This window comes from Calliphora vicina, chromosome 2, assembly GCF_958450345.1.
Source record: "Calliphora vicina chromosome 2, idCalVici1.1, whole genome shotgun sequence".
In the NCBI taxonomy this organism is placed as follows: domain Eukaryota; kingdom Metazoa; phylum Arthropoda; class Insecta; order Diptera; family Calliphoridae; genus Calliphora; species Calliphora vicina.
In genome coordinates, this window is record NC_088781.1 from 74,942,689 (window position 1) to 75,086,867 (window position 144,179).

Consider the following 144,179-nt stretch of genomic DNA (forward strand, 5'->3'; position numbering starts at 1 on the left):
TGCTGGGATGTCTTTACAATTGAAAGAACATTTTTTATTTAGCAATTAATTTTTATTAGACACTAAAGCATAAAATATGTACTTGCTTGAGTACATTATATAAGAAGCAATAACAATAAAGTATGTACAGTAGGGTGGGTCGATTTTTTTCACGAAAAATCGTATAGCAAAAACGCATTCGAAATATTTTCATTTTGTTCGAGCTCCTCATCTGAGATAAAATCTATTTCATCTGAAGAGAAAAAACATGGTTGTGGTAACCATAAACTAAGAGCAACATATTATGATCAGATTTATGCTTGTAGTCCCAAACATATTATGATCATTATTAGTATCATTAAATATCATAATATATTCTGAAATAATCAAATTATGATACAAATTAATCATAACATGTTCTGAAATAATCAAAATATGATATAAATCAATCATAATATGACACAAAGTATAGAGCGAATGGGAATTACAGACACTCAAAATTTACTTGTAAAAATAACATAGCTTAGACAAACACCAACACTCACAAATGGTGGGAAAAAAGACTATTAAAAGTAAACATATTTTGTTTGCTTCTTAAACATATTATGACTACATAGTATAATATGTTTACCTATTTATTATTATTTAGTTGTTGTAAACATATTCTGTTTACATCTTAAACATATTATGACTACGTGTATGGAAACTTAACATTTAATGGTTGTACATAATAATAATATGTTTACATATTTATCATTATTTAGTTGTCCGAAAACCATATTCATATTTATAATTGCGATGAAAATATAAACGTTTACAGTAACTAAAATATGGTTGAAATTGAATTAAAACAACTATTATATGTTTACGTCAACAATATATTGTTACAAAGAACATAGTATAGTTGTCGTAACCATGTCGAACCATGTTTGTTCTCTGCGTGTAGACAACTTACAAAAAAAGGTGAAGAATTGATTTTCTAGAGCCCCACTCAAGAAAAACCAAAAATACCGTTTTCCTTTATTAACTATATTGTAGCAGGAGTTGAGCTTAACAACTTTGCTGAACATCACTTTGTGATATTCGGGCATGTAGAATGTCAAAATACATGAAAAAGGCATACAAAAATGACAATTTCCCCTATTTATTTATGAAAAACGGGATTTGGAAAATCCCGAAAACCCCGAGATTTAAAGTTAAAAAATTCAGGGCTTCGGGATTTAGGAAATCCCGAAAACCCCGGGATTTTCAGGAACGGGATTCCCCGTTTGGCTTCTCTAATGACAAGGTAATAATATTTATAATTGTCTCCTAATGGGCTAATATTAACATATATGAAGACATTTCGAAGCACTTTACAATGATGCACAGTGGGGCAGAATCAACCTGGAGCATTTGTATGTCCCATTTTAATAACTTAAACTCGACTGCTCCTTGGCTACGCCCATGTAAAATTTTATCCCGATCGGACCAGCTGTTTAGAAATGCCAGATTTATTTCCAAAAAATTTCGACTCTGCCCCACTGTGTGATGGCGCATACATTATGTTTATATAAATACCAAACATAGTTTTTATAATAAAAGCGAGTACTTTGAGTGTAAATTTTACATGTATTTTGTTATTGTAACAAAAACAAAATACACTCAGGTCTCGTTTTCTTAATATGGATCCAGATACGGAAAGAGCATTAGAGATTCATGGCGGACTGACTGATCTGTTTTCCGGATATCAAAATCGCAAAGTTTATTGACAAATTATTTTGCAAGAACAATTGAAGCCCCTAAAAATTCTTTGATCCCGTATTCACTAAATTAATTCTAGTGATGAAAATAATATTTTATATGATGACAATATGATTATATCGTCTAGAGATGAAAGTGAGGTTGAACCAATTCCAAAACGATGCAGACAATTATTCAGTGATTCAGATTAATCATACATATTTACAGAATTTCCTAAAAAAATGTGTAACGTTTTCTGGATGGAACTGGTCCCCTCGGTATCAAAAATTTTCCAATATTTGTTCATTTAATATTATTAATTATTTAGGCTCAAGTTCATTAAATTGATTTCCTTAGAAATATAATTTATTTTATAACATTTTCATAATTTTAAAGAATACTGAAAAAGTTATATTTAGATCCGCTGTTATCGAAAAACAAGGGTAGGGTGGGTAATAATGTTGAAAATTTAATTTTCAAATGCTAATACATATCTCCTAAGATAAAAGAGATAATTGATAGCAACCAAATCCTACCAAAGCTTTGCACTGTTAAATTCAAATTTATAATGCAATTTCGAAACAATATGATACCATATCGTTCTCTGGTTTATGTTTATTAATAAATGAAAACGTTGCATGTCACAGTGTCCATTGACATAATGTCCATGTGTTTGGAGTGACATGATGTCCATAAAATTTCACACATTTCACAACATTTTAAAATTATGAAAGGCAAATCAACGCTTGAATTTTGGTGCGCTTGTTTGGTTCAGAATTTGTATATAAAACAAAAACAAATTTTTGAAATGTGTGAAATTTTGTTTTTGATATGCACATAAATATCACTTTGGTGACGTGATTTACAAAATTAGGGCCTAAAAGTTTAAAAAACTGTTAAAGAAGTTAAAATGGAAAATATAAAACATGAATATGAATTTAGGAATGAATTTGACAGAAAAAAATAATTTTAATCATTTATTTACAAGAAAGTTCGATGGAGGAGAAAGTCCCACGTAGACATTTTTTTCAAAGACAAGTTTTTTTTTGCTCTCAGTAATATGGCGAGCCACTATTCGGTTTCGCAGAAAAAGGTTTTTCTTATTGGCGGCCGCGATTAGGGGCTTTCTCCTCCATGGAACGCGACAGGCGGCGTCGCTACATGAAGCTTTCTAATGTGAAAATATAAACTGTTTCTGGGATCTTGATTTGTTCCAAAAGTTTTATAAAAATGAGTTTATCTGAACAAAAGTTTATCTAAATTTGGACATTATGACACTTTCAAAAGTGTCATAATATCCATAAGCAAAGTTACATAGTGTCCATGGACATTATGACACTACCAAAATTAAATAATGTCCATGGACATAATGTCACTTAATGTCACCAATGGCCACTGTGACATGCCACCAATGAAAACATACATATTAGGGATATAACTAATTTTGGCGAAATTTTTGGCATACCACCACGTGATGGCCAATGTTGTATAAGTAATGAAAATAATTTTGGAATCAAAAACATCACCCACCAACAGCAATTTCTAAAATGAACCAATTTTTTTTTCTCTGAAAAATTATATAAATAATTTCATATTTTTTTTGCAAGTGTGAGGTATACTTCCCTTATTTAAAAATTATTTTTTGAAGTATGTCCGCAGTTATTATTAAAATAAAATATATTGTATTTCAAAATAATTGAAAATATTTAATGAAAAACTTTATTGCGTTTGGTGCGTGAACTTTTTTAACAACCGCGAAAAAATAATACAGTGGTTTTTCATATTTTTTTATACTCTATTCGACTATGCTATGCCAATTTGCATGTTTGCAAAAATTGTCAATAGTTATATCCGTAATACATAGGTATGTATTAATTAGTGAATATAATGTTCAAAAGAGAACTTTTAAAAGGGTGTTTACTTACCTGTACTCTAGCTTCACTTAAACCAAGCCGGTGACTCAGTTCTTCTCTCATAAATGCGTCAGGGTAATGCGTTTCTTCAAATAATCGTTCCAGTTCATTAAGCTGTTCCAAAGTAAAATTTGTACGAGATCTTCTTTGTTTGTTGTTGTTCAATGATATTGTCGTAGCCAATTTATCACCATTAAGATTCGAAGCTTCAAGAGTATTTGAATATTTTTCATCTGAACTGTTAGGAGTGGAACAACCAATACGATCTTCAAATTCTGTCGAACTATTTGAAATGGAGTATTCTGCAATAATATAAATATATAAATTCAACGTGATGTATGAAGATTCATAGAGGAGCATATATTATTTAAGAAAATTAAATTTGTGACCATAAGGTAAAATTTGACACCTTCGTACAGCTTGTAACTTGTACAAATATAGACAATATTTTGTAACTCAAGACATACAATTTTTCAAGTAAAAGCTTAGGTCCATTCCTTAAGGAGGGTTTTAGTCGATTAGTGTGATCCGAGTGGGATATATATCAAAATAAATGTTTTGTAATTCAAGACATACAATTTTTGATTTTTTTGGCGAAATCAAAAACAGTTTTTCCAAAATGGGCCGTTTTTTATTTTTTGCTCTGAAGGAAGCTTAGGTCTATTCTAAGAGCTTTTTGGACTCGTAGTCTGTATAGACAATATTTTGTAACTCAAGACATACAATTTTTCAAGTAAAAGCTTAGGTCCATTCCTTAAGGAGGGTTTTAGTCGATTAGTGTGATCCGAGTGGGATATATATCAAAATAAATGTTTTGTAATTCAAGACATACAATTTTTGATTTTTTTGGCGAAGTCAAAAACAGTTTTTCCAAAATGGGCCGTTTTTTTATTTTTTGCTCTGAAGGAAGCTTAGGTCTATTCTAAGAGCTTTTTGGACTCGTAGTGGGATGCGAATCATATATCAAAATAACTCAAAAATTGTATGTCTTGAGTTACAAAACATTTATTTTGATATACAGTGGGGAGCAGAGGTGAGTACATATTTGTATTTTCTGCATTTGCAGGCGCATAAAATTATTAATAATGAAGCGATTTTATTTTTTTTTTATTTTATTTAATATTCAGTTGCTAACAAAAATGTTTTTAAAATAAAACAAAAAACTTCATATTCAAAGAAAAAACTAAATAAATTTAAAATAACTCTTTTGTACTAAATTTTGCACTTTTAGACAACATTTAAAATATGTTGTGTTTTTAATACTTGGTCCATAGCCCTTTATTTTGTAATACACTATTTATGCGATTGGGCATACTTTCAACCAATTTTTGGATAATTTCATCCGGAATTTTCTGCCACTCCAGCTCCACACGTTACCACAACTCGATTAAGTTAGATGGTGCTGTTCGATATTGTCCCAAAAGTATTTTCACAATTAACCACAAATTCTCAATTGGATTAAGGTCAGGACTTTGCGGAGGCCACTGCATCAATTGAAAATTTTGCCCAGTTAACCGTTCCTTAACGATTTATGAGGTGTGTTTCGGGTCTCCATCCTGTTGATACACAATTTCTTCCTCAGGATATGCGCTCATGTCTACAAAATCGGGAAGATGGGTCTGCAATATATTTAAATAGTCTTCCTTTCTCATGATGCCATCAATTTTTTGCAATGGACCAACATGCCACCATGTAAAACAACCCCACACCATGATGTTGCCTCCGCCGTGCTTGATAGTTTGTTTAATATGGTGTCGTTGAATGGTCTCCTGCTGTCGGCGCCAGTAATACTGTTTACCATCAGACTGGTATCGGTTAAACTTGGACTCATCTGTACATATTACGCGCTTCCAGTCATCAACAGTCCAATCTTTGTGTTGCCTGGCGAATTTTAGCCGTGCCGAAACATTTTTATGTGACAACGCAGGTTTAGGTTTCTTCACAGCTGAGATGTATCCAATGTTGTGTGCTCTTCCTGCTGTCCATCGGATAACATTTTTATTTATTGCTATGGAAGCTTCCTTTGGAGTTAAAGACGGGTCCGCTCTCATCCTTTTTATCATAAGGATGAGAAGATTCTATATACGTAAGTTTTTTGAAATCGGAACACAAACGAAGAAATAGGATAATTTTTAAAATTGAACATACCCGAGGTGTCCTACTGTAGGGACCCCTGGTCCCGCTCTTGGTAGGGTCATGAGGTCCAAATTCAAAACTTAAACTCGACAACACTTCCTCTTTGTGCATGTGAAATTTCATTTAAATTGGACTAAGGGTTTAGAAGTTACAGATTTATTTCCATCTTTCTTTTCCCATACCACTGTGCATCAGTTAATAGTTTTCGGTGACCTCTTGCCTGAACTTGCGGAGCTTCATTTCGCAGTTCTAACATTCCACAGTGGGGCAGAATCGAAATTTTTGAGAAATAAATCTGGAATTTCAAAACGGCTTGTCAGATCGGGATAAAATTTGAGTTGGGTATGAAAAAGTGCAATATTTTTGAAGGACGGAGTTTTAAAGTGGAATATTTTTGAATCTAATTGAGATATTGACTTGAAATTTGTTTTGTAAGACCAAAAATTAACTTATCTAAACAAAAAAATATAGCTCGAAAAAAATATGGATCAAATTGTTCCTAATATTTGCAATCCTATTAAAATTTTAATATAAATTTTAGTTTTAGAAACTCAATGAATACGTAATATGTAATAAAATCTTTATTTATTAACGAAACTCAATGAAATTTTCAGCGTTTTTTAAGTTTCTCATTCTAAATAACAAGGTGTAAAAAAAACTTGTCAAAAGGTCAAAGGGAATCCCGCAATTCCTAAAAATTGGAGCGAAAATCCCAAAAATGGTATTTTTTACAATTTTGTCTATAGGGTCCACATTTCCTTCGGGGCTGGAAAAATACTTTAGGGATAAATAGGGAACACATCAGGGTTTCCAAAACTGCTTTCCGTTTTCTGATCCCAGCTTTGGGATTTTAGAACATGTGGCCCAAAGTTGAAATTTTGATAAAAAGTAGGTCAATTTCCAAAGGGCGTAGGGCCGACATGTTCGAAAAATAGGACATGTTTTTTATACTAAAATGTTCTCCGTAAAGAAACTTTATAGAAAAACATAAAATTGTTATATGTTCTTAAAGAAAGTTGTTTTTTAATGAAAAAAGAGTTATGTCACCTTTTCGCTCAAAAAACAGCAAAAATCAACTATTTTTTGAATATTTAAATTGAAAATTTATTTTATTTATTTTGTATGTTATTCGTAATTAGTTGTCTAACTAACAAAAAAAACTCGAGTCCATTCGGTCCAAAAGTGTCCTATATTTTTAAAAAAGCGGACCAAGGTATGGCAAAATTTTAAAATTTCAATTTTGAAATGCCTATAACTAGGAAATTATAAGAGATAAATAAATATAAGAGATAAGCATGTTTTTTCAAGATCTAGCCGAGCGCTTTCCAAAAATATAAAATTCTTTGAAATAGGATGGGAAACAAAAACACGTGTTTAAAAATTTTACATATCGAAGGTACCCTACTTTGAGACCCCATAGCGCCGCCCCTGGATTATTTGTAGGACCCATTTTAATAACTTAAACTCGAATACTCCTTGGCTACACCGAACTCAAATTTTATCCCGATCGGACAAGCCGTTTAGAAATGCCAAATTTATTTACAAATTTTGATTCTGCCCCACTGTGCATTCTTATAACCACTGATTGACTTAAATTTAGTTCTTTAGCTATCATACGTGATGAAGAGCCATTTTTGTCATATTTACAATCGAATTTTCGACGGTACGCGACAGTTTCTTCATTGTTTTAAAAAAATAGCAACTTTTTGTTTTATATTAAAAAACTTTACTTTTTGGTGTACTAACTTATTTAATTGCAATTTAAAACAAAAGTGTATATTAACAAAACTCAAGATTACAGCAACCAAATAGAAAAGTAAATTTAAAATAACGTTAAATTTTAAATTGTTCTACTAATTTTGTTATGAACAAGTATGAGCAAAACTGAGTACATACGTGTTATTTTGTTGTTATTCAATTTTCTCTCGTTGCTTATTGTTTTTTAATTTGTTTTAAGATCAGTTTTGTTAAGAACAAAATAAGAATGAAAAAAAAAATTATAATCGCTTCATTATTATTAATATTTTTATGCACCAAGTAATAGAAAAAATACAAACAAGTACTCACCTCTGCTCCCCACTGTATATCCCACTCGCATCCCACTAAGCGACTAAACCCCTCTTAAAGGAATGGACCTTTCTTTTGAGCAAAAAAAATTAAAACAAGTAAGAGTGCTATATTCGGCTATGCCGAATCTTATATACCCTTCACCTTTGTTGTGGATGCATTATTATTTTTTATAATTAGTATATATGTATGTACATTGCCCACTTTCAGCGTACAGCATCCTAAATTTATCAAGAACACAAAAAACAACAACAACGCCAAACGAAACAAAACACCAAAAGAAAAAACAAAATACGCAAGCCAATGAAACCAACACACGTCCAAACATACGTTTAATTGTATAAAAAACAACAACGCCAAAAGAAACAAAACACACATACGATTTGTTGCTTTTTTGTCCAAACATACGATTTGTTGCTTTTTTGTCAAAAAAAACCAACCCACAACCAAACAAACGTTTAGTTGTATAAAAAACAACAACAACGCCAAAAGAAACAAAACACAAAAAAAAAAAACAAAATACGTAAAGCATGCACAACCAAGCATACGTTTTGTTGCTTTTTTGTAAAAAAAACCAACACACAACCAAACAAACGTTTAGTTGTATAAAAAACAACAACAATGCCAAAAGAAACAAAACACAAAAAAAAAACAAAATACACAAAACTTGCACATCCAAACATACGTTTTGTTGTTTTTTTGTCAAAGCATGCAATACATTGTGTTTTTTGATGAAATTTTCAGAGGTTGTCTCGGATTTTTGCTCATATCTCCGTTATTTATGGACGGATTTTGCTGATTTTAAATAGCAAAATTCTCGAAAGTATGTCTGACAGAATTGTTGAAGATTTGGATCCCGGAGATATCTGGGGCCTTCAGAAAATTGATTTCAACAGACAGACAGACAGACAGACGGACAGACAGACAGACAGACAGACAGACAGACAGACAGACAGACAGACAGACGGACATGGCTTAATCGACTCCGCTATCTATAAGGATCCAGAATATATATACTTTATAGGGTCGGAAATGAAAAATGTAGAAATTACAAACGGAATGACAAACTTATATATACCCTTCTCACGAAGCTGAAGGGTATAAAAAGGGCCCACTTTAGATAAAAAGTTAGATTTTGAAGAAAAAAATCAAAAATTGTATGTCTTGAGTTACACAACATTAATTTTGATGGATATCCCACTTGCATGCCAATAACCGACCAAAATGGTCTTCAAGGAAAAGACTAATGGTGTTTTCTTTTCTGACACAAAATGTTGCCTACATATTGTGTACCATTTATTAAATGTTACCCATACCCTCATAATGTGTTGCATTTTTAACGATCACAATACAACAAAATCCCCAGCAAAAACTTTACTTACTTAGTAAGCCAGCAATTAATATTGCAGCCAAGGCATAACTACTTGTTATTTGACTGAAATACTACTTACCCTTGTTCGAGATTTTTAAAAAATTCATGGGTCAAGCTTACAAATGTACTTACAATCAGTTAAGAAATAAGTAGTAAATTCACAACAAGAATATGTAGCTAAAAAAAACACAAAAAATATTGCCGTGTGTGGGAATCCAACAGTCACATTATTTGCTTGTGTTTGATAGTCAAGCTGCTAACTCTCTGCTCCATGTACGAGTTACTAACTATTAACCTCCCGTTTTCCAGTCAAACACACTAGATAGTTGTGCTAAATGCAAAAGTTCATTACCAACCTGTATAAAAATAAGTACTTATTCTAGTAAATAAAATAATGTGCTGGGTAATATGAAATAACGAGTTGTCATTACAAAAATTTACAAAATTGTTACTGGGTCATTACCATTTATGCAATTTTCTTTTATGTAGCTTCTAAATATTAAAAAACTATACTTTTTGCTTACATAAAAAGTGGTGCATTTATAACCCTTTGATAAAATTGAGGGTGAAACATGTAGCATATATTCAGGGTTTTAGGGTAACATTATTAGAAAAGAACAAGACCAAACTACATTTTTTTCAGAAAAGAACACAAAGTAGGGTAAAAGACAGAATAAATGCATCTTTTATGCCAGAAAAGAAAACACCATAAGGTTTCATTTCAGCAAAAAAAATTAAAAAGGGAACATTTTGAAAAAAAAGTCAAAAAGTTTTTGATTTTGCAAAAAAAAAGTAAACAATTTTATGTTTTCAGTTACAAAACATTTATTTTGATAGATATCGAACTCGCATTCCACTAAGCAACCAAATAAGTCTTCTAGGAAAATATTGAAGCTTTCATTTTTTTTAAAAAGTTTTTGATTTCGGAAAAAAATTATTAAAATTTTTTTATTTTTTTAAATATTTTCGAAAGATTGAAAAAAATCACATTTTGCTAAGAACAAAAGGAATAAGTTGCATGGATGAAAAATTGTGTCTGAATTACTAATAGGGTTGCCAGATTCAGATTTGCAAAAAGCTGGAGATGGGGGTCTAAAAAGCTAGACAAATCAAAAAAAAAAACTGGACATTAAAAAAATTACTGAGAAAATGTTAATTTTGGTTTTGTGTAAATAATTTTTATTAAAATATAATTTTCTTCACTGTAATCAACATATATATGTATTACACGGCGCTACAGTGTTTATATGTCTTGTTGAGTACATTAGAAATTGTGTCAAAAAATTTCAGAACACTCTTAAATTCAGAAGTTATTCTAAAAAAACGTTTTAAGTGATGTTCGTCAACTTATCGTCCAGTAACTGAGTCAGATTTTTGTCCGATTTTAATTTTTTAACGGGTTTAGATAGAAAATTGGTTATGCTTTAAAATATCGTTCATTTTTTGATATATTTGTATGTTATAAGTATTGTTTTTGTTAAGAATATCTAATAAAAAACTAGATTCATCAACTTTTTTATTTTAAGTAACTTTTCATTGCTTATTTTGCTACGAAAGCTTATACAAATTTATTTCAATGTATAAAGAAAATTTAGTTCTTAACAAAAATGGTTTTATTCAACTTTTCATTAATTCGTATTTTAATAATATATTTGTAGAGTTTTTAATTTACAAGTAAATTTTTTCGAACTTTTTCGAAAAAGTTTATAAACTTTTGCAAATTAAAACCGATTTTAACGAGTAATGTATCTTTTTTTCCTATATACAATTTTCATTAAAACATTGTACAAAATAGTAGGTTTTCGTAGAAAATACTTTTTATGCATAAATTTTATGACAGCTTAATTCATTGCCATTCCATAACTGTTTAAAATTTGTCGGTCTAAAAATGTTTTACTAAAGTACTACGACCTATCGCAAAACAGTTTTTTCAAAATAATTTTTAGGGAGTTTCAAAATCTTTGAAAACGGGGGTCTGCAACCCACACTTGGTCGATTTTCAAGTTCTTACAAAAAGTGTTTTTTTAGCAGTGTGTTAATTTTAAAAATTTTTCATTTCATTCCTTAAAATTAATTTAACTAAACTTAAATTTGTTCGGTTCAGTCCGTGATATACATATTTATATTATTAAATACTAAAAACTCTGCCACTTTAATTCGTTTTTGATCTTACGGATTTTGGGCAATTCCAAACCTAGAGGTTTGTAAAAAATTTTGAAAATCTTTACAAACTTCATTAAATTTGTTCGTATTAATATTTCAGCTTTAATCAGGTCGAATGACATTCGGCTTCTTTCTTTACTATGAAGATTGTTTAAAATAGTAAAAGCTCTTTCACAAAAAGCTTTGCTTACTGGTATTGAAAATACAAAACATACAACTTTTCTTAAATTCTCGAATTCATTCATTTCACCTTTGGTAAAAAAATAGGACCATATCATTTGACAAATCTCTTGGTATTTGTTTATAAACTTCACGAAATAGTTGTATGAAATTCCTGAATTATGTTATGCATAAAATATTAAAAAGCTTCTGATAATCCTTAACTTTTACATTCTTCCTCATTGACATCATTTTCAGAAATTCCATATGCATAAAAAGTATTTTCTACGAAAACCTACTATTTTGTACAATGTTTTAATGAAAATTGTATATAGGAAAAAAAGATACATTACTCGTTAAAATCGGTTTTAATTTGCAAAAGTTTATAAACTTTTTCGAAAAAGTTCGAAAAAATTTACTTGTAAAATAAAAACTCTACAAATATATTATTAAAATACGAATTAATGAAAAGTTGAACAAAACCATTTTTGTTAAGAACTAAATTTTCTTTATACAGTGCAATAAATTTGTATAAGCTTTCGAAGCAAAATAAGCAATGAAAAGCTACTTAAAATAAAAAATTTTATGAATCTAGTTTTTTATTAGATATTCTTAACAAAAACAATACTTATAACATACAAATATGGGGCATTTCACGTCAAGTGAACCAACTTTTGAAATCGATGTCTTCCGATCGCGATGAAATTTGCACCAATGTTAGTTCTATTGGATAGTAATTCGGACACCATTTTTCAACAAGATTTGACATTTGGCCAAACAGGTGTTTTTTTTATCCATATAACTTATTACCTATTGTTCTTAGCAAAATGTGTCCCAAATAGTTTAGATAGCTATTTATGCAATCTTTCGAAAAAAAAAATTAAAAAAATTAATTAAAATATTTTTGACTTTTTTTTTAAATCAAAAATATTTTTGACTTTTTTTTCAAAATGGGCCCTTTTTATTTTTTTTAAGAAAGCTTAGGTCTTTTCCTAAGCGACCTATATGGTCGCTTAGTGGGATGCGAGTGGGATATCTATCAAAAAAAATATTTTGTAACTCAAGATTTAAAATTTTTGAATTTTTTTGCAAAATCAAAAACTTTGTTGACTTTTTTTAAAAAAATGGACCCATTTTTTAATTTTTTTTTTGCTCAGAAGAAAGCCTATGTGTTTTCCTTTAACACCCTTTTTGTCGCTTAGTGCGATGCGAGTGGGATATCTATAAAAAAAAATGTTTTGTAACTCAAGACATACAATTTTTTACTTTTTTTGAAAAATCAAAAACCTTTTTGACTTTTTTTTCCAAAATGGACTCTTTTTTTATTAATTTTTTTTCTCAGAAGAAAGCTTAGGTCTTTTCCTTTAAAACCTTTTTGGTCGCTTAGTGGGATATCTATCAAAATAAATGTTTTGTAACTCAAGACAAAGGTTTTTAAATTTGCACTATTTTAATTTTTTTCATATTTGTGTGTAAACCTTAAAAATTAAACTTACGCAGAGAAACTAGACACATTAGCCTTTCCGATGGTATGTAACATACCCAACTAAAATTTCATAGCCTCGATACTGTAATACCCACAATATGTTAACCTCAGGAATAAAAATCACTTTTTTCTATGGAAATGTTGAATAATTTAATTTTGTTATTTATTTGTAATAATAATTAATTTAATAGATAATAATAATAAAAAGATGAATAATTTAGTAAAATTTAATCTTAATCACAATAGATCAATTTATATAATAACTATTTTTACACTTAATTTATGAAGTTTTTAAATTTTCAAATATCCATACTTTTATCCTCCTTATTTGTCACCTTTATTAGCTGTTTTTATTTTGTCAATCCTTTCTTGGCGTTATTAGATTCAGCTACTGATTTCGCTGCTGGCTTCTTTTTTGGCTTTGGAAAGAAATCGCATTGAGTAGATGCAGAAAACTTTTTTAACTTGAGTCTTCCATCGACAAGCGGTATGAAAGCATGGTATTGAGCAGTGCCATCGATTGTTAGTGTTTTCAATGTTTCCTCACGATCCTCTTTGCTACTAAAAACTATTTTTTTGCCCAATGGAATAAAGCAGTCGCATCTAAGATGCGATCTTGATGAGAGCACTGGAGGCTATACTTCGCTGCATTTCATTTGAGGTTTGCTCCAATACAATCACATGCTCCTTTACCATGAGCAGTAGGATGAAAATGCCACTCAGCTGGCATTCCAAAATCTTTTTCATGAGCTGTAAGATTTGCGAAGCTACTTTTGTTTTTAAAATGTTGACGAGCTCCGTCCGAAACGTAGTATACCTTTTCTACTGTAAATTTTGATTTTAGATAATTTAGTATTATCTTCTGGTACTCATAAACTGCAACTGTGTCATGTTTTAAATCGTCGGATATCATTGCCATACTTTTGTGTTCCAGGTTTTCTTCTTTCATGTAGTAAATAACTACTGTGAATATAGTTGCTTGGTCGTTATTGAAGTGGAATGCTTGTATGGAATCCTGAAGAACATATTTATAGTTCTCTGCGAAATCAAATGAAATAATGAATTCACCAGACTTCAAATGTGTTTTCAAGTCCTTGAAGAATGACCACTGCTCTTTGACTAAAAAGTCATGGGTTCTCAAATTTAGCAATCCTCTACACAGTTCTTCCACAAAATCATCCACATTTAAAATTATGGTTTTCAGTGTGCATCTTTCAGTCTGAAGCCAAGATTCAAATTTTAACTCCTCAATACATTCTCGATCAAAAGAGTTGATTAAATTTTCTTTGATGAATGTGGTTTTCGGGCAATTCGAACATTCACCTAAGTGGCAAGAAGTTGTAGCATTAGGGCACATAGTCAATTTAAGGCAATCGCGGTAATGGTGTAAATCTTCTGATGAATCATCTTTTAAGTAATTTAAGTTGATTTCCTTCAACATCAATTTAACATTTTCATGGTAAATACAAACACATACTGTGTGAGTTCCGCTGCTTCCTGCCAAAACGCAATGTTTTGGCCTCAGTTGTGTAAATTTTGTGAATCCAATTTTGACATCCATCGATTCGTACAGACATCCAGTCTTTCATCCCTGGAATCAGGCGACTCATATCATCTCGCTGATAAAACTGAGTTATTAGAGATTTAGTATCGCACTCCAAAGTTTGTCCCTTCTTTTTGTTTGGGAGTGTGAGAATCCCATGCTCAGCAACCAATTGTTTAGCAATTCTTGCTTTTCGTTGAGACGTTCCAAACTCAGTCATTGTTTTTGCAGAACTCCATGTTCTTGGAGCAAGCATGAGAAGTTGAATTCTTTCAGCTTCACTCTGTGACGTTTTGTATTTCTCTTTTAATTGTTCAAGAACTTCTACTGCATCCTTATGGTATTGGTTTCGACACTCATTCGTTGAATTTTAAAAGTTAGAATAACCATCATCATCAACAGTTCTGTCTTCATTCTCGGAATTACTTTTGTCTTCATCTGGAATAACTTCAACGCAAGGCTCATTACTATTCAAATTCGGTAATTCGTTCAACTTTCCGAGCTCTTTCCTGCATGATCCACAAATTTTCAATCGTTTTGACAGCGTAGGGAATTTTTTTAATAAGCCGTCGGAAATATTTCGCATATCTGATGATCTGTGCTTCATTTTGTTAAAGGGATTAAAACAAAAAGACGAATAAATTTCATTTTCAACCTTAGCCTTTTTAGAATTCGTAGACATTTTGAATTTTGTAAGTATTTATGTAAATAAGACACGTCTTAACTTTAACGCTGTTTCTAAAAAACTGATTTCCGTATGTCTTCAGAATGACAATAAATAGTTTTTTAAGATCATATAGGTAGTACGTTTTAATGAATGAGTCTAAAATCTTTTATTAGGGTCAAGAAGGGCTTACATACTAAAGTACCTAGTTTAACCAAATGTTACAAATAATAATAAAAATAAACCACCATATAAATAACCTACCTGTCAGCTTCTACCTCTCCACCCACTTCTTAAAGTCAAATGTCATAAAATAATAAATAAACTGGTACTTCGGAGAAGGGCCATAAAATATTTCCACTTGATTCCAAAAATTTGTTTCTGGGGCACCTGATATTTTAACAATGAAAATCACGTGCGCTGAAAACTACCTCTAGGATTGACTAAAAAAGCCGCAAGATACAAAACTCAGACAAATTTTAGGGGTGGAAAATTAATAGCGGTCGGCCTCATATTGCACCCCTCCAGTGGCTATTATCGGTCAGTTGTTGTGGTTTTTATTTTTAAGGTTTTAGAAACACTTACACACAAATATGAAAAAAATAAATTTAAAAACATTTGTCTTGAGTTACAAAACATTTATTTTGATAGATATCCCACTCGCATTCCACTAAGCGACCAAAAAGGTTTTAAAGGAAAAGACCTAAGCTTTCTTTTGAGAAAAAAAAATAATAAAAAAAGAGTCCATTTTGGAAAAAAAAAAGTCAAAAAGGTTTTTGATTTTTCAAAAAAAAATTGTATGTCTTGAGTTACAAAACATTTTTTTTATAGATATCCCACTCGCATCCCACTAGCGACAAAAAGGGTGTTAAAGGAAAACACATAAGCTTTCTTCTGAGCAAAAAAAAAATTAAAAAATGGGTCCATTTTTTTAAAAAAAGTCAACAAAGTTTTTGATTTTGCAAAAAAATTCAAAAATTTTAAATCTTGAGTTACAAAATATTTTTTTTGATAGATATCCCACTCGCATCCCACTAAGCGACCATATAGGTCGCTTAGGAAAAGACCTAAGCTTTCTTAAAAAAAATAAATAAAAAGGGCCCATTTTGAAAAAAAAGTCAAAAATATTTTTGATTTAAAAAAAAAAATCAAAAATATTTTATTAAATTTTTTTAATTTTTTTTTTCGAAAGATTGCATAAATAGCTATCTAAACTATTTGGGACACATTTTGCTAAGAACAATAGGTAATAAGTTATATGGATAAAAAAAAACACCTGTTTGGCCAAAATGTCAAATTTCCTCCTATAACTCAGAGAGTTCTTCACCGATCTTGTTGAAAAATGGTGTCCGAATTACTATCCAATAGAACTAACATTGGTGCAAATTTCATCGCGATCGGAAGACATCGATTTCAAAAGTTGGTTCACTTGACCTGAAATGCCCCATATATCAAAAAATGAACGATATTTTAAAGCATAACCAATTTTCTATCTAAACCCGTTAAAAAATTAAAATCGGACAAAAATCTGACTCAGTTACTGGACGATAAGTTGACGAACATCACTTAAAACGTTTTTTTAGAATTACTTCTGAATTTAAGAGTGTTCTGAAATTTTTTGACACAATTTCTAATGTACTCAACAAGACCTATAAACACTGTAGCGCCGTGTAATACATATATATGTTAATTACAGTGGAGAAAATTATATTTTAATAAAAATTATTTACACAAAACCAAAATTAACATTTGCTCAGTAATTTTTTTAATGTCCAGTTTTTTTTTTTGATTTGTCCAGCTTTTTGCAAATCTGAATCTGGCAACCCTATTAGTAATTCAGACACAATTTTTCATCCATGCAACTTATTCCTTTTGTTCTTAGCTAAATGTGATTTTTTTCAATCTTTCGAAAATATTTAAAAAAATAAAAAAATTTTAATATTTTTTTCCGAAATCAAAAACTTTTTTACTTTTTTTTTAAATGGGCCCTTTTTTAAAAAAATTAAAGCTTCAATATTTTCCTAAAAGACCTATTTGGTTGCTTAGTGGAATGCGAGTTCGATATCTATCAAAATAAATGTTTTGTAACTGAAAACATAAAATTGTTTACTTTTTTTTTGCAAAATCAAAAACTTTTTGACTTTTTTTTCAAAATGTTCCCTTTTTAATTTTTTTTGCTGAAATGAAACCTTATGGTGTTTTCTTTTCTGGCATAAATGATGCATTTATTCTGTCTTTTACCCTTCTTTGTGTTCTTTTCTGAAAAAAATGTAGTTTGGTCGTGTTCTTTTCTAATAATGTTACCCTAAAACCCTGAATATATGCTACAGGTTTCACCCTCAATTATTATCAAAGGGTTAGAAATGCACCACTTTTTATGTAAGCAAAAATTATAGTTTTTTAATATTTAGAAGCTACAGCAAAAATTTTTGTAATGACAACTCGTAATTTCATATTACCCATCACATTATTTTATTTACTAGAATAAGTACATATTTTTATACAGGTTGGTAATGAACTTTTGCATTTAGCACAGCTTTCTAGTGTGTTTGACTGGAAAACGGGAGGTTAATGGTTCGCCACCAGTCAAAGTCATGAATTTGTTTGTTCATATCATATTTATTTATATGTTGATGTTAAAACTATTGTTAACTTACAATAAAAAAACTCGTACATGGAGCAGAGAATTAGCAGCTTGACTATCAAACACAAGCAAATAATGTGACTGTTGGATTCCCACACACGGCAATATTTTTTGTGTTTTTTTTAGCTACATATTCTTGTTGTGAATTTACTACTTATTTCTTAACTGATTTCATTATGAAATAACTCCCAAATGAAGTAAATCCAAAAAGAAAAAAATTGGAGTTTACTTCATATAAGATATTTTTCATTTTATTTGGGCTTTATTTCATTTTCATAAAAACGATTTGTTGACAAATTTTTAAGAGTTTTAAAATTTGTGTTACAACTAGAAACCGTTAGGATCGACTTAAAATATTCTTGATGCAGCTTAATAGCATTACAATTGGACTACTAGACGATATAGTGTTGGGCTATCAATTTGAGGGTTGCGGGTTCGATTCCCGACAGAGACTATGGGTGTATCTGCAGACAAGCAAAACACTTCGCAGTTTGTTTTTTTTTTTTTAAAAAATCCTTTGAACTCGTGACATCAAACTAATTTTTATTAATGGAATTAATTGAGTAGTCGCCGTAGAAATATAAAATTGTTGTATTTTATTACTGAACAACAATTATACTTAAAAAATCATTATACAAAAATACAGTGCTCTACATGTACTACGAAAAGTAGCTTTACTACTTTACATAGACAAGTTTTGTAACAAGTTTGTAACAAAAATCGCGTCGATTTTATCGAACTATTTATCGCTTGTAACTTGTCTCAGTTACATTAATTAATGTAAATTTGTTCTTGTATTTCCATTAACATTTGATCCTGCAAAGGTTACAACCACCTATATATATTTAATATATTTTAATTCAAAGGTGTTAAATCTCAATGCAGCCACATACAAAACTGGCTATGAGCAAGGTCTCCGCCAAACATTACGTCGACAAATAACATCGAAACACAAAAATTTAGATAAATTCATATATGAAACACTAATAAACATATTTCATTAAAATTTAAAATATTAGGGTCTTATTTCATTTTTTTGGGACTTATTTCATTGGGCTTTATTTCCATATTTTTTTGGAAATTATTTCATTATGAAATAAAACCCAAATATTGGGAATTACGCTGTAATTTTAATTGGTAGTTAGTTCACTGAAATTGGGTTTATTCGTTTTTTTTTCATTTGGGAGTTATTTCATTTTTTTGGATTTTAATTTATTGGGACTTATTTCATTTTCTGAGCTCCTATTTGAGTTTCATGGACCTATTTTTCTCTATTTTTATTTTAAATAATCTAATAAAACTCTTTATTTAAAAAGGTCCAAAAACTCTCATATTATTTTTAATATAAAAAAGTATGGACATTTTTTCACTTAAGAAAGTCTGCAATTTCAAGGGTCTTGGAAACACCATAATCATCTGATGGAACAGTTAAGAAGAACTTTCTTTTTAACAAAATAATCTCCGATGTTTCTTTTTATGAAATGATTAATTTTGTGTATACATTTCATAATGTATTAATTCCAATTGATGGTCAAATCAAATTCCAAAAAAGTCAAAACTTCCAATTTACATCTGATTGATTAAGATCCATATATATTTTTTTAGAAAAAAGGTTATGTTCTACTTTGTACATCTTATCAATAATAGGTTTATTTACTTCCAAAAAAGTTCACTTCTCTGCCTTTCTCTGAAACTTGATGTAAAATATAACAAATTGTTCCCGATGATAATGTATAAAATTTGGAAAAAAATTCCAATGTTTTTTCAAGGTAGTTCTTTTTTTGTTAATATTTTGAGATAACTAAAAGCCAGATTTTCAAATGGGGTTTTAAAGTATTAAGGCAAAACATAACGTAATTCAAAATAGATCCTAAAACACTAATAGCTCATATACGTTTTCTTTTGGCCAGTGTCAAATTTTTGTTACAATTATGTTAATAGCTTCAGATGATGCACAGTGGGGCAGAATCGAAATTTTTTGGAAATAAATCTAGCATTTCTAAACGGCTGGTCCGCTCGGGATTTACGTGGGCGTAGCCAAGGAGCATTCGAATTTAAGTTATTAAAATGGGCCATACAAATGTTCCAGGGGCGTCGATATGGGTACCTTCGACATGTAAAATTTTTAAACAAGTGCCATTTTTTGTATCCCATTCGATTTCATATTTTTTATATTTTTGCGTTATAGGCATTTCAAAATTGAAATTTTAAAATTTGGCCATACCCGCTATTTTAAAAATATAGGGCGTAATTTTGGACCGAATGGACTCGAATTTCTTTTATTAGTTAGACAACTAAATTACGAATAACATACAAAATAAATAAAATAAATTTTCAATTTAAATATTCAAAAAATAGTTGATTTTTGCTGTTTTTTGGGCGAAAAGGTGACTTAACTCTTTTTTAATTAAAAAAAACTTTATTTAAGAACATATAACATATTTATGTTTTTCTGAAACATATCTTTACGGAGAACATTTTGATATAAAAAACATGTCCTATTCTTAGAATATTTTTTTGTTTAGATAAGATTTTTGGTCTTACAAAAAAAAATTCAAGTCAATATCTCAATTAGATTCAAAAATATGCTTTTGAATTCTGCCCCACTGTGGAATGTAGCAAGCTACCTTTGGCAGACTAGGCAAGGAAACCTGTTAATAAAGAATGACACAAACTCATTTAAATATATTATTCATACGAATATTTCCTGACAATTAAAATTCAAATGACTGTTTATTTATTTAATTTAAAAATAATAATGCAACATTTTTGTAACAAAAGTATGGAGGTGTAAGAAAGAAGTAGTACTATTAATGGTGTTTTCTTTTCTGACACAAAATGTTGCCTATATATTTAGTACCATTTATTAAAGGTTACCCATACCCTCATAATGTGTTGCATTTTTAACGATCACAATAGAACAAAAATCATTTCCATTTATGTAATTTTCTTTTATGTAGCTTCGAAATATTATAAAACTATACTTTTTGCTTACATAAAAAGTGGTGCATTTCTAACCCTTTGATAAAATTGAGGGTGAAACAGTAGCATATATTCAAAGTTTTAACGTAACATTATTAGAAAAGAACACGACCAAACTACATTTTTTTTCAGAAAAGAACGCAAAGAAGGTAAAAGGCAGAACAAATGCATCATTTATGCCAGAAAAGAAAACACCATAAGTCTCCCTTTGTGAATTAATACTAATTCAGGATAACATGTTTCTAGTTTCATGTTAATTGATTCATTGTAAAGTGGTTTCAATCTCATTTGAAACCTATCATTAGAATAAAAAAAGTACCATAAATACAGACTTTTTGTATTCCCACGATCATGATTCTGGGTCCACTATTATAGATAATGTTAAAGAATGGTACCACTAAAGTCACATTTTGTGAATTTTAATTCATTCAAAATCATGTGTGCCTAATTTTTAGGTTTATTATTATAAAATATTCGAAAAGTATTAAAAGTACCTGTGAGCCCCTTTTTAGATTCTAACTCGGTCAGGATCATATGTGTTTAATTTTAATTTTTATTGAAATTTTAAAAAATTCGAAGAACAAAAAATTACTAATAATTTTTTTCTTTACTCAGAAGCATATCATATATGTACATTAGAGTGCTCCAAAAAAATAAAATTGCGAATTTTAAAGTTTTCCGATTTTAGTAAAACTTTCAGACTATATTTAGAATTACCTGGACTATATTATTCTGAATAGCTTTTACTTAAAAATCATCACAGTAAGGAAATTCTGGTCATTCCCCAAAATATGGCCAAAAATTAGTTTTTCTCGAAAATCGCAAAATTTATATCGCAGGTACGGAAAAACTATAGGAGGTATTGACATACTTTTTTCACATTTTTATTCCCTATTATGTTGTCAATAAATCCCCATGTGATGATCAAAAAATTCTGAAATTTGTTTAACAAAATGTTTAAAAATTTGAAATTGGAGTTTTGAAACTGCCGTTAAAAAAATTTAATTTTTTTGGTCATACCTGCGAATAGGTTAACGGTATCCTACGAGGACAAAAACTCATACAAGTAAATATGGATATATTTTAAGTAAAAATAAGCTTTTATTTTAATATTTCTCAAAATATGTTAATTTTGTTCATAAATTTCTTGTTCTAGTGGCCTGAGACACGTTAATGGCCTGGCGATTTTTTAATAACTTTAAAAATTTTTCACCAAATTTTTTCTTTTATATCTTATTATAACGACAATTACGTACACATTTCGATTCTTTTAAATTAAATTGTAAAAGTTATTATTTAATGGCAAAATTTTTACAAAAACTGAAAAAATTGCATATTTTCCCCTTGTAAATGCACCTCAAAACTTCAGCGTCGTTGCGCCACCAGTTAACGTTATCCTATCATCCTAATATTTTACACAACGTGTTTCTACAATACAATCTTGGAGCACTCTAATGTACATATATTTAATATAATGAAATCAAAGTAATTTCCTGATTCTAAGTTCAATATTATAGAACAGGGGTGCCCACAAGTTCCTTATGGAAGAGTAAAAACCAATCCATTTAAAGAAAAACTACTTTTTATTTAATATTTTTTGTTGTTAAAACGAATTCATACAAAGAAAAAAAAACTCACTTTCAAAACACACGTTTTTAAAATATCATACGATAAACAAAAACAAAATCTACATTGATGATCGCAGTCGTCAATGTTTACCAGCAAAGCATGCGAAAGTGTTGTTGCTTTGAAGAACGACAAAAAAATAATAAGACAAAGTTGTTTGTGTATTTTGTATTGCTAGTGCTGAGCAGGGGTGCCAGATAATTTTGAAGGAAAATCGGCAACTTTATCAAAAAAAATCGGCATTTATCGGTATATAGATTTAAAAAATCGGCAAATTATCGGCAATTAAAAAAACACTTGTTATAAATGTATGAAATCAAACATTTTTATTAAAAAAAATATATATCAAAACAAATGAAATCAATTCAGCAATCAACATATTAATGTTATGTTATACAAAGATAAAATTTTATGTCTAAATTTTCATTATTTTTAATTTTTATTTATACATACATATTTACATTAGGGTGGGTGATTTTTTTCACCAAAAATCGTATAGCAGAAACGCATTCTACGGAAAATTCTATGAAATTTTCCCCAAGAAACCACAGGTCTAAAATCAAATCATATCTTACACATTTCGTCTTTTATCCAATGATATTTCAGTATTATTTTTATACCCTTCAGCTTCGTGAGAAGGGTATTACAGTCAGCGTCTAAAGAAAGTGTACAACTTGTTTTTACATTTAAAACATTTTATTTACATATTAAAAAACTATTTGTTCTCCAGTTCTAGTATATTTAACAAAACATTTAATTGTTCTCTTGCAATATATAAACAAAAAACTAAACTAGTTCAACTGCAACAAAAACAGTAACAACAAAACAAAAATACTCCATTTTTAACGCGTCAAAAGAAAGTGTACAGTTTAGGGAAATTAGAAGAAAAAACGTGTTTAGTATTTTATTTGACATCTTTTGGGTTTTAAAACAGTTTCAAGCCTCATTGGCATTGTTTCTACCAATTTTGATGTCACCGATGTTGGGATGTTGAACCACTCTTCCTGCAGGATTTCGTGTAGAGAGTCATTGCTGGTAATATTTCATTTTCTGATCTGTCTGTCCAAATGCTACCACAGATGTTCAATGGGATTAATGTTCGGTGACTGTGGGGGTTGTTCCAGTTGTTTCGGTGTATGATACAACAACCATTCTTTAACAAGTTAAGAAGTATGCTTCGGATAGTTGTCCTGTTAGAAGATCCAGGTTCGGTCTAGATTTAATTTTCTAATGATGGGTTCCATATTTTCTATAAGAATGTTTAGGTAATCGGTTTTGCTTATCAAACTATCAATAAATATGAGTTTTCCCATGCCACTTGCCGCCATACACCCCCACACCATCACCTAACCACCACCATGCTTTACGGTGGATAGTACATTTTTTGGTCGAACTCTTGATTTTTGCTTCTCCAAATTTTACTCCTTTTTTTACTTCCGAAAATCTCAAACTTGCTTTCGTCCGTAAACAGCACATTATTCCAAAACAATTTTCTTGGTTTTTATACCTGTTTGCGAATTCTCGAAGTCGCTCTTTATTTCGTTTGGAAACGTGGGGTTATTCTCTCTGAACTCCACCATATAGAGCATTTGGGTGTAGCGCTCGGCGAACCGTACTGTTACTAACTCTCACTCCAGACGAATCTGTTAATTCTTCGCATAATTTTACTGCACTTACTGTGAATACTTTCTTCACTGCTCTCACAATCGATCGTATTTCAAGGTTGTTAAGGCGTTTTGGTGTTCCGGCACGTTGCTGATCTTCTTAAATTCTAAATTTTTTTGTTTGTCTATAATTTTTTTTACATTATTATGGCTTCTTCCTATTATAGAGGAGATTTCACGTGACGATTTGCCTTCATTTTTAAATTTTATGACTTACTTTCATGTTTCAATTGCAATTTGTTTTCCCATTTTGGTTTTAAAGTTCTCGCGATCAAACAAGAAAAGCAACTATCTTAAAATCTCATGAGACTAGCAGCAAGATCCACAAAAAATTATAATCTAGGCAAAAATAAAGAATAACAATATATTTTTTTATGTAGCTAGAAAAATCTTATTGCAATTCTAAATGTGTACACTTTTTTCTGACGCGTTAAAAATGGAGTATTTTTGGTTTTGTTGTTACTGTTTTTGTTGTAGTTGAAATAGTTTAGTTTTTTGTTTATATATTGCAAGAGAACAATTAAGTGTTTTGTTAAATATACTAGAACTGGAGAAAAAATTGTTTTTTAATATGTAAATAAAACGTTTTAAATGTAAAAACAAGATGTACACTTTCTTTTGACGCTGACTGTATAAGTTTGTCATTCCGTTTGTAATTTCTACATTTTTCATTTCCGACCCTATAAAGTATATATATTCTGGATCCTTATAGATAGCGGAGTCGATTAAGCCATGTCCGTCTGTCTGTCTGTCTGTCTGTCTGTCTGTCTGTCTGTCTGTCTGTCTGTCTGTCTGTCTGTCTGTCTGTCTGTCTGTCTGTCTGTCTGTCCGTCTGTCTGTCTGTCTGTCTGTTGAAATCAATTTTCTGAAGGCCCCAGATATCTCCGGGATCCAAATCTTCAACAATTCTGTCAGACATACTTTCGAGAATTTTGCTATTTAAAATCAGCAAAATCCGTCCATAAATAACGGAGATATGAGCAAAAATCCGAGACAACCTCTGAAAATTTCATCAAAAAACACAATGTATTGCATGCTTTGACAAAAAAACAACAAAACGTATGCTTGGGTGTGCAAGCTTTGTGTATTTGGTTTTTTTTTTTGTTTCTTTTGGCGTTGTTGTTGTTTTTTATACAACTAAATGTTTGTTTGGTTGTGTGTTGGTTTTTTTTGACAAAAAAGCAACAAAACGTATGTTTTTGGATGTGCATGCTTTGCGTATTTTGTTTTTTTTTGTGTTTTGTTTCTTTTGGCGTTGTTGTTTTTTATACAACTAAACGTTTGTTTGGTTGTGTGTTGGTTTTTTTGACAAAAAATCAACAAATCGTATGTTTGAATGTGCATGCTTTGCGTATTTTGTTTCTTTTGGCGTTGTTGTTGTTTTTTATACAATTAAACGTATGTTTGGATGTGTGTTGGTTTCATTGCCTTGCGTATTTTGTTTTTTCTTTTGGTGTTTTGTTTCTTTTGGCGTTGTTGTTTTTTTTTGTGTTCTTGATAAATTTAGGATGCTGTACGCTGAAAGTGGGCAATGTACATACATATATACTAATTATAAAAAATAATAATGCATCCACAACAAAGGTGAAGGGTATATAAGATTCGGCATAGCCGAATATAGCACTCTTACTTGTTTTTAATGTATTTTTATTGGATAATAGACGAAATGCGCAAGATAGGATTCGATTTTAGACCTATGGTTTCTTGGGGAAACATTCTTAGAATTTTCCGTAGATTGTGTTTCTGCTATACGATTTTTTACTTTTTAATCGTCGATACAATTCGACCCGGCGTAATGTACATACATATATAGTAAATATATACATACTTTAATTATATGAGATATGTTCAAGTTTTTTAGTTAAATATTTAAGTAAAAATAATGATGAAATGAAAATTGGTTTTACATTTTTAAGAATACATGCTTGAGTTTGTCAAGTTTAAAATATCTTTCTTAATATCTATATCAAAACAATTTGAATTTTTATATTTTAAAAAATCTTTAGAATAAAGAACACCTTCTAAAGGTACGGTTACAAGGGAACATGGACATTTAGTTTTATTAATACTAAAATACGTTTAACATTCACAGAAGAATGTGGCAGTATCATTATTTGTTGAATAAATTTTTCTAACAATGGGAATGCAGATGTTTTACCGCCACGCTTTTGTCCACAAACTGTTTTTCAAAACGTTGGTAAATTAATTTCAAAATCATCATATATTTATATTTTCCTTCCATAATAAATTGAAGATTAATCATATTTACGGCCATTTTCACAATGTACGATTATTTCATTTTAACCGGAAAATTAACTAACTGTCGGTTTGTTTAACGGGGACTATTTAACCAACGGTTACCGATTTACGTTTCACCATCATTTGATTACTTAACCAAAGCATTCAGTAGAAAGTATGGCAATAATGCATACATTTGTTTACGAAAAATAGTGTAATGAAAGATTGAAATATAAAAAATTGTCTAAAAGACGGCATACAAATTAATAGTTTGTGTTTTCTTAGTGGTATAATAAAAAAACGTATAAAACTCAAAAATATTAAGGTACCTAACTGTAAAATTTATAGAACAAACTGAACAACAATTACTGAAAACCAACAAGCAAAAGTGCACATTTGTTGTTTGGTTTGTAAGTGCAATATCCGAGTGGTATATGGATCACCCCGTGCAAAATTTACTTTTCTTCGCTTTACACTTTTAAAAATTATAAATATTACAAAAATATAAATGTTTTTCCATGTTCTTTTATTATATTTCTTACAATTAAGATGCTAACCGGCGAACTTTGCTCGGTTATATTTAACAGCAACTTTGTTGTTAAATAGTGTCAATTAAGAATTAATCGTACATTGTGAAATTCAAATTAGCCTAACTTGCGGTTAAAGTTCACGTTAACTTTTAATCGTACATTGTGAGAATGGTCGTTAAAGATTTAAAATTTTTATTTCCTTTTCACTATCTAACAAAATAACATACATATTTTGATAATAGTATTTTTTTTTTTTTTATTATTATTTATTTTCAACAACCTAGCCTATTGGCCATAATCGGTTATAAATTTCTACTTAAAAAAGTTAGTTTTGTTGAAGTATTTAGAGTTGCAAATATTCAAAATATATAAAGTAACCAAGTTTTTAGAATTAGGTAAAAAATCGGCATTTTTGGAACAAAAATCGCGAAATCGGCACTTTGCTATTTTTAAGGTATAAAATCGGCAAAATGCCGATAAATCGGCAAATCTGGCAGGCCTGGTGCTGAGTGCTCTAGTGAGTATACAAAACACACAGCCTATAGCTAAGAGCAGTTACAAAAACAAATGAGCACCAAGCGTATATGGCTTGAGCATGACTGTTATAGAACATTCAAAAAGTATCATGTTAAGAACGAAAAATACTCCTTAGTTTGGTTTAGTTTTTGTTGAGCCCCAATTCTTGATTATTTCTTTACTGAGAAGCATATTAGCCAACGTTATAAGCAAGGTTGCAATGGCTAAAACCCAAAAATAACTGAATACAAATTCATAAATATTACATTTCTTGCCAACTAGTATTTACACTGACAGTTTTCAAAAATAATTTTTACCGACTTTGTGTTAATGGGGTTTAGCAGATTAACCCCCATTTTCTCAATCTCCGATTATCGTTTTTCGTAACGATATCGAGCCCTTAGCGCCAAATTATCGTAAGCGACAAAACACAAATTTTACAGGAGAAGGTTTTTTCGATTATTTTGAATTAAAAGTTTTATGATGCGATATATTATAATTTCGTTGAAGCCATTTGTCTATTTTTCAAAAATATTTATAACTTTTGACAATTAAAAATTCGTGGAACAAAAAAAATCGGATAATATTTGGATAAGTTGTTATAAAAAAACTGGAGTAGGTTGGGTAAAAATGTTGAAAATTTAATTTTCAAATGCGAATATCTCCTAAGCTATAAGAGACAATTGATAGCTACGATTTTATGTGTCTAATTTTTTGGAAATCGGAACACAAACGAAGAAATAGGATCATTTTAAAAATGTAATACACCCGAGCCCATGAGGTCCACGTTCAGAACTTGAACTCGAGAACACTTCTTCTTTGCGCATGTGAAATTTCATTCAAACCAATCTAACCATTTAGAAGTTACAGATTTATTTCCCTCTTTTTTTTCTATACCACTATGTGTCGCTTACGATAAAATGTAAACATTGCCTTACGATAAAATCTTACCCTCTATAATTTTGAAGTTATTAACAATTTTGATATTCTGAGAACGCTAAAACATCAGTCGGTCCATAAAATTTTAATTTTTGCAATAAAAAAAAAATTAGAAAATGTCGCTTACGATAATTTGGCGCTAAGGGCTCGATATACATACTTCCAATTAATATAATTTTTGTATGAGAACTAGGGTTTGAGGTTTCCCGGATAATTTTATTTCCCGGGAAACGAGATTCACGGGAATCCCGTTATTTTTTTTCAACTTGAAATAGAGTAAAAAAGAAAATTATTTTACAAAATTGTTTCATTTTATTAAAAGAAAATGAAAAACAATACATTACAATTCAATTCTACTAACATAAAACAAAAAACATGTTGGAGATCATTTTTTACTATAAAATTAAATATTACCGATATGCATGATGTAGAGCTCTTGTCCTGGTAATAGAGTAAAAGAGCAATTAAGTGTCACAAAATTTTATAAATTGTGAATGTACCAGACACCGAGAAAACTCTTTCGCTTTAAATAGGTGGATGCTTTATCCTTAATAAAGCATTATTAAGACAATTTAAATTTTTTTCTCCGATACTTGCTTCAAATAACGCTAATTCCCGCTTAAAACGAGTTTCAGCATTTGATTTTAAATGTCTAGGATTTTCTTTTTCAACATTGATTGAGTAGATTACTCAATCAATGTTGTTTTTAAAATGTTGATCCATTTGTATTTCGGAAACATCATCATCATCGCTTTGATGAGGGAACATTGGGGCCAAATAGGCGTATGTATGAACATTGTCTTTTTGTATTATAATTTAGCTTATTATGTTGTGAAATTATAAGGAAATTTACATAAGTTGCTGTTAGAACCATATTTTGCGAAATCGTAGAATTTTTAGCTGTTCATAGTGTTCGTCATAGCAAAATATCGGCTCAATGCTTCTACTGTATCCTTAATGGGTTTTAAAACCTCCACTAATATTTGGAACAAGCCATTCATCAAACAGAGGTGTTATATTTAAATGTATTAAAGTATTTTTAATTGATTTTAAATTTCCCGTTTTTTCCGGGAAATAATTTAAATTCCCTGGGAATTCCCGGCAATAATTTTACGGGAATTCCCGGATCCCAAACCCCAATGAGAACTGTCAGTATATCGTCACGATAAAAAATAACCAGAGATTGAGAAAATGGGGATAAAGATTGTAATATCAATAATTTTTGATATTACAATCTTTTTGATAAATGAAACGAATTTCTGGGCACTTACATTCAAAATGGGATCCATTGAAGAAATGCAAAATTGGTTTTTAAATATGCCTGATGTGTTTGCTTTGGAAACAATTTCGAAGCCTGTTTTCATAAAATCAATAATATTCTCATCAAATCATCAATAGGCGAATTAGTTTAAAAAGTTTCTATGTCATTTGATAAAAAATACTGTTTTATTTTTAAAAAATTCCAAAAATGTTTAAGAAAATTATAAAATAAAAATGGCTAGAGAAAATAAAATGGCTAGAGAAAATAAAATGGCTAGATCTTCCGGCTAGATTAAATCTAGCCATTTTTTATAGCTAAATGAAAATAAAATCGCTAGATCTAGCCGGAAAATGGCTAAATTGGCAACCTTGGTTATAAGATAACTAATTTAATATACACATTAAAAAAGTACCATTAAAAGAATGAGAACCAATTTTCCTTTATTCTCTTGAATTTTAAATTTGTATAGCGTTTCCTATATTATTAACTGATTTTGTTTCTATAACATTAATATTTAACAAATTATCACAAAACCGAAATAAAACCGAAACCGCGGTTTTGAAATTCTTTGTTTTTTTTTTGGAAACATTAAAATTTAGTATACAGTTGATTTGTAGCGCTCTATTTTATATCACGAAAAGCCGAAAATAAAAAGTTTATATTTTGTTCGTCACCCATTCAGTTTAATTACGGCCTCTAGTTGCCTTTTCATAGATTTTCCAAGATATTCAGTTATATCTTAAGTAATTTCCCCCTCTCTTCCGTTAAAGGGTGTCCTGATAGACTAGTCGATAGTGTGCTGGACTATTAATCTGAGGGTTGCGGGTTCGATTCCCGCCAGAGACTCTGGGTGTAGCTGCAGACAAGCAAAACGCTTCGCAGTTTGTGTTTGTTTAAAAAAAAGAGGGTTCGGAGTTCGTCCTTAGATTAAATGCTTCGTTTTCCGGTCTAAAATTTCCCACAGGAGCTCTATTGGGTTAAGGCCCGGAGATTTCGGAGGTGAATATAACTGCTTAGGCACGTTCTACAATAGTCACTTCTTAACAATTATTGCGATGTGCTTTGGGTCATTGTCTTTCTGAACGACCCATGGTGTTACAGAACCTTATTTTTCTTACTTTCAGGGGCCTATTTCACTAAACTACAATTCTACAAGTTTACAAGTTACAATTACAAGTCTAATTCTTACAAGTGCTGATGAATTGTGTTTCATTAAAATTTTCACAACACTTGGAGCTTTTTGCACTTGTAAACTACAATTTCTACAATTACATGTTTTTGTACATACATACATACTATATATTGTGATATTAATTTTACAATTCTTATTTATTATTACTCAAAATGCTAAAATATCCTATAAAAACGCAATATAACATATTTCAATAATTTTTAGACCCAATCTATCAGAAAATGTGCGGGGACTGATAAAAACAAATACTTTTGCAATTATGGGTATTAATTTATAATTGTCAATATATGTTTAGATTTCCAAAGTGGCTATTTCCAAAAGCAAATAAAAACAAGAAAGAAAGTATAGTCGGTCAAGCTCGACCATATTATATCCTACACCAATCGCCTTAAAATTAGGTGACATGACTTATGTATACATATATGTAAATGTATATGAAACCTATTTCAAAAAAATAAATAAATCGTTACTTTAATATAGAAAGGCCCTAACTCTTGTTTTTTATAAGCCCAGATTTTCGATTATTTCGATAAATGGTCTTCTCATATATCATATTTAGCAAAAAAATCTCGACTTAAAAAAAACACGAGTTAGGGCCTTTCTATATTAAGGTAACCAAATCCAAATTAATAATAAAATTTTTGGATTTTGTGTTTATTTTAACTAATTTTTATTAAAAAATAGTTAAAAATCTAATTTTATTTCAACTTATCATTCACTTGTAACTTGTCCGTCGTCCCTAAGCTTTTTTTCTACAATTCTACAAGTGTACATGTGCAAATTTAGTTTAGTGAAACAAAACCACTTGTAGAAGTATGATTTCTAGACTTGTGACTTGTAAAATTCACTTGTAGCTACAAACTTGTAATTGTATTTTGATGAAACACAATTATTCACAATTTTACAGGCAAAAACACTTGTAATTGTGAACTTAGCTTAGTGAAATAGGCCCCAGATTGTCCATTAAAATTTGTAAGTAGTCTCGACTGTTCATTGTAATTGCAATGATAACATCCCAGCGGGAAAAAGATGCAGTAAAGAGGCCTTCCTAAAGGCCTTCTTTTGCAGACACAACAGACACAGACACAATTTTACACGGCGTGTCATTGTGAGCCAAGGCCTTGCACACTCGCTGCTGTTAGAGGGCTGAGAGAAGGCCTACTTAGGAAGGGCTACTAGAAGGCCTACTTTGCAAAGGCTTCTAGAAGGCCTAATTGAGAAGAGCAATTAGAAGGTCTACTTTGGAAGGGCTATTCGAAGGGCTACTTATGCCTGCACAAAACCATATATTACTGATCTAATGAAAGGCCAGTCTTATGGAATGCCTAGAAAGGTAGGACTACTGCAAAGCCTGCAAAGTCTTATGATAGGGCTACATGAGAAGGCCTAATAAAGTGCGTAAATGAAAAAATAGCATTAGAATAAGGCAACAAAGGACGGCCTATGAAAAATCGTGCATTTTCAAGTTTTATAGAACGTCTACCATGGAAGACCTATTTAAAGTCTTATTAGAAGATCTAAAATAAAAATAAGAATTAAAATGAAGTTGTTTGTTTAATTTTTTGAAACATGAAATATGTATAGTATTTCAAAATTTGTATTATTTTATAAAAATAACATAATATTTGTACTCACATTTACAACTCCAACGTCGGCAAGCTCTTAAGCAGTTAAGCAAATAGTCAATGTATCACTTAAATACAGTAATTGTCACAAATGTCTTATCACTTGGCTGACTCCAATTTATGTATTTTGGTCATTTGACACGTGTGTGCACTTTGTAGTACATAGAGAAGACAATTGGTTACTTTATACATCCTAAGTAATCTAGCGTGAAGACAATTGTCAGTTAAGTGTCTCTAAGTAATCTGAAGTGTAGTGACTTTAAAGTTTAAAAGTTTTGAGAGTAATTCGTACAAATTGGTTTTATACAAATTGTGTTGATATAATTCTCATACAGTTTATTTTTATTTTTGCTTAAATATACTGATATCCCATGTAAATATCATGAAATCAATAGTCACTTTAGTGTCTCTTAGTAACCTATGGTGAAGTCACTTCAATTTTTTTTTTGTTCTGCACTTTATATTACCCACCAGAAGCGTTGACTACTTTCGATCAGCTATCAGATAGTCACATTGTAATCAAAAGGGTCAATTGACACCTGCTTAGGACATGCACGTGTTAAAATAACTAGTCAAGTAGCTGATCAAGTAACCAGTTACAAAGCTAGAAAGTTAACTGACGCTATGTAACCAGTATGTTAATCCAATGCGTTGCCTACTATGGACCAGCTATTAGACTGTCCCATTGTGATCAAAAAGAGACAATTGACCCCCTGCTTAGGATATGCCCGTGTTAAAATGACTAGTCACGTGGCTATTGAAGTAACTAGCTCCCACCCTAAATGATGGGTAAAATCACTAGTTCGGTAATGTCTCCTAGAACTGCAGAGTTGTTGACAGGAATTTTGCTTCAATGCTAAATGTATATGTATGTATGTGTTATGTTGTGGTGAATTTTACATTAGATTTAAATTTTTATAATTTCATTAATATAGTTTTTTCTCATTTAAAAATGGTATGATTTTCTTTTGGAAAATTTTTTCAAACAGTTTCGATAAGCAAGGAAGTAAGTTTATTGGTCTGTAGGAGGATGGTACGGTCAATTAATTTCATTAATAAATATTTAAACATTTGAAATGATTTTCAATGAATGATTAATTTAAGAAACAATATTACTCATACTATAACAATAAAACCAAAACAATAGAAATCAAAATGAGATTACACAAACACAATGACAAAATGTTAATTAAATGCAAACAATAAAAATTAGGGATATGTATTTTAGTTTAACTTTTAGAATTAAACATGACATAGTTAGGATTTTTATGGTGCAATAGCACCTGACTATTTGGATGTACAAGTTATGTAATTGTTGATTGTTTTAGATTTTTAGTTTTCAAATTATCGTATCAATTGGGAAGTTTTAAATTAAATCAAATTGTTTGTTAGGTATTGATGTTTCAAATAATAATAATAATCTTGCAATTTCAATTATGCTTGTTTGCTGGGTATTGTATTTTCAAATTATAGTAATAATCTTGCAATTTCAATTCAGATTACGGTTGTTTGCTGGGTATTGTAATTAAAATAAGACGTATTTGGATTTTTGATTACTCTTTGGTTTCCCGATTTCCGTTCTCCTGACGTATGTATATTAGAGTGTCCCAAATTTTTGTTTTTTTTGGAATTTTTTTTATTTATGTAAAACTATAGTTAAATATGAAATTTTGTCTTTCTATCATGATTGCAAACCGTACCGACTTGCGATTTAGTTTTTAAGTGCATTTACAAGGGGGAAAAATGCAATTTTTTCAGTTTTTGTAAAAATTTTGCCATTAAATAATTACTTTTGCAATTTAATAAATCCCAATGTGATGATTAAAAATTCTGAAATTTGTTTAACAATATTTTTAAAAATTTGAAAATGGTGTTTTGAAACAACTGTAATTTAGTTGTCTAACTAACAAAACAAATTCGAGTCCATTCGGTCCAAAAGTGCGCCCTATATTTTTAAAAAAGCAGACCAAGGTGTGGCAAAATTTTAAAATTTCGCTTTCCAAAAATATAAAATTCTTTGAAATCGGATGGGAAACAAAAAAATGGCACGTGTTTAAAAATTTTACATGTCGAAGGTACCCCACTTTGAGCCCCCATAGCGCCGCCCCTGGATTATTTGTAGGGCCCATTTGAATAACTTAAACTCGAATACTTCTTGGCTACACCCAACTCAAATTTTATCCCGATGGGACCAGCCGTTTAGAAATGCCTGATTTATTTCCAAAAAATTTCGATTCTGCCCCACTGTGCTCCGTAGATGAGCTTCGTTTAAAACCAGTAGATTTTTAGTAGCAATGTTATTTCCAATTCCTCTCAGCATTGATCCAAAAATTTTAAAAATTTAGCTATTGTAGGCTTAGGGTCATCTCGAGAATTCTCAATCCATTTGCGACGAGATTCAGAATCAATCTTATTCTGTAAGATATATATCAACCAATGATCACGTTAGTTGTAGTTTACTGCATCTAACCCTCTTATAACCTTATTTGAGATATCGGAGATCTTTCGTAAATTTACAGCATTCTCCTCCTTTATTGAAGAGAGGCCCATTAAAGTTTCAATATATGAATTTACTATATGACGAGGTCGATCAAAACGTTCCTTGAGTCGATCCCATGCTGTACTATAGGCTAATTCCGAAATTTGCATATGCTTTATAAGATTCACAGCATCATCTTTCAATAGAGACTTCAAATAATGGAATTTCTGAATATTAGATAGGTTTGCTTTAGAATCGATCGCACTAATAAACAAATCCTTAAACGCTGGCCAGTCCTTGTAACTGCCAGTAAATTGTTCTATTCTTAATTTCGGTAAATCTTCATTCGCATGTCGAGAAGTATTCGGTGAGTCAAGTCTCTGTAACAAAGTATAATGTTGTACAGCCAAACGTGAAAACTTTTCATTGTGAGGTTCAGGGGTCGATTCATGAGGAATAAATGATTTCAACATTCGATTGAGTGCATGGATTTCTCCTCATATTCTAACATATCTCGTTCAGGATCTACATACCCTTCCTCAGCTTCAAAATTATACACTTCCCCAGTAATTCCAATAAATTCCCTCCAAGCGCATTCCAAACGAGTTAAACGGGATTGAATTTGCTCAGCAAATAATTCCTCAGGAGGATTCTGGACACATGTGTATGCCCGAGTAATAGCACCCTTTTCCATCCGGCATTTCGATTGCATAGATTTTATTGTTGCCATTTTAAAAAATTGTAAATTATAATTTGTACTTACAGATTTACGTTACGTTTCTTCAATTGTGTTGAGATTTCATAAATCTATCCAGCTAATATTCCAATAGTATATGTTGATAATAGCTATTATGTTGTCGCGTGTAGTTTTTCGCTTGTAGCAATGTTTATGTTAACGACCGAGCTTTATTGTTCAAAAAATAACCGACACTTTCACAATAACACTATTATGCATGACAACGAATTGTTCCCAGCGGCGAAAAGAGGTAGTAAGCAGGCCTTCTGGAAGGCCTTATTTAGCAGACACAAGGACTTATTGACCCATTCCATAAGCATACATTTTTACATAATAGCCAGCCAAGGCCTTCTGCTTTACCTTCTTTAACAGGCCTGATAGTAGGCCTTCTTCAACAGGCCTGGTAGCAGGCCTTCTTCACAGGCTTCTCAGAAATACAGACACAATTTATAATGTACACGAATTTACTTGAAAAACACAACACACTTTAAGGCACTCAGTTGATGTTTATTCGAAAAGCGTCTCTGATAAACTCACTAACGACTGCAACCTCTGCCACTATTTATAACACTGCCATCTGCACTCTAGATTGCTCTTTAGCTGTCAAAGTTCGAATATTCTAGATCATACGCCATCTGTGGTGTACTTTCTACAATGTTCTTTAACTGAATATTCGAATTCAAACAGCGTTGCCAACTTACGATCAATGGTCAACTGAAAGCTTTTATTTAATAATGCCCACAGATATGTTTTCTATTACAGCAATGTTATTTGAAAGCATTATGCTACTTTTAAATCAGCCCTTAAAATCGTTATATTTGAATTCAAGTACAATTTCGTAACAATATGTATGAATATAACCGCCAACCGCATTTAAAGCTTTAGTATTAAGAACTATGATCTATTCCCCTTGTATGTATATAACAACCAAAATAAAGTTCAAGCAAAGTCAACACGCAGTTGACTGAGTAACACACACACGCGCACAAGTTTCAAATACACTTTTATTCTTTGCTCATTTTATGAACATACAATGTAACACCATAACTAGGGTTTGGGGTTTCCCGGATAATTTAATTTCCAGGGAAACGGGAATGAAAAATTTCATTTCCCGGGATTCCCGGGAATGTTTTTTAACTAGAAAAATAAGTAAAAAAGAAAATTATTTTATAAAATTGTGTCATTTTATTTTTATGAACCCGGTGACATAAACCTGAAAAAAATGAAACACATCCCATATATAACCTGAAGTACTTATTGCATCGTAAAATTACGGTAGAAGAACCACATAAACGATTTGGCCCCGTTCAATGTATGAATTGCCAAGAATATGGACACACCAAGGCATATTGCAAATTGCCACCCGTATGTGTTATTTGTGGAGAGTTGCATAACACATCCCAATGTAACAAATCCAAGGATGATCCTAAAATGAAAAAATGCAGCAATTGCGGAGGTAACCACACAGCGAACTACAGGTGTTGTCCTGTCTACTCAATTGTTAAAAAATCACAAAGCCATAAACCGAAGATTTTCCCCGCTCAGCAATTAAATAACATCAATTTTAACTACCCCCCGTTGCAACAGACATATGACAAAAAAGAAACATATGCAAATGTACTAAGAAACAACCAAACTCAGACGCAAGTCAGTCAACCACAAAACCAAAATATGAAAACCGAGGTAAGAGAGCAAACGCCAATTTTCAATTTTACCAGACTAGAATCTACAATAGAAACTCTTGTGCAATCGGTAAATAACTTTACAAACTCAATGAGTAACATGATGCAAGAAATGCTTAAGATGCAATCAATGTTATTGCAGGCTGTGCTTAACAGACCATGAACTGCCTAAGAATATGTTTTTGGAACGCAAACGGCATTCGCCAACATAAAAACGAACTCGAGTATTTTCTAAAAAGTCATGAAGTTGATATAATGTTAGTTTCGGAAACCCATTTGACGTCTAGAAGTTTATTTAAGATAAATGGATATGTTTTTTATGGCACAAATGATCCAAGAGATAGAGCATGTGGAGGCTCTGGAATTTTAATTAAAACCCGTATCAAACACCATTCAATGTGTGATATTTGTGAAGATTATCTTCAAGCTACGACAATCTGTTTGGATGATTGCCACAGAAACCTATTAATTTCGTCGATATATTCACCTCCAAGGTTTTCGATTACTGAAAACAAATATGAACATTTTTACGAATCACTAGGACCCCGATTCCTGGCAGCTGGCGATTATAATGCTAAGCATACTCACTGGGGATCAAGACTTGTAACCCCGAAAGGTCGCGCTTTGTTTAATACAATTTCTAAATTGAATTTGAATGTGCTGTCGAGCGGAGAACCAACATACTGGCCTACTGACCCAAGCAAAATACCCGATGTCATTGATTTTGCAGTTACAAAAAATTTACCAATGGAACTAATGCAGGTTAAATCTTCATTAGAATTATCCTCGGATCACTCACCCACCTTCGTTACTCTATTGAACCCCCTAGAAATAGTATCCCCGACTGGTCACTCTGCAATATCAAGCACAAAAATAAAAAACTTGCTGTTGAACACGCCACCCAAATAACCCAACAAATAAAATACAATAGAATCTATTCTGCAGACATTGAACAGTTATTAGCAGAAAAAAGAAGAGTTCGTCGAGAGTGGCAACTCTACAAATCCCCTCAACTTAAAACGGAGCTTAGAAAATGTCGCAAACGCCTCAGTATGCTTCTTGACAAACGCAAAACTGACTCGATTAATAAATATCTGGAGAACTTAGATGCCACCCAGTACTCAAATTACTCTCTATGGCGAGCTACAAAAAAATTAAAAAGTCCTGTTATGAGCAGACCTCCTCTACGTAATTCTAGTGGAGGCTGGGCGAGAAACGATACTGAAAAAGGAAACCTGTTTGTTAGTCATCTAAAGAATGTATTTTCCCCAAACGAGTCAAACGACATAATAGAGTTACCACCTACTTTACCCCATATTACTGCAGCTGAACCACTTCGTTTTGAGATTTCAGAGATTGTCAAGGCTATTGTTGATTTAAACTCCAAAAAATCACCTGGTATTGATAAAATCAGTAACAAGATGCTCCTCGAGCTACCCCAAAGAATAATCCTATTTATTAAGAATAATCCTATTTATTTTTAATGCTATATTACGCCTTGAATATTATCCACCAGAATGGAAGATTTCTTTAGTTAGAATGATACCTAAGCCGGGAAAAGATCACAGTAAAGTAGAATCATATAGAACCATTAGCATATTGTCAAATATATCAAAGCTATTCGAAAAACTGTTAATGCTCAAGTTAAAGCCGGTAGTGAATCATTCTGACTGTATTCCAACTCATCAATTCGGATTTCGAGAAAAACATAACACCATAGAACAAACTCACAGGTTGATAGAAATCATATCCAAGACATTTGAAGAAAAAAAATATTGTTCTGCACTCTTCATCGACGTTTCGCAAGCCTTCGACAAAGTATGGCATGAAGGATTATCGATAAAAATAAAACAATATTTACCAGTGAATACACACAAGCTTCTAGAAATTTATTTAAGTCATCGAAAGTTCGTTCTTAAAGAGGGAGACTTCATAAGTTCACCACAGCCTATTGAAGCAGGCGTACCCCAAGGAAGTATACTGGGTCCCCAAGAAGCATCTGTACTGTTACAAGACCATATACTCGACATAAGACCATATACTAAAACAATGGAGAATAAAAGTAAACGAGCAAAAATGTATACATCTTACATTCACATTGCGTAGAGAATAGTGTATTCGAATTATTCGATTTTTCTCTTGTTCGAATAAAACGAATAATTCGAATAGGAGATTTTAACTTGTTCGAATAATTCGATCACACGTTTAAAATTAATCGAATTATTCCAATAATTTAATTTTTTTTTAAATGTAAAGAATGATGTTTTGATGTCGGTTTTTTAATATTTTATTGTTGAAGAACAACAAAAAACGTTAAAGTTAACAATTCAAGTATTGATAATGTTAAAAAACATTCGAAAACAAAGTGCATCATTAAATTTTCAACAGAAATATTCTGATCAGATTAACTCCCGAACAATCTACAAAACAATTGACTAGCAAACCATTTAGTTTCCGTTTTGGAGCTATGCTATTGTCAGTGAACGTGGCTAATTTGAAGTGAGGCAGTGCATGATTGACGCCTTTACAAATATGCAAAAAGTTTATTACCATGTTAGACAAAGATGTTCAACGATGTATAAGACGAACTCCATGCTTTTCTAGCTACAAAACGTTATTTTGCAATATTTGTGTTTATCATTCGATTTATTAAATAGTTTGCAACACTTACGTACGTGGTTAATAACATCACTTATATGCATATATTTTAAGATCATGGCCTTCATCTATTTCAATGTAATCATTATAAATGTCATCCTCAATATCACTTTCGACGACCGTTTCAAAATCACATTCTCCATCACATTCAACTCCACTTTAATCTAAGTTAATATTTTGATTATTAATTTCGATTGTTCTAATATTTCGCCAGCTAAATAACAAATATTTTATTTCGTTCATTTTATTTTCATTGGTTCAAGTCCTAAGTTAAAAATTTTGAAAGATTTGTTTTTATAATTGTAACTTCTTCTTGTAATATTTATATATTTATAGAAGGAGCTATCGGAACACTCATCTACAGTGATCGAAAGTCCCGTTGTCTTTAGTTATTTGTCGAATTTCAGAAACAATACAATTTTTGTGAGTCATTATTATTTAAAATTGAAATAATGAAAAATTTTAAGCAATTTAATTAATTTAAATATATATGAACATTTATTCGTTTTATTCGATTATTCTTCATAAAATTGTTCGAATTATTCGTTATTCGAAAAAGGCCATTTTTAAATTGTTCGAAAAATTATTCGTAATAAATTATTCGATTAATCGAACGATCAGTAGTCGAATGAATACCCTAGTAGAGAATCGTGCCCTCCAATCCTAATAAATAATCATGTAATACCTCAACAAACTGAAGTTAAATATCTAGGTCTGCATCTAGACCGACGTCTTACCTGGAAAAAGCATATAGATACGAAATTGACTCAAATGAAGTTAAAATTACTACAAATTTACTGGCTAATTGGTAAAAACTCGAGATTGAGTTTAGATTGCAAACTTTTGCTGTACAGCTCAATAATAAAACCCATATGGTGCTATGGAATTCAATTATGGGGCACGGCCTCAGCTTCTAATATTGAAAAAATTCAAAGATTCCAAAATAAAATATTACGAATGATAACAGCGGCGCCTTGGAATGTGAGAAATATTAACATTCATAAGGACCTAGGTGTCTCCCTGGTGAAAAATGAAATAAAAAAACAAGCAGAGTCATATTTGAAAAAGTTAGAAGTTCACCCAAACCCACTTGCACGAACATTAATGAGAAGTAATGGCTACATCCGACTAAGAAGAAGGAATCCTACAGAACTGCGCTAATGATAGGATCTATAAATTAAACATAATTTTTCGTCCAACTTTGGTGGGACGTAAATAAAAAATAATATTTAGATTTAAGATTTGAACAAATTATTGATAGTTCACATTATTTTGTGAAGATACAATAAATAAAATATGAAATAAAAAAAAAAAATTTATTAAAAAAAAAGAAAAACAATACATTACAATTCAATTGTACCCACATAAAACCAAAAAAAGTTTGTTAAAATATTTGGAGATCACTTGTTACTATAAAATTAAATATTTGCGGTATTCATAATAATTCGAGTTATTCATTTATAATTCGTGTCGATTAATATGGTAATGTGATATTTAATGCATTTTTTAGATTCTTTCTTTTGATTTTTCTGTTATGTTTTTTTTATATAAAATATAGATATTTTAAAATAAAATTAAATTCATTTCAAAACAAAAATATGAAATTCAAAATTACCTCATATAGTTTAAGAGTAAAGCAGTAAAAAAGTAGTTCTAATGTATTTTGTTTTCTGCTAAACTGCTACTTTGCTATAGAAAGTACTCTACATTGTGAATACCGCTATTATATCATAAAAATAAAAAAGAAATAAAATATGTCCGTCATAGAACTATTAATATAATATAAACTATTATAATTTTTAAAAAATTGATTTGTCAAAATTACTAATGCATTCAATAAGTCATTCGACGAGAAAACACTTTCGCTTTAAACATGTGTTGGCTTTATCGTTATTAAAGCATCATAAAGACAATCAAAATGTATTCTCCGATTGCTACTTGCTTCAAATAAATCTAATTCCCGCTTAAAACTTTCAGCATTTGACCTTAAATGTTTAGGGCTTTCCTTTTCAATATTGATTGAATATTCTAATTTGTTTTTAAAATTTGCTCCATTTGTATTTCGGAAAACTCATCATCAACGCTTTAACAGATGAGGGAACATTGTGGTCAAATAGACGTTCATACATTTGCTGTCAATAAATTTTTAACATTGTGTTTTTATATTATAATTTATCTTATAATGTTGAAGTTTATAGGTCTAATTTAATTGAATGAACCGTTTTTTGAGAAATCGTAGAATTTTTAGATAACTGCTGTTCATAAAGTGTGTTCATTATAGCATCACCTATCATAAAAATGGTTTCATTTCGGCTTAATGCTTCTACTGTATCCTTAATGGTGTTTAAAACCTCCACTAATATTTGGAACAAGCCATTCATCAAGCAGATATGTTATATTTAAATATATTAAAGTATTTTTAAATTTTCCGTTTTTCCCGGGAAATAAATTTAAATTTCCCGGGAATTCCCGACAATAATTTTACGGGAAATCCCGGGATTTCCCGGACCCCAAACCCCAACCATAACATAAAAGAGCTTTACAAACAAATGAAATGAACGTTAATTTTGTCACTGAGTCCGATATCTGAGGAGAAGGACCAAACATATGGTGAATAACCGAAACCATTAAAACAACTTCTTAATTATTTTAGTATTCAATTATATACACGCTTTATTTCCATATTTATTTTAAGTTTAATTGTTTGTAAGTGGACTGTAAATTTTTTGTTTGTTTTGTGTGCAAATGATCAACTTGATTGTTTGTAACATAAAAGACGATTAACATTAACATTCATTTGTCATAATAATAAGGGTTGAAAATATTAAAAAATTATCATAACATAAAATGAGAGAGTAAACTTTACAAGTTATAGTTTAAATGCACAAAGTTCATATATTAAAGTTCATGTTAAATAAGAATGTTGAATTCATGGGAATGGTTCCTCAACATTGTTCTTATATTTCTTGTTCTGAGACACGTTAATGGCCTGGCGATTTTTAAACACTTTGTAACCAATTTTTGTGTTTTATATCTTATTGGAACGACAATTACGTACACATTTCGATTCTTTTAAATTAAATTGCAAAAGTAATGCATTCCAAAATTCCAAAAGAAAAAAAAATGGGACACCTTAATGTATATTATTGTTACGAAATTGTACTTGAATTCAAATATAACGATTTTAACGGCTGATTTAAAGTTGCATAATGCTATTTGAAAGCAGTGCCTCTCAAACTATAACATATCTGTGGGCATTATTAACATTAAATAAAAGCTTTAAGTTGATCATTGATCGTAAGTATGGCAACGCTGAATGTTTGCTATGACTCGTATATTCGAATTCGAGTTTTGACAGTTAAAGAACATTGTAGAAAGTTCACCAGAGATGGCGTGTGTATTCGAAAGCTCTAGGCTTCGAATATACGAGCTTTGGCAGTTAAAGAACAACCTAGAGTGCAGATGGCAGTGTTATAAATAGTGCAAATGTTGCAGTCGTGAGTGAGTTTATCAGAGACGCTATTCGAATAAACATCAACTGAGTGCCTTAAAGTGTGCTGTATTTTCAAGTGAATTCGTGTACATTATAAAGTGTGTCTGTATTTCTGCGAATTTATAAACGTGTAAAAAAACACTGAGTGACTATTTAATTCTGTTGTTGTACATTTTAAATAAATAAAGTGCTGTTACAAAGAAAACTTGATGTAATAATCAATGTAGTTCTATACAAAAAATCTATGAACTAACAAGCATACCTAAACAAAAGCGGCAAGCGTTTTCTAATTGTCAAAATTTCTCATGCCCATACAATTTGTATGGAGCATACCGAAACAACGCGGCGGCAACGCTTTGCAATTGGAAAATCCGATTTTGACAGCGCGTTTAATAATGAAGTTAGTTGCAAAACAAAATAAATGTAAACACATACAAAAGGAAAAACAAATAAGCAAGAAACTCATTTTTAAACTTTAATATTTAGTTTTTTTATAAAATTTTTGTTTACAAATCACAAAACAAAAATCAGAAACACCTATATTGTAATGTACATTATTGTTTAAATAATCCGGGTTGTTATATTTATTTTTTTGATAACTTTGTTTTTGTTGTTTGACGTAATGTTGACGCTTTTATTTAGGTATGACATTTCAGCGTTAAAGCTAAGCGAAAAAAAACATTCCTTACGCTTTTGTTTAGGTAGGCCTGTAAAATACAAGGCATTTTAGTTAACAAATTTTTATTTTTAAAATAAAGGGTAACAAATCGTACTCACATATACCAGAGGGCAACTGTGATCATTTTTAAAAACTTGTTTTGGCGTCTTTGGATTTTTTCTACATTTGACGCTGAGGCCCCATAGATGTATGTCATAACACCATATCGGTTTTATGATCATGTTGTAAAGTCGAAGTTTACAATCTAAACTAAGCGTAGAGTTTCTACCAATAAGCCAATTAATTTGAATTGATTTCAATTTCATTTGAGTCAACTTTGCATCTATATGACTTTTCCATGTAAGGCGACGATCGAGAAGTATTCCGAGGTATTTCACTTCTGATTGTTGAATTATTGTTTGGTTATTGATATGAATAGGGGGCATGATTCTCTACGCAATGTAAATGTTATATTTGTACATTTTTGCTCCTTGACTTTAATTTTCCATTTTTTAAACCATTTTTCTAATACAGATATGTGATTTTGTAAGTAACGATACGCATCTTGAGGGTTTTCATGAATGCTTAGAATAGCAGTATCATCAGCAAATATGATGTATGAGTGCGATGAGACGAATATATCAAATATAAAAAGGGTCCCAGGATACTGCCTTGCGGGACTCCAGCTTCGATGGGTTTTGCACTACTTAAAATTCTCCTTCTTTTACCTTATGTGTTCGACCAGTTGAATAGATTTCCAATAGCTTATGTGTGTTTGCGTGTAAATTTTGACACAATTTGTATATTTAACCATAACACCATACTTTATCAAACGCTTGAGAAATATCGATGAAGAGTGCGGGACAGTATTTATTTTCTTCTAACGCTTTTCTCACAATATTTACAAGTCTATGGGTTTGTTCGATATTACTGTGTTTTTTTCTAAATCCAAATTGATGATTCGGAATACAATTGTTTTCAGTTAACGTCGGGTACAACTTGTTCATAAATATCTTCTCAAATAGCTTTGATATATTAGACAATAGGCTGATGGGTCTGTATGATTCTACCAGTTAAACCTTCCATTCTGGAGGATAATATTCAAGGCGCAATATAGCATTAAAAATAAAAATAATTATTTTTATTGCTATCCGGGGTAGCTCCATAAGCATCTTATTACTGATTTGGTGAATACCAGGTGCTTTCTTGGAGTTTAAGTCAACAATAGCCTTTTCGATCTCTCGAATCTCAAAACGTAGGGGTATGGCTGCTCCAAAATGGGATACAACAGGTGGCAACTCAATTGCTTCATTTGATGTGTTCGGAGTAAATCCTTTTTTCAACTGATTAACAAACAGATTCCCTTTTTCAGTATCATTTCTTGCCCATCCACCACTTGAATTTCGCAAGGGGGCTTACATATGACAGGTCTTTTAAACTTTTTGTTGCCGGCCATAATGAGTAATCCAATTGCGGGGTTGCGTCCAGGCTTTCTAAATATTTATTCAATGATTCCATTTTTTGAAATTTTTGAAAGAGCTTTTTTAAGTCTTTTTATTTTTGATTTGAGTTGGGGTATCTGTGCAATTGCCACTCTCTTCGAACTCTTGTTTTTTTATTTAAGAGCTGATTTATCGGCCAGATTAAGATTTTTATCGAAATTGATAAGAGAGTGATCGATGTTTACTGGTGTTCTTAGCGGTATGTTTTCCTAGCAATGTGTACTGAGGTATTTTTTATATTTGATCCAATTTATTCTTGTGCCTGCCATCGCTAAATTACTAGTCGGGGATACAAATCTCGGGGTCTCAATAAAGTAACAATGAGTGAGAGGTGAGTGATCTGAAGATAGTTTCAGCGAGGAAACAATTAGAATAATTTCTCTAGGGATATTTTTAATCACGCTAAAATCAATAACATCCGGTATTTTTCGTGGGTCAGTAGGCCAGTAAGTATGTTGGCCGCTCGAAATCACAATTAAACCCATTTTAGAAATTGTATCAAACAAAACACGACCTTAGGGGTAATCAGTCGTGATCACCAAAATGTGTACTTAGCATTATAATCGCCAGCATCCCATGTTTTTATAATACTTTTAGCTGGTGGCATGTCACAGTGTCCATTGACATAATGTCCATGGACATTATGACACCCCATAAAGTGGCATTATGTCCATGGACATTATGTCATTTCGGTAGTGTCATAATGTCCATGGACACTATGTCACTTTGCTTATGGATATTATGACTCTTTTGAAAGTGTCATAATGTCCAAATTTTGTTCAGAAAAACTAATTTTTATAAAATTTTTGATCCTAGTAACAGTTTATATATTCATATATTAGAAAACTTCATGTAGCGAAGCCGTCTGCCGCGTTCCATGGAGGAGAAAACCCCTAAAAGCGGCCGCAGGCCGCAAATAAGAAATACCTTTTTCTGCGATACCGAATAGTTGCTCGCCATGCTACTGAGTGCAAAAAACTTGTCTTTGTAAATCAAGTTTTTCTGCGTGGGGGCTACGGCCGCTCTTAGGGACTTTCTTCTCCATAGAACGCGGCAGGCGGCTTCGCTAAATAATGCCTTTCTTGCAAATAAATTATTAAAAAGTATTTTTTTGAAGTGAAAGTTCTTAAATTTTTTATTGAACTCTCTTTTTTTGTCAAATTTATTCCTAAATTCATATTTATATTTTACATTACCCATTTCAACACTTTAACACTTTTACTTTTTTAAACTTTAAATTTGTGACGTCTGAACTCCACAAAATTCAGATAACAGATAACTAAAAATCGCAGCTATTGTCTTATTACTACTTTAAATTTACAACGGTAAATTCGATAGAAGCTAAATTAAAACATAAATACTTAAATTATTTTTTAAATATCATGGACATTATGGCACTCCAAAAGTGTCATTATGTCCATGGACTTTACGCCACTTTACACATAGACATTATGACACTACCAAAATGACATAATGTCCATGGACATAATGGACACTGTGACATGCCACCCTTTTAGCTCATTCAATGCGTCACAGTAACGAATGAAATATTATTTTCTTCTTTATTAAAAGAATTTAATAAGGGTACTCATTTAAACGCTTAAGTTTCCCATTTGTTCAATTGTGCAAATTTGCGCGACGTGTTTCATGAACCCACCTTTTCAATTTTGTGCAAGTTTATACATTAAATTTCTCTCTATTTGATACAAATGTCAAATAAAAATAAATTCAACAAAAGCCTTAAAAAATAAATTTTCAAATTGTATAAATTTTAATTTTAAAAATGTTGAATGAAAGTTAAATCTTTGGAACAAACGGTGATATACATAGTTTGTAAGATTTTATTTATGTTCTAGCTGTTGGTTAATGCTTTCATATACAATGTCATTTAATACAATCATTCTGTTCTAAAGTTACACAATTTTCACATGCTCAAAATTTTTATATTTTATTTGATTTTTATTTCTTATTAATAAAAGTAAACAAAAGCAGCTGATTCATCAAATGCACAATAAATTCAAGTTTGCGAGTCTAAATTGTCGCGCAAACTTATCGGAGTTGTGCAAACGAATTTCCATACATTTTTTGACAGTTCATTTGCGAGAGTATAAAAATGCACAGATTGCACAGTTTACGAGGCATATAAGCGTTTACATGAGGACCCTTAATAATTTTCAAACAAATTGCTTTGGACATTAAAGTTTGACGTAAAAAACATATGAAAAAAATTGTGATTTATAAAAACCAAATTTGTAATAAATTCGTTTATTGACGAATCGTTTGTTTAGATATTGGCCAATTTTATAAAAACAGGCTGTAAATTTATATGTAAAACCTAATTTTTCACGTAACCGAAGTGTCTAGATTATTTCACTATGATTAATGTGTTCTGAAAAACTACTGCAGCCTTGGATTCGCTTGAATTTTTTTTGTTTTCATGATGTAATTCGTGAAAGTCAGTCTTATTATTACTCTTACTTTTGGTGTTTCGCTAAGCTTTTACTAAGAGTAATATTGCAAATATTTGTATTTTTTATTGGTCGAGAAAATAGTTGGTTTTTGCCTATATCTCAGCCATTTATGGATCAATTTAGCTGATTACTAAGATAATTTAAAGATAATTAGTCCAACCACAAAATCTGAAAAGTCGATTTTAAAAAAAAATTTAACATTTATCTTTTAATTTTTACAAACATAAATAAAATATTGTTTTGTAAATTTTTTGACATTTTAATTTTTGTTTTTTATTATTCTTATTCTAACAAACACAAAGTCAAAAATTTTAAAATTTCTTTTGATATTCGTCGTAAACGCAATTCTCAAGGCTTTCTCGATCTTAAATATAAATTTGAAATTCATATTAAATATCAATTTAATGTTGATTTAAAATGAAAATTTAATTTTTTATATTTTTACTATATATCAAAGCTAAATGTTTGTTGATGTACAACATTTTTTGTTTACACGATAGTATTGAAAATATTTTATTTTTTGTAATTGATATTTTTCTGCAAATTTTATTCTTTTTTATTTGTATTTATAAATACATACCTAATACATAGGAACATAAAAAGTTTTTGAATCAAACAAGATATGAATACCAATCGTATATCAATCAAATCATAGCTATTATTTGAAAATCTAATACACTATATTATGATACATGAGTTCTTGACAACTATTAGTACTCAGTATAGTAGTCTGCAAATACCTTAAATATTATCAAGGTAAAATGTGAATGGCATACTATTTTGAAATTTGATAACAAAATTTTAAAAATTCTTTATTAATGAGTTATATTTGTCGATAACAAATATATTTGATAATAGTTATTATTATTGTAATAATATGAATATTTGTTAAACAATAATATTTAAAAAATTAAAAAATGTTTTATTTTGGAAACAACAAAATTAATTAGCCTAACAACAAATGTTAGTGTTAATTTTTGAAAATAAACAAATTCAAATAATTGAAAATATTTTTCAATGAATGTAAATAATAAACAAAATTTTAAAACTTAAAAAAAAAACAAAAAGTACATAAAGTTTCAAAACAAAAAGCTTATTTTAAAATAATAAAACAAAATTTACAAAAAGTATAAAAGTAAAAAAAGTAGAAAAAAAAATTATAAAAGTAGAAAAGTAAAAAAAAAGTAGGAAAGAAAAAAGTAGAAGAGTAAGAAAGTATAAAAATAAAGTTAATTGCTTAAAATTTTAAAAATGTTTCATCCTTTGACAATGTTCTTATTTTGTCATCAGGTAAATTTATATAATTTATGTAATAATTTTTTGAAAATTTATTTATTTTGTCTTCAAAGAAAAAAATTTATAATTTTTTAAACTTCAATTATTTAAATTATTTGAAAATATTATAATTTTTCACCCTAACTATGAAAGAAATTTTAAAGTTAATTTTTGTTGAAGTCGACTTTATTTAAATAGAATTTTTGCCTTTATTTGAAAAAAGCTTCAAATCTTTTTTCAACATATACATTCAAATAACTGAAAATATTTTTCAATGAATGTAGATATAAAAATTAAATTTCAAAAAATTAATACACATGTATACGTTCAAAACAAAAAGCTTTTTTTGAAATAATAAAACAACATTTTAAATCTTTTAAATTTGTTTTATGGTACGAAATTTAAAATAATAGTCAACTTTATGGACTTAAAATCGACTTTAAGGCTTTTGTAGTCAGGCTGATTAATTTTAGTTCATTATGGTTTGATAATTGTATTTTAAGTTTTTTATAGCGGAAAGTTTCTAATTAAAATTATTCGAATAAATTCAAGAAATAAAACGCAAATGAAATATATGCAATTTAAAAATTATAAAGATTTGAAACTTGAATTGAATATATTATTTTATTCATTAATTGTTATACAATTGTAGCAATTTTTAATATTTATAGTTTGAAATATTTTGTATTTAGACCATATTATTTGATGTAGACGTTGATGTCAACGTTGGAAATTCTGGAGTCTTTGAGAAGCTGGGCTTGAGTTGTTTGTATGTCAGAAAAAATGTGGATGGAGAAAGAAATATAATTAAAATAAAAAGGCTTGAAACTTTAATTGAATATTTTATTGTAGAAATTGTTTATGTTTATAGTTTGAAATAGTTGAAGAAAATGTTATTTGATGTAGACTCTGATGTATGATTTTGCATATAAGTGCACAAAACTTGTATTTTGTATATTTATTTATCAAACTCCATACAAATTCGTTAATTTAAGTGCATTGTTCATACCTGCACATTTAAGATAAGTGCATAATACTTTTGGAAGCTATAACTGGTTTTCATGAAAAAATTTCATTTAGCTGCTTAATATAAAATTAAATCAAAACAAAATAAGAAAAATACGATTTTGAATAAAAAATGGTATTGTAAACTTCTTAATAATTTTAAAAGTAGCTAAAATACCTAATTTGTCGTTATTTTTAAAGGAAAACATCACAAAACTTCATGTAAATTATTTGCCGTTAGCTGCTTTTTTGGACAGTAAACTTAAATGCACTTACCAGCATCAATGAGCAGGTAAGTTAACTGATGTTAACTCCACTTTTAACTTACCTGCACAAAAAATATTGTGCAAAGTTGGTTGTGCAGGTAAGTCAAAATTACTGTATTGGATTTTTGATGTTATGGTTAGAGTTGTTGTTGATTTAATTTTATGTTTTAAAAATGATAAATTTTATTATTAGAAATGTGAGATTTAAATGGTTTGGTTTTCTTTATTTGACAAAGTTATGATTGAGTGAAGAATTTTATAATGGATGTTGTGTTGAAAATTCTGGAAACTTGGAGAAGCTGGGCTACTTTAATACCACAATTCTAATACTTTTTGAATCCTTATTATTATTTCGATCATTAATTCTCTTGAAGTAGTTAATATTAAAATTTATATTTTTGTATTTTGTTTGATTTTGAATTAAAAATTATTAATATATTTTTATTATTCTTCATTTCATTAATTGATTATTTTAAATTTTGGATGAAATTTGGATTAAAATATTTATTTTAATTTTTATACATATGTTTATTGAAGACTTACACTACTTGACTCTGGTTTAGGGTTCCTAATTTCCCGGGAGGAAATTAAAAAATAGTTTTAAGGGAATTCCCGGAAATTTTTTAACACTAAATTAAACCAAAAACCAGAAAATTTTTTTCGGATAAATTGACTTATAATTTTACCAGGGTTTTAAAAGAAGTATAATATAACTTTATTTGGTTGTTGGTCCAACCTTTATAAGGGTTTCTAATTTAATAGAGGCATTTGATCGGTATTGTCACAGTCGTAGTTTTAATCAGTATAAAATCAATAAATTTTTTTTTATTTAAAAAAACTTAAGAATTTCGACCATGTTAAATCTATAAAATATGCGTAGTTATAGTGCATTTACACCGAAGCGAAATCTAGTGGATTTCAATTGAAATCTATGTTAGAATCTATGTATATCGTTCACACCGCTGTTTTCTGACATTTAGCAAGATTTCATTTAATATCAAAAACAGCTGACTGTTTTTATGTGTCACTTAACTTTTATTCATATTTGTATCCATTGAACATAAACTTTTCCGCACTTTAACTGACGTTTACAAAAGTGGTCTATCAGCTTTTCTTCATTTAACCTCATCAAAGAAAAAAGATAGCGATACATTTTTCATACATATTTGCTATTCCTTTATTACGTTGGGGTTAAATGTGGGATGCCACTTTGATACATTTTAACACCGTCATCATCATCTGTGCTTTTTATATTATTTTATTTATTTACATCTGTCAAATTTTACTACAGTGTAAAATTTTTATTTACAGTGCCGTATCTGAATATTATAACTTTTCGAAGAAAACTTATGAAGAAATTCCCGACAAACATTTCCCGAAAATTAACAAAATTATATTCCCGGGAATTCTCGGGAAATTTTTCCCGCGTAGGAACCCTACTCTGGTTTCAATATGATTTTTACATATTTTCCTTGTTTGTGTTTCATTATCACGTAGGTTATACAATTTAGAACTTTTAGTTTGAAGAGAAGATGATATTTGGCTTCCTATTAAATATTTGGCTAATTCTTGTTTAATGTATTATCATTTATTAATATGTGTGTGAACCATATATTGATAATAGTTTTCGATATAGAAAATCAGAACATTTAATTTTAAATTCATAGTAAGTTGATGAATTAAGAACTGTTAATTTGGATAAATTATTTCATATTTTCTAAAATTTTTCCAATTTCAAAAATGTATGAAATAATAATTGGTAGAAATCCTTCTCTTTGAATTATATGTTTCCTCTTTTGTTTCATTGAGGTTTGTGGTGAAAATACTTTTCACAAAAAATGCGTAAATGTATTCAAATATTGTACAAATTTCTATTTAATATTTCAGAATGCGAAAATCTTAATTTAGGTTCCATATCTAAATATTGTTTAATGTGCATAAAATAATACTCCCATTAAAATTGTACACCCTAATGTAGACTAATTAAAAGAAAATAAACTCTCCTATTAAAACTACATTAAAAGACTCTACACAATAGTACAACAAAACTAATGAAATAAAAAAACAAAATCAATTCCACACAATACAATACACAAAGCATTTTTTTTACATTACTCAAATTACCTGAAGCAAGAAAACAAAAATTTAAAAATTGTCGCTGCCTTTTTCTCTGCCAACAATTCCTCGTCATCAAATTGTCGCTGCCTTTTTCTCTGCCAAAAATTCCTCGTCATCAAATTTTCGCTGCCTTAATTTCATAAAATGCTTTTCAATATTCCTCATAAAAATTTTTCAATATTCCTCTTCTCTGCCATTTTAGAGGAAAAAATTCCTCTAAATCAAGCCAGAATCCCTACTCTATTATATTGACTTTCTGTAATTGAAAATCTAGGGGGTGAGTAATACTCACTGAGTATATCCATGAAATCACTAAGTTTCGATGAAAATCTTTGGTATCATATATTACATATCCATTTATTCGAAATGAACTTCTGGACGTCAAATGAGTTTCAGAAACTAGCATTACATCAATTTGTTGACTTCTTAAAAAATATTCGAGTTCGTTTTTGTATTGGCGTATGCCGTTTGCATTCCAGAAACATATTTGTGATTTCCGCCAGAATTGCTGCATTTTTTTACTTTTGAGTCGTTTTTGGATATAAAGAAGTGGCCACTTAAAATCCGTACGCACTATAGTAATCATAACGACGCCCCCTGTTATCAAAATGGAAAAAGATTTACATACGTTTTTAACAACAAATCTACCATTATTCTACAATTAGTTGCAAGTCATGTTTAGTTTTAAAAAGTGTAGACACAATGGAAAATGAAGCTAGAGATAAAATTGTGCACAAATATCTAGAAAATCCGACTTTGTCGGGGTAAAAGATAGCCAAAATCTGATTTTCGGCAGATATCAGGTCAAAATTTTTACATCTCGGCAGCTCGAGGTTGTGTGGCCTTTAAATATGAATACGTAAAAATGAACAAAAATATTAATATTGCAGGCAATCCGCAGCTGCGGTTTGAAGAGTCAAGCTTTTCACATGTTTTTAAAGAATTTTCAGAATTATATATAAAAAGAGAGTTTGGAAAAGCGATTGCTGTCATTAATAAGACACCACACATCTGATACAAAGTTTCAGCCAAGTTGTCATTACTCAAATAGAACTATGAAGTTGTATAATGAGAAAATATTGATGTTATACCAAAACAAATTGCCTAAATCTTCGTCCAATCGAGATATATTGGGCAATTGTTAAACGTAAATTGAAAAAGAGTGAAGGTACAGTAAACAACCAGATTTTGATGGGAACAAAGTGGAATAAATATGCTGGAATAACGGTAGAAGTGGGAGGCATAAAAAGAAAAGCCAGAAAATTTATTCGTAATAAAGACACATACACCTAGAGATAAATATTGTTAAAGCTTAATAAATTACCTTTAATTTCATGCATAAAATGTTAACATACGTTGTTTTATTTAAAAGTTATGCTCGCTTTAATCCGCACGGATTTTAAGTGGCCACTTTATCGCATTGGGTAGAACCGTGCAATTTTCAACACACCACGCAAACGGGTGGTAGTTTCCAATATACCTTAGTATGACCATATTCTTGACAATTTAGATCTACTATATGGCTCTTCTATCGTAATTTTATGATGCAATAAATATTTTAAATTGGGCGTGTTTAATTTTTGTTGAGATTAACATCACCTTACGGTAATCATTTTCATGATTTACCTGTATCTTAGTCTCGCTTATGTTACCTTGCTTAAAAGGTACAACGTAAAAAGAATTTTCTCCGACCAACGAGATTAAATTCTTAATTAGAGCATTCGAATTTTGCTCACTCAAATAAATAGGGGAGGGGGTTTGGACAACTTGGGTAATGTTGGGGGTCAGCTGTTTCATCTTGCAAAATAGAAAATCTGTTTTCGGTAGTTTTCTTACCAATTTCCTTATCTTTAGGTACTTTTGCGGTTAATGCAACTTTTGAGGATTTTGGGCTGCGTCCTCGTTTCAGTACGGTAATGTACCTATCAATTCCCACTTGGATTTGTGGTTTTTCTGCACTATTTTTGGGCTGAACATTTTTAGGTATTGCTCCCATTCTTTGGTCAATTGGGTTCGTACTTACTGCGTACGTTTTCACTTTAGGGGATGAATTACTAGGCAACTACATTTAATTTTTTTTACAGGAGAAGCAAAAAATGTTATACAATCAATAATAATAAAGTCAATCAAAAACTCGATTTTGAATTTTTGTGTAGTTACGTCCGTTTGCATTAAAGGTGACGATATGTAGGTACAAATTTTGAAAATTTGTCTTATATTTTAGTTGAAAAAACTGAACTATTTTTGCATTACTAGTTCTAAAGTCAGTACGATATAATAATGTATTTTTGTTTGCTATGGGTATTAGGGTGGCCCTTAATAAACGAATGTTGGAGTTTGGCCATTCTCATCCCCCAGTTTGGTGAAAATTAGTAAAAAAAAACATCTTGAACAAATTTTAGGTAAATCGGTTGGGGTTAAGACAAGCTTTCTGAAGTTTTGAGATGCATTTACAAGGGGAAAAAATGCATTTTTCCAGTTTTTGTAAAAATTTTGCCATTAAAAAATTACTTTTGCAATTTAATTTAAAATAATAGAAATGTGTACGTAATTGTCGTTCTAATGAGACATAAAAACAGAAATTTGTCAAAAAATGTTAAAGTTATTAAAAATTCGCCAGGTCATTAACGTGTCTCAGGCAAGGTTGCCAATTTAGCCATTTTCCGGCTAGATCTAGCGATTTTATTTTCATTTAGCCATAAAAAAATGGCTAGCCATTTTATTTCCTCTAGCCATTTTTATTTTATAATTTTCTTAAACATTTTTGGAATTTTTTAAAAATAAAACAGTATTTTTTATCAAATAACATAGAAACTTTTTAAACTAATTCGCCTATTGATGATTTGATGAGAATATTATTGATTTTATGAAAACAGGCTTCGAAATTGTTTCCAAAGCAAACACATCAGGCATATTCAAAAACCAATTTTGCATTTCTTCAATGGATCCCATTTTGAATGTAAGTGCCCAGAAATTCGTTTAATTTATCAAAAAGATTGTAATATCAAAAAATTATTGATATTACAATCTTTATCCCCATTTTCTCGATCTCTGGTTATTTTTTATCGTGACGATATACTGACAGTTCTCTTTAGGGTTTGGGGTCCGGGAATTCCCGTAAAATTATTGCCGGGAATTCCCGGGAAATTTAATTTTTTTCCCGGGAAAAACGGGAAATTTAAAATCAATTAAAAATACTTCAATTCAATTTATTTATTTTCAATAATATATAGTATATTTCCTATCTTTTAAAATTATATATATAAATAGTTCAAGTTTTACAACTTTTTCTTCTTAATAATAAGTAGTTATTTACATAATTACAAAATATAGTATATATGTACCTTATAATATTATTGGAGGCAAAATTTGAAAAAACCTATTTGAATATTTTTATAGTTTTAATAAAAACATCTTACAACTACATATATCTACCTACGCTGATAAGTCATTAATATGAGGATGTTCAGATCCGGAGCATCTGGTAAAAAAATTTGTCGTCAGTCTATTTAACTTAAACGCGACAAGTTCAATATTTGAAATTGTATGAAGTCTAGACGTTGAAAAGAACCAAGGAAGGTTAAATATTAGTTTTAATAATTTGTTCTGACTAATTTGCAGTTTCCCAATATGACAAGCTGCGCTCTTTGCCCACATTGGAGCTGCATAATATATTACCGCGTGAAAAATCACTTTGAAAATTAGCAGTTTATTTTCAATACTAAGGCTCGAATTTCTGTTAATAAAAGGGTACAGTATACGTGTGAGAATATTCACTTTGTTTATTACATATTGTATATGCTCCTTGAACTTCATTTTCGGATCAAGTATTATACCTAAATATTTTACTTTCTGGTCCCATTGAACCTCCATATTGAGAAGCGAAATGTTGCCCTGAGGAATATAACATGCTTTTCGTTTTCTCGTGAAATATATTGCTTGCGTCTTATTATCATTCAAAGTTATCTTCCATTTATTAAAATATCGAGACAGAGTTTCCATAGCTTTTTGTAAGTTTATTCTAATATTTGTATATAATATGTCTGAGCACAAAACAGCTGTGTCGTCTGCAAAGACGGAAATAGTGCAGTTTTCTAGGTTGGGAAAATCTGACGTATAAAGATTGTATAAAGTGGGAGATAAACAAGAACCTTGGGGGCATCCTGCAGGGATATTATATACTTCCGAGCACGACGATCCAATGTGAACTTTAAATGATCGATTATGGAGAAAACTTTCTATTATTTTTATCAAAAAATTAGGAACATTAAAACGAATCATTTTATAAATGAGTCCATCGTGCCACACGGAATCAAAAGCTGCCTTCACGTCCAGCAATACCAGGCCTGTAGATTTTTGAATTTCAAAATTGTTGGTTACCAAATTTCTGATTCGAACTAATGATTGAACTGTGTTATGTTCTCTACGGAATCCGAATTGATGACGAGGAAAAATGTTATTTGATTTAATAAAAGTTATCAATTGCTGATTGATAATTTTCTCAAAAATTTTACCTATGCAGGATAAGAGACTAATTGGACGATAAGAAGATGGATTATCACGAGGTTTGTTTGGTTTTAGAATAGGAATAACTTTAGCAGTTTTAAATTCAAGTGGAAAATAGCCTATTTTAAGACATACATTGAAAATAATTGTTAAGAACCGGAGCGATATTTCTGGAAGATGTTTAAGCCATTGGTTTGCAATTCCGTCCATTCCTGGAGCTTTTTTTGGTTTGAGCGTTTTGACTATATAATGTATTTGTGATTTGGATATTACCATATCATCAGGAATATTTGGAGTAATTAGTCTAAAAGATTGGAGTGCAGCACTAACTTGTAAATCCAATTCATCGTCACCTGAATTGTTGGAAATAATATTATTCGATGCAAAAATTTGAGCCATTAAATTACATTTCTCAGTGTTAGTAGTGTAACGAGAGTCATTATGATTCAAAATAGGTACAGAATTGCGCTTTTTCCTAATTATATTGGTTATATTCCAGAAAGGAGTAGAACCTTTATCCAAATTTGCCAGTAAATTAGTCCAATATTTATTTCTTATTCTTTCAAGTTCCACACCTATTATTTTGCTGAGAGTTTTCATCTGAATGAAGTCTGTATAGTTTCGGTATCTTTGCCAGTCTCTACGATAATTATTTCTCTGTCGGATGTAATTTTTCAGATACGTTGGTAGGGGTTTTGCTCGCAAAGAAGATGATTTCCTTGGAACGCTAATATTAATTGCCGCATTAATGATATCTTTAAATTGTATAATTACGGAATCTGTCTGTTCCCTAGAAGTAATATTCCTCGAATCAGGTATATTCGTATTTGTTGTAAGATACCTTCGAAAAGCTAACCAGTTCGCATTCTTATAATCAAGTTTAAAAAAGTTTGTTCTGTGCACTTCATCAGAGAGTTTTGCCTGGACCGGTAGGTGGTCAGAACTGAAATCATTCAGAACAACCGCGGGGGAGATTAAATCCGGAATATTAGTTAAAAAAATCAAGAGTAGATCCCTGCCTATTAAAACTAGACGGCACATATGTATTATCAGCGGGATAGACAATATCGATATTATATGATATAAGCTTTTCATTTAAGATGTTTCCCCAGCAGTTTGCTCTTAAACATCCCCAGCTTTGATGCCTACTGTTAAAATCACCACCAAGAATAAATTTGTTACTTATAGTGCTGAGTCTACGTATATCAGATGCAAAGAATTGTTTCCTATTACAGTCAGAACCAGCTGAGCCCCCCGGAAAATAACAAGAAAAAATATCTAAGCTACCAGTATTAGTATAAATTTTGACTCCAATATTTTCAATAAAATGAGTATTAACAATAGGTAATAATGTGTGTTTTGTGTTTTTCTTGATAATAATTGCCACTCCGCCACCTCTAGAAAGTTCTCTGTCGTTTCTATAAATTAAATAATCTCTGTGTTTTATAGAGATACTAGGGTTTAACCATGTTTCTGATACTAAACAAACATCCACACTGTGATTATTTAAGAATTGGAACAATTCTAAACTTTTGTTGCGAATGCCTCTGGCATTCCAAGTAACGATAATTAAGTCATTTGCCATTATGAGAGAAATTTGCAGGCGAGGTTTGCAATTACCTCGAATTGATCAGCTTTACTCCGACAGTTGCGAAGGTTGGTAATAAGCTCAAGAGTCAAGCTTTTAATTTCTTGCAACGTGAATAACTCATTGCTACTGTTATTGACGACATTGTTATTGTTGCTGTTGTTGTTGTTGGGTTGCCATATATTTGCAGTCTCTGGTGTATTTTGGAGAAGTGTATTCGGAAAATTCCTGTTATAATTGCCAGGGTTAACGTTATAAATAACTCTAGATATAGCACGCCTTGAAGTAGGTATCGATCGTTGCCTAATTTCTAAATATGTTGTTCTACTAGGACAGACTTCGGAAGAAGATTTGTGGTTGCCATTGCAATTTGCACATTTAATAGTGGTTTCCTTACAGTCGGAGGTTTTATGTGAGCCAGCACAGTTTGCGCAAAACGTTTTAACTTTACACCTGTTAGATCCATGGCCAAACATCTGACAGTTGTAGCATTGGGTGATTTTGTTTTTTTTTGGTTTGTTGAAACTCCCATTTAATTTTTACATAATCTATGACAGAATAATTTTGTCTTAATTCTTTCATTGTTATAGACTGTCGTTCGAAATAAACAACATAAATAAAATATTCGGTGTTGTGGGTACTCTTTTTAATTACAATCTTCACGTCTAAGCATTTTAAGCCCATGTTTAACAGTTTTTTCTTGATTATTAAAGGGTCATATTTATCAAGACCAAACAGTAAGGTTTTATAGGGTTTTTCACTTTTGGTTGCATATGTGAAAAACTCATAAGAGTTTGTAAGTGCAGTACATAGCGCATCGAAACTTTCCTTAGAACAGCAAAACAGTTTAAGACCGATTGAAATTTTTCTTATAGAATAATCACTAATTTTATTTGTTTTACAAATTTCATGTAATTCTTCTATTTTACATTTTAAAACAGTAATTGGTGATATTGTAACTTTTGTTGGTTTTTGTATACAGATTTCATCTTCATTATTATCATCAACAGCTTGTAACGGAAAGAAGTAATTTGTTGATAATTTTGATTTGATGCTAACGCATGGTGCGTTAACATCTTCAGTAGGCAATGCACGTTTTATGTTGTTGTTTTTTTTAAATTTGTTTTTTTTTAAGTTGGTGAACAATTTATTGTTGTTATTGGAAGCAAAAAATATAATTTTTTGTTTCTTGTTTTAAAGTGAAATTCTTTTGATTTTATGAATATTACTTGTAATAACGAGAATACACACGTCTTTATACTTCGAACGCATTAGCAGAACTGATTAAAAATACTTTAATACATTTAAATATAACATCTCTGTTTGATGAATGGCTTGTTCCAAATATTAGTGGAGGTTTCAAAACCCACTAAGGATACAGTAGAAGCATTGAGCCGACATTTTGCTATGATGAACACTCTTTATGAACAGCTGTTATCTAAAAATTCTACGATTTCGCAAAATATGGTTCTTGCAATAAAAGGTAAAGTTAATAAACAATATAACAGCAACTTATGTAAATTTCCTTATAATTTCACAACATAATAGGCTAAATTATAATACAAAAAGACAATGTTCATACATTCGCCTATTTGGCCGCAATGTTCCCTCATAAAAGCGATGATGATGATGTTTCCGAAATACAAATGGATCAACATTTTAAAAACGAATTATATTACTCAATCAATGTTGAAAAAGAAAATCCTAGACATTTAAAATCAAATGCCGAAACTCGTTTTAAGCGGGAATTAGCGTTATTTGAAGCAAGTAGCAATCGGAGAAAAAAATTTAAATTATCTTAATAATGCTTTATTAAGGATAAAGCATCCACCTATTTAAAGCGAAAGAGTTTTCTCGGTGTCTGGTACATTCACAATTTATAAAATTTTGTGACACTTAATTGCTCTTTTACTCTATTACCAGGACAAGAGCTCTACATCATGCATATCGGTAATATTTAATTTTATAGTAAAAAATTATCTCCAACATGTTTTTTGTTTTATGTTAGTAGAATTGAATTGTAATGTATTGTTTTTCATTTTCTTTTAATATAATGAAACAATTTTGTAAAAAAAATTCGTAAAAATCTCGGGAAATGAAATTTTTCATTCCCGTTTCCCGGGAAATAAGATTATCCGGGAAACCCCAAACCCTAGTTCTCATCAGTGTTGCCACTTCATGTGTAATTACACATATTGTGTGTAATTTTAACTTGGATGTGTAGCCCATGTGTAATTGAGTGAATGTGTAATTCACGTGTAATTTTAAATTCCAATTATATCCAAAATAAATTGTCAATGTATGTCTTTTATCTATATTTTGGATTTTAATTAAATGAATTATGGATTGTTCAGATTTCAAAACCGACTGAAATAAATATGTACGTTTATATGAGGGAATAGCTACTATCCTATATTTTACTCCTATACTCAGTATAATGGAATTATATGTATGAAGATATGAATCTAGTTTGAACTAAATTAACATTAAGGTTTGCAGAAAAATACGATAAGTAATTTGGAGATTGCTACGTTTGGTTTTCCAAGTGGACATTTCGCCGTTTGTGATAGTTTTGTTTGCGTAATATTGGTAATAGAAACTAAATTTTGGTTTATATTAAAGACTTTTAATTCCAACATGAAAAAAATATAAAACAACAAATAGTATTCAATAACTATACATTTTTACAAGTTATTAAAAATTGTTATTGGAAAAACGTTAATTTTCAAGATAACCCAAAATCGAAAATTTGTATTTTTATAATTTTAAATTGTTTATAGAATAAGGGTAGCGGTATTTACAGATAACGATATAAACTATTATATCGGTAACGGTAATTGCAGTTATTTCGGGGTAACGTTAGCCAATCTTAACAGAAAAAAACAAGATCGTAGGAATTTGTGTGAGAAAATGTTTTTTACAAATTGTTACTAGTTATTTTTTTATCCGTAAGAACTGTTTTGTGTTTATGCTATTGTCTGTCTAGTTCCTGGTGTGTGTTTTAAATAATAAACAATAAAATTGACTTACTATTTACTATTTTGGAAGCTTTATTTCAAATATATAACTACAAATTTTAAAAATATAAACGTTACAAGATTTTACTGGTAAAGTATTTACTGTGAAGGAAAATGGTCAGAGCTATAATTTTTAAACAAATACTAAAAAATATTTATCTTTGAAACTGAAAACAAAACTGATTTCAAAGCACTTTATATAAAATAGGAATAAATTCAAATTCGAAAGCAAACAGTGTGCTATTTTTTCAATATTGTTAAATTTTTAATACAAATGTAACAATTTTCAATGGAATAATCTCCGAATAAACATTGATTAATATTTGATAAAAGCGTATTTGGGATTGACATATTTGACTGATCTCAAGAATTCATTAAATTAGAAAAGTTCATTAAAAAAAAAGAGATTGCTAACCTTCTTTTAATACCCTAATATATCCAATTCCTGGATAAATTAAAATTACCGCAAGTGAAAATTGTCCATTGACAATAAAGTGATCGTATTTGGTCCAAACTGTGAAAAACCTTTTATATTCATGACAATTTCTCCTATTGAAATCACGAAAATTTATTTACATGTGTAATTTTTTCTCGTATGTGTAATTTAGGTATGAGGATGTGTAGTTTATAATTTTCTTGGTGGCAACACTGGTTCTCATACAAAAATTCTATTAATTGGAAGTATGTATATCGTTACGAAAAACGATAATCGGAGATTGTGAAAATGGGGGTTAATCTGCTAAAACTGTCAGTGTAACTACTAGTTGGCAAGAAATTATAACTTTAACCGTGTGCGACTGTATTTATTTGATTTACAGTTAAATAAAATTAATGCTTTCTATATTTGTTTTTTTTTTTAAATCGACATTAAGAACCAAGTGATTATATTTACCATTCTCTATAGTATTGTCACTATGCTCAAAAATATTTTTATCGGAACTACATCTTCGAATATGGCTTCTTGAATCATTTATATTATCGGATTTATCTTTATTAGTGTCAATATGTTTTAATCGATTGGTACACTGTTTTCCTTTAATGTAATCTGAAAATATAAATAAAATATTCAATATTATTTTGAATTTTTTTTTCTACATTGTAAAATTATCTGTAATATGTTTAGTTGATTTGTTTGGATGAAGAAAATAACATTTATTGAAAATTTGTTTGATATTTAAGGTTTTAATGGTAATTTTCATTGGTTTTGAATTTCCAAGAATTGAATCATTAATTTTTGAGCATATGTTTAATTAATTTTCCCTTGACATAACTTTAACTTCGGCTTTAAATAAAAGATACGGGCACCTATTTTAGTTTTTGATTATGAAAAACTAGTGAACGGAAACAAAATATTTTAGAAATAAATCTGCCAATTCTAACCGGTTGATCCGATTGGCATGAAAATTCACATAGGCGTTGCAGGATTATCCGAGTTTATTTTCTGAAAAGCCAAGAAAATTTAAAAAAAGTTGATTTTGCCAAAAAAATGTCAAAAATGTCTTGAGTTGCAAAGTATTTATTTTGATATATACCCCACTCGCATCCGACTAAGAGACCAAAAAAGTTTTAAAGAAATAGGCAGAAGCTTTCTTTTGAGCAAAAAACAATTAAAAAAGTGCCCATTTTGGAAAAAAGTTAGATTATGCAAAAAACACGTCAAAAATTGTATGTCTTGTGTAGGGTTCCTACGCGGGAAAAATTTCCCGGGAATATTTTTTTGTTAATTTTCGGGAAATGTTTGTCGGGAATTTCTTCATAATATTTCTTCTAAAAGTTACAATATTCAGATACGTTTCGATGGCCAAATTGTTTGATAATTGAATTATTCTATTATATCTATCCATAGATTTTTTTCATTTCTAACAACAGATAGTCAGTTGGCAAAGAAGTATCTATATCAGTGATTATCTATATACATATATAAAAGAGTAACGTGACTGACTGATTCATTCATCATCGCACAGCCCAAACGGCTAATGATAGAAACTTAAAATTCGGGAAATGGTTTCCTTTTACAACATGCAGATCCACTAAGAAGGGATTTTTGGAAATTCGGTCGTTAAGGGGGGAAAAAACGGGTAAAATCTGTAGCTCTATATCTCCAAACCAAATAAACATAGAAATAATATTTTAAATGCGTCCGCCTTTAATCAAAAAAAAGAGCCGATGGATATCTGATACTTTTTTGAAATTCGAAATTCAAGTGGGCGTAGAACCCTCCGTCACCATGAATATCTCCTACATAAATAAACATAGAAATACAATATTAAATGCATCTGGCTCAGCTCAATTAAGAATAGAAATGTTTTTGGTACTTTTTTGAAATTCTAAAAATTGTATTCTTTTTTGGACTTTTTTTCTAAATGTATTTTCTGATTAAAAATTCCATGAACTATTGTTTTCAAATAGTACGTATTACTGATAATTAATAGGTGCTTTTTTTAAAATTATTTCTTCACGTGGGACAAAAAAGGGCCCAACAAATAGGTAAAACAGTACATTTATTATCTAACATTAACGAACTTATAAAATAAAACAGACAATCCTAAAATCCTTCAAAAACTAACTCATTATTTTAAATTCGATTACAAACGTGTAAAAAGGGGAAAACTTCAGTACACATAATTTGGTACTTTTTTCAAAAGTATTTTTTTCCTATTTTATATTGTGTACTTTTATTTATTTTTTATACCCTTCAGCTTCGTGAGAAGGGTATATATAAGTTTGTCATTCCGTTTGTAATTTCTACATTTTTCATTTCCGACCCTATAAAGTATACATATTCTGGATCCTTATAGATAGCGGAGTCGATTAAGCCATGTCCGTCTGTCTGTCTGTCCGTCTGTCTGTCTGTTGAAATCAATTTTCTGAAGGCCCCAGATATCTCCGGGATCCAAATCTTCAACAATTCTGTCAGACATACTTTCGAGAATTTTGCTATTTAAAATCAGCAAAATCCGTCCATAAATAACGGAGATATGAGCAAAAATCCGAGACAACCTCTGAAAATTTCATCAAAAAACACAATGTTGCATGCTTTGACAAAAAAGCAACAAAACGTATGGTTGTTGCTTTGGCGTTGTTGTTGTTTTTTATACAACTAAACGTTTGTTTGGTTGTGTGTTGGTTTTTTTGACAAAAAAACAACAAAACGTATGTTTGGATGTGCAAGCTTTGCGTATTTTGTTTCTTTTGGCGTTGTTGTTGTTTTTTATAAAACTAAATTTTTGTTTGGTTGTGTGTTGGTTTTTTTGACAAAAAATCAACAAATCGTATGTTTGAATGTGCATGCTTTGCGTATTTTGTTTTTCTTTTGTGTTTTGTTTCTTTTGGCGTTGTTGTTGTTTTTTATACAATTAAACGTATGTTTGGATGTGTGTTGCTTCATTGCCTTGCGTATTTTGTTTTTTCTTTTGGTGTTCTGTTTCGTTTGGCGTTGTTGTTGTTTTTTGTGTTCTTGATAAATTTAGGATGCTGTAAGCTGAAAGTGGACAATGTACATACATACCTATATACTAATTATAAAAAATAATAATGCATCCACAACAAAGGTGAAGGGTATATAAGATTCGGCATAGCCGAATATAGCACTCTTACTTGTTTTAATACAAATTGTTGCGCCGCCATTGAGTTTCGAGCCCATGTTGTTCGATTACAAAGCAGAAATCTAAACCATTTGACTACATCACTTCGTTTATTTTCGTATTTAATCCATTTTTCGCTGACCGGTGATTATAATTACCATAACTATTCATAACTGATAAATAAAAAGTTTTTTATTCAATATAAGTTAGTTTATCAATTATTTAGGATCTGATTTCATTATTATATACTCATTTTAGTTCCTTTACCAACATAAACTATTTATATTGGGGTTTTTAGAAATAAGCAAATAAAGGTCATCAAAATACATGGATATAAAGTAACAAAGATCCTATAAAATCTAACAAATATGTTTATATTTATAAAATTAAATGTTTACTTTTCTCATTTGAGCCCTATTCACGACAATTAATGTACATATATGATCTAAAATTGAATGATTAATATTGTGGTGATTATAATTACCATTGGCGAAAAACATATGCTTTTAAGTGTGGTTTATGAACATGCGTTTACATATATTTTTGTCATCAAAAGTAGAATCAACTGTATGTTATTGCTATGATAACAGTTTATTTGAACAGATACATATGTATATGTTTTGCTGCATGCCTTATGCTGATTCTCAGGAACTGTATGGCATAGAAATTGGACTTGAAGCTCGCGTGATCCAGAGTTTTCTGGATCACGCGATCGGTCAGCGGGAAATTGATGCGGCGAAAAATGGGTTAAAAAAAGATTTTATTTTCAAAATTGTTTGTTCACCAATGCATTGGAATGGTGAATTATATTAGTTGAATTCTATTGGTGTTGAAAATAGAAACAGTACAAACAAAAACCTTAACCCTAAAGGGAAAAAGTCGGGTAAACAGTTTTTTTAAAATTTCTTTTTCCAAACCAATATCATTTTTAAATGTTTTCTTTTAAAATTTAGAAAATTGTAATTGGTAATTTTTGTAAACTTTTTAAATTAATGAATTTAGAAATATTTATCGTAAGTGTATTGATCATCTCTAAGATAGATAAAGCTTGTTATAATTAATGAGTGTGCTTCTGGAAAAGCTATGTGAACCAGATTAGCTAAACAAATAAATATTAAATATTATTCTAAATCATTAAACACAAACAAATAAAAAGTGGATTTGAATTAGAGGAATGGGACATCATGTTAATTTTCATTATAATTATTGAACCTAAGTAACAACATAGAGTTTGTGCATAGTATATGGTTGAGTCAATGATTAAAACCGAATAAAATAAATACAAGTGGAATTCATCATACCGCAATTTTTTATTGCTTACCACTTGGAAGCTGGTTTGTGAGTGTTTTCATTATAGTTTTTCTTTTCTCGCTTAAATTTCATAATTCACCTAAGAAGCGCCTATTTCGAAGTATATTACAAATTCTATTTTTAATAGAAGCTCAATTTTTTACTGGATTAACACATAAAAGTTTAAATTTCTATTGTTTATATAACTGAAGTGATGTAAGTATGAAAATAAACCTTTTTTTTGAAATTATAATTAAGTGTTAATTGTTTATTCATCTAATCATAAACGAATAAACGATAGAACACAAGTTAGTTAAAGTTAGATCGTTTAAAGTAAAAGTTAGATCTTTTACTGTTCGATAAGAATCAGGAACCCTGTACATTAGGGTGGGTCACCCGTGTATGAAGAAAACTTTGGTTTAAGTTTTTTTACATTTATTGTTTACACGATAGTATTACAAATTTTAGTAAAATTGTTTTATGCTAAATTCCCAATTTTTAATTTGATAAATTCACTGAAATTTATTGTTGGGGGATAAGCTAGTTCCTATGCACATTTCACTGGTTGCTTAGGCAATATCTTCAGGAAACCTTTTCCCAAAAGGCTTTAGAAAAACTAAAGATATTATACAAATAAATCTATATACAAATATTTTATTTCATTGTTGATTTATATTTTTCAGAAAACTTTATTTTATATTTTGTTGACATTTTTGTTTGCTTTATTTGTATTTATAAATACATACATACCCGATACATATGAAAATAAAAAGTTTTTGAATTTGAATACCGACCGTAAATAAAAAAAAATCATTCGTATTTTTTAGACCATCAATTTGTATTATGATACTTATACCTTAACATCTATTCTACCTTATACATCTATAAATACCTTAACATATTAAATATGTAGAGAAAAAAAAACATTGCAAAAATGTTTACAGAAATGAAAGAAAAGATAAACAAAATAATAATGAAGTGTTCATTTAGCGACAAAATTCTTATTAATATCAAATTTTGGTATTGATTTTCGTATGAAGAAACAGCCGTAATTTATTTGACGTTGTGGATCTATTTTTCAAAATTCAATGGACAGCTAATTCACGAATATGTTGTTGGGGATCTGTTAACATTACATTTAATAAGTTTTCTGGATGTGCTGTTTCTTTGAATCACTGGGCCGACAAACCTTCAAAGTTGTTGTTAATACATATCTGCTAAGTTTGATTAGTTTAAAAAGGTGTCGAAGTCCATCTTTACAGCTGGGAAGAAATGTTTACCACACTGGAGAGTAAACATTTACAATATATGTATATTGCAAGAGTTGTTAGATTTGTTCTCAACTGAAATATATAGACGAAGATCTGCACTTATATATTCAACGCAAAGATCTATTAAGTTCGTGGGAATTGGTTTAAACTTCACTATTGGTCTTTTTTCAAAGTTTTCAAGTTCTTTGGAATTTTTCCTAAAAATGTTCGTGGTCTTGATGTACCACCATCAATATGTTGAAACAGGTGTCTGAATGGCAGTTCATTCATATGCAACATACAAATGATACACAATTAGGATCTACCCAATATTTTTTCTAGTAAACGAATATGCAATTAAATAATTTTATCCAAGAAAAAGTTTTTAATGTTCGTAATTGTTCTGTTTCTTCACAATCCGACTGATCATATTCAAGTTCAGATGCACTGCTCAATATATACTGTGAGCGCCAATTGAAAGTAAACACCAAATGCAATTCTGAAATTATTTCCATTATTTGTAAATAAACAATTATATATGATAAATAACATTGCATAATTATTTGGATTTAAAAGTAGAATTAAATTAGTTAAAACAAGGAAATTTAAAAAATTCAACTCAGAGAATAATTTATTTTTTTATGAAATGTACCAATTTAACGCGTCAAATGAAAGTAAACAGTGGCACCAACATTTAAGAAGGTATGATACAAAAACAAAAACTGTGGCAACTTTTTAATAGTTTTTTTGTTTCTAAGTAAAATGCTAAATTACCGTTATAATTATTCGTCACATTTTAAAGTTTATGTAAAATAAAAAAATACTTGTAACATAAAACCAGTAAAAATAGACAATGGGAAAGCAAACTTCAATTGATGTTCGTGAGATCATAGTGGATTTATATAAAAAGGGAAAATCACTGCGTGAAATAGGTAAAACTGTAGGAAGAAACCATTGTACTATAATAAAAATTATAGATAAATACGCAAAATACAAAACATTGGATAATTTGCCTCGTGGAAGGCGTCCAAAGTGTCTCACAGATAAGGAAGTAAGGGCTATAGTAAGAGAAGTTAAAGCAAATCCGGCTTCTAGTGCAGTAAAAATAGCTCAAAATATATCAGAAACTTCTGGCAAATCCGTAAGTGCTAGCATCATTAGAAGATCCCTACACCAAAATGGCTTACATGGTAGAGTTCCACGTAAAAAGCCTTATGTGTCTAAGATAAACCAAATTAAACGAATGAATTTCGCTAAAAAATATAAAAATAAGCCATTAGTATTTTGGGAAAATATTCTTTTTACGGATGAAAGTAAATTTGAAATATTTGGTGTCAAAAAACCTCCAAAGATATGGAGAAGCGCGAATGAAGCTTTTAACGATAAGTGTGTGATTAAAACCGTAAAACATGGTGGAGGCTCCGTAATGGTATGGGGATGCATGGCGTCATCGGGGGTAGGTAATCTTGTGTTTATCGAATCAACAATGAAAAAAGAAGATTACCTCAGCATTCTGAGACACAATGTTGGCCCTAGTGTTGAAAAGCTATGCTTAGCAGAAAACTGGATATTTCAACAGGATAATGATCCCAAGCACACCTTCAGAATTGTGAAGGAATGGTTGCTGTATCGCACCCCAAAAACACTAGACCATCCTCCACAATCCCCAGACCTTAATCCAATTGAGTATCTGTGGGAATATTTGGACAAAAAAGTGAGAGAAAGGAATATTTCTTGCAAGGATGACCTAAAGGCGGCATTGCAAGATGAATGGAGTAAAATTCCACCTGAGTTTACAAAAAAACTGGTTGAATCGATGCCTAGGAGGTTAGAAGCTGTAATTAAGTCAAAAGGACGCCAAACAAAATATTAGAAATAGTCCTTTGTGTAACATGCAGAAGGCTGTTTACTTTCATTTGATGCGTTAAATTAGAGTAACATAAATAAAAACTGAATTTCTTTCTTATGTGCCTTTGTTTTAGTTTATTTTTTTAATCCATTTAGTTTTAATAATATTACCAAAGAATAATGTAAAATTGTTTTTTTAAATATTATTGTTTATTAAAATATAATAAACCTTTTTTTCAAACAACATGCGTGTTTACTTTCATTTGGCTACTTATAGCCATTTGTGTAACCGTTCTCTGGTATATTATCAAAATTCGTTCTCCAGCAGGTATTTTTTGGCTTCTATTTCTTTATATGTTGGCTCTTTTTTAGTTTCCCTCTCATATTTAAGGCTATGACTGGTCCACTCATAAAATTTCATCAGATCTGCATCATAAGGGCCACTTCCAACAATTCCTGTTACGCTCCATTTCTCAGATTATGAAAACCAAATAAATAATAGCACTTTTTTCCTAAGTTATAGAAATATGTAGAAAACTCGATTAAAAATTTTGTATGGTATTTGTAACAATGTAACAGTAAGAATCCGGATTTGAATGATATTTTATATTGGTATCTGTAGTTAATATTATTTCGCTTAAAAAAGTATTATTAATGTGATGTAAAAAATTTACTCTTTCTTAAAATTCAATCACGATCGGGAGGCAGTAAATCTTTAAATAATGCAATAAGGTTTTTGATACATATTAGCTACACCATTTGGCACATTTTTATCGCTGAGCCTTTCAAAAATTTTAGAAAAAAAAATACTGTACATTCTCATTGGGTATATTTTCTTTATTTTGGCTGTACCACTAAAGCCGAAAAGTCAATATTAAATCTATAAATTTTACGATTATCTTAAAACTCGTAACATAAAACTAATTTCAAACAGTATTTGTTTTAAATTTTATTATTATTATTTAATTTTATTGAAAATTTGTTTCAATTATTTAAATTGAAAGTTTTTTTTACAAAATTTCTTATGAGAGCCTAAAACTAGGTCTGTTGTCAAAAATCTTATGTGCACAGGCTTTAATTTATTGATACACAGTAGTACATAATTTGTCACATTTCCACAAAAATGTATGCATGAGGACTGTTTTAACACAGAAGTGTGTTATAAAATTCAACAAAAGAAAAAACATTGAAAATAAATTTTCGCTGAAATGGGTCGATCGAATCACCCTAAAATCTATTTTCTGTTTTACACAATATTTATATTATTAAAAAAAATGTTTTAGTTGTTTAGAAAATTAGAAAAAATCGGTCTAATTTGTATTGCTTGCCCGGATTTAAAAAAAAGGTATCAAAACACATTCGATATGTTTTTAAGAAGAGACAGATTCGATTTTTGTATTCCTATCTGTAATACATACTTTAAAACTTAAATTGTTAATTAAAAAAATATTTGTTTACAAAAATTAACAAAAATCACTTAAGTTTTGTTCCCTTATTTTTCAGAATTTCAAAAAACATTTTAAAAGCTCAATTATCAAAAAAGTTTAATACATGCGCCCGCTTATTTGTTGACGGCATTCATTTGCTTTTTGAATTTTAATTCCATCTGTCTGAATTTCAGAGATATTACCCAGTATGCAAAATGATTCGAAGTTATATCGAAAATGAATAATTTTTTCGTAAAATTTTATCGATATCGACTTCGATATAATGTCGAGAATGTGCGTGTTTTCCTAAGTAGAGTGCAGAGCGATAAAGAGTCGAAAATCGTATATTATTCTGATTCTAATTTTTATCGATATACTATACCTTTTTCGGTATTAAAAATGTTATAAAATGAATCCATTTCGATTAAATATATGAACAATTTCGTATACTTTATACCATCGAGCAATTTCTTCTTGAAATAATGCATATTCAATACCTTTATTATTAGCCAATAATGTTGCGTTAGATGTGTTTTCATTTTCAAATGCAATAAGCTCTGCACATATTTCTGATGTTTGCTGATTTTGAAGATTCGAATTGTCAAAAACAACATCAATAATTGGCTGCGCTTTTCTTTTAAGGCGTCTTCGATCCATTTTTCGTGTTAAACTATATTTTTATGAATATGTTATTGATAGGATAAGAAATAAAATTTTATTTTCTCACAAATTGTATATGAATTTGTCAATTTGTGAAAAAATAAAATTTGACATTAAAAAAAACTCGAACATTATTCGCCATTTCTACAAAATATTAAAATACGATATTCTAAAAAATGTAGATTGGATAGAGCATCATAATAAATTCATATTTTCGATTTTAATTCGAAATAAGTTCGATAAACAGAACTGACTCGAAATGTTGCATACTGGGTAGTTTACAGAATTTAGTTGTTTTTACCCGTTTAGCAAAAAAAAATCCCTTCTCAGTGAATCTGCTCATAGAAAGAGGTACCGGTTCAAATTTCAGTGGAGGCAAAACCATTTTATTCAACAAATTCAAATAAAAGCACTTATAATAGAATAGCAGAATTAATTTCAAAAAGGTGCCTTTTTCCCTTTAGTACTTTAGTTCCGAATAGCATATTTTGGGTTATTTTTTTTTGTTGTTGGAATGATATCTTATTTTTTTTTAATATCAAATGTCACTTTGAGCCCTTTTTGTTCCCCGTGTGAAAATATTATTCGAAAATTTTTTATTAATTATCAGCAGGGAAACCAAAATATGCAAATGCATGTTTTTTCTGGTGAGTCTACTGGGCACATGGATAAGATATTTACACGATTCAGAACTATTTAAGAATTTTGGCATCGATTTGTTAGTGCATATTTTTGCATATTTTACCCTTAAATGCATATTTTTGCATATATTTGATTTAAGAGCATATTAATGTCATATTTTTGCATTTTTGAGCATATTTTACAGTTTAATAGCATATTTTGACTTTATCAAAAACAAATTTTGTCTTACTTATTTTTCGCTGTTGTTTTACTTCCTTTGTTTAAAATTCAAAATTGAAAAAAAGACGGCATTTTTTTAATATAAAATAAGCACTATTTTATTAATAGCTCCATCTAAATATCAAATTTTAGTTCTAATTCAAACTTAACCGTTCTAAGCGTTAAAGAAATATTATCTTTTAAATTTGCACCTATAACATCAATTGATGTCGAAAGAACATTTTCTATGTATAAAAATGTTTTCAGATCCAATAGACAACGATTTTTATTTGAAAATTTAAGTCAACATTTTGTAATTTATTGCAATAATAACCTTAATTGAAGAAGTGACTTTATATTTATATAAAACTAGCTATAACCCGATGTGCTTCGTAAAGTAATGATTTTCAATATACTCGTAAAGTAATGATTTACAATATAGTACTCTATACAAAATTAGTTTCTAAAGTAATAAAAAGTACATTATTTATTTCATATTTTCTAACCTATATTTGAATTGTAATAAAATACAAAAGTTTAGAACCAAAAATATTTGTATTTAATGTTGGGTTTTCCTACTCGCGAACATGCTATTGGAAAAGCATGGATTGTCTAGACTTAGTCCGCAAACTTGCAAAGACTGACCAGCATTGACTGAGCATTAGCAATTGACATTGCAAATGCTAAGCAAATAGGAAACTGCAATCAATGACATTTCCGCAGTTATAATCGGAATACGTGCAGCAATACAGCTGTCCCTTTATACTTCCCAGTTATAAAAGTCGCCCCGATTAGATTGTTCATTAATTTCCTTATACTGTATGTCGAGTGTTACTACAAATACGCAAACAATCAAACAAACAAACAAACATACATACATATATGTACATTAGAGTGACAATCAGTTGTATGGAAAAAATTTTTTGTTAAAATTTTGAAGAGTGCCGGGTGGAATATTGTGACACTATGCCTAAAAGTTAAGTGCTGAAAATTTGAGCCAAATCGGTCAACGATTTCTGGACGCGCATCGAGGTCAAAGTTCAGATATATGCAAAATTATACTATTTATATGGAATAAATAGGTGAAACTCGTTAAATTTCTGCATTGTTTTCTAGAAATGTATAGATTTATTTATATTAATGAATATTACATTAAAAAAAATTTTTTGGAAGTTAACCCTGCATCTCCTTTGGGTCAAAATGACCCAAAAACTGTATTATTGCCAAAATTGAGGAAAAATGCAAATTTTTCAGATATTTTAAAAATTTTGCTACTAAATAAATACTTTTGCAATTGAATGCAAAATAATCGAAATGTGTACGTAATTATCGTTGTAATGAGATATAAATGACAAAATTTGGTTAAAAAATGTTAAAGTTATTACAAATTCGCCAGACCATTAACGTGTTTCAGGCCACTTGAACAAAAAATTTAGGAAAAAAAATTAACATATTTCGAGAAAAATTAAAATAAAAGCTAATTTTTATTTAAAATATGTCCGTATTTACTTGTGTATGAGTTTTTGTCTTCGTAGGATACCGTTAACCTATTCGCAGGTATGGCCAAAAAAAATTATTTTTTTTAACGGCTGTTTCAAATCTCCATTTTCAAATTTTTAAAAATTTTGTTAAACAAATTTCAGAATTTTTTGATCATCACATTGGGATTTAACTTCCAAAAAATTTTTTTTAATGTAATATTCATTAATATAAATAAATCTATACATTTCTAGAAAACAATGCAGAAATTTAACGAGTTTCACCTATTTATTCCATATAAATAGTATAATTTTGCATATATCTGAACTTTGACCTCGATGCGCGTCCAGAAATCGTTGACCGATTTGGCTCAAATTTTCAGCACTTAACTTTTAGGCATAGTGTCACAATATTCCACCCGGCACTCTTCAAAATTTTAACAAAAAATTTTTTCCATACAACTGATTGTCACTCTAATGTATACATACAAATGTATACATACAAATTTTAACATTTACTTAATATTTTTGGTAGTCCGCGCATTTCTGTACTAAATATTAATATTGATAGCTGCTATAGCTTTCCCTATATAATTTGTCATCATAGCTATGGGAGGTGCCACGCCCACTATTTTTAATTTGCCCATTTTTGGCCTAAATAATTAATTCATACAAAGATTCAATGCTTTATATATCACAATTATACAAATAGATATGAATTTTAGTATTTAGTTTGTATGTATGGGAGGTGCCACGCCCTATGTGACTACTGTTCCCATTTTTGCTTCATTTTTGATGACTATAGCTATTATAGTTTTCAAAATATTTGATACCACGACCACTTGAAAATTCAAAACAAAAAGTATCCTATTGTTCCTTCCAGATATAGAAAAACATACAGTCAAAATTTCAAGCAAATCTGGTTAGCCGTTTAGCTGTCTATAAACGTCAAACCAACAAATATATGTACATTAGAGTGCTCCAAGATTGTATGGACGAAAAAAACTTTCTAGGTACAGGCCGTCCCCCCCCCTAGAATTGTTCTATGTATTGTAGAAACACGTTGTGTAAAATATTAGGATGATAGGATAACGTTAATTGGTGGCGCAAAGACGCTGAAGTTTTGAGGTGCATTTACAAGGGGAAAATATGCAATTTTTTCAGTTTTTGTAAAAATTTTGCCATTAAATAATGACTTTTACAATTTAATTTAAAAGAATCGAAATGTGTACGTAATTGTCGTTATAATAAGATATAAAAGACAAAAATTGGTGAAAAAAATGTTAAAGTTATTAAAAAATCGCCAGGCCATTAACGTGTCTCAGGCCACTAGAACAAGAAATTTATGAACAAAATTAACATATTTTGAGAAATATTAAAATAAAAGCTCATTTTTACTTACAATATATCCATATTTACTTGTATATGAGTTCTTGTTTTCGTAGGATACCGTTAACCTATTCGCAGGTATGACCAAAAAAATTTAATTTTTTTAACGGCAGTTTCAAAACTCCAATTTCAAATTTTTAAAAATTTTGTTAAACAAATTTCAGAATTTTTTGATCATCACATGGGGATTTATTGACAACATAATAGGGAATAAAAATGTGAAAAAATTATGGAAATACCTCCTATAGTTTTTCCGTACCTGCGATATAAATTTTGCGATTTTCGAGAAAAACTAATTTTTTGGCCATATTTTGGGGAATGACCAGAATTTCCTTACTGTAAAGATTTTTAAGTAAAAGCTATTCAGAATAATATAGTCCAGGTAATTTTAAATATAGTCTGAAAGTTTTACTAAAATCGGAAAACTTTAACCCTTAAATCGTGAAGGTCAAAGGTCAATTTTTTCAATATTTGGAATTTCTCATGAAAAGATAGCGAAATATTATATATTTTTGGGCCGATTTTGATGAAACCTAAGAAAAGTATAAAATGAAGTCTAGTATTCACAATAACAGTACAAAAATGGAAATTAATACTTAATAGCATTTGGGGTCCAAATGACCCTCAACTTTTAAAATCACGAAAAACACATTAATTTTGACCCCAAGTACTCTTAAGGGTTAATTTCCACTTTTGTACTGTTATTGTGAATACTAGACTTCATTTTATATTTTTCTTAAGTTTCATCAAAATCGGCCCAAAAATATATAATATTTCGCTATCTTTCCATGAGAAATTCCAAATATTGAAAAAATTTACCTTTGACCTTCACGATTTAAGGGTTAAAGTTTTCCGATTTTAGTAAAACTTTCAGACTATATTTAAAATTACATGGACTATATTATTCTGAATAGCTTTTACTTAAAAATCATTACAGTAAGGAAATTCTGGTCATTCCCCAAAATATGGCCAAAAAATTAGTTTTTCTCGAAAATCGCAAAATTTATATCGCAGGTACGGAAAAACTATAGGAGGTATTGACATACTTTTTTCACATTTTTATTCCCTATTATGTTGTCAATAAATCCCCATGTGATGATCAAAAAATTCTGAAATTTGTTTAACAAAATTTTTAAAAATTTGAAATTGGAGTTTTGAAACTGCCGTTAAAAAAATTTAATTTTTTTGGTCATACCTGCGAATAGGTTAACGGTATCCTACGAGGACAAAAACTCATATACAAGTAAATATGGATATATTTTAAGTAAAAATGAGCTTTTATTTTAATATTTCTCAAAATATGTTAATTTTGTTCATAAATTTCTTGTTCTAGTGGCCTGAGACACGTTAATGGCCTGACGATTTTTTAATAACTTTAACATTTTTTCACCAATTTTTGTCTTTTATATCTTATTATAACGACAATTACGTACACATTTCGATTCTTTTAAATTAAATTGTAAAAGTCATTATTTAATTGCAAAATTTTTACAAAAACTGAAAAAATTGCATATTTTCCCCTTGTAAATGCACCTCAAAACTTCAGTGTCGTTGCGCCACCAGTTAACGTTATCCTATCATCCTAATATTTTACACAATGTGTTTCTACAATACATAGAACAATTCTAGAGGGGGGGACGGTCAAAATTCGCAATTTTATTTTTTTGGAGCACTCTAATGTACATATATACATATAAACACACATTCACTTTTATATATATAGATAGATATTATCAAAAAATACCTCTCGCGGCCTTTTCATAACTTAAATTCCTATTGGTTTTATGTTGTATTTATTTTTTGTTATACACTCAGGTCTCGTTTTATGCGGATTCAAATTTATGCGATTTTTAAATAATATTTTTTTTTAGAATTTTAAAAGATTTTGAAATTTTAGATGGTTTTTAAAGCTTTTCTTTTTTTTAATTCTTCATTTACATAACCGAGCCCTTAAGGGCCTTACCTTTTTATCATTTTTAAATTAAACCAATTTTGCATCACTGATATAATGTTTTTTACAAAATCAAATTCTTAATATAGATTCAGATACGGAAAGAGAATTAAAGATTCATCGCGGGTTGACTGATCTGTTTTCCGGATATCAAGAGTTGCATAAGCAACTTAAAAATTCAAAATCATAAAGTTTAATGAAAAATTATTTTGCAAGAAAAGAAGCAATTGAAGCTTCTAAAAATTCTTCGATTTCGTCCCCTATTCACTAGATAATTCTAGTGATGAAAATGATATTTTACCATATGACAATATGATTATATCATCTAGTGATGAAAGTGACGTTGAACCAATTCCAAACCGATGCTTACAATTATTCATGCATATTTACAGAATTTCCTTAAAAAATGTGTTAGCTCATTTTTTTTTTGGATCATTTCCACTTTTACTGTAATTATAAATATTTTTGTTTATTTTTTTTCAACGTATTTTGTTTTTATTGTTTATGTAAATTAAATAAATATATTTTTGTTGATTTTTTATGAGATTTTGTTCTGATTTTTTTATTAAAATCTGAATTTATGCGGTTTTTCAGAATTTTGGAACGAATCATTAGTTTTTGTATGAAGCTAGAGTATCGTTTTATGCGAATTCAATTTATGCATCTATCGCATAAAACGAGACCTGAGTGTACTTGTTTTAGTTTTTGTTATTTTTGTTTATTTTATGTTACTTTACCTTTTTAGAAATTAATTGTATTGATTTTTTTTAAATAAAAGCATAATTTTTGGGTAAAAATTATGTACAAATTTGATTTTTTAAGAGCATAATTTTTAAATTTTAAGAGCATATTTTAAAGTTTTTACTGCATATTTAAAGCGCTTAAAACCCTTTTTAGAGCATATTTCCGGTTTCCCTGATTATCAGTAAAAAGTGCGATTAGAAAAAATATTTCTTGGTCATTTTATTGCAAATATAAATTTAAAAAAAAAAAATTTACCAACAAAGGATACAATTTTTGCCCCTTCAAAATTCGAATTTGAAAAAATTACGAAAAAGATTTATAGGCATTATTTTTTTGGATCAGTTGAACTAAAAATTGTACTTCTAAGTTTAATTATTTAGGAGATATAAAGATTAACACCTAGAATATCGAATTTCCAAAAAGTACCAGACACTTGTCGGCTCTTTTTTTGATTAAAGGTGGACACATTTAAAATTTTATTTCTATGCTTATTGGTTTTGGAGATATATAGGTATATGGTTTACCCGGGTTTTCCCGTTTTATTCCCCTTAGCGTTCGAATTTCCAAAAATCCCTTCTTAGTGGATCTAGATGATGTAAAGGGAACGGTTTGGGCTGGGCGTTGATGAGTCAGTGAGTGAGTCAGGCCTTGTAGTTTTATATATATAGATGCACTAAAATCACAAAAAATAGTGTTTATAGAAATATTCCAAACAGATTGAAAATATAGTCAAAATATTTCCATTTTATTATTTTTTATTGTATAAAATAATAAAATGAAAACTTTAAATTTTTAAGTAAAGTAAAGTAAGGGAATTAAAATCTTATCAATTTTAATTTGTATTAATATAATTTAACAACGTATATCGTTGAAGGCAAATAATTTCTAAGGTTTTTATGTAGAGTAACTTCGGGTAATGTGGACTACCGTTTTGTTTCTTCTAAATTTTGGCCACAATATATATGGATATTAAAAAAGTTGTGAAGCAATATATTAGCTAATATATTCCCTAATTGTTTTTGCAGTTGAAAATTTTGTCCGTCAAAGGATAAAAAAATTATGTGAAAATATTGTAAGGAATCCAAAAACCAGCATTAAAAAAATTGGAGGGTAATATGGACCACTATATGAGGGTAATGTGGACTAGTATTTAATACATAAAATTCATGAACCAGCTAATCATGAATGATTAAAAAATTTAATTTCAATATATTTTTATTAATACAAACTAAAAAGTCGCGTTCTTGGCTTAGATAGATTGCTTACAAAGTACATAGTTATTGTCGGGTAATATGGACCAGTAGTACATAATCAAGTAATTTAAGTGGTCCACATTAAACGAACTTGGGTTACAGTGGTAAAAAAATATTTTTACCTAATAATCTAAATGTGCTTAAATTCTTACCAAATATATGCAAAACTACGTTTCCACTTTAACTATATAAAAGAACCAAACATTAAATTCTACAAAGTAACTGTACCAAATTTTGTTTCTTACTTGAGCCGAAAAAATGTTGAGCACGCGCATTAATTTCAATACAAGAATAAATAGCCAACATGTCAATTACTCATGAAAGCAAATGTGCAATTGTCGTTTCAAACAAATTGTAAAATGTACGACAAATCAGTTTTATCATACCTTCAATAGTTTCTGAAAAAATACACTGGTCCACATTAGACGCATAGTCCACAATACCCGAAGTTACTCTACCAATATGTATTTAATTTAATTTGATTTCGTATATTGATGAAACTTCCTTATTTTTTTGTATTACTATTTCCTTTTGTTTTTTAATTTTGTTACTACATTAATATTAGTATTAATTAATTTAATAAATAATAAAAATAAAAAAAAGTATAAAATAATTCAATATAATGATATGTATTTGAGATCCATTAACATTAGTGAATGATTATATTTTTCCACTATCCTGTTAGTGGAGAAAAAAAAAATTTCCACTAAGCTGTAAAAAAAGGTTTTTCACTACCACTAAATTAATTTTAGTGAAAAACTTTCTTGTACCACTACCACTATTGCTTAGTGAGGCTGTTATTTTTCAAATCACCACTAAATAGCTATTAGTGATAGTGAAAATTTTGCAATTTATGTACGTGGTTTACCAATACCCACCCGGGTGATACTGCACTTCTATACATATATCCGATGAACAAAATTTTAAAAAATCGAAAAAACCTTATAAAAAGTTTAAAATGTTTTTATTAATAACTCTAAAATAATAATAACTCTAAAATTTGTTCATTGAGTCTAAATTTTATTTAAATCGAAACAAAATGAAAAACAATAACAAAAACCGAGTGGTCACCCGGGTGGGTATTGGTAAAGCGAAGGTTAATGCACTACCCCCAACTCTGAATTTTTTATTCAGGTGTTAATGAAAAGTTGAACTTTTACAATTTTCATCCGATTTGAATAATTAAAACGGTGTTTTGTTAAGAACTAAATTTCCTTAATAAATTGTTATAAATTTTTATAAGCTTCCATATCAAAATATGCAATGAAAAGCGAGTAAAATCAAAAAAGTTGATAAATTTTGTTTTTCTTTTAGACATTCATAACAAAAACAATACTTATGACCAGGGCAAGGCTTTTCATGCACTAAAAAATTAAAAATATGCGCTTATAATATGCACTATAAAGAGAGAAAATGCACTAAAAATGACAAAAATATGCAATAATAACTAGTTTTTCATTTGAAATATGTATATTAGAGTTAATTTCAAACATTTTATTCCATTATATTAATTTTTCTGAAGATTTTTGCGTAGATTTTCACTCCTTGTGGTGGTTCAACGCACCTAAAGATGCGGATTTTGAGCACATTTTTCTGTAGAGCAAAAACTGTTGAATATATTGCAAATCTGATTTCACCAATGGATTCTGCATCAACAATTAATACAATTGTTGTTTTTTGAATCCTTAATTTTGTTTTAATTTGGTTAGAAATTTCTCCGTTTACATTATTAATTTTATTGGCAGCATCATCAATTAATTTTACTTGTGCAATCAGCGAATTGAATCCCTGTAGTTTAGTAATAGTTTCAGAAATAAAGATGTAATTTGAGCACAGAAATGCTAATTGGCTTTTAATATTATTTATTTTTTTTTAAAAATGTCTTTAATTTTTTTAATTTAGTGAGCGTCGCTATTATCAAATTCTTCCATTATATTCTTAATTTCATCGAAATATTTTCCATAGTACTCAGCCGCATCTAACCAGGTTCCCCATCTAGTAATTACTGGTTGAGGTGGAAGAGGAATCTCTGAATACTTTTCTCCACAAGAGATGGTGCCTTTAAAAATACTTTTTTTTCATTCGAAATTAATAAATCCATATCTTCAAACTGAGATCTAATTTCTTCGGTTACTCGATGTAAACCATGTGCTAATCATGTTACATGAATAAGTTTTGAATAAAAAACCTTTAGACTATTTGCTGCTATATAAATATATTCAAAAGAAAATTAAATATGCAATAAAATGGAAAAATATGTTAAATATATGTATTTAAATGAAAAATATGCAAAATATGCAAAAATATGCAACAACAAAACGATGCCATTTTGTTGCAAATTCTTCGATTCGGAAAGATAAATTGTCAAAAGTGATTTTGAGTTACTGACTACAAACATGCATTTGCATAGAAATCCTTGCCCTGCTTATGACTTACAAATGTATCAAAGCATGCACGCCATTTTAAAGCACATTCAGTTTTCTTTCCAACCCCGTTTAAAAATTTAAAGTCGGACAGAGACTGACTGAGTTACAAATCGATAAGTTGACGAACATCACTGAGGGTGTTTCTATAACCCACGCTAGGCCGTTTCCAAGTTTTTTTTCCATCGTAGCACCGTGTAATTAATGATAACTCAAAAAGTGTTAGTCGTATGTTATTAAAATAAACTTAAAAAAGTTGAGATTTACATAACCTTTAATCGGTTTATATATTCAATCGACTTAGTAGTTTCGGAGTTATAATAACAAATTGAACAATATATTTTTTACGTGAAAATAGCTAATTTTTTTCTTTTAAAAAAATCATGAAAAATCGAAAACGATTATTCGTTTTATATACATACATTTGGGTAGTTAATGTTCTTCTTCCGATTGATTGAATTTTGAAAACATTTTTCCCATGATATGTAAAAATTATGCAAATTTAAAAAAAACTTCATAAAATTTAAAATTTGGACCATATTTGTACTACTGGAACCACAATACATCAAATTTGTGTAGTGGTTTAAAAATCCTTTAATTTTTTTTCTATTTTGTTGCCTTGTGTTATATGTATGAATAAAATAAGGTACATAAGGTCTTATGAATATATGAGATCAAAGTCAGTAACTTATTTGTTTAGTTAATAAACTATTTGGAAGTTATACATCATAGCAGCATGAATTTGTCGATGTAGTTTGTTTCACATGTAGTTTGTTTCACATGTAGTTTGTTTCTTTCCAAAAGTAGTTTGTTTCTTTCCTTACTTTTTATAATATTTTGAAATTAAAAACTATTTTCACTTTTGCCACAATGCAAATGGACGCAATAATTTGTTTGATATACTAAAAATTCAAAGAGGGGGAAAAAATTTATATATTGTACCAAATGAGTCGCGGTAGTACCACGGTACTTTTGAAGTTCAAAATGTACCAAAAAAAGTACAATTGTACCAACTTTAACATCCCTGGTTGGTACGTAGGAAAACCTATATTTAGACCTTCTAAGTATTTTACTAATGTTCTATACGAATCAACAGATTTTACCATAAGTCTGATTTCATCGTTTTTTAATGATTTATAATTAAAATTATCTTTTGGAATAATATTACCTATATTACAAATCATACTATTAACATCAGCAACATCAGGTATGTATATTGGCGGTGGTTTAGGTTGTTGCTTCATCTTCATTATCATCATCATCATCGTTCTGGAGCACTGCAAATTTGTTGCTACTCGATGGAATGTCATCACTTAGGAATGTTCTACGTTTGTTCTTGTAATTTTTTGGAGATTCACTCAGATTTTGCTTTCTTTGCTTTTTTGTTATTTTCTGCCTGTTTAAATTCAGTATCAGCATCCATGTTATTGTTATTATCCAAACAATAACAATTAGTTAACACAACTAATTTGTTTTTATTAAACAACGCACGTATTCAGTGTTGCCAATTTAGCCCTTTTTGGGCTAAATTTAGCCCTTTTCAATCTTGTTTAGCCACAAAAAAATTAATTTAGCCTTTAGCCATTTTTTTAGCCTTTTTTATTTTCATTTAGCCATATATGGCTAAATTTATTCTAATGAAAATTATATATTTACTCTAATGATCTGAAATTTTTGCTGTTGAAAATTTGTAAAATCAGTTCAAAAAAATTGGCAGGGATATTATGACAAAAATTAACTAAAAATGTTGAACCAGTAAACAATTTAAGCACATACAAATTGTTGGACCATCCATACATTAAAAACATGCCATAACTAATATAGAGAAAATGGGCGTTATTTGAATAAAAATTGTTAATAAATATGTTAATGTTTTACGCGCGGGTCCGGGCGTTTATAAATATAGGGTTAAAGAGAATACTTTTAACTTTATCTGGGCGATGTATTGACGTAAATATAGTACTTTAACAAATATTTTATAACACTTGCCATGTAGTATACCGTTTTCAAAGACTACAATCCAACCAATTTAGAAAGAAAAATTCAGTTCATTATCGATAATAATTTAGCTATGATCATTTTTATCTGATCAAATATAGAAAATTAACTTTTTTCCAAATTTTGGCTATCTTAGTTTTGATGTGTTTACTAACTAATGGCAAAATTTATGTTTTGTTAATGAAAATCAATTCTGTTCGGCGACGCGTCGTGTATAATTTTTAGAATATTTTTTTCTGCATTACATGAGAGGCATATTTGCCATATATTCACTTATCAAAATATTTTCCATTGAAGTTATCAAAATGGAGCATTTTGTAGGACATGTGATAAATACGAGGCTTTAAATACATCGGCGTATGATATACGCGTATTTTGTTTGTCTATTCGGCATAGCCAAATGTAACATTCTAAGTTGTTTTTTGTGTCAAATGTATGTATTTTTTTAATGAAAAAATGTTAGCCCTTTTTTAGCCACTTTTTAGCCTTTTTTTTCTAAGTTTTAGCCCTTTTTGTTCACCATGAATTGGCAACACTGCACGTATTGTTTGTGTGTTTTCAATGCAATTAATATTTTTCACTTATTTTCTTAATTTTTTGTTTTTACTTAAATATTTGTTTTTATTTACAAAAATATTTTACTTACGTTAAGAAATTAAGTCTGTCTGTCCACTATGAAAGTTGATTGAAGTCAACTTCGTCATTTCGGAATAAATGCGAAGTTAACCCTCTGCTCTCTTTTGTTATGTCTTATTTCTGACTTTCTGGTTGAATTTTCCGTTTTGGTGTATTCAGGGACTTATAGTAAAATTTTACGGATAATATTTTTGCGGAACATTTTAACCCCTTAAATCAATGTTGTAATGGTGTTTTTTGCTCATCTTTAAAAGAAGGACAAAAAATATCCATGTCTTGAGGATTTAGAGGGTTAATATTTTCTACATAAATATTCTCCGTAACATTCTACATAACTTTGCTGAACACATTTTATACCTAAAATGTAAAGCTCACATATTTTCTTATGGCGATTAACAACAAGAATGTGCCAGAGTTGGGAAACTTTAACCCGCCCTCAAATGAAATTCAGATGTAAACTTTCAAAACGCCGATACACGTGTGTTTTTTTTGTCTCTCCTCTATCAAAATTTATTGGTCGGACCTCGTAATTTTTTTTTGGTGTTGTATAGTGTAATTAATCATTTAAAAAACGAATAATGTTATATTTAATTACACTTGTTTTAAGAGAAAAATCAATTAGATGATAAAGATTATTGAATTCGCAGTATAATCTCCTTATTGCATCAGCTTGGGCGTAGTTAGTTCTAACGTTTTTGACATACAGTGGCTTGAAATGACGTGACAATCGTTGAGGGACGTTGAAAGTAACATTATTTACAAGGAATTCGGAGCAGACTTCACCATTAATTATATTGATCATAAATGTTACATTAAGCATAGTTCTTCTACTGTGTAATGTAGGCAATTTTATTAACTTAAGTCTATCAATGTATGATGGAAGGTTTATTTCAGGATTCCAACGTAACCCACGTAAACAGAAGAGTAAGAATTGTTTCTGTACAGATTCTATTCGCTGAATATGAATGTTGTAATAAGGATCCCAGATAACAGAGCCATATTCCAATATAGGTCTTACTAAAGAGATGTAAAGTTATTTTGTGATGTAGGGGTCGATAAATTCCTTAGCCCAACGTTTTATAAATGCAAGTACACCTCTGGCTTTATTTATTGTCAAGATCAAGAAAATTTTCAACAGAATCAAGCTGATAATTGCCCAAAGTATAGTTGGCGGGAATATAATTACTTCTAGAAAAGCGCATAAGTTTACATTTTTTAAGTTTAATTCCATTAGGTTTTGACTGCACCAAAAAAAAAATTGTTGAGATCGGATTGGAGATAAAAATGATCCACATATTGAGAGAAGCTCAAAAAGATTTTGACATCATCCGCATACATTAGAATGTTGCAAAAATTTAAAACATCCGGAAGGTTATTGATGAACAGGGAGAAGAGAATAGGACCAAGGTGGCTCCCTTGAGGTACACTAGAAGTAACCAAAATATTTTTGGAGTATCCAAAAGATACGATTTTATCCAGTTTAGGCTGCGAGAAGGTTGTGATTTACTTTATCAAAAGCTTTACTAAAATCGGTATATACGGCATCAGTTTATTTTCTTTGGACAAAGCCTTGGTTTACATGTGTTGTAAGATGAAGGACATTCGTTGTAGTAGAACAACCTTTCCGAAATCCGTGTTGACACGATGACAGTATAGATGATGATTGATGGTATTGCACTGAGTGGAATTGCACTGAGTTTAGCAATGCCTCTATAATTGGAGATATCAGATTTATTACCGGATTTAAATAACGGATTAATGTAAGAAGACCTCCAAATTTTAGGAAAATAGCCATATTTAATGGATGTGTTGAACAACATTATTAATGGTTTTACCAACGATTGAGCACAATAATGTAAGATGCAGCTTGGAACACCATCAGTAGTGCGATTCACTAACTTTTAACGAACCGACAATCGTAATGTTTATCGACATAAATAATCGCTTGCAGTAACGATAGTGTGATTCAGTAATTTATTTTTAACGATTGTTGAAGATATAACATCTCTGTCTACAAAATATCAAAATAAGCGAAAAGTAGAAAACCATTATTTGACATATAATGAAATAATTAACCAGTGGTGTAGTGAGTATAACGTTGACTAGCAATCGGAAGGTTGTTGGTTCGACACTTGGCTGCGACTTGCATTTTTTTATTTATTTTTTTTTAGTAAATACATAATTTTATAAATAATTCTACTAACAAAACAACTTATTTCCTGCCAATATAATTAGTAGTACTATAATCGTCAAATTCCCATATTTTTTATATTTTATTGTAAATATTAATAAGTTAAGTAAACAAAAATGTGTTCCCATTATTATTACGATAGTTCCAGCTACAAAAGATGAAGATGACGAATAAAAAATTGCAAATACACTTTATCGATTAAATAAACACAACTTAAATTATTGTCGCTAACATAACGAATGAAAAACTGCATAAAGTAACAGCTGACTTCAACCGACAGCGAATGTCGTTAAAAATGTTACTGAATAGCAAATTCGATAAATTTTCGTTATATTTATTTTAACGATACGATAATCGTTATAAAAGTTAGTGAATCGCAGTACAGGACCATAATTATACGAAATTTTTAGTTTATTTAAACTTTCCAATAAATCAACAGAAAGTCAATTTTTTCATATTATATATCCATTGGACATATCGAGCCCTTAGCGCCAAATTATCGTAAGCGACAAAACACAAATTTTACAGGAGAAGGTTTTTTCGATTATTTTGAAATTTATACATAAAATTAAAAATGTTAAGATGCGATATAATATAATTTCGTTCAAGATATTTGTCTATTTTTCAAAAATATTTATAACTTTTAACAATTAAAAATTCATGGAATACTTTATTGAAAAATATGACAAAAAATGTTTTTTATTGAATTTTTGCATAGATACAAATTCTTCGAATTGAAATAAAATTGTTATTTATGAATAGTTTTTAATGAAATTTCACAGTTATGTAAAATTTTCTATTCAAAATGGAAAAATAAAAACGAATTTTGAAATTTATTATCAGCAATCCCGCAATTCCCAAAAAAATCCCAAAAATAGAAATTTTTAGTGTTTTGGCTATAATATTCATACCAGGGTCTGAGTTATCGGAACCCTTTACAAAATAATTAAAAGCGTATTGGGCCATCTAAAATCGGTTACTATATTTTGATATCGAATATGCGATTTGAGAATTTTTGCAATTTTTTTTAAATTTTAATTTTACATAAAAAAATAGGTGTTTTTTGAATGGACCTGGTCCTCTCGGTAAGAAAAATTTTTAATTTTTTTTTTCAATTAAAATATTTTAGGAAAACTTAGCTTTCCGAAAGTATAAATTCCTTATACATCCTCGTAGAATTTTTTTGCGATAACTTAAAAAGAAAAAAAGTTATTTTTTCTCAAAAAATTAGCGAAAAATCGGCTTTTTAAAATTTTTTAAATTAAAATGTATATAACTTTGGACTTAGGCATTATTTTTAAACGCTTCTTTTTCTATTTGACACATACATATGTTGTTAGTCTAATGAAGGAAACCTGGAGAAAATCGGGGTCCCCAAAGTAGGACTCGGGTATGATCAATTTTTAAAACGATCCTCTTTTTTCGTTTGTGTTCCGATTTCAAAAAACTCCTCATCGAGCACTCCAAAAAACCTCCTCGTGGCTATCAACTATCTCTTATAGCTTAGGAGATATTCGCATTTTAAAATTAAATTATCAACATTTTTACCCACCATACTCCAGTTTTTTGATAACAGCGTGTCCAAATATTTACCGATTTGCTCATTTTTTCTTTTATTGGACTAACTACAAATGTATATGTCCAACAAAAAAAGAATTGTTTACAAATCGTGACTAACTAAAGTTATTTGCATTTGAATTTAAAAATTAAGAACGTATATGCATTTTCCAATTTTTAATGCCTTTTTAAAACAAAAAATTTCGAAATTTAAAAAAAAAAAAAATTATATTTCTAAAATGACTGCGAAGATTAAAAACATGTCATAAGCCATACTTAAAGGTAATTTTGTTGCGGAATTTCGGTTTTTTCAGTTTCTTCAATAAACTAAACCGTTTTTGAGTTACGCGAATATATGTTGTGCAACCTCCTCCATTTTCGAAATAACGGTATATCTCGAAAATACGAGCTAACCTAAAAAAACGGTTAGCACCACTGAATTCAGCGTACCCGAATTAGTTTAACCCACCGGGTGCCCCGCTTGACAGTTTTTTCAACTAGCACAGTGTAATTAGTATATATATATTGTTACGAAATTGTACTTGAATTCAAATATAACGATTTTAAAGACTGATTTAAAAGTAGCATAATGCTTTCAAATAACATTGCTGTAATAGCAAACTGTAACATAATCGTAAGTTGGCAACGCTGTTTGAATTCGAATATTCAGTTAAAGAACATTGTAGAAAGTACACCACAGATGGCGTATGATCTAGAATATTCGAACTTTGACAGTTAAGGAGCAATCTAGAGTGCAGATGGCAGTGTTATAAATAGTGGCAGAGGTTGCAGTCGTTAGTCAGTTTTATCAGAGACGCTTTTCGAATAAACATCAACTAAGTGCCTTAAAGTGTGTTGTGTTTTTCAAGTAAATTCGTGTACATTATAAATTGTGTCTGTATTTCTGAGAATTTATAAACGTGTATAAAAAACATTGAGTGGCTATTTAATTCTCTTGTTGTACATTTTAAAGAAATAAAGAGTTGTTACAATTTTCAAACTACTAAACGGCTTTTATTTGCAATCAAAAGTATACGGTTTATTTAAAGGAAATAAACCAGCGTTTTGAAAAAGTTTAAAACGTAACAATATATATGTATACTAGCTGCCCCGACACACGTTGTCCTGTCCAAGTTAAAAAAAATGCTTGTGTTCGATTTGTGAATTTGTGTGAAGCAGTTTGAAAAGGGTAAAAATAGTTAAAAACAACAGAATACATGTATATCAATCTACATATCTGTGGACATTTGACAAAACGGCTTCTTTCTAAAACGCCAACTTTTCAGGAGGGCGAAAAAACTGTAAAAACTACTAACAAAAGTTCTTGTGTAGAAAATCAAAGAAATGTTATATATAAACTTTATAGAAAAATATCCAATAAACAAGTAGCGCTTTTTCTTTTGTTTGAAAGAGCAATATTTTTCTTTAAAACAGCAACAACAAATTTTAAGCTTTTTTGTCAAATGCATTTTTAGCAAACAAATTAGCTTGTAGCATATAAGTCGTTATGTCAAAATTGTTTTAATTAAATTAGAGTCGGCTTATGTAAAAACAAGTTGTTTTGTGGAATTTAAATATAAAAAAAAGTCGAAAGAAGTTGATTTGACAAACATATTTCGGTATTATTAAAAAAATTATTCAACTTTTTCGTTACAATAGCCAAATAATTAATCAAATATAAAAATGTTTCTTTAAAAACAGTAAATATTTGATTAGGTTGAATTTTAATATAAAAATTAACTTTTAAATAAAATAATACTATTATCTTTTTATAAGAAGAAAACAGTAAAAAATCATATTTTGCGATTTACTTTGTGAAACTTTATTGAGTTTCTTCTTCGTCAAGATCCAGATAGATTTTAAACGATCTTTATGCTTTAAAAAATGTGTAGATGGGTATTTATCAGTGGCAGCATATCCATCAAATCGCGTTTTTTGTTATGTGATACGACAAATGGAGACATGTAACTTCGACCAATTGTGGAATCGGCATCATTAGACGACGAGAGTTGATGTCTAGCAGCTTAAAAGCCTATCCTGGGTCTAGTGATGATTTGTACTGCAAAACTCTAGGTTTACTTATTTTCACTCAAATGTTTTACCTGAAAAAGATATATGTATGTAAGTAGTAAAAAGTTAATATATAATGTAGCCTATAAATAAATCACTATGTTCTGCCGTTTACAGTGAAATAAATAAATAAAATAATTGTGAAGATAAATACAAAAAAAAAATATATACAAAGATAAGTAACAGCGAATGGACGCTTATTAAAGACTTATAAATATATTTAAATATTGATGTAAACAGCCAAAATAAAATTAAAAAAAAACTGTTTGTTAATGCAAATATTAACAATCAGAAAAAAAACAAAGCAAAAGTAATAAAAAAAAACAACAACATAAATAAAACCCTAAATAAAGAGTGTAGTGTTTGTGTGTTTGTGTATGAGTTTCTCTTACTCTCCAACAAGTGAAAGGAGGCTCAGCAGCAATGGAAATAATGCATACATTGTTGTGAGCTCTCCATACAACAATAATAATACATATGATCCAAAAGATCACAAAAATTATTTAAGTGTAAGAACAACAACAAACGAGAGATCTCCACTCTCTAGTGCGCCAAAACAAAACAATTGTGTAGAAGACAACATAAAAGAAATTATAGAAAAACAAACAACAACTCAAATGGTTGCTGAAAAAAGTAATGCTACTGTGATCAATGTCACAAATAGTAGTAATGAAAATATTAACTCTGTAAAAACCGGTGATGATAAGCAAAATCAATCGAGTTTTACATTAAAAAATACTGGTGCCATACCAAAAAATAGTATAGTGAAAAATACGGGAAAAATCCTAACAGGAATGGACCGTTACATCACTATAACTAAACGCAAGTCCAGTCCTAGGACATCAAAATTGGAACCAAATCCAAAACAGGCGAAGAAAAATCCGGTAAGTCAAAATCGTTTTGCAATTCTTGACAATCATGAAAGTAAAGAAAAACCCGCAAAGCCTGTAAAAGACTATAAGCCACCTCCTCTTTATTTGCGCGAACCTACTACAAATGTTTTGGTGAACAAATTGTCCCAACTTGTAGGTAAGGAGAATTTCCACGTGGTCTCTCTACGTAAAGGAAATATTCAAGAGACAAAGGTACAAACTTATTCGGAAAAAAATTTCAGAATGATTGTTGATAATTTCGATTCCGAGAAAAGAAACTATTATACATATCAACTGAAAAGTGCAAAAGGTTTGACAGTAGTCATCAAAGGTATAGATAGTTCTGAGCCAACTGATGATATTAAAAAGGCGCTAGAGTCTGAAGGCTTTGAAGTGAAGTCCATTCACAATATAATAAATAAAAATAAAATTCCTCAACCAATTTTTAGAGTTGAAATCACTTTCAACTCTTCTCAATTAAAGAAAAAGGGTGACACTCATCCAATATACGGTTTAAGATATCTTCTAAATCGTAAAATAATTGTAGAAGAACCAATTAAGCGCAAAGGTCCACCTCAGTGCCTTAATTGCCAAGAGTTCGGTCACACCCGAACATTCTGCAAATTACCTTCTGTATGTGTAAGATGTGAAGATATTCATAAAAGTCAAGAATGCCCCCACTCAAAAACAGATAATATAAGAAAATGTAGTAACTGTGGTCAAAATCACACCGCAAACTACCGTGGATGCCCAGTATTCCTACGCATACAGGAATCAACGAAGGCAAGAAGACCTTTATATGCTCAATATACGGCTTCTAACTTTCCAAGCCTTCCTGATGCTTCTAGTGCTCAATATAGAAGTATCATAAAAAACAATAATCAAAACAAATCGTATGCCCATACGACAAATGAGGGTTCAGTTACCCAAATGAAAACAAACACAGGTGCTTCTAGTGCTCAATATAGGGGCATCATAAATGATAATTATCAAAACAAATCGTATGCCAATACGACAAATGAGGGTTCAGTTACCCAAATGAAAAGAAGCAATGGAAATAATTCCCCATTATTTTCATATGCACATGCATTAAAAGAGGGTGTACCAGTACCCGACAATAACTCTCAAAGCTCTATTGAGAATCTAATTCAAACCATGAACAGTTTCATGACGAACATGCAAAATATGTTTCAACAATTGATGCAGAATCAAAGCATGCTCATGCAGATCCTGCTAAATAAAAAATGAATTCTCTAAGAATTTGTTTTTGGAATGCTAACGGCCTTAGGCAACATAAGAATGATGTACAACAATTTCTCCACCTTCAGGAAATTGATGTACTACTCGTTTCTGAAACACACTTTACCATAAAGAACTATTTCAGAATTAACGGATATTATACTTATGACACAAAACATCCAAGTGGTAGAGCTTGTGGTGGAACAGCTATATTAGTGAGAAAGGATATTAGGCATTTCCCAATGCCAGAATATAAAACGGATCACATCCAGGCCACATCTATAAATATACCTGATGGTAGAGTTACAATATCTTCAATATATTGTCCTCCTAGGTATAATATTAATCGAGAGCAGTTTCTCGAATATTTTAGGACTCTAGGTCCAAGATTTATAGCAGCTGGTGATTACAATGCAAAACATACATTTTGGGGCTCTCGCCTTATTACTCCTAGAGGGAGGCAACTGTTAGAAGCAATATCGTCTAACAGACTAGATGCCATATCTAGTGGCCAACCTACTTATTGGCCTACAGACCTCAATAAGATTCCCGATCTAATTGACTTCGCTGTAATCAAGAATATAAAAAGAGAATTTATTTCAGTGATCCCTTCGCTGGACCTCTCGTCAGACCACTCGCCTACAGTTTTAACGTTATTAGCAGTTCCAAGTAAATTGGAAAACTCTTACTCTTGTTTCCCTAACAAGAAAACGAACTGGTTAAAGTATAAAATGTATGTTAGCTCACACTTGCCACAAAACATCTCATTGAAAAATGAGTATGAGATACAATCCGCTGTCGATATATTTACAGACATTTTAACAAACGCCGTTAAAGTGTCCACGCCCCCAGTCACCCTGGGGAATTACAGACATTCAAAATGTCCTAAAAACATTGATTCTCTTATCAAAGAAAAGAGAACCCTCAGACGTCAATGGCAACAATCGCGATCTCCGAACGTAAAGGCTAAACTTAATCAGTGCCAAAGAAGACTTCACGTCGCCTTAAAGATTAATAAAGAATCTAACCTGAGAAATTATCTTAGAAACTTAGACCCTACTAAGAACACAGAATATAGTCTCTGGAAAGCTGTGAAAAATATGCAATGCCCTATTGTATATGAGTCGCCCATACGCCTTCAGAACGGAGAATGGGCAAAAAATACTTCAGAAAAAATCGAAGCATTTGCCAATCACTTGGAGAATGTATTTACCCCAAATGATACAAATTCATATATTAGAGATAATGTCATAAATAATGTGGTGCCAGCCCCACTAAAATTCCGGTTCTCTGCTGTGAGGACGACGGTCAAAGGTCTTAAGGCTGGAAAATCACCTGGTATAGATAAAATTACTACCACGATGATAAGTAATCTGCCCAACTCAGCACTGAGAATTATTTTGTTCATATTTAACTCAATACTACGTATTGGATATTTCCCATCCTCATGGAAAATATCTGATATAGTTATGATACCGAAACCGGGAAAAGATGTCACTCAAGTGACATCATACCGTCCCATTAGCCTATTGTCAATATTCTCAAAACTTTTTGAAAAGTTGTTACTTGAGAGACTTATAGTGCACCTTGACGAAAATTGCATTATTCCTGACCATCAATTTGGTTTCAGAAGGAAACATAGTACTATCGAACAGGTACATCGGATAACTACACTTATTCGGAAAACCTTCGAGAGCAAGCAGTATTGTTCCGCATTATTTATTGACATATCTCAAGCCTTCGATAAAGTCTGGCACGATGGACTAATACACAAAATTACTAGATTACTACCTGCGAACGTACATAAACTGCTTAAAAATTACATACAAGAAAGATCTTTCCAAATCAGTTCAAAGGATGTGATCTCAACACGTCGAAAAATATCCGCTGGTGTACCACAGGGAAGTATTCTAGGGCCGTTCCTATATATTTTATATACTGCAGATATGCCCACGAGCGCACTGACTCACACATCTACATTTGCTGATGATACCGCTTTTTTAAGTACACATGAAAACCCCGTAATAGCTTCTGAACAACTCCAGTCTCACATCGGCGATTTGGAAAAATGGCTGGACAAATGGAAAATTAAGGTCAATGCAACAAAATGTATTCACGTTACATTTACTTTAAGACGAGAAAGTTGCCCTTCCATACAGATAAATAATATCAAAATCCCAGAACAGAGCCATGTGCGATATCTCGGTATCCATCTTGATCGCCGTTTAACATGGTCCCACCATATTGAAGCCAAGGTTACGCAAATAAAATTAAAGTCAGTCCAACTGTACTGGTTAATTGGCCCACGGTCTGCTCTAGACTTGGAATACAAAGTGCTTTTGTACAAAACAATTATAAAACCGATATGGCTATACGGCATTCAGCTATGGGGAACAGCCTCCTCATCTAACGTTGAAAAATTGCAAAGAAAGCAGTCAGCACTGTTAAGGACAATAACAGGTGCCCCATGGTACATTCGCAATAGTAATATCCATAGGGATCTCAATGTCCCCATAATACGCGAGGAGATCAAACTCTCCAGTCTAAAATACATTTCAAAACTAATGGATCATCCAAACCCCCTCGCCAGGGAGTTGCTGTCATTTGAGGGTCATAGACGACTGAGGCGATTGGAAACACTGGATCTGGCCAGATAATCATCGAGCACTCATGTTGGATATTGCAGCGGCAATAACAACTTTAGTTTTAGTTTAGGTTAATATTTGAATACTTATTTGTAAATTTCTAAAAAGAAAGATTCAATAAAGAAAAAAGATACTGAAAAAAAAAAAATTTATCTTTCATCAGACCAATAAAATCTAAAAAATAGTTTTGGTTTAATTCATGAACGATTTGTAGCCGTTATTAAATTTACCCAGTCGTGTGTATGGTATATTGAAAAGGATGAATTTTTCTTAATTTTTTTCAATTTGCTCATGCACTGTATCAAACTCAAGATGCAACACAACTAGAAATGTATGGTCAATCCATTCACATCATCGACATTTTTGGCAATCAAAGTATTTTCATCACTTGAACCATATATTTAGCCAAAGATTTTTCTAGTTTATGGTCTTTGGTCGAAAACAAAGATATATTTACGTGTTCTTTTTTTCACATTATTGGCCATAGCCTCAAGTTTTTTACTTCATTCATTTATACGAATTTTAATTTATTTTTATTTATTCTAGTATTGCTACACAGTGTTGCTACACAGCTTCTTTTCTTCTGTTTTCCATTTTTAAAAGCACTTATGATAAGATAAGACTTAACTTTTTTAAATTTTCGTTTTTGTAAAAGAACCTCTGTCGTTACAAGACATTTTGTCAAAACGAAAACTCGCGATCAACTGATTTAAAAATCTACTTGTCTCAGACAAGTGGTAGGTTTTTCAATCTTTCCTTTCGACAAAACGACTTCTTTCGAAAGAAGCTGTTTTATCAAAAAATAATTGTTAATAATGTGCTAAAACTAAATAGAGATAGGCTGTTTTGTCAAAAGGCAGTTACTAGTTTTTTTTAAATGATTTGAATTCTATGAGAGAAGTTGTTTTGTCAAATTGAAATTGGGGAAAAACCTGAAAGTGGTCGTTTTTTCGATTGCGTATCTTATGTTCTTTACATTCTTAGCATAGTAATGATTTAAAAAGCCTAAGCCAAGCTCTTCAAACTAAACAATATAATATAATAAACAGCCTTTGCACAACTAGATGGAGTTGTAGATATAAAAATTGTAAGTCAGTAATTAAAAGTGATCTTGAAGATTTCAACATTTGGTAAAAGCTAAAATCTGGATTTGCCGGATTCTATTCCTTCAGTTGATTATTGGAAGTTAAATATATATAATCCAGTAATAGATAGCATAATTTTTAATATCGAATACCGATTCCAAAACATTCCATTACCTAAAGCTGTTATCAATTTCTTTAAATTAGATTTGGATGGCGCCGATGAATTCATGTTATGCATGATAATTGATATGATAAAATCCAAAATTGACAAGAATATCTCTCCAAGCATTTACATACTTTTACAAGTGGGAATAAGCCTTACTATCAGTTCTGCTAGTTGCGAAAGAAGTTTCTCAGCTATGCGTAGAATAAAACAATGGTTACGTAGTGTAATGCTTCAGGAACGATTTTCAAATTAGCAGTTTTTTTTTCAATTCAATTCTTTATTTATAATAATATTTGTACAAAGGCTTATGTATACAATATTACATTTTTAAATATAGAGAGTTTAGATATAAATAAATCTTTTCAACTCGTATAAGGAACAAATAACAGTTTAGATCAAGAGGAAAACTAAAAAAAATCCCATTTAAATATAATAAAAAATTATAAAAATATTTTATAAAATAAATATGGAAAATGAAGTAGTTATGTTAGAAAACTCAATTTTTGTGATATTTTAGTCATAGAGAATAGACATAGAGCGAAAACTCTCCTGTCAAAGACCTAACTCAGTTGTCAGAAACCTAAGTGGTGAGAATGTATTAGTGGAAAAAACTATGTGAAAACAAAAACAACACTCGTATGTGTGATTATTTTTAGTAATTTTTTTGTTTGATTTTTTTTCTAGTTTTCGCTCTATGTTTCTCTATGATTTTAGTTTTATTTTTACTATTTGGGAAGTGCACTTGCCCACCCCAGAGTAATAGTCTAGCTACGCTTATGCTTAGGACCATATACGCTTAATTTCATATTTTTATATTCCTTTATTACAGAAAATTCAAAAAGTACCATTAGAATATAGAAAAAGTACCAAAAAGCATCCACTTGTGGATTTCCACCCACTCGGGTCCATATAAGCTTTATTGCATGTTTCTAGGTTCATTGATGAAGAAATTACAATTCTCACTCACTTTAGAACATATAAGATTAATTTCATATTTCTATGACCATTATTACAGAAAATTCACAAAATAACCGCTCCAATATATAAAAAGTACCAAAAATCAGGCACTTGTGGTCACTCCGGTCCATATAAACTTTACTTCATGTTTCTAGGTTCATTGGTGAAGAAATTACAAAAAGTACCAATCGAATAAAGAAAAAGTAACAAAAGTCTCCCCCTAGAATTCTCACTCACTTAGGACCATATATACTTAATTTCATGTTTCTAAGTTCATTGTTATAGAAAATTCAAAAAAGTAACATTTGAATAAAGAAAAAGTACAAAAAAGTCTCCCCCTAGAATTCTCACTCACCTAGGACCATATATGCTTAATTTCATGTTTCTAAGTCCTTAGTTATAGAAAATTCAAAAAAGTACCATTGGAATATAGAAAATATACCAAAAAACCCAAACTTGTGGTTTCCCACTCACTATGTTTATATATAAGCTTTATTTCATGTTTCTAGTTTCAATGGTGAAGACATTACAAAAAGTACCATTCCAATAAAGAAAAAGTACCAAAAAGTCTCCCCCTAGAATTCTCACTCACTTAGGACCATATACATATGTTTAATTTCATGTTTCTAAGTCCATTGTTATAGAAATTCCAAAAAAGTACCATTAGAAGAACAAAAAAAGTACCTATAGTTCAGTTCACACATTTTGTTACCTAAATATTATCCCCTATTCCTAACACTAACTTCACTAAGATGCATATCAGCTAACTTTAATGTCTATAAGTGTAATAATTAAAATATTGAAAAAGTACCATAAGGAAAAAAGTACCAATTTCCCTTTTCCTCCTTGAACACCCCTAAAGCTTGAAATTTAAAAATACTCCAATTTGCCAAAATTGTTTACAGACATGTCTCAAACGATTGAAATCTGTGTTAATGTGCCCAAAAAAAATATGTTTTAAAAAAAGTACCAAAATGTTTACCCGGATTTGGCCCAATATACACCTATTCACTCGAGTTCCAAATAACATCCTGTTAGTTAATTTTTGTATGAATCCAGGAGCCAATGTTAAAACAATTATCAAAATTGGCTTAATAATTTCAAATAAAAATTATTTTCCCGATTTTATCCCCTTTTTAGTACCTTTTTTATCCCCATTGCGGTGGTAAAATATTATTCAAATAAAAATCTGCATCGTCTATGTCAAATTATAGAAAAACAAAAATAAACACAATTTTTATCCCTTAAGGGTTCGAATTTCCAAAAAGTACCAAACTTATATTTTTTATTTTTTGATAAGTAAAGAATGCGATTTAAAACTTGTTTATATGTTTATTGGTTTAAAAGATACAAATGGTGCCAAAAAAGTACCAAAATATAGTTTTTACCCGTTTTCTCCCCTAAACGGTTCGAATTTCGAAAAAGTACGAAACACCTATCAGCTTTTTTTTTAAATGGAGTAACATGCAATTTTAAGTTTTTTTGTATCTTTATTAGTTTTTAAGATATAAAGTTACCGAATTTACCCGTTTTTACACCCTAAACGTTCGAATTTCAAAAATCCCTTCATATCCGATCGTTTTGGGGAGGGAGGAACCCAAAGTTAAAATTTCATGATTCTAGCTTCAGTCGTTTGGGCTGTGCGATGATGAATCAGTCAGTCAGTGAGTCAGTAACGTTACTCTTTTATATATTGTTACGTTTTAACCTTTTCAAAACTCTGGTTTATTTCCTTTAAATAAACCGGACACTTTTGATTGCAAATAAAAGCCGTTTAGTAGTTTGAAAATTGTAACAACTCTTTATTTATTTAAAATGTACAACAACAGAATTAAATAGCCACTCAATGTTTTTTTTATACACGTTTATAAATTCTCAGAATTACAGACACAATTTATAATGTACACGAATTTACTTGAAAAACACACAACACACTTTAAGGCACTTAGATGATGTTTCTTCGAAAAGCGTCTCTGATCAACTCACTCACGACTGCAACCTCTGCCACTATTTATAACACTGCATTACCATCTAGAAAGCTCTTTAACTGTCAAAGTTCGAATATTCTAGATCATACGCCATCTGTGGTGTACTTTCTACAATGTTCTTTAACTGATTATTCGAACTCGAATACAGCGTTGCCAACTTACAATCAAATCAACTGAAAGCTTTTATTTAACAATGCCCACAGATATGTTACAGTTTTACAGCACTGTTACTTGAAAGCATTATGCTACTTTTAAATCAGCCGTTAAAATCGTTATATTTGAATTCAAGTACAATTTCGTAACACTGCCCCCCGCTTAAGCCTGTTCGTCCCGAATAGGCATAGATTCACTTCTCCCATATGCAGCTAGTCGTTCTAGATGTACGACCTTAATTCCCGATATCAGTCTTCCACATTTCCGTATTCTATAAACCATGTCGTCCAATTTCTTAACTGCCCTATGTGGTCCTTTGCAGTGATTCCTTAATTTGGATGACAAACCCTTATTACTTTGTGAGCTATATCTGGTTTTCATTTGGTCATTTATCATTTTAATTCGGCTCCGAACGAGTTCATGCATTTCTTTTTCTGCTGAAGCACCTTCACCCATCTTGGAACCCGGCCTGATGATCCTTTCTCTGCGGGACAGACCTATCTCTCCAACAGGAACCATTCTGACGTTGCACTGTTCAACGAGGGCCTCCATTGTTACATGGCCACTTCTCACATCCGCTGGTTCCAACACCAACAAACCATTGTCTATACAATCTTCCACTTCCTCACGGGCCCACACCAAATCCTCTGACTGCGGTGGCAACCTTTTGTGCTCAACGAAAACTAACTTTCTTACTTGAGACTTGCTCTCATATCCGACGTCAAGGGGTATTTTAACATTTCGCCAATTCATGACTTTTTGTCCCATATCCAAAGTAATGCTGTGATTAATCATGAAGTCTGCACCAATGATTACTTCGTCAATATCAACAACAATATCGGCAACAACAAAGACATGATTTACGCTAATACCACCAATAGTTAGTTTCACATTAACTTTACCATGGACAGTGGCAGGCTCTCCAGTAGCGGTGCGTAGACTTACATTGCAAATTTGTTCCATCGATTTCTTTACTAAATCTGTTCTGATGATAGACTGCGACGCTCCCGTGTCCATAGTAAGAATGTGCTTCCGACCGTTGATGTAGCCACTAGCAGTAAGATTGTTATTTTCCTGCTGCAGTACTGATATGGAGATGGTAGGGCCATCAGGTGTGGGTGTCAGATCCTGTCCCTCAGTGCAAGCTCGCTTTAAAGGTGGCTCCTGTAATGCTTGATGATTCGCCAGCTGGTTATTTCTTGATGCTGAAACATATCTGATTCGCTTTATTGGTGCTCTGCAGTTTCGCTGAATGTGACCCATTTTTCCACAGTTATAACATTTAACTTTGGCTTTAGTTTGTCTCTTACTTAATGCCTCTAAAACTGCCTCTATTAATTCCTTTAATTCGTTGACCACACTTCTATCATTTTCAGCGACAACCTCGATTTTCCGCACATTACACACCTGGGGTTTTGAAATTATCTTTGCTGTTTCTTGTACCAGCGCGAATGAAACGGTTTCCGCAAATGTTGACTTCCGTGTGGCATAAACCGCATGTTTTACATCAGGGTCACGAAGCCCATTCACAAATGCCTCAATCTTGAAATGGTCCAATAACGGATGGTTTTCGTCTGGATATGTAAGCTGCATCAAACGTTCGATTTCTGCCGCAAAGTCTTGTAGCGTCTCATTAGGTTTTTGTACTCTACCACGCAATTCCATTCGGTATATTTCTTTCATGTGTTCTCCACCATACTTACGTTGTAGAGCATCCATTATGTCATCATAGCTATTTCTGTTACTTGCTGGTACGCTTTCAAGAACTATTGCTGCGTTCCCTTTCAAGGCCAAAATCAATTCTATAGCTCTTTCTTCATTACTCCATACATTTCTCTTGGCAACTGTATCAAACTGGAACTTGAAAACATTAAATGGTGTGCTGCCATCAAAACTAGGAGCCTTTATTCTACTCGATGTTTCTGAAATAATTCGCACCGGTCCGTCTTGGCATTGAAGATTATTAATTTTCATTTCCAGATCGAGAAATTTATTATCAACATCTTGGGATTGTTTTTCTAGGCCGCTCTCTAATTCGGACACCTTTTTGTCAACGACATCCACTCTGCTGTTAATAACCTCAGACATTTCCTGAATTTTTTCATCTGTAGCTCTAGAGGATTCTTGAAGTTTCGCTTCCATTTCAGCTAAGTGTTTGATAGTTTCTTTGACTTCAGCTTTAACCTCAGCACGAAGTTTCTCATTGTCGGCAAGAAGTTTCTCGTTGTTTACTTTAGAAGTTTCTAAGATGGTTCTAGAATTTTCGTTCACTTTCGCTTCCAGGTTCTTGTTGGCTGTTTCCATTGTTTCCATCATAGCCGCGAACATTGTGCTTAAATCCATGCTGCTTGTTGTTGAACGTGTAGAAACTTCCATTTCTTCCTTATACTCGAATTCGTAAGCACCGATGTCAATATCACGCCGTTTGAATTCGTCTATCAGCCTCTTCTGCAATTCTGCCTTATTACCTGTTGTTGGTAGCTCCAACTTACTCAATTCTTTCTTGAGTTGTTCAACTTTTTGTTCCTCAAACTTCATGCTTATAATTTGCAATCCCACTTCTGACACCAATTGTTACGTTTTAACCTTTTCAAAACGCTGGTTTATTTCCTTTAAATAAACCGGATACTTTTGATTGCAAATAAAAGCCGTTTAGTAGTTTGAAAATTGTAGCAACTCTTTATTTATTTAAAATGTACAACAACAACAGAATTAAATAGCCACTAAATGCTTTTTTTTTATACACGTTTATAAATTCTCAGAATTACAGACACAATGACACGAATTTACTTGAAAAACACACAACACACTTTAAGGCACTTAGATGATGTTTCTTCGAAAAGCGTCTCTGATCAACTCACTAACGACTGCAACCTCTGCCACTATTTATAACACTGCATTACCATCTAGAAAGCTCTTTAACTGTCAAAGTTCGAATATTCTAGATCATACGCCATCTGTGGTGTACTTTCTACAATGTTCTTTAACTGATTATTCGAACTCGAATACAGCGTTGCCAACTTACAATCAAATCAACTGAAAGCTTTTATTTAACAATGCCCACAGATATGTTACAGTTTTACAGCACTGTTACTTGAAAGCATTATGCTACTTTTAAATCAGCCGTTAAAATCGTTATATTTGAATTCAAGTACAATTTCGTAACAATATATATAGATTATGTACATTAGGGTGGCCCTTAATAAACGAAAGTTGGATTTTGGCCATTCTCACCCCCTAGTTTGGTGAACATTGGTAAAAAAATCATCCTGAAAACATTTTAGGTAAATCGGTTGGGGTTAAGATGCATACCTTCTGAAGTTTTGAAATGCATCTACAAGGGGAAAAATGCATTTTTTTCAGTTTTTGTAAAAAATTTTACATTAAAAAATTACTTTTGCAATTTAATTTAAAAGAATAGAAATGTGTACGTAATTGTCGTTCTAATGAGACATAAAAAACCGAAATTGGTCAAAAAATGTTAAAGTTATTAAAAATTCGCCAGGCCATTAACGTGTCTCAGGCAACTAGAACCAGATATGTAGGAACAAAATTAACATATTTTGATAAATATTAAAATAAAAGCTCATTTTTACTTAAAATATGTACATATTTACTTGTATATGAGATTTTATCTTCGTAGGATACCGTTAACCTTTTCGCAGATCTGGCCAAAAAAATAAAAATTTTTAAACGGCAGTTTCAAAACTCCATTTTCAAATTTTTAAAAATTTTGTTAAACAAATTTCAGAATTTTTTGATCATCTCATTGGGATTTATTGAGAACATAATAGGGAATAAAAATATGAAAAAATTATGAAAATATCTCTTATAGTTTTTCAGTACCTGCGATTTAAATTTTGTAATTTTCGAGAAAAACCAATTATATGGCCATTTTAATTAATTATAGCCCAAATAATTCTAAATAGACTCTGAAAGTTTTATTAAAATTGGAAAACATTAAACCTTAAGTCGTAAAGGTCAAATTTTTCAATATTTGGAATTTCTAATTTTAAGATAGCGGAATGTTATTTATTTTTGGGTCGATTTTGATTGAGAAATATAACATGAAGTCTAGTATTTATAATAATAGAACAAAAATGGAATTTAACCCTTAAATGGCACTTGGGGTTAAAATGACCCCAAACTTTTAAAATCATAAAAAACCTTGGCAATTTCAAAAGTGGGGTCATTTTAACCACAAGTGCCATTGAGGGTTAATTTCCATTTTTGTTCTATTATTATAAATACTAGACTTCATGTTATAAAGTCTATTTCGAATTATTTGGGCTATAATATTCTGAAAAGGTTTTACTTAAAATTAATAACAGTAATGAGATAGAGCACATTCGCCAAAAAAGGTCATATAATTGGTTTTTCAAATGGTTTTCGAAAATTTCAAAATTTAAATCACAGGTACGGAAAAACTATAAGAGATATTTTCATAATTTTTTCATCTTTTTATTCCCTAATATGTTCTCAATAAATCCCAATGAGATGATCAACAAATTCTGAAATTTGTTTAACAAAATTTTTAAATGGAGTTTTGAAACTGCCGTTAAAAAAATATTTATTTTTTGGCCATATCTGCGAATAGGTTAACGGTATCCTAAGAAGATAGAAACTCATATTCAAGTAAATATGTTCATATTTTAAGTAAAAATTAGCTTTTATTTTAATATTTATCAAAATATGTTAATTTTGTTCCTACATATCTGGATCTAGTTGCTTGAGACACGTTAATGGCCTGGCGAATTTTTAATAACTTTAACATTTTTTGACCAATTTCGGTTTTTTATATCTCATTAGAACGACAATTACGTACACATTTTTATTCTTTTAAATTAAATTGCAAAAGTAATTTTTTAATGGAAACATTTTTACAAAAACTGAAAAAAATGCATTTTTCCCCTTGTAGATGCATCTCAAAACTTCAGAGGGCTTGCGACACGTCTTAACCCCAACCGATTTACCTAAAATTTGTTCAGGATGATTTTTTTACTAATGTTCACCAAACTGCGGGATGAGAATGGCCAAAATCCAACTTTCGTTTATTAAGGGCCACCCTAATGTACATACATCTATTGAAAAACACTTTCCATGAAATTTGCATTGGCAATTTTTACAAGTACCATAAAAACCCTTTTGAAATGGTTCAAAAATAATGGATTGATTGAAACAGGTAGTATAATAAAATTAAATTTTTCCCAACAATGCTCTCTTGTATTCAGTTGCATTTTTTTTAATATTTTATTCAAGATACCTATACATACGCAACCCACAAACTTGTTAGTTAAAATAATTTTCTAGCCAATCCAATTCTTCTATTTTGCCTCTATTTTATATCTAAAAATCACGAACTAAAATAGATCAACAAATTATTGAAATGGAGAAATTAATTAAAAACTCATACAAATTTACTCACAGAAATAATGAAAAATTTAACAACGGCATGCATATATGTATTTCTAATAGACAATACAAGTAAATGAAACAGACAAACAAAAAACACATGGAAAAATACCGTACATGTACTTTTAAATCTTCGCTACCTACATGTACCCTAAAAAGTTCACTACGTGTTCGCTAAAATCTACGCTAAAAAGAACACTAAACGTAGCGTAGATTTCGAAAAGTACATAAACGCTACGGGTAGTGAATGTCTAGAATGTTCCATACCTTATTCGTAGTGTTTGCGAACATCATCTCACAAACGTAGTGTTCGGTATATTGTACATGTACATGTGCGCAAACACTAAAAACAAATGAAGGGAATGTGTTCTTTAAATGTACAGTACGAATAAGGTACGGTTTATTAATTAATTATTAATAATATGACGCGTTCTTGTTCTTAAGTTGCAGTTTTTCCCTTGCTATATTTTGAAACAAATCTACGCTCGAATCACCAATGAAATACAGTAGTTTTGACTTATCTGCCTTTCACTTAAGAGCATTTTGCATATAAGTGCACAAAACTTGTGTTTTGTATATTTATTTACCAAACTCCATATAAATTCGTTAATTTAAGTGCATTGTTCATACCTGCACATTTAAGATAAGTGCATAATACTTTTTGAAGCTATAACTGGTTTTCATGAAAAAATTTCATTTAGCTGCTTAATATAAAATTAAATCAAAACAAAATCAGAAAAATACGATTTTGAATAAAAAATTGTATTGTAAACTTCTTAATAATTTTAAAAGTAGCTAAAATACCAAATTTGTCGTTATGTTAGACGGAAAAATCACAAAGCTTCATGTAAATTATTTGCCGTTAGCTGCTTTTTTGGGCAGTAAACTTAAATGCACTTACCAGCATCAATGAGCACGTAAGTGCATTAAGGTTAACTGCATTTTTATCTTACCTGCTCAAAATATCGTGCAAAGTTGGTTGTGCAAGTAAGTCAAAATTACTGTAATTGGATTAAGAGCATGAACACTTAAAATATAATATAAAAGTTTCAAGGATTTACGATTTACTTTAAAATTGCAAAAAGTGTCAACAAACTTCTCAATTTTGAAAATATCCATTTCATAATGAATATTTTTATTTATATATAACGATGTACCACCATAACCTTCTCTACAACTGTGAATTAAATTTGTATAATGTCATTATAAACATGTTTCCAGAATTGAAATTACATCTGGCAACTTTGGTGGCCTAGCAATTATGCATTGAACACATTGAAGACAGCAGGCTACACGACAAGGCGAATTCATACAAGGTGGTGTCAGTTCTACAAAAACAACGATTGGTCTTAACAAATGTCAAAAAACCAAAATGAAAAATTAAACAAATAAGTATTTAAACTTAATATAGTGTAGATAATTGAATAGTGAGGGCTTTAATTATTTATGTAAACAATAATTTTTTTGTTAATAAGCTTAGAATATGTAGATATTTAAATATAAAAACAAGCTTTGACAGTTGTTAGAACCAAAAAGCGAAAAAAAAATTATCAGCTGTTTGATTGACTCCACCTTGTATAAATTCGCCTTGCTACACGACTACACGAACACAAATTCTGCTGGCTGGAGTTGTAGTCGTGTGGCAGCTACTGAATTATTTTAAAGACGACAGCTAAAAAGTAAACAGCTGATTTATAATTCAGTGGTGCCACTTCAATAAAAAATAACCGTACAAAATTCCAAAGTAATTATGATTTAAACAATTATTTTGAGTAAAAATATATATATGGTTATAATTAATTATGTACCTGTTATTAATTTACATCAATATGGTTATCAAAAACTTCTCTTAATTAAGTAAAAAAAAATATTTTTTTAAGCACTAATATGATTTACATGTTTTATTATATTAGCAACACTATTTTTGTTTTGTAGTTGATAAAAATAGAAATTAGCCTAATAGAAATTAGCCTTGTATAAATTCGCCTAGCTGATTAGTTGCACAGACCTTATTAATAGACCTTGGAATTTTCCAATAGATAAAACTTATTACATATATTAAAAAAATTTAAATTCAGTTTATAAATAGACTTGCCAACCGTCCAGTTTTCGTCGGGACCAGTGTTGCCAATTTAGCCCTTTTTTGGGCTAAATTTAGCCCATTTCAATCTTGTTTAGCCACAAAAAAATTGATTTAGCCTTTAGCCATTTTTTTAGCCTTTTTTATTTTCATTTAGCCATTTTTATGACTAAATCAAAACTTATTTATATATTTACTCTAATGATCTGAAATGTTGAAAATTAGTAAAATCAGTTCAAAAAAATTGGCAGGGAAATTAACTAAAAATGTTGAACCAGTAAACAATTTAAGCACATACAAATTGTTGGATCTTCCATACATTAAAAAAATGCCATAAGTAATATAGAGAAAATGGACTTTATTTGAATTAAAATTGTTAATAAATATGTTAATGCTTTACGCGCGGGTCCGGGCGTTTATAAATATAGGGTTAAAGAGAATACTTTTAACTTTATCTGGGCGAGGTATTGTCGTAAATATAGTACTTTAACAAATATTTTATAACACATGCCATATAGTATACCGTTTTCAAAACCTACAATCCAACCAATTTAGAAAGTTCATTATCCATAATAATTTAGCTATGATAATTTTTATCTGATCAAATATAAAAAAGTTAACTTTTTTCCAAATTTAAATTAAATATTTATGTTAACATATTTCGGCTACCTTAGTTTTGATATGTTTACTAACTAATGGCAAAATTTATGTTTTTGCCAATGAAAATTAATTCTGTCCGGCGACGTCTATAATTTTTAGAATATTTTTTTTCTGCATTACATGAGAGGCATATTTGCCATATATTCACTTATCAAAATATTCTCCATCGAAGTTATCACAAAGGATTACTTTATACATAATTTATCTTTCATATAAAAAAATTTGCCTAGGAGCATTTTGCAGGCCAGGTGATAAATACGAGGCTTTAAAAACATCGGCATTATTTTAAAGTTAAGGATCAACCTACAGGAATAAATATTCTTATTTTCTTGCATTTGAACGTGTGTCATATTCATACATTTTTGTTTGTCTATTCGAAATAGCCAAATGTGACATTCTAAGTTGTTTTTGTGTCAAATGTATGTATTTTTTTAATTAAAAATGTTTAAAAATTAATGTCCCGTGTCCCGGCGATACTCTGAACGGGATGCCATTTGTCCCGTTTTAAAAAAACATAACTTTTTCAGTAATTACCACAAAAACATACATAAAAAAACAAAAATTGGAAATACCGATATTTTCTAAAAACTGAATATCACTATTTAACAATAAATTTAGTGAATTAACTTCTATGAGTTCCGAAAAAACTAATTCAATAAACTCATCAGTAACATTTAACATTCATGAAAAATATATGGTACGATAGTCGCTCTAGGATGCTTGTACCTTTAGTTAAAGCTGAGTTGTTGGTCCATTGAAATGGACCGAGTTTGTTGAATTTATAACTTCAAATAATAATAAAAAAAGCTGATAAAAGCGATTAAAAATATAAATTTGAAATTAAGGACTGAAATAATTAAACTTTATTAAATACTAGCTTAACCCGCGATTCGTTACCCCTACGTAGTAAAATAAAAAAATTAAAGATTTTATAAACTATTTGTTCTTATCAGTCATCTTATATATGGGGCATTTCATGTCAAGTGAACCAACTTTTGAAATCGATGTCTTCCGATCGGGATGAAATTTGCACCAAGGTTAGCTCTATTGGATAGTAACTCAGACACAATTTTTCAACAACATCGGTCGAGAACTCCTGAGTTATAGGGGGTAAAATTTTGACAATTTGGTCAAACAGGGGTTTTTTCTTATCGATGTAACTTATTACCTATTGTTCTTAGCAAAATGTGTCCCAAATAGTATAGATAGCTATTTCTTCGATCTTTCGAAAAAAAATATTTAAAAAAAAAAAATAAAAAATTTTTAATATTTTTTTTCCGAAATCAAAAACTTTTTTGACTTTTTTTTAAAATGGGTCCTTTTTTTTTTTTTTTTTTTTTTTCTTAAAATAAAGTTTAGATATTTTCCTTGAACACCTACTTGGTCGCTTAGTGGGATGCGAGTGGGATATCTATCAAAATAAATATTTTGTAACTCAAAACATAAAATTTTTGACTTTTTTTGCAAAATCAAAATCTTTGTTGACTTTTTTTTTCAAAATGGACCCTTTTTTAATCTTTTTTTTTAGGTCAAACAAAAGCTTAGATATTATCCTTGAAGACCCTTTTGGTCGCTTAGTGGGATGCGAGTGGGATATCTATCAAAATAAATATTTTTTAAAGTTAAGGATCAACCTACAGGAATAAATATTCTTATTTTCTTGCATTTGAACGTGTGTCATATTCATACATTTTTGTTTGTCTATTCGAAATAGCCAAATGTGACATTCTAAGTTGTTTTTGTGTCAAATGTATGTATTTTTTTAATTAAAAATGTTTAAAAATTAATGTCCCGTGTCCCGGCGATACTCTGAACGGGATGCCATTTGTCCCGTTTTAAAAAAACATAACTTTTTCAGTAATTACCACAAAAACAAACATAAAAAAACAAAAATTGGAAATACCGATATTTTCTAAAAACTGAATATCACTATTTAACAATAAATTTAGTGAATTAACTTCTATGAGTTCCGAAAAAACTAATTCAATAAACTCATCAGTAACATTTAACATTCATGAAAAATATATGGTACGATAGTCGCTCTAGGATGCTTGTACCTTTAGTTAAAGCTGAGTTGTTGGTCCATTGAAATGGACCGAGTTTGTTGAATTTATAACTTCAAATAATAATAAAAAAAGCTGATAAAAGCGATTAAAAATATAAATTTGAAATTAAGGACTGAAATAATTAAACTTTATTAAATACTAGCTTAACCCGCGATTCGTTACCCCTACGTAGTAAAATAAAAAAATTAAAGATTTTATAAACTATTTGTTCTTATCAGTCATCTTATATATGGGGCATTTCATGTCAAGTGAACCAACTTTTGAAATCGATGTCTTCCGATCGGGATGAAATTTGCACCAAGGTTAGCTCTATTGGATAGTAACTCAGACACAATTTTTCAACAACATCGGTCGAGAACTCCTGAGTTATAGGGGGTAAAATTTTGACAATTTGGTCAAACAGGGGTTTTTTCTTATCGATGTAACTTATTACCTATTGTTCTTAGCAAAATGTGTCCCAAATAGTATAGATAGCTATTTCTTCGATCTTTCGAAAAAAAATATTTAAAAAAAAAAATAAAAAATTTTTAATATTTTTTTTCCGAAATCAAAAACTTTTTTGACTTTTTTTTAAAATGGGTCCTTTTTTTTTTTTTTTTTTTCTTAAAATAAAGTTTAGATATTTTCCTTGAACACCTACTTGGTCGCTTAGTGGGATGCGAGTGGGATATCTATCAAAATAAATATTTTGTAACTCAAAACATAAAATTTTTGACTTTTTTTGCAAAATCAAAAACTTTGTTGACTTTTTTTTCAAAATGGACCCTTTTTTAATCTTTTTTTTTAGGTCAAACAAAAGCTTAGATATTATCCTTGAAGACCCTTTTGGTCGCTTAGTGGGATGCGAGTGGGATATCTATCAAAATAAATATTTTTTAACTCAAGACTTACAATTTTTGACTTTTTTTTTTGCAAATACGATTTTTTTTCCAAATGGGCCCTTTTTTAAAATTTTTTTTGTAGTCAAAAGAAAGCTTAGGTCCATTCCTTTAAGATATTTTTAGTCCCTTAGTGGGATGCGAGTGGGATATCTATCAAAATAAATATTTTGTAACGCAAGACATACAATTTTTTAATTTTTTTTTTGCAAAATCAAAATTTTTTCCAATATGGGCCCTTTTTTAATTTTTTTTTTTTGCTCAAAAGAAAGCCTAGGTCCATTCCTTTAAGATATTTTTAGTCCCTTAGTGGGATGCGAGTGGGATATCTATCAAAATAAATGTTTTGTAACAATTTTTTAATTTAAAAAAGTCAAAAAAGTCAAAAAAGTTTTTGATTTCGGAAAAAAAATATTAAAAATTTTTTATTTTTTTTTTTAAATATTTTTTTTCGAAAGATCGAAGAAATAGCTATCTATACTATTTGGGACACATTTTGCTAAGAACAATAGGTAATAAGTTACATGGATAAGAAAAAACCCCTGTTTGACCAAATTGTCAAAATTTTACCCCCTATAACTCAGAGAGTTCTCGACCGATGTTGTTGAAAAATTGTGTCTGAGTTACTATCCAATAGAGCTAACCTTGGTGCAAATTTCATCCCGATCGGAAGACATCGATTTCAAAAGTTGGTTCACTTGACATGAAATGCCCCATATATAAAAGAGTAACGTTACTGGCTGAATGACTGACTGATTCATCATCGCACAGCCCAAACGACTGAAGCTAGAATCATAAAATTTTAACTGTGGGTTCTTTCATCCCCAAAATAATCCACTAAGAAGAGATTTTTGGAAATTCGAACGTTTTTGGTACTTTTTATACTTTCACCCTATGTATCTTTTAAACCAATAAACATAGAAAGAAAATTTAAATCGTAGCTTTACTTATCAAAAAATAAAAAATATAAGTTTGGTACTTTTTGGAAATTCGAACCCTTAGGGATACAAATTGTGTTTATTTGTGGTACTTTTTCATAAAATAAGTTTTTCTATAATTTGACATAGACATACGAATATTTTATTATGACCTCCGACCACGATACAGAAATTTATTTTTATAAAATAAAAAAAATACCAAAAAGGGGATAAAAGCGGGAAAATAAATTATTTTTTTTTTATTTCATATTTTATTTATTTCATGTTATTTTCTTTCTTAAGAGACAGACGTGTTTTTAGCTCGCTCCGTACTTTTATTGAAGTTAAAAGTGTTAAAGTTTTTTTAAATTAAAAATATATACAATATTTGGCGATTTGGACGCTTAAAGAAAAATAATAAAAAAAACCAATTGTGCACCTAAAACAGTGTAAAAAAAAAACAAACAAATAGTGCCAAAAAAATTGTTAAATTATCAAAAATAGATTTAAATTAATAAGAAAGTGTGTTTGTGTTCCTTTTCTTTTGATTTGAGTGAAAGAGCATATGAGTTCTCATGATGAGACTGCTAGGCTCAGCTTAAACGGCAGAAATGCATACATATTTCTCAGTGGGGAGAGTGATCAAAAAAATATAACTGATCGCACAAGGCGAATTTATACAAGGTGGAGTCAGTCAATCAGCTGATTACTCTTTTTTCTCTTGTTTGGTTCTAACAACTGTCAAAGCTTGTTTTTATACTTCAATATCTACATATTCTAAGCTAATTAACAAAATATTTATATTTTGCATAAATAAGTAAAGCCCTCACTATTCAATTATCTACACTATATTTAGTTTTAATACATATTTGTTTAATTTTTAATTTCTGTTTTTTGACATTTGTTAAGACCATTTGTTGTTTTTGTAGAACTACCACCACCTTGTATAAATTCGCCTTGTGATCGCAATTACAACAAACATTATTTAACCGCCAAAGCTATTGAGAGAGCTCGCTCTTGTTCCCCCGCTCTTCAATTATATGATGCAAATAATATGCAATCAATATCACCGAAAAGTGATTGTATAGAATATATCACAAAAGAGAATACAAAAAATTCAAATATAAAGAACAATACGCCTGTGTTAAACACAACAACAACATTAGAGTTAAACATGTATACACAAACTTTAAATAAACCACAGAAAACAAATTCTAGTGAGAGCGCAAGTGTAATTAACACTAATAAAACCGTAAGTAGTAACAATGGTGCATCGAAGGGTGCCATTCCAAAGGATGTAAGAAATATAAATATATGTATCTAAGCATTACCAGGTATGCTTAGATACATAAGTATTAATAAAAGAATTTTAAGTCCACAAAAAAAAGGGACACCTTTTAAAAAGCAGAAACTAACTACAAGTCCCTTGAATAATAATCGTTTCGCGCTTTTGAGTGAAGATGACAATATTAAGTCTGTTAAAAATGGTAATTCTAATCATAAACCATTAAAGCCACCACCAATCTTCCTTCGGGAACCTAGTTCTAATAATTTGGTAAAAATATTAATTGATCTTGTTGGAAAAAATAATTTCCACATCGTCCCAATAAGAAAAGGTGGTGTGCATGAAACGAAAATAGTCATATACACTGAGGAGGATTATAGAAAAATCTCTCAATACTTAAACGACGGCAAGAAGAATTTCTACACATATCAGCTGAAAAGTAGTAAGGGCCTTATAGTGGTCATAAAGGGTATAGAGTCCAGTGTAGAACCTAACGAAATCAAGGAGGCCCTGGAAGAATTGGGCTATAAAACGAAAGTAGTAATAAATATATTTAACAGAGACAAAACTCCTCAACCAATGTTTAGAGTAGAGTTAGATCCAGATGATAAAAAACTAAAAGGGAATGAAACTCACCCAATATACTCTCTTCGTTATTTACTGAATCGTAGAATAACTATTGAGGAACCACTCAAGCGAAATCGACCCGTCCAGTGTGGTAACTGTCAAGAGTTTGAACATACGAGAAATTATTGTACTCTACGCACTGTATGTGTTGCATGCGGAGACTTGCATTCTTCATCACAATGTGATATTATCCAAAAGGGTCTCAAAAAGAAATGTGGAAACTGTGGTGGCGACCATACGGCGAATTATCGGGGATGCCCAGTTTACAAAGAATTATAAAAAAGATTGAGAGAGAGACGTCAACCAAAGAGAGATGACTGTTTTGTTCCATCTGCGGTTAACATAGATTTTCCTACACCAGTAAATTCAGTAGCCCGTAATAATGAAAATAAAAACTCTATGATAATGAATGCAAATTTCCCACAATTAAACACGGCTAAATCTGGAATCAGCTCTTACGGTGGTGTTTTGAAGTCAGAAAATAAGCAGCCTAATATACCCCAAAAATATTACCTCTCTTAATCAAAACATGACTAACATAATGTCAACCATGCAAAACACAATACAAGAGCTTTTGAGAGCGCAGAACCAAATGCTTCAAATCCTCCTATCAAAAAAATGAGTTTCTTGAAAGTTTGTTTTTGGAATGCAAACGGTTTGAACCAACATAAATCTGACGTTTATAATTTTATGATAAATAAAGACGTCGATGTGATGTTAATTTCTGAGACACACCTTACAAATAGATACAACTTTAATATTCCAGGATTTTCATTCCATAACACAAATCATCCCGACGGAAAAGATCATGGTGGTACTGGTATCTTGATTAAAAGCCGTTTAAAACATTATGCCCTAGATGAATTTTCAAAAGAATATATGCAAGCAACTTCCATACGACTGGAATGTTCATTTGGAAATCTTATAGTGAGTTCCATATATTTCCCCCCACGATTTTAGATGACTAAGGACAAATTTGAAGAATTCTTTGAAACTCTAGGAAATCGTTTCCTGGCATGTGGTGATTACAATGCGAAACACACATACTGGGGTTCACGGCTAATTAACCCTAGAGGAAGACAGCTCTACAAAGCCCTAGTTGACAGTAAGAATTGCCTGGATGTCATATCCCCTGGCCAACCAACATACTGGCCTACTGATCCTAGGAAAATTCCTGACCTTATAGACTTTGCCATATCCAGAAATTTAGATCGAAACTCAATATCTACGGAAATATCTTTTGATTTATCTTCCGACCATTCACCCGTAATAGTCACCTATTATGGGAAAAATATACCAAAATCTCCTGAAAATATTCCGTTTTAAAAAAAACAAATTGGCTTAAATACAAAAAGTTTATCAGTAGCCATATCCACACAAATACAAATATACAGTGTGAGAGAAAGATAAACGAATGCGTCAATGACTTCACGTCATTAATTATTTCGGCTCTGGATCATTCAAGGATCGAGATCTCTAGAAAGCCAAAAATGCATATTTCTAATTCAGATATTGAACGATTGCTTCTCGAAAAGAGAAAGCTTAGAAGAGAATGGCAACAAAATAGATCACCTGCTGCAAAGCAGAGGCTGTCCATCGCTACTAGAAGACTGAAGAGAGCCCTTTGTTTAGAAGAGGGTCGCAGAAACGAAAGACACATTGAGAGTTTGACGAATACTAAACATACGAACTTTTCTCTTTGGAAAGCCACACGTAACATCAAACCACCGGTAGAGGGAAAAACTCCGTTGAGAAAATCTGACGGTAATTGGGCAAGAAATGATATGGACAAAGCATTAATTCTTGCCGAGCATCTACGTAATGTATTTAAACCCAACAATGATTTTGTACTGGAAAATCCTCCTGTTCACGAGACAGCGGATGATCATATCAGAGTAAGTCCCGAGGACGTTCGAAAAGTTATCAAAAATAATACAAATACAAAAAAATCTCCAGGATATGACAAAATTACGCCATCCATGATTAAAAACCTACCGAATATAGCTATAATCGTGCTATCTGTATTGTTTTCTGCGATCATTAGACTAGGCGTTTTCCCAACTAATTGGAAAATTGCTCAGATCATAATGATACCTAAACCAGGAAAAGATTTAATAATGCCGTCTTCATACAGACCTATAAGTCTACTGCCATGCATATCAAAGTTCATCAATTTGGTTTTCGTGAACAACATGGAACCATTGAACAAGTTAATCGATTGACTGGAGAGATCAGAAAATCTTTTGAAAATAAAAAATACTGCTGTGCTATCTTTTTGGACATCGCCCAGGCCTTCGACAAGGTGTGGCATAAGGGGTTAATTCACAAAATTAAGTGTCTACTGCCACCAAGTACGCATCGATTGCTGGAGTCATACATATCAGACCGAGTTTTTAGAGTGAAATATTGCGATTATGTAACAGGAAATTATGAAATTAAAGCTGGTGTTCCACAGGGAAGTGTTCTCGGACTAACACTCTATTTGATATATACTTCTGACTTGCCTGTGTGTGATAGACTTACCATATCAACATTCGCTGATGATACGGCAATACTTAGCTCACATGCAGATCCGCAGGTAGCTTCTACGAAATTGGCCAATTATCTGAGACTCGTGGAGATATGGTTGAATAACTGGAGAATACGAGTAAATGAACTCAAAAGTAAATACATCACATTTACTCTCAGAAGGGGTGATTGTCCACCTATCACACTAAATAACATAAACATTCCACAGACAGATACTGTTACATACCTTGGTATTCACTTGGATAGACGACTTACTTGGTGTCGTCATATAGAAGCCAAGAGACTTCACATGAAGTTAAAAGCCTCTAGCGTTCACTGGTTACTCAATCACCAATCAAAATTAAGCCTTGACTATAAAGTCATCATGTATAAATGTGTTTTAAAACCAATCTGGACATATGGAATCCAATTGTGGGGAACGGCCAGTAATTCCAGTATTGAACTTATACAGAGGGCCCAATCGAGAATTCTTGGGATAATGACAGGTGCACATTGGTACATAAGAAATGAGAACATTCATAGAGACCTACAAGTACCGTTAGTTAAAGATTTTTTTTTTTTTTTAACTTTTTATTTATTTATTGAATCTGCCTATATCATTAGGCCTAACAATAAGTGATTAAATCTTATAACTAAAATTAAAACTAATTGCTCTCTAAAGAGAGCATTGTTTGATGGATGGACCACATCTTAGCGGGGTGGTAGATCTCCTCTACAAAGCCTTGATCTGGTTTGGCTCTGTGCGAGAAGCCGAGCAAGCGGATTTGGGTGTGATTGCAGTTTCAGTATATATTTATCGCGGACTTTCTTAAACTCATCCTTCACTAGTGGCACTTCCAAGTCCCTGTGGATGTTTTCATTTCTTATGTACCATGGTGCACCCGTCATGGTCCTAAGAATTTTCGACTGGGCCCTCTGTATAAGCTCAATACTGGAATTACTGGCCGTTCCCCACAATTGGATTCCATATGTCCAAATTGGTTTTAAAATGATTTTATACATGGTGACTTTATAGTCCAGGCTTAACTTTGATTGGTCACTTATTAACCAGTGAAGGCTAGATGCTTTTAACTTCATGTGAAGTCTCTTGGTTTCTATATGACGGCGCCATGTAAGTCTTCTAAGTGAATACCAAGGTATGTAACATAATCGGACTGAGGTATATTAACATTGTTAAGTGTGACAGATGTTTGCTTTTTAACTCATTTACACGTATTCTCCATTTGTTTAACCATGTTTCAACACATCTTAAGTAGCCATCTAGTACACTAGATGCTATATATGGGTTTTCATGCGAGCTAATAATTGCGGTGTCATCAGCAAATGTAGAAATAGTCAATTCATCGCTCGTAGGCAAATCAGAGGTGTAAATCAAATAGAGGGTAGGTCCAAGAACACTTCCTTGTGGTACTCCTGCTCCAATCCTATATTCTCTTGTCACGTAATCATTGTACTTAACTGTAAATATACGGTCCGATAGATAAGATTCCAATAGTTTATGAGTAGATGGTGGCAGCAAACATTTTATTTTATATACCAGTCCTTTGTGCCATACTTTGTCGAAGGCTTGAGCGACATCCAAAAATATAGCTGAACAATATTTCTTTAATTCAAATGATTTTCTTATCTCTCCGGTTATACGATTAACTTGTTCTATTGTTCCGTGGCGTTCCCGGAAACCAAATTGATGAACTGGGATTATATTTTTCTCATGTAATAATGGTATGATTTTCTTTTGGAACACTTTTTCGAACAGTTTCGATACGCAAGGAAGCAAGCTTATTGGTCTATAGGAGGATGGTACGGTCAAGTCCTTACCTGGCTTTGGTATCATTATTATCTGAGAAGTTTTCCAATTTGTCGGAAAAACTCCATGTTTAAAGATCGCATTAAATATTGTAGACAGCACAATTATTGCCACACTCGGTAGGTTTTTAATCATAGTAGGTGTAACAGAATCATTTCCAGGTGATTTTTTTAATATTATATTATCCTTGATTACTTCATTAATGTCTTCTGGGCTTATATCTAATATGTCATCATTAGATAATGTTGACACAGGTGGCTCTACAAGTTCAAAAACAGTAGTTGGCGAGTTTGGTTGAAAGACTGTACTTAAGTGATCGGCAAATATTTTAGCCTTTTCCTCCGTGCTGCGAGCCCAGGTGCCGTCAGCTTTCCTTAAAGGGCTTTGCCCCTCTACCGGTGGCTTGATATTTTTCGTTGCCTTCCAAAGGGAAAAATTTGTGTGTTTGGTATTTGTTAAACTTTGAATGTAATTTCTATTTCTGCGATCCTCCTCTAATTGAAGGGCTTTTTTCAGATTTTTACTAGCAGCAGACAGCCTCTGCTTTGCAGCAGGTGATCTACTTTGTTGCCATTCTCTTCTGAGTTTTCTCTTTTCTAAAAGAAGTCGTTCAATATCTGAGTTGGAAATGTGCATATCAGTTTTAGGAAATATTTGACTCTTTGAATGATTTAGAGCCGATACAATTAATGACGTAAAGTCATTGACACTTTTATCTACATCTTCCTCACACTGAATACAAAGATCTGTGTGGATATGACTGCTTATATATTTCTTATATTTAAGCCAATTTGTTTTAAAGTAATATGTTTCAGTATGAAATTTTGAAATGTTAGTCCTCCCGTAATAAGAAACTATAATTGGGGAATGATCAGAAGATAAATCATATGACATTTCTGTAGATATTGAATTTCGATTAATATTTTTTGTTATGGCAAAGTCTATGAGATCAGGAATTTTTTTAGGATCAGCAGGCCAGTATGTTGGTTGTCCAGGGGACACAATATCCAGGCCATTGTTGCGATCAACTAATGCTTTATAAAGCTGTCTACCTCTGGGATTCATTAGTCGAGAGCCCCAGTAAGTGTGTTTGCCATTATAGTCGCCACATGCCAGAAAGCGACCTCCTAGCGTGCTAAAGAATTCTTCAAACTTCTCCTTGGTCATTGAAAAGCGTGGTGGGCAATAGATCGCGCTTATATTTAAATCTCCAGTAAAGCTTGAATGGATGTTGCCTGCATATAGTCTTTTGAGAATTCATCTAGGGGATAATGTTTTAAACGATTTCTAATTAAAATACCAGTGCCGCCATGTGCCTTACCATCAGGATGATTTGTACAGTAGAATGTATAACCCGAAATATAAAAGTTATACCTATTGGTAAGATGAGTTTCCGAAACCAATAGCACGTCGATGTTTTTATTCTGCATGAAGTGGGATATCTCTGATTTGTGTTGGTTTAAACCGTTTGCATTCCAGAAACATAGTCTCAAATAACTCATTTTTTTGTTAAGAGGATTTGTATCATTTGGTTCTGCGCTCTTAAAAGCTCTTGTATTGTGTTTTGCATGGATGACATAAAATTTGTCATATTTTGATTAAGAGAGGTAATATTCTGGGTAAGCGCTTGCATAAGTGCTTCCAACCCTCCCGTATTTTGGGGAACACCAGGCTGCTGATAACCCGTTCTCAAAACATTGGCATAAGAACCTGCTACATTCTTAGGCTGATCAATTTGAATGGATTGTGAATTTAATTTTATTGAGGCTGCTTGCTTGTTCAATAGCGGAACCTCAGAATTGACTGGTGGATAGGTGTTTTCAAATTTGTAGGCTGGTACTTCAGATGTTTTCCCTCTTATTAGCTTTTGCCTCTCTCTCAATCTGTTCAATAACTCCTTATAAACTGGGCACCCGCGGTAGTTGGCTGAATGATCGCCACCACAGTTACCACATTTTCTTCTGAGACCATTCTTTAGGATATCACATTGTGATGAAGAATGAAGGTCTCCGCATGCCACACACACTGTTCGCAAGGTACAATAATTTTTAGTATGTCCAAACTCTTGACAATTGCCACATTGGACAGGACGATTTCTTTTAAGAGGCTCCTCAATGGTTATTCTACGATTTAACAGATATCGTGTTGAGTAAATTGGGTGAGTTTCATTTCCCCTCAATTTATTTTTTTCTGGCTCCAACTCGACTCTAAACATTGGCTGAGGAATTTTATCTTTGTTAAATATATTAACTACAGCTCTTACTTCGTAGCCCAATTCTTGCAGGGCCTCCTTGATATCATTAGTCTCAACACTGGACTCTATGCCCTTAATGACAACTGTCAACCCTTTACTACTTTTCAGTTGATAGGTATAAAAATTCCTTTTATTATCATTCAAGTATTGAGAGATTTTTCTATAAAAATCCTCAGTGTATACGACTATTTTCGTCTCTTGCACACCGCCTTTTCTTATTGGAACAATATGGAAATTATTTTTTCCAATGAGTTCAACAAATGTTTTGACCAAATTATTCGAGCTGGACTCACGCAGATATATTGGTGGTGGCTTTAATGATTTCTTTTCGTAAGCACCATCTTTTATACTCTTATTATTATCCTCGCTCAAGAGTGCGAAACGATTGCCTATCAATGGATTATCAACTATCTTCTGTTTCTTGACAGACGTTCCATTATTTTGGGGACTTAAATTTCTTTTATTAATACTTACATATCTAAGCATACCTGGTAGTACTGGTGATTTCAATGTACTTATCTTTTTTTTTGGTATAGCGCCCTTCAGTGTACCATCATTATTAATTGTGGTTTGTTTAGTGTTAAAAATATTCAAACTCTCACTATTTTTTGTTAGTGGATCACAAGCTTGTTTATTAACAGTATTTGTCTGTGTTTTTAAAACTGGTATAGTTGTTGTTGTATTTAAATTTTTCATATTTTCTTTTATGCTTTGTTCTAAACATAAATTGGTTGGTGATATTGTTTGTGTATTATTTTGTTCATGTAATTGTATCACGGGGGAACAAGAGCGTGCTCTCTCAGCTGGTTTGGCGGTTAAATAATTTTTGTTGTAGCTGGGGTCATTTATTTTTTTGTTTTGATCACTCTCCCCGTTAAGAAATATGTAGGCATTTCTGCCGTTCATACTGAGCCTTCTCTCATCATGAGAATTCATGTGCTCTTTTAAAACAAACAAAAGGAATTAACACTTTTTATTATTTTTTTTTAAACCAGTTGTTTTTCTTTTTTTAAACAAAATTGCTTTTGCAAATTTTTTGTATTTATCACTAGACACAAATATAATTTCAAAGCGTCCAATCGCTAATTTTTAAAATTTTTATTTGCACTAAAAAACAATAAAATTTTAATAAAATCGCGGAGCGAATAAAATGCACGTCTGTTTGTAGAGAAAGCAAACAGATATATGAATATATATCTGTTTGCTATATCAATTTCATGATATACATCATGAAATTGTGGAACCACCCGAACCCGCTTGCAAGACATCTCACACAGACCCAAACAAGATCAAGGCTTCGTAGAGCCGATCTACCACCCCGCTAAGATGTGGCCCATATGAACATCAGCGCTCCCGTCAGAGAGCATTTAGTTTTAATTTTAGTTATAAGATTTTATTACTTATTGTCAGGTAATTAAGGCAGATTCGATAAATAAATAAACGTTAAAAAAATATTTTATTTATTGTATCTTCACAAAATAATGTGAACTATCAATAATTTGTTCAAATCTTAAATCTAAATATTATTTTTTATTTACGTCCCACCACAGTTGGACGAAAAATTATGTTTAATTTATAGATCCTATCATCAGCGCAGGTCTGTTGGATTCCTTCTTCTTAGTCGGATGTAGTGGGTTTGGGTGAACTTCTAACTTTTTCAAATATTACTCCGCTTGTTTTTTATTTAATTTTTCACCAGGGAGACACCTAGGTCCTTATGAATGTTAATATTTCTCACATACCAAGACGCTGCTGTTATCATTCGTAATATTTTATTTTGGAATCTTTGAATTTTTTCAATATTAGAAGCTGAGGCCGTGCCCCATAATTGAATACCATAGCACGATATGGGTTTTATTATTGAGCTGTACAGCAAAAGTTTGCAATCTAAACTCAATCTCGAGTTTTTACCAATTAGCCAGTAAATTTGTAGTAATTTTAACTTCATTTGAGTCAATTTCGTATCTATATGCTTTTTCCAGGTAAGACGTCGGTCTAGATGCAGACCTAGATGTTTAACTTCAGTTTGTTGAGGTATTATATGATTATTTATTAGGATTGGAGGGCACGATTCTCTACGCAATGTGAATGTAAGATGTATAAATTTTTGCTCATTTACTTTTATTCTCCATTGTTTTAACCACCTTTCTATGTCGAGTATATGGTCTTGTAACAGTACAGATGCTTCTTGGGGGTTTTCATGAATGGCTATTATAGCTGTGTCATCAGCAAAAGTAGATATGTGGGTTCGACTGTTTGTAGGCATATCACAAGTATATACCAAATATAGGAAGGGAGCAGTATACTTCCTTGGGGTACGCCTGCTTCAATAGGCTGTTGTGAACTTATGAAGTCTCCCGCTTTAAGAACGAACTTTCGATGACTTAAATAACTTTCTAAAAGCTTGTGTGTGTTCACTGGTAAATATTGTTTTATTTTTATCGATAATCCTTCATGCCATACTTTGTCGAAGGCTTGCAAAACGTCGATGAAGAGTGCAGAACAATATTTTTTTTCTTCAAATGTTTTGGATATGATTTCTACCAACCTGTGAGTTTGTTCTATGGTGTTATGTTTTTCTCGAAATCCGAATTGATGAGTTGGAATATAATCAAAATGATTCACTATCGACTTTAACTTGTGCATTAACAGTTTTTCGAATAGTTTTGATATGTTTGACAATAGGCTAATGGGTCTATATGATTCTACTTTACTGTGATCTTTTCCCGACTTAGGTATCATTGTAACTAAAGAAACCTTTCATTCTGGTGGATAATATTCAAGGCGTAATATAGCATTAAAAATAAATAGGATTATTCTTAATGCAATTTGGGGTAGCTCGAGGAACATCTTGTTACTGATTTTATCAATACCAGCTGATTTTTTGGAGTTTAAATCAACAATAGCCTTGACAATCTCTGAAATCTCAAAACCAAGTGGTTCAGCTGCAGTAATATGGGGTAAAGTAGGCGGTAACTCTATTATGCCGTTTGACTCGTTTGGGGAAAATACATTCTTTAGATGACTAACAAACAGGTTTCCTTTTTCAGTATCGTTTCTCGCCCAGCCTCCACTAGAATGCTCATAACAGGTCTTTTTAATTTTTTTGTAGCTCGCCATAGAGAGTAGTTTGAGTACTGGGTGGCATCTAAGTTCTCCAGATATTTATTAATCGATTCAGTTTTGCGTTTGTGAAGAAGCATACTGAGGCGTTTGCGACATTTTCTAAGCTCCGTTTTAAGTTGAGGGGATCTATAGAGTTGCCACTCTCGACGAACTCTTCTTTTTTCAGCTAATAACTGTTCAATGTCTGCAGAATAGAGTCTATTGTATCTTATTTGTTGGGTTATTTGAGTGGCGTGTTCAACAGCAAGTTTTAAGTTTTGTTCAAAATTTTTGAGTGAGATATCGATATCTTCTGGTGTTCTTAGCGATATATTTTCTGTACTGTGTGTGCTAATATATTTTCTATATTTCAACCAATTTATTTTTGTGCTTGATATTGCAAAGTGACCAGTCGGGGATACTATTTCTAGGGGGTTCAATAGAGTAACGAAGGTGGGTGAGTGATCCGAGGATAATTCTAATGAAGATTTAACCTGCATTAGTTCCATTGGTAAATTTTTTGTAACTGCAAAATCAATGACATCGGGTATTTTGCTTGGGTCAGTAGGCCAGTAAGTTGGTTCTCCTCTCGACAGCACATTCAAATTCAATTTAGAATTTGTATTAAACAAGGCGCGACCTTTCGGGGTTACAGGTCTTGATCCCCAGTGAGTATGCTTAGCATTATAATCGCCAGCTGCCAGGAATCGGGGTCATAGTGATTCGTAAAAATGTTCATATTTGTTTTCAGTAATCGAAAACCTTGGAGGTGAATATATCGACGAAATTAATAGGTTTCTGTAGCAATCATCCAAACAGATTGTCGTAGCTTGAAGATAATCTTCACAAATATCACACAATGAATGGTTTTTGATACGGGTTTTAATTAAAATTCCAGAGCCTCCATATGCTCTATCTCTTGGATCATTTGTGCCATAAAAAACATATCCATTTATCTTAAATAAACTTCTAGACGTCAAATGGGTTTCCGAAACTAATATTATATCAACTTCATGACTCTTTAGAAAATACTCGAGTTCGTTTTTATGTTAGCGAATGCCGTTTGCGTTCCAAAAACATATTCTTAGGCAGTTCATGGTCTGTTAAGCACAGCCTACAATAACATTGATTGCAACTTAAGCATTTCTTACATCATGTTACTCATTGAGTTTGTAAAGTTATTTACCGATTGCACAAGAGTTTCTATTGTAGATTCTAGTCTGGTAAAATTGAAAATTGGCGTTTTCTCTGTTACCTCTGGGTTCATATTTTGGTTTTGTGGTTGACGGACTTGCGCCTGAGTTTGGTTGTTTCTTAGTACATTAGCCTATGTTTCTTTGTTGTCATATGTCTGTTGCAACGGGGGTAGTTAAAATTGATGTTATTTAATGGCTGAGCGGGGAAAATCTTCGGTTTATGGCTTTGTGATTTTTTAACAATTGAGTAGACAGGACAACCCCTGTAGTTCGCCGTGTGGTTACCTCCGCAATTGCGGATCATCCTTGGATTTGTTACATTGGGATGTGTTATGCAACTCTCCACAAATAGCACATACGGGTGGCAATTTGCAATATGCCTTGGTATGATGCAATAAATACTTCAGGTTATATATGGGATGTGTTTAATTTTTTTTCAGATTTATGACACCGGGTTCAAGTTCAACACAGAAGAGTGGTTGTGGTTTTTTTTCGCGATTTCTAATGTTTATCACATTTTTTGTCTTAAAACCTTTATCTTCTAAGCTTTGCTTTATTTCGAGTGGTTCAACATTACAGTCAATACCCTTTGTTACAACTTGTAGACCCTTGCTTCCTTTCAGCTGATAAGTGTAAAAACTTTTCTTTTGAGTTTCAAAATCTGTTACAACCTTTCTATAATCGTTTTCACTATTGACCTGTATTTTAGTTTCATGAATCGTGTCTTTCTTGATTGGGATAACGTAAAAAGAGTTCTCACCTATTAATGAGATCAGAATTATTTTCTCTCAAGTAAATAGGGGGTGGTTTTGTAGAGTTAATTTTATTTACTGGTTCATCTTTTTCACATTCCAGAATAGAAAAACGATTTTCATTGTTTAGTCTAGCAGGTTCACTATCCTTATATAATTTAGCCAAGGGTGCCGTTTTCGAAGACTTGGGACTTCGTGCCCGTTTTAATACTGTAACATACCGGTCCGTTCCAACCTGTATTTGGGATTTATTATCTTTATTTAATGGTTGACTAATCTTGGTTTTAGCGCCGCTAAATGGGTTAATTTTAATTGTAGTCGGTGTGGTGGATTTCGTTTCTGAAGCTGATATTGCTAGCATACCTTCAGGCATAAATAAAGTATTTGTATTTTTTGGTAACTCCAGATTAACAGCTGTTGGGTTTCCTTTTGTTTGACAGTCATTAGTAGTTGACAATGCGGGGGAACAAGAACGAGCACGGTTAACAGGCTTGGCGGTTTAAAACAAGCTTTCATCTATTCTTCTGTTTGTTTTGTTTATATTTTTTTCATCTGCATTAACTGTTACGTATGCATTTCTGCCGTTTACACTCAACCTTCGCCCACTATTTAAGAGAGTAATTTAAGAGTAGTTGTAAATAATTTAGTTAACACTCTTGATCTTTATTTAGTGATAAAAAATACATTTTATTTGAAATTATTAAGCCAATTATTTAAAATTTTTTCCTAGATTCATACAAAAATTAATTAACAGGTTGTTATTTGGAACTCGAGTGCCAAGGTTTATATTGGGCCAAATCCGGGTAAACAGTTCGGTTTTTTTTTTAAAACATATTTTTTTCTTGGGCACATTAACACAGATTTTAATCGTTTGGTTCAAGGAGGAAAAGGGAAATTGGTACTTTTCTCCTAATGGTACTTTTTTAATATTTTAAATTATTCCACTTATCGACATTAAAGTTAGCTGATATATATTTGAGTGAAATAGGGGATTATATTTAGGTACCAAAATGTGAGAACTGAACTATAGGTACTTTTTTATTCTTCTAATGGTACTTTTTGAATTTTCTATAACAATGGACTTAGAAACATGAAATTAAGCATATATGGTCCTAAGTGAGTGAGAATTCTAGGGGGAGACTTTTTTGTACTTCTTCTATATTCTAATGGTACTTTTTGAATTTTCTATAATAATTGATCTAGAACCATGAACTTAAGCGTATATGGTCCCAAGTAGTGTTTATAAAAAACCGACTTTTTAAAAAACCGGTTTGTCGGTTAACCGAAAATTGGTCTTTTTTAGAAAACCGGTTTTTCGGTTAACCGACATCGAAAAAACCGGTTAACCGTTATATATATGTAGAAAACATAAAATGTCCAATAAAGTATATACAGCTTTAAAATTTGTAGTTTTTAGTAGTCAGGAATGGTTAATATTAAATACCTATAATTATACAAAAGAGCTAAGTCCATTATATTTTGTAAAAATTTCAAAATAAAAAAAATTTAATATACTTGTTTTAATTATTGGTTTATTCATTAAATTTTTCTGATATGGAACAGAAAATGTAGCAAGTCCCAAAAAAGGACCTATAAGATGCAAACGCACTTCTTCTTAGCTGTGATTATTTGTCATTATAAATCATACCAAATAATTAATAAAACTACATTATCAGATTTCAAAATATTCGCAAAAAACCGAGATTTCGAAGAAAAACCGGTTTTTCGGTTAACCGGTTTATAAACACTAGTCCCAAGTGAGTTAAAATTCAAGGGCATACTTCATGGTACTTTTTCTTTATTCTCATGTGTACTTTTTTGAATTTTCTATAATAATGGGCTTAGAGTTTCCAAAAAACGGAAGAATTTCAAAACCGCGGTCTCGGTTTTAAAAAATTGAAAACCGATCGGTTTTGGTTTTGTGATAATTTATTAAATATTAAATGTTATATAATCAAAATTAATTGATAATATAGGAAATACTATATAAATTTAAAATTCAAACTTGACGGGTTATGGTTTAGTGAATGCGAATTCAAAAGTGATAATCAATGGTACTATTTCTTTATTACAATGGTACTTTTTGAATATTTTATAATAATAAACCTAAAAATTTAAAATTAGGCACACATGATTCTGAATGAATTTGAATTTACAAAAGGTGACTTTAGTGGTAAGTTTCTTTTGCATTTTCTATAATAATGGATCCAGAAATATGAAATTAGGCGTTTACAATTAGATTCACAAAGGGAGATTTAATAGTACTATTTCTTTCTTCTAATTGGGGTGGCGAAGCGCAATTAGAAGAACTCGCAGGTCTCTGCTGGTTGGTTACGATAACACAATAAACATTGCATACAGAGTAGTATTATTTTAGGACAATAAAAACCATTGTGAAATATTAGGACAATATGACATGATAAGAGACCTTGTGAATTGAACATATTTTTAATGAGGTGAAACAAATTAAGTAAAATTATAAAAAATAAATTTTCATACAAAGTTTAAGGAATCTCACAAGTATAACCATTTTTGGTTGGACTTTATACACAGATAAGAAATTGGATCACATTGATAGTTCTCCAGATATTACACAATTAAAATTAATGTGTTATTGTTGATTTTAATATATAAAATAGGATAATAATTATAAACGAATTTGTTTGAATTTTTCTCTGATCATTTAGTGGTGTCACGTTTTGGAAATTTTAAAAGGTGGCAAGTAGGGTGGCCAGACTGCCTGGATTGTCAAGTTTTTGTGTCTTGCAAAGTTTCCAGCTAAAACACAATTTGTCCAGTTAAAAAATAATTTCTTTCATTTTACAAAATATTTTTTTTATTAATTAATATTTTGTACAGAAAAAATTTGAACAGTTATACAATTGTGATTGCAAAAGTATAGTCAGTTATATTTTTTCCTTACAGTGATTAGAACCTAGCGAGCAACCGACCGATTAATATATCATTGGTCCGCAGTAAAGAGGTAAACATACATCTTCAAAACGCTTATCGATAAGTCATATGTGAATTTGTTATAATGATGATGAAGAATATATGGATGGAGGTTTGTCAGAGGCTTATTTGTATTTTATGTATAACGTAATGCATGAATTTAGCCCTGGTAAGTGATTCCATTACTATTATAGAACTGTACAGTGAATAATCTTTTGTAATGCCTTAAAAATCGGTTAAAATATGGAAGCAAAGTTGTAACTACATATTTTAACCCTTCGTTAGTCACAGTGATTTTCAATCGAGACTAGTCGCAATGTATTAAATTAATATCAATAAAAAGAAGGAGCGTTTGAAAATAATCTCTTCACTTTTTATTTCGAAAACATAAAAACAAACAAAAATAAGTATTTAAAAGAATAATACAAATAAAATTGCAGTATAAATATACTTTTATCAAAAATTAGCTTAAAACTTAGGGTGTTTAAATAAATTTACAATAAAAGGAATTTTTCCTTTATCAAGTAGATCAGTTGCGAGTAACGGAGGGTTAAAAAATATTTCATCTCTCGAAACAAAACCTTTACAATTATAAGCAAATCAATTTTTAAAAATACGATGATACGTTGTTTAGCATTTTAGCTGACGGTACGAATTTTTTAAAAATCCATGTAAATTTTTCTTATGGTCCAGTTATTTGACTTTAGTTTTCTGGCAACCCTAGTGGCAAGTCTATTTACAAATATAATTTTTAAAATTTGAAAAGTGCTGAAAGTATTGATTTTTAATCAAAAAAAGTTTAAAAAAAATAAAAATATATAACACAATTAATACAAATATATATCCTTTTTAGTGGGAAAAATAAAAAGCACCATCATCGACATTATCATCACTTGTATTTACACCATCTACTTTTCTGTTGTTTATCATAGATCTCCTTTTATAATGTTTATTAGTTGTTGCTTCCAATAACATTCTATTCACATCGTCTTCACATTAATTCTCTTTTTTCATTGTTTTTTTAATAATAATACATTTTTGAAGATAAAAACTAATTTTTAGAGAAAAAATCTGTATTTGATTCTAGTAAATTTATAATAAGCTAAACCGTATTAATATACAAATGTTTTTATATGTTTTATTTCAATTATTATTAAAAGTATTCGAATGACGAATATTCTGTGATAAAATAAACATTACTATTTTATAATTTGTTTTATTAATTTATTTTTATTGTCATTTTGTTAAGTTTAGCAAAATTATGTTTAGCAATTGCAATAGTATCGTCTATTATTGCAAATTTCCCAGCAAAAACTTCGCTTACATAGCTACAAGTAATGTATTTTTTAATAACTTAGTAGTAAAGTCTAAAATCAAAATAAACAAAACACATAAACAGTTACTTTTTCTCAATTTGCCCATTTTTTTATTGCATGTTTATTTTTAGAAAAACAGTAAAGAACATGATACAAAAATAGAAGGTAGTCTCACTTTTCTTTTTGTCGCCATATTAACATTCTGACGTTTACTGGAATTATTCATTCATCCTTAAAATCCCTTTTTTTGTTTATTTAAAAGTAAAAAATAAAATTTGAAATAATTATAAAATAAAAAAGAAAAAACTATTTGTGCCATTGGAAAGGAAAATATCCCTTACACAGACTCCTAGAAATAAAAAAACACAAAAAGTTACTGCCTAATTCAAAATTAAACATATATTTAATTACCTTAATGAATAACGATGAATTTTTTGATTTGCAACAAAATAAGATGAACATGTATCATATTGCTAAATCCGGCGAAGTCTGAGGGATGCCTCATCATAATATTCGTCTTCGAATTGACCAAGAATACGTCCTCTGGTTCTATTTTGGCTCAAAAAAGATAACAGCAATATTCGGGAAAATTCCGTTTCTCTGTGTTTCACTTATTTATCGATTTTGTAAAAGTTTATTTCTTCAGACGGACGGTCAAACTCTCAGGCGGACATCGTCTCCCTTTATCCAGTAGTGTGCAAATTAATATATGTACATATATTACAAAGCGAATGGCAAACTTATGTAAAACCTTACTTATGGTGAAGGGTATAATACAACTTTTACATAATGCATTCTGAAATTTATAAAAGCTTATGTGTAACGTTTATTTCAACATGGACATAGAAGTATGGACGAAGCTATAATTTTAAGAACAATTTAAATGGTTGTTACATGTTTCTGAATTGACAAAATCTGGATGGTTACTAAAATTTACAAAATAAACTAATAATTTCATTAAATATATATCTTTTAAGAATTAATATAAATTACACTTTAAAATTAAACATTTCTTAAACGTTACTTCTCTTTTTCCATATGTGGCAAAGATTTTTTTTATTGTTTACAAAAAACAAATTTCAAATTATTCCAATAAACTTCAAAAATATATTTGTGAGAGAAAAGTGTAGCAACTAGGGTATTCAATTGATCGGGTTTCTGGTTTAATCGGTTAATCGAGCAAATAATTAATCGAGGTTTAGATTTAATCGGTTAATAATAAGTTAATTTAAAATTATTCGATTAACCGAATAATTTATATTTTCATTTCAAATTGAAATTTATTTAAGAAATAGTAAAATGTCATAAAATATTCAAAGATGTTTTTCTCGAAACGACTTTTTTTGAATTATGACGTTGTTGCAGCAAATGAGCGATGTGTGAGTTTTTTATAGTTTTAGTGAGATCTTCTGAAATAATCTTTTATAAACAGAATATAATTTAAACGATTTTTTTCTTTAGATTTAATAAAACTTTTCTTGGAAAAAACTCTCTCGCTGATTGTATATTTTGGAGAAATCAAGAATATTCCTTTTTGGATTGTTTTAGATATTGATTAATTTAATAGTTTCGTTCAGTTATGATAAAAGACTCATTTAAAAAAAAAGTTTCGTCTATACATGTAAATACAAACAAAGTTTCAAATACATGTAAATTAAATATGTCAGTTGTTATACATACTCACTAAACATGTTTATTAGATGTTCAAAAAATATCTAATTTTAATTTGAAATTTGTATATGAATTGAAATGGAGAAATAAATACAAAACAAAAAAAATTAAAGTGCCAAAAAAAGAATTTCGGTTAATCGGTTAATCGACACAAATTAATCGGTTTATTTGTTATTTGAAAATCGGCAATTTCAAATTATTCGAACAGTTAACCGTCCAAAATTAATCGGTTAACCGATTAACGGTTAATCGATTGAATACCCTAGTAGCAACCTTATATTTTTGAATCATGGTAAAGAATATATTAATACTGTGTGAAAACCATTATTTGATGCACAATAAAATAACTAAGCAGTGGTGTAGTGAGTACAACAGCAGACTAGCAAACGGATAGTTGTTGGTTCGACTTGTGGGTGCGACTTATTTTTTGTTTGTAAATACACAATTCTATAAATAACTCTACTAACAAAACAACTTATTTTCGGCCAAAAATTATTTACTTTTGGGACATCTCGAACAAAAATAAGTACTCCTTTCAGTAGAATAGTAAGTAGTCTTATCGTCAAATTCCCCTTATTTTTCAGATTATTTGCAAACAAAGTTTATAAACCAGCTAAATTTTTGCTGGGTTATAAACAATTGCCTTTAAAATTCCCTTTTTTCAAGATAAAATGTAAAAAGAATACCTTAAAGTAGGTTTAATGTAGTGTCGAAACTACTATAGGTATTTCAAATTTATGAATGGTTTATAACAGACTTATAACACTATAAAACGTTTATGAATACAATTTTTTTAATTTTTTCTTATTTACGACTTATAAAGCTATTATTATAATATTTTAGCTTTTTTCTGGCTTTTTTTAAAGCGGTTTAGCTTTTTCTGGCCTTTTTTTGAAGTTAATATAGCTTATTTTTTTTGCCAGCTCCTGGCAACACTGGTGCAGACCTACATATGAGATTTGTATGGAAATACATAGTCAGGTCTCCTAAAACTATGTGTTAATTTGTTTGTTTGGCATTTAAGGCACGAATACCTGGCATTTGAAAGCTGTAAACAAAACGGCTTTTTGCAATACATGCAATGAAATCACAATTATGTACATTAGGGATAATATAACTATTGACATTTTTTGCAAATATGCAAATTGTCATAGCATAGTCGAATAGAGCGTTAAAAAATATAAAAATCCACGGTTTTATTTATTCGCGGTTAAACAAGTTCACGCATCAAACGTAATAAAGTTTTTCATTAAATATTTTCAATTATTTTGAAATACAATTGGTCAATTCACAAGGTCTCTTATCAGTCATAATGTCCTAATCTCTACTCGGCAGCTCGGCTTAATAGGGGCGGATATACTTCAAAAGACAATTTTCAAATAAGGAAAGTATCACTCACACAAAAAAAATTAAATTATAAATCGTAAAAATGAATTTGATGCAAATCAACGCTTAAATATATAAAAATTATCAATTTAAAAAAAATTCTCATTTCTGCTACTCAGTAGCTCGTTTCTGTATTTTTCGCATCGGAAAACTTCTCACATAAAGTGTGAAACAAAAAATTCCATCGTTTCTCGATGTGCGAGAAAAAAGTGTTTCTGTATTTGAATGCGAAAACAGACAACACATATTCTGTTCTTATTGGAATATTTCCAGTAATTAAGTGTCAAATGCAAGACAAACGTCAACGAAAGAAAGAAATTATAATAAAACGAAAACAGTAAAAGGCTAAAAAAATTAAAATGCCAAAATATAACAATTGTGTTTTATTGATTGTCATCATTTGAATATAAAACAAAAAGTATAGTGTGGCTGTTTCATCGCAGTCACCTTTCTAAGTGTGCCCTGGTGTGGCGCTTATAACTGCTGAATTTAAAAAAATAATTTTGAAATACATTTTTGTGTACTTACATGTGTATATACAATTATTTTATTAAAACTCTGTGCTACTTACATTTTCGGCTGATTTGGGTTCCAATTTATACATACGAATTTAAAAATATCTATATTTTTTAAAATTTAGTTTTTCTCACACCAATTTCAAATGTGACTTATTTTGACAGTTCTTGTGATAACCTTTTATATATTGTTACAGAAACACTTTTTCTCACATCCTTCCAATAATTGCTGGAAAATTATTTAAATGACTGATAATACTCGCAAACTCAAGATACAGAAACACTTGTGCGAGAAAAAACCTATTTTGTTTCATTTTACACTGTTTTTGTTGCAATTCAATCGTTTCATGCGGAAAGTTTTTCGATTCGAGAAATACAGAAACGGGCTACAGACTTCATCATACTTATCATATTATTTCCATAATTTGTTAAAAATTACTAATAATATGTTATTGTATGTAAATAAAAGAGAAAGTAACAGTTATTAAGAACAAGTACAAATGAATTGTTTATCTCACACCAAACCATTAAAAAACAATAAAAACGAGTAAAGGTCATACCAAACCATTTAAATAAAAATAATTTTATAACTGTTATTTTTAGTGATTTATTTTTATCACAAAAATATAAATCACAATTTGGGTTTTTTGGTAATATGGACGAGTTATTTTCGATCTCTGATAGTTTCCTTTTTTAATTTTTCTTAACGTACAAATTATTCATAGGTCTGCTCAGACCTGGTAATGGCAATTGAATCAAAATATAGGAAAATCTTGATTAAGCCGAATCCGAATGCACAACCTGTTTGATTTTTTGTTCATTGTGTCCGGAGAATGTTGCTCCAGGAAGTCATGAAAGGATTTGTCTCTAACACGAAAAACAATAAAGTTATACACACTTTTATATGCAAAAGGTCTGCACAGACCTGGTTGTACGCCCCTTTAAAGTTGCATTCAAATATCCAAGATCTGAACGCTTATTGTGTTGTTTACTACGCGACGTTCAGCTCATAATAGAACAAGCAAACGTTTTTCTGAACGTAACATATTAAAACCCAATCCTTTCTACTAGCGACCTGAACGTTTTGTTCAGATTTTTATATTCAACTAAACAATTCTTCGCTGAACACACATTTAGCATAACTAAATGCAAAATTCAGCAAAGTTCTTCATAGATACCGTAAAACGTGCCGTTCACCATAGTGGAATAGTAAAACTAAACGCATCGTTCAGTAAATCTGAACGAGACGTGGAAAAATATTTTAGCAAATTTTTTTAAAACTTTAATATTATTTAAATTGCCGGCTACAGAAGTAACGGGATTCTAAAACAAACAACAAGTGTTAAGTTTGACCGAATCTCATTTGTGCGTTGATTATTAAAGTGAGTAGTTCATATTTTCCATACATCAACATTGAGCTTTGTTAGAGCAATACAATTTATATTGCCGGAGTTAGAAGGTAAGTTGTATATACATATGTAAATATACCTATGTAGTGACTATTTAATAACACTGTGAATGAAATTGGCACTTTTTTCTGTTAAGAGGGGCACCCAGCAGAGAAACAAGCTGGTCGGCTGAAAATCGGCGGCTAGCCGCCGCTGGTAAAATTTCATTATCACGCCGCCGCCGACTTGAATCGGCTTAAAAGCTGAGCCGGCTCAAAGAAAGCCGCCGATTATCATCTGCGCCGCTGAAACCAATTATGTGTTTTATTTTACAAATCAATATTTTTTTAGAAATAACACATGGAAAAGTATGTATTATTTTTCCAGTGTTTTCGAAAAAAATTTAATAATATTTATTAATATTATCGGCTGCTTTTCTTATGTATCGGCTGCTTTTTTACATTTTATGGAGAAAAAAAATAATCAGTTGTAAATTTATTTTGTTAGGATTTTATGTGGAAAAATTTTTAAAAATAATACAACTTTCAAATGAAATATTTATATCACCTTCTACAAAAAGTTTATTGTAGAATTTTGTATGAAATCATCATCAAATATTGACGACTAAGTTCTTTCAACATCGAAAAATTTTGCATTAACTCTTCGTCGTTTCTCTATCAGAAACTGAAAATTTTCATTTCAAGAAATGTTCGAAAAAGTTTAGAGATATTTTTAAAGTATTAAAAATGTATTAATGGTATCAAAAACATACATATTTATACCCTACACCACCATAGTGGGGAGGGTATTATGCGTTTGTGCAAATGTTTGTAACGCCCAAAAATAATAGTCTAACAACCACCTTAAAGTATACTGATCGATTAAACGATGTCCGTCTGGCTGGCCGTCCATGTAAACCTTGTGCGCAGAGTACAGGTCGCAAGTTTCAATATTGTTACGTTTCAACCTTTTCAAAACGTTGGTTTATTTCCTTTAAATAAACCGGATACTTTTGATTGCAAATAAAAGCCGTTTAGTAGTTTGAAAATTGTAACAACTCTTTATTTATTTAAAATGTACAACAACAGAATCAAATAGTCACTCACTGTTTTCTATACACGTTTATAAATTCGCAGAAGTATAGACACATTTTATAATGTACACGAATTCGCTTGAAAAATACAGCACTCAGTTGATGTTTATTCGAAAAGCGTCTCTGATAAACTGACTAACGCCTGCAACCTCTGCCACTATTTATAACACTGCCATCTGCACTCTATATTGCTCTTTAACCGTCTAGAGCTTTCTAATACATACGCCATCTGTGGTGTACTTTCTACAATGTTCATTAACTGAATATTCGAATTCGAATATACTGTCGCAGCAAACAGCGTTGCCATACTTAGGATCAATGGTCAACTGAAAGCTTTTATTCAATGTTAATAATGCCCACAGATATGTTACAGTTTGCTATTACAGCACTGCTATTTGAAAACATTATGTTACCTTTAAATCAGCCGTTAAAATCGTTATATTTGAATTCTAGTACAATTTCATAACAATATATTTCGATAAAATTTGGTACATATTATTTTTTTGGCCCCAGGACAGCATATTGAAACTGACTGAAATCGGTCCATTACTTCACCTAGCCCCCATACAAATGTCCTCCCGAAATTGGACTTTATCGGTCATTCATGTTTGATTTATTTATGTATCTCCACAAATTCCGCTCCAAATAAGTTTTATATATACAAAATTCATGTCATTAAATTTTGTTACGATCGGTCCATAATTAGTCATAGCTCCCATATAGACCCCCTTCCGAAAATCACTTTAACGTGCATAAATCTCTTAAAAATGTTGGTATACACACAAAATTCAACATAAATAACTTTCATATAGACATAAATCACACGACTTAATTTCATGGTGATCAGTCCATAATTGGTCATAGCATCCTTATAAGGCCCACTTCCGAAAATCACTCACGAATATTAATTTTTGATGTTTTTGAAAAGAAAAATTTTTTGTTCATTTACTTAGTGTAGGGTATTATATGGTCGGGCTTGACCGACCATAGAAGTGGAATTAACGAATTAATCGACTACGAATCATAAAGGTACTTTCACAATTTATACAGTTTTGTGACACTTAATTGCTCTTTTACTGCAAGGACAAGAACTATACATCATGAATACCGCTATTATTTTTAAAACAATCACACATTGAAGATATTGCTAACATTGTTAATCCGAATTTAATATTAAGTATTGTCATACAAATACATTATCAATTTTAGCCGACATTTAAGCCGCCGCCGTTACATTCTTGTTTAAGCCGCCGTCGCCGACTAAAATATACCCCGCCGCCGATCATTTTAATTCGGCTTGTTTCTCTGGCACCCAGCGGGTTAAACTAATTCGACTACGCTGAATTCAGTGGTGCTAACCGTTTTTTAGGTTAACTCGTATTTTCGAGATATACCGTTATTTCGAAAATGGAGGAGGTTGCACAACATATATTCGCGTAACTCAAAAAAGGTTTAGTTTAATGAATAAACCGAAAAAACCGAAAATCCGCAAAATTTACCTTTAAGCAAGACTTAACATTTTTTTAATCTGCGCAGTCGTTTTAGAAATATAATTTTTTTAGCAAAAAAAAAATATTTCTTTTAGGAAAATTTCGAAATTTTTGTTTTTTAAAACGGCATAACAAATTAGAAAATGCAGCTACGCTCTTACTTTTTCCATGCACATAGAAAGCAAAGTTCCAAACAAAACAAACCCTAAATTATTAAAATCTGTCCACGACTTTTGATTTTATTCATTTGATTTATTTTTTGCCACTATACCAGTGTTCGAGTCTGGCTGTTACTTGGTGAAACCCCTCGCCATGTTCATCAAATTTGGCTGGTGATTGTAAAAAAATCGGTCTTGTAAAAAACTTACGTAACATATTCTATTTTTATACCTTGAACACGTAGAATCATAGAAACATGTTTTTTTTTTACAAAATATGGTCAAAAGGCCTTGACAGGTACGTTGATTAAAAAAATTACAATATAATCAGTTATATTAAAATATCTAAGATGGAGGCGTGTAACAAATTTAATTACTTTTGTTATGTGTGTGGGAAATATACAATTATGCCAAGTCGCCGAAAAATCATTGTTGAAACAATTAACTTGTATGAAACATATTTTTCTTTAAGTGTTATATGTGGTAAAAGTTGGACACCATCAATCGTCACATTAACCATTTAAATAAGTGGAAAAAAAACGGAGACGCTATGCCATTTTGTGTTCCAATGATTTGGAGAGATCCCATAATCCATGTTGAAGATGAGTGTTAGCGTGTATAAATCATACAGCCGGTATGAACAGAAGAAAAAGTGGTTCTATATCTTACACTGAAATAACATATGCTCAATTTCCGCTGCCACATTCTAAGGAAATTCCTGTTCTGGATAACCAAATATCAACAGATGATATTCCATCAATACTTCAATCTGTTCAAACCTGTGGAGCAGTTGCATCAATGTATCAACCGGCAAACATCACGATGCCATGCAATCATAATTAAATCACGCAAAATCGTCTGGATATAATGGTACGGCACCTAAAATTGTCTCAAAGACAGAGCATTATCTTGACAAAAGAGTTAAAACAACCTAATATTTTAGCACAAGATGTACAAATATTCGGGGCAATCAATCGACATCGTCGATTTACGACTTTTTTTAGATCTATTGAGAATAATTCTCTCGCGTATTGTACTGACATCCGCGGCTTTGTTTTAACAATGCAAAATTAATATAATCCTGGAGATTGGCGCTTATTCATTGATTCGTCCAAAAGTAGCTTAAAAGCAGTTTTGTTACATGTCACTAATTTAAAAAACCCTATTCCGATAGCTCTAAGCACAAATACTAAAGAGACATACTCATCAATAATACAGTTAATTAAATATGGAGAACACGAGTGAAAATATGCGCAGATTTAAAAGTGGTGGCTCTTTTAAGAGGCATGCAATTGGGCTATACTAAAAATATGTGCTTATGGAATACGCGTTTTAATGGCGACCAGTACAATACACGGGATTGGGCTTTACGTGAGGAAAGCAGATTGCATAGAAATAATATCATTGTGCCGATGGAAAAGATTTTGCTTCAAACTCAAAAAATTGTATAAAAGCATTGAACCCAGATGGGATTGCTTTTACCGAATTGCGCCAAATTTTTCCACGATTAAGCGGTATGAAAGTAAAAGAAGGTGTGAACTCTAACTACTTTATTAAATTAGATTTATATTTAATATCAGAATGTTTTTATTTTACAGGAATCCGGCCTTCCGTCGTCTAACGAAGGACTATCAATTTGAAGTAGCATTGAATGAAATCGAGCTATTGGCCTGGAATTATGGTATAGTGGCAAAAACTTGATTCGCTTTTAGGGGATATTTGCTGGAATCTGCAGGAGGAGAAGAATAAATTTCTAAATAAAAACTTAAACTTTAATTAACAACAAGTATAGTTTTCTTTAAATAGGTTTTTGCAAATTTTTCTCCTTCACTTCAAATAATAAAACATTCTGTACATACATATACATATATAATAATTCATAGTTTATTATTATGTGTGGATATTATAAAAACTAAAATTTTTTCATCTTTTGAGAATAAAATCAAAAGTTATGGACAGATTTTAATCATTTGGGTGTTTTTTTATTTGGAACTTTGCTTTCCTAAAAAATTATATTTCTAATTATTTAAGAGTCACTTAAATGTAATTTTATTGCGGAATTTCGGTTTTTTCAGTTTATTCCATAAACTAAACCATTTTTGATTTACGCGAATATATGTTGTGCAACCTCCTCCATTTTCGAAATAACGGTATATCTCGAAAATACGAGCTACCCTAAAAAAAACGGTTAGCACCACTGAATTCAGCGTAGTCGAATTAGTTTAACCCACTGGGTGCCCCGCTTGACAGTTTTTTCAACTAGCATAGTGTAATTATTGGCATCTACATCCATCATAAGCGTAGCTTGACTACACCCCATTTCCAAAAAGAAAGTCACACTTTCCTCTTCAGCTATGTTGTATATTGTTGAAATTTCGCAATCTATGCAAAGTATACATTTAAATAAATGTATTAAGGAATATGAATTCGGCTATTGAGAAATATCAATACACTTACAAAAAATGTAAAAAATAAGTAAGAGAGCTATATTCGGCTGTGCCGAATCTTATATACCCTACACCAAATTATACTTCAAAATACAAAATACAAATTTTTTTTTTGATCGGGTTAAAATATATTTTATCCGATTTGGACCCATTGTAGGTCCAACTTACTATGGTATTATATACGTCGTTGCTATGGTCTTTGAAATATCTTTCATTAGATATACATACATATTGTCTATATTAATGACTTAGTAATCCAGATAGGGTTGCTAGCCGAGCTGGACTTGGCTGGATTGTCCAGCTTTTTTGATGCTTGTTCAGTTTCAAGCTAAAATTTAATTTGTCCAGCTAAATATATATTTCCGACAAAATTATTCATATTATTTATTACTTGTTGGAGCTGGACTTGGCTGGATTGTCCAGCATTTTTGATGCTTGTCCAGTTTCAAGCTAAAATTTAATTTGTCCAGCTAAATATAAATTTTCGACAAAATTAATTTATTTATTTATTTATTCATTTTATTTATAAAAGTCTTTGGATTTACAAAATACCCTTACAGACTATTCTCTTAAAAATAATTATAACAAATTCTTTAAATAATGTTTAAATTTTTCTTTAGAAAAACTAAAATCTAAAACATAATTTTCATTTAAATTATTAAACAAATTTTGAGCTCTAACCAAGGGTTCATTCAAAGAATAGTTAGTTTTATGTAAACCAATAAAAAAGTAATTATGATATCTTAATGATCTAGATGGTACACTTATATTAACATATGACAACAAATTATGACATACTATTTTGTAATTTACAATATCAAATAAGAATAAAATAGATTGGAATGACCTTCTACTCTCAAGTGTTTGAATGCACATATGATTATAATCTATTATATTCAAAGAAAGAGCAATATAATGGGTGTTCCATATAATAGAAGCATATTCAAGAACAGATCGAACAAATGAAAAGTATAAAATTTTACGTGTAAATTTATATTATAAAAATTATTCATATTATTTATTACTTGTTGGAAATTTAAGAAAATTTGAATGTTTCGAATTTTTAATACCAGTAGCAACGCTTTTTCTGAAAGACTTTTTACTATTTTAAATAATCTCTAAAGAAATGAATTTTTTTTAACATTCCTACAAAAAGAGCTAAATTAACGCGAAAAAAAATTTCGACAAAAATCTTGTCCAAAACCTTAAAAACACTTTTTTTTTGGAAAAACTCGAAATAGACATTTTTCAAATCATGTTGTGTATAATAAAATATAAACCACTATTATTGTTACTATTTTCTCTAAATATAAATATCCTTAGAAGTTGTAATGTTAGGCACCTTAATAATTCATTTGAGAACATAAAATTTTAATTTGATCATTCTTAATGAGTGAAAATAATTCGGTTATTTCAAAAGTAATGATTCTTGCAATCCTTCAAAAAAATTGGCCATCACAACGAATCTGAATATTGTAACTATAAGAAGAAAACTTATAAATAAATTCCCGATGAAAATTTCCTGAAAAATTACAAAAAAAATATTCCGGGAATTCCCGAAAAAATTTACGTTTAGTTAAATAAATTTTAAAGAATTAAATGAAAATATTTAATTGTAATTCTATATTTTTAAATATTTTTAAAAAATACCTTTTAATAAAAATTATTTACAAAAAACCAAAATTAACATTTTCTAAGCAATTTTTTAATGTTCAGCTTTTTTTGATTTGTCCAGCTTTTTGAACCCCAATGTCCAGCTTTTTTCGAATCTGAATCTGGCATCCCTAAATCCAGATATAGGTCAAAAATCGAGGTTGTCCTGTTTTTTTCCTCATATCTCAGCCATTTGTGGACCGATTTTGCAGATTATAAATAGGAAACTTATCGAAAGCATGTCTGACAGAATTATTGAAGATTTGGATCCCGAAGATATCTGCGGTCTTCAGAAAATTGACTTCAACAGACAGACAGACAGACAGACGGACATGGCTTAATCGACTCCGCTATCTTTAAGGATCCAGAATATATATACTTTATAGGGTCGGAAAATTATATTGTGGAAATTACAAACGGAATGACAAACTTATATATACCCTTCTCAGGAAGGTGAAGGGTATAATAAAGCAGCAATTAAAATAAAGAAAAAATATCTGGGGTGGGCAGATTCGAGTCTGGGGGGGCTTTGACCACCCCAGCCCTCCCCTATCTACTCCAATGACATCCATTAAAAAAATTGGACCTCGAGCAGAATTTCATAAGAAGCCAAGACAGTGTGTGTTTTAAAAAATTGTGTTACTGAAGGCAGTATAACTTTTTTGTCATCGGAGTACAGAGTCAAATTAATAAATATAATCCTGGCAAACTCCATCATTAACGGGAAAATGTTAACATCATCTGATTTTAAGGTATAATTTTATGTATAATGTCGATGACATATACATGGAATTTCCTCAGGAAGAGCAGGTTCCGGTGAGTATGTTGAATAAATTTTGTTAATATTAAAAAACATTTAAAAATGTTTTATTTAATTTTCTGAACGCAGCTGGTAAAATAATAAGCTGACGTTCAGTAATGAAGAAATTGAACGCATCGGTTAAAAAACTAAACTCTCGTTCAGTTTTGCTAATATTAAACGAATATAGTTAAAACCTGAACTCCCGTTTACTTTTGCATAACGAATGTTCAACGTAAAGCTGAACGTTTTATTCGGTTTTCTACTACAGACATAATAGGTGCAAAAAACGTAATAAATATTCCGAAAAACTAAACGTTTGTTCAGTTTTTTACTATTTAATTTTTTCTGTGCAGATTTGTTCTTAAAAACATATGTAAATCTTTTTCCATTTTGATAACAGGGGTCGTTGCTACCATTACTTCAGTGCGCGCACTAATGGTTGAGTATCCCTAACAATATGATTCTATAGGAAATTAACTTTTACTTTTTTCTAATCCTTTTTCACATTAAGAAATTTTGACAAAAATATACTTTTATATATTTAATTGCAAAAGGTATTACTAAAATCATTTTCACTACAACAAATCATGTCCTCGTAATCTTTAGGACTTGTTTTATTCAAAAATAAAATGTAGGTTCAATAGCGCAATAAAACTTTTCATAATACATTGGGTGAAACATGAAAAAAAAATCCCTCATGAACGTACTACTTATTCATTGCATACATTTACAGCCCTGTATTTTCATAATTAACATATCAATCGAAAAATGTTGAATGCTTTTTTTAGTAGCAACTATCATAGAATTATTCTATGCTATAGGTTTATAAATTTGGAAAAAAAAATATTTTTTATAAGCTAGATTGTTCATTTTTCCCACAGTGCACTATGGTTTCAAATCCAGTTTTTATGGCATAAATTAAAATTAACATGTTAGAGCTTTTAATTTCAGCACATTTAATGTCCATGGCATATATTTAAACAAAAAATAGTCAATTGGACCACGCCCACACTATACGCCCACTAAATGGGAAGGTATCCAAACTGAACTCTCTTTTTATATGTAAAAGAAAATTATATATATTTGTTTTATTTGATTTTTTTTTGTTAATATTCAGATTTTTATTGATTTTTTTAAAGAACCCACTCTATTAGTACATCATATTTGCGCCCGTTCGGTACGGATAATCAAAAATTGTGCTAAAATAAAATGACAATTGTGGGTGTTTGCTGAAAAATGCTGGCGAGATATGAATATACACTCAAAATACACACTTTGGCGAACACTTCCACATTTAAACTTCTATGCAAGTTCGTGCCCACAAACACAACTTTTGGTCCACGGAACTTATAGGTTATGGCGAGACTATAAAACTATACAATCACAATATCAAGAATTACGACAAGGACTCAACAAAAATAAAATTCAAAAATATGCCATAAAACTACTTAACTTGGGCTACATTTGCCATTTTTAAAATACTTTATAACTTTATTTTTTAAAGTTTGCTCGTTACACAATTGTAATACTGTTGTAACACTTATTTAAGAATACGTGTTTAAACTTTAAAGTTTAAACTTTGAAAGCCAAGCAGACCAGCAGTGTTGTCAAATGTTTTTTTTTAAATATATTTTCTTGATTGCTTGGAGTATTGTCTTTAGGAAAATAAATTAATTTTTAACAATTTTTTTTAGCAAGCAGACAAAAAATTTAGATTGTCTTTATAATGCTTTACTAAAGAAAAGTCCAACATCTGTGGAAAGCCAAAGAGTTTTCTCGGTGGCTGGAGACTTTGCCACTAAAATGACTTATTGAATGCATTAGTTATTTTGTAAAAGCAATTTTTAAAACAAATACATATGTACAGGTAGGCCTCCATTTACGCGGTTTGTTGGGACCAAAAAAATAGCGTGTAAATCAAATTCGCGTAAAACGAGGTTCTAGTTTAGAACGAAATGCTTTTGTGGGGCCAATAATTAATAACAAAAAAGAAATTGGGACCTAAAAATCGCGTAAAAAACTCAACTAAAAAATTATTTCTTATCAAAAATTAATGAAAAAATGTCAATTAAAAAAACAAAATATTCTAATACATAAAAGATCTTTTTTACGAAGTTTTCAAAAAAGATATATGTTATTCGCTTTTGTTTTTTCTTTTCTTGTTGTTTGTT

At 30.5% G+C, this 144,179-nt stretch overlaps 1 protein-coding gene across 1 annotated transcript; it reads right to left on the minus strand.

Moving 5' to 3' along the window:
- Window positions 1–344: 344 nt before the first annotated feature.
- Window positions 345–54,760, minus strand: LOC135950564 (homeobox ARX homolog alr-1-like). Its single transcript, XM_065500100.1, has 3 exons — window positions 54,601–54,760; window positions 3,627–3,916; window positions 345–356 (listed from the first exon to the last, which is right to left on the minus strand). Exons 1-3 carry the CDS (start codon window positions 54,758–54,760, stop codon window positions 345–347), a joined length of 462 nt encoding a protein of 153 aa, XP_065356172.1.
- Between the last annotated feature and the right edge of the window lie 89,419 nt (window positions 54,761–144,179).

Coding starts and splice junctions, on each gene's coding strand:
- LOC135950564 (XM_065500100.1), bottom strand. CDS start 54,760: ATGGGAGCAATACCTAAAAATGTTCAGCCCAAAAATAGTGCAGAAAAA. Junction 3,917..54,600: donor ACCTAAAGATAAGGAAATTG/GTAAGAAAACTA, acceptor ATATTATTGCAG/AATACTCCATTTCAAATAGT.